This window comes from Erithacus rubecula, assembly GCF_903797595.1.
Source record: "Erithacus rubecula genome assembly, chromosome: 2".
In the NCBI taxonomy this organism is placed as follows: Eukaryota; Metazoa; Chordata; class Aves; order Passeriformes; family Muscicapidae; genus Erithacus; species Erithacus rubecula.
In genome coordinates, this window is record NC_136685.1 from 99,333,044 (window position 1) to 99,477,222 (window position 144,179).

Genomic DNA, 144,179 nt, shown 5'->3' on the forward strand with positions numbered 1-144,179 from the left:
ATTCCTTATCATTCATAGCCACTGCCTCCAGACAACCTATATTATGCCCTTTGCATCCTGGGTGGAAGCCAGGACTGCTAGAGTGATGAATCAGTAACATCCATAAGGCAAATGAAATGGAGAGAGCTCTTGTTCAGTAGATTTTGCTTTTGTTAATTGTTGCCATGTTTCATTCCAGCCCCACATGCTTTCAAATGGCTGGGACTGTGACGCAGCTCCAGCGACTTACATCCTCAGCAGAGAGAGGAGTCACTCTCCTGGGGCTGATTTCACTATTGTTTCATGGCTCCATTGCTTGGCAGGTTTGTCATCACACAGATCTTTTGCAGATCTCACACATCCCACATCCCTGTCTTGTCCCAGGTGGCGACCACAATGAGCAAGGACAAGGACAGCTACAGCATCAGGGGCCAGCAAGATAATCCTGCTAGCAAGACAGCTGCATAGGGAAGTGCTGGCTTTGCTCACTTGGTATCATTGTCCCACCCTCAGCAGATACATGATCTAAAAGACAGAGCTTGAACTTGGCCTAAAGACAGAGAGGAGCGAGATCAACTCTCCAACCATGCCAGCACCTGATGGACAGGCAATCCAAATTAACAAGGGCAATTATTTATTTGGCTGTGGCACTTAAATCCAGTAGATTTGGTTTGTCAGTCATGAGTCAGCTCTGAAGTAAGCTTGTGCCTTCAAGGTATGGTATAGATGCTTCAGAGTTGACACCTCATAAGTCTCTCTATATGTATGGAGAGCTTAGTACTGCTGTTCCATGGTAGCAATTACACTAGACAGCAGGTTGGGAGGATGGGTTCACTGGCAACCAGAAAGGAGGAGTCAAAATAATGTTAATGAGATTTCTTTTTAAGATAACTTCTGTGTCCTCTTTAAAATAGATCAAGGCCCCTTAGGTAGAAAGTGAGGGAAAAGCAAAATTAAAGCAAACTGAAAAAGCAATGAATAGCAAAAGAAAAATAAACTAAAAACATATGTAAAACAAAGACAAAGGCAAAACCAACAAGCCTTTCCAAGCCTCACCCTTTAAGCCTCAGGTGCTAGAACCAGGAGATTGCGTGTGGTACCCAGTGTCTTTAAAGAAAGAGATTTTCTCCTTCTTGCTATCCTCTCCAAAGAAGATTTCAAAAACTTGGCATAGATATGCTTTAAAGAAAAATCCAGACAAGGCACCCAGATTTGGCCAGCAAGCATGAGGTCTTTAAAACCAGATCAATCTCATAATTCTCTGAGATTCACCCCACAACTTTTAAACAGCAAGGAAGTGTTCAAAATGCTGATAATACTGCACTGATTGGATTAATTAATAGTTTGGGCCTTGGAAACACTAAACAATTATGCTGCTTTCTGAGTGTTTATAGGTGTTTATGTGCAAACATGTAGCTTTCAGGTCAAATTAAAATCCAGCACTGGAAGGTAAACCACGAGGACTGAGATGTGGACAGACACACCAAAGCTTGTAAGCTCTGTATTTTAAGCCTAGTGTTTCCCAGTACTTCTGGAGACAGCACATCTATGTTGCTAAAAGACCCAGCTCACACCACAATAACAATGGGACACTATAATGAGATTGGTGGGACACAAATAATGATGTTGGCAGCTGCCTGCAAGTCTTCTACTGCTAATGTTTTAGAATAGGTCAGACACCACAACCCATATTTAGAGTATGCTTTTCAGAGACATTGGCCACCCACAATTCCTACAGGGCTGGGCACAGACACCGAGCCAGCAGCTGTAAAGTTCTTATTTCAAATGTTGTATTTCCAGTCAACACACAAAGCTTAGGTAGGGAACATATTGTCAGGAATGCCTTCTGGGTTTGTATTTTTTTTCTTTTTTCAGCCTGTTTCCCACATAGTTTTACTGAGGAACAAGAAAATCAAATGACTTGCATGGAGGTCACAGAGTGAGTCATCGGCTCAGCCCAGTGACGGTCAAATAATGCTTATTTGTAAAACTATAATTTTATAGTGCTCTACTGCATAACTTTAAAAATGAATGTATGGGAAAAATACACCCACGTATGACAAACGTACTTATACTCTCTCTGCTTTGGGTGGACGTTCTGTTAGTCACAGGGAAGCATCTGTGTAAAGCTTTTTTGTTGCTGCTTTTTGCTTCTCTAGACATTTCATCAAATGGTCCCTGAGTCAGTAGAAGTGGGTTTTGCTATTAAAGTCTGTGTGGAGGCTGCATTCCAAAGCTGTTGGAGGATTCAAAGATAAATATTCCTACTTTGGGAAAAAATTAAAAAATAAAAAACCTAACATCTTTGATTTAAAAACAACAATCCAAACTGAATGTAATGTTTAAAAAGACAGCAAAAAACCAATGATCCATCCTGATTATCTCTGGGACCGAAACCCAAGAAGAGTTTCATCAAAGCACAAGTTCCTTTAAAATTGCTTTCATTTGTATAGTTTATGTGCCTACTGCACTAAAAAAAAATTGTATTGATTCATATTGAAACTAATTCCAACAGCAACAAAGTATTAGCCAGCAACCTCACACATCCACTGTGTAATGAACAAAGCTCTTTGGAGCAGGTGCCATCTCTGTTCTGTGGTTTGTATTTTGTGCAGTGAGGGTGAAAGTGCAAGCCTGTAATAATCTTTTTCAAGAAAATATTTGGGGGTGAGCATATATGCTATGGGTCCCTTACTTTGGAACCCTTGTGTATCCTTACAGATACACAGCAAGAAAGTGAGGGAGATCTGTGAAGTGGAAGATGTGGAATGACCCCATCCTGTTGAAAGTGTTTCCCATATACCTATAAAACCAGCAGCTGCACAACACACAGGAGGTGTAACACAAGGAGGTCAGATTTCAACTTAAATCTAGGTACGCAGCCTCACCAGCTGCTCAGGGTGGAGCTGGAGGAGACAAGTCTTTAAAAGTGGAGCTCTGCATAAGGAAATATGTTGAGCAAGACTGCACAAGAAAAGGGGACAGTTTTTGTTTGAGTTGGTCTGGTCCCAGCTTCACATTGCCACTGTGATCACAATCTAGGGAAAAACAGTCCTAAAGCCACGTTTATCAAAAGTCACAGAATCATGGAATATCCTGAGTTGGAAGGGACCCACAAGGTTCATCCAATTTCAACTCCTTGCCCTGCACAGGATATTCCCAAGGATCATACCACATGCCTGAGAGAATCATCCAAATGCTTCTTGAACTCAGACAGGGTCAGTGCTGTGACTACTTCCCCAGGGAGCCTGTTCCAATACTCAACCCTTTGGCTGAAGAACCTTTTTTTTAATATCCAACCTAAACTTTGCCCAACTCAGTTTCATGCTGTTCCCCGGGGTCCTATCATTGGCACTGTCCCTCTGCTGCCCCTCACAAGGAATTTGCAGATTGCAATGAGATTTCCTTTCAGTCTCTTCTCCAGGCAGAACAGACCAAGTGACCTCAGCCACTCCTCATACAGTTTACCCTCCAGACCCTTCACTGTTTTGAAGGTGCCCTCCTTTGGACACTCTTTCTTATAATGCAGTGCACAAAACTGTCCCCAGCACTCGAGGTGAGGCTGCCTCAGTGCAGAGCAGAGCAGGACAATCCCTCCCTTGCCCTGCTGGCCATGCTGTGCCTGAAGCCCCCCAGGACTCAGGTGCCCTCCTGGCTGCCAGGGCACTGCTGGCTCATGTTCAAGCAGGACCCCCAGGTCCCTTTCCATGGCACTGCTCTCCAGCCTCTCATTCACCAGTTTGTACATCCAGGGTTTCACCATTCCAGGTGCAGAATTTGGCACTTTCCCTTGTTAAACTTCATATGGTTGGTGATTGCCCAGTCCTCTCATTTGTTGAGGTCTCTCTGCAGTGTCTCCCTGCCTTGGAGGGAGTCAGCAGCTCCTCCCAGTTGTGCATTGTCTGTGAACCTGCTCAGTGTCCCTCCCAGTCCTGCAGCCAAGTCATTTATGGAGAAGAGCACAGGGCTGAGAATGCAGCCCTGCAGAGCCCCAGCAGGGACAGGACCCCAGTCTGAAGTCACCCTGTTCACTGTAACCCTTTGTGCCCCACCCCTGAGCTCACCCATCACAGGATGTGTTTATCCAGCTGGGGGAGGGATATTTTGTCCAGAAGGATCCCATGAGAGACAGTATCAAAAGCTTTGCTGAAATCCAAAAGCCTGACATCAACTGGCTTCTCTTGATCAGCTGGGTGGAAATCAGGTTCAATAAGCAGGACTTGAAACTGTGCTGGCTGTGACCAGTGACTGTCTTGTCCTTCAGGTGCTTTTCAATACCTCCCTCAATAATCTTCTCCATAAGTAAGTCTGACAGGCCTGCAGTTTTCAGGGTCATCTTAATTGCACTTTTTGAAAATTGGGACAACATTAGCCAGCTTCCAGTCAACCAGGACCTCTCCAGCCTGGTGCATCTCATTTCCAATAGCCAGACCACCAAAGCAATTATAGATCACATCCAAAAAAAACTAAGAATATGAATGAATAAAAATATTGAAATATTAGATCATCGGCAGAACAATGAAAACCCCAAAGAGATACAAACAATGTTATTGCCTTCTTTCTTTCTTTTTTTTTTTTTGTTTTCAACTTCTAGCTGAAAACCTGTTTGGGCCAGAATTCTTTGGAATCATGCTTCTGAATGTGCCTATAGTTAGGAGATAAAAAAACAGGCGTTAAAGCTGTTAGGAGATGTGATCATCACAATGAGGGACTGGTTGCAGCCTGCAGGAACCTGAAAAGAAACTGGTGAGTGCAGGAGTTAGAAGGCATTGCTATGACAACAAAGCAAACCACCCCTGAAGAGAATAGAAAATATGTACAGCCATGCCAAGACCATAAGCAAAGAAAAGTATATTCTAAGAGGAGGCAAATGAAACATTGACTTGGAAAACAAAATTATGCCTTTAGCATGATTTCTTCTTTATGCATGGCACCTCTTCAGGAAAAGCATGCTTTTAGCAGAGGGAAAGAAACTTTCATTAAAGCACTTTTTTTCCTAGTCCTTATGCTTTGAGGAGGTAGCAGAAAGATTGTGCTTTATGTTTACACTCTCACATTTTGGTTATCTATTGCTGTTTAAGTTATCCATAAGGAGTTCTCTATGCTTTTTTCCAACCAACACTTACTGTACTTTTAAACAAAATTTAATGCTAACTTTCTTACCTTTTCCCTTCTAATAAAATTAATCACATTTACCAGAAAATACTTTTTTATTCACATTCAAAGCTCAGAATACTCCATGGAGGGTTAAACCTAGAAATTCCTCTAGCATTCTGGCAGAGAAGGTTTCCACTTCTACAGCTTCTTCTACAGCTGCACATAAGTCATTACCAAGATCAGTCCAAGCAGTTTTCTGGACCATACCTAGCAGAAAGCTCCCTGGTGACACTGGTGCTTGATGACAGTCAACTCCTGAAATCAGAGTCAGCATGGATGTTGAAAAAATGGTCCACACTTTGTGTGTTCAGCCAGGAGGGGGAAAATCCTCTGTTTCCCGAAGTGAAGGAGCAAATAAGCAAGCCAGAGGAATCCACTATAGCAAGAGCCTGCTGAAGAGGTGATGAGCAGCATCCAGGGTTTGTGGCAGGGAGCAGGGCTGGGCAGCTTTATGCACAGGATTCTTCTGCAGAGGGGATGTCCTATACTGAAGAATTTAGCAGATACTGCTTGAAACAGAGCAGTGTCAGGCCCTAGCTGGACAGTCTTATGGTGACTTTTGAGACTTACCTTCCAATTTGGCTCTGGAGTGATAGGACAGGGGGTGTCATACACAGGCTCAAGTGAGCTGTCCTCTGTCTCTACAAGAGCCTCACGGTGCAGCCCCCTGCCCCCCTCCCTCCTAGCAGTTCTGCACCACTTTCTGGCATAAATACTTTCCTGCTTCAGCCTCAGAGACTTCATTCCCTAGGCAGAGCCTGAAACACAGAGCTCTACTGTTAAAAACGTGCTGTGCCCCATAATACATCTAGAACATCAGCAAACCAACACATGAAAACGTCATCCTGGGCTAGAAGGTATCTTACTCCAACAACAACAAAATAAGTGAAACTGTCCTTGCCTGTACTGCTGCTGTGGAGGGTGTGGGCTGAATCCCCTAACAGAGACATGGCCTGTGCCACCAAAGGGAATTTCAGCCCACAGCAACGCCACCAACATACACAGACATGCTAAACTGCCAGAAACACTCCTCTGTCAGCACAGCTCTGTCTACACCAGCACCTTGCCAGCAGTGGGGGAGTTCGTTTCTTTCCACACCCTAGAATTACACTGGCAAACTCTGTAGGTTACACTAAGCTACAGAGTGCAGGCCACGTGTGCATATACTTTATTGGCCTTCATTTGATCCTGTGCATTAAGGGCAGCTGGGCTTCCTCTCTTTCCCACTAAATAATAATTACAACCATTATTCCCAGTGGGCAAAGAGACCCTGTTCATGCACATCCAGAAAGACAAGACATTTGATTAACACCTTATGGGATAGAGAGCTTTTGTTCAGATTAGTCATTACATGTCTTGCAGCCTGAGAACAGTGCTTCTTACATTCACTTCAACTCACTTCCTCCCTGCCTCAGCGCTTACTCTTGCTTCTTCCTAGGTCATTGTACATGCATGTGTACAGCAGCAGTGCTAAGTGAGCTGAGGCCAACAGCTTCATCCCAGTATCCAGAGCAGGGAGTCCTGAATTGCCACGTGCATCCCATGTTCTGCATGTTGGCGGGTGCTGTAGCTGTTGCTGCTGTCACCAAACCCATTTGCAAAAAAATGGTAAAAGTTTCTGCCAAAGCTACAAGGCAGAGGACAGGTCTCCTGCCTTGAGACTTGGGCTATAGGAAGAAAGTGAGGTTACATGCAATGGATGGGCTTAAATAGCAATTCATTTCTCTCCTCTTCCTCCTTCCTTGTTTATTTTCCTTATTCTATTTCTGTTCTCACTCATCCCATTTTCACTCTGCATTGTCCCATCCCTTGTACTAGACTCCACTTTCTTCTGACCAGAGGGGTCCAGAAATCTCCTTTTTGTGATTGTGTGGATTTAGTGTTTTCTTTGTCCCTTGAAGTTTTATTTTTATCAAGCCCTTGGTTCAGTGCTTTCAACTGAAGACTCCCAAACAGGCTGAAGACTGGCACAAAGTGGGGAGCAGAATAGCAAAAATTTAGGACAGAATGTGGATGCACAGAGCAAGAGGAGATATGCTCCTGTCTTCTAGCAGCAATCTGCCATTAGATCAGCTCAAGCTCTCTTCCATAACTTCGCCATTTGTTTTACAAACACAGTGATTTGGGTGGATGTGCTATGAGGAGGTAGAGAAGTCTGAACTACAACATTTTGTCAGTAATAATGTTGCATAGGTACAATTACAGCAGCAAAGAATCCCTTCATTTTGGGGCCAAAATTGCATAGCTAAAAGCCAGAGCAGGATCTGTTTTTATGACATGAGCTTCTCAGGAAGAGAGCAGGAGCTGAAGAGAAGAAACTGCATTGAGGAACCAGAGCAAGAGCAGAAGCCAACAAATTTGTCACAATCAATACAGGTTTGGGCCACTGAGCGTCAAGGGAGCAGCTGTGGCTACTGCCTTACAGCAATAGGATCCAGCAGCAGAGCTACCAACACCCAACCCACAGGTATTTGCATGTAGCCAGTGTTTCATCATTTCACTTCAAGCTTGGTCCAGCTGGTACTACCTGATTTGGCAAGGTCTTTGCAAGCCCAGGGTGATGTTTTGCCCAATGACAACTTTAACTATAAATACCCAAAGCACCATACCAGTACAACCTGAGTGAGAAGAAGCACTTAGACCAGCTTAAAGACACCTAAGTACCAAGTTCCTTTGAGGGTGCCAGTGTCTGCTGCCTGTCATCAACAGGAAGCTAGAGGTCAGGTCTCTATCAGAGCACTCTGAAATCAGTTGGATTAACTCAAAACCCCATTGTCAGCTCCATAAACTAACATGGTGCTCACCTGGGTTGGTAGCATATAACGTTTTCACTGCCTCAACATAGATAAAGCAGCACTCGCTTCTTTGAGGAGAAAAGGTCTAAAAGAGACCATTTCAAATCTGTACTAACTTAAATTAAAAATAGCTGTGTTTTGTAAATGGTAAGTGCAGTCACACTCACACAAGCATGGCAAACTAAAAATTCCAGTAGCACACAGTTCAATCTTCTTTTGCAGCCTCTAAATCCAATGGCATCTGGTTGCCTTGGGATTTCAGCCCTTCCAATTAACTAATGAGTTTTATCTCCCACTGATGCAACTGAAAGGTGATTCTGTGATCACACAAAACATTAATTGCTCTTTATTTCCCCCCTTGCCCTAATTTAAATAACATGTAGTCCCACCCTGCCAAAGAGCCAGTGTAATGAGCTTTACAGAGGTCTGTACTTAGCACAAGAGATTGCAGCAGACAGGTAACCAATCAGGCAAAAAAAGCAGCAAGTTCTTCTAATACAACAGCCATGCAAAGGTATTGTTCACTTTATGTGACAACTGCTGTATCTAGATGGTGTAGGATGTTTAAATGGATTTGACATGTAACATTTTGTTGATGATCCCTGGTTGCAGACCTCAGGTGCTGTGGAGTAACATGAAGGCCCTTTGTGTATGTATCCCACCAAATTGGTAGGACCTAGACAAGCATCTAAAATCAGCATGACACCAATATCCCTGAAACACATAATGTACTATTGAGCTATGATTTGAAACGTTATTGTTAGAACTAACAGCTTAAAGCCTGATGTAGCAAAAAACCCAAACCAAAACAAACAAAAAAACCCAAAAAACCCCCAAAAAACAAAACAAAACAAAAACAACAAAAAAACAGCTTCAGCTGCCCTCATTTTCCAGTGCTATGCTCAACAATATTTCAGCAGCTGCCTCTGGAGAGGCTAAAGTATCACTACAGGAGTCAGGCACTGCCAGGAGAAGGACAGAGAGTACTGAAGATGCACACTAGTTCCCCCATTTCATGAGGAGATCCAGGGCAGCAGCCAAAGGAGTTTTATTTTGGATCCTTCTGTAGCAACAAGTAAAGAAAGTTCAGCAGTGCCCAATGGGACAGGCAGAGGTAAAAAGAATTTGTCCCAACTGCTCTGGACACTCCTTTCCTACTTTCTGAGGAAAGCCTGGGAGGTCCCTGATCTGCTCTTGGCTGCTAATGGCTGGAGATAACAGTGGCTTTACTGCCTTAGGCATTTTTCTCCAGGGTCTCATCTGCTCCCTTGAGTGGGGACAGTAGATGCACTTCCCTAGGTCCTCGGTCCATTCTCTGGACAAGAAGTTACCTACTGTCCCAGTTAATTCAAAAGGACAGCTCTGGGAAGTGTGGCTTAACCCTGGGAAAGGCCCTTCTGTGAGGAGACAGGGGAAGTAAGATTAAAGGTAAAAGCAGCAGCAAAGCTGGACCACAACATCTGATTGAAATCTCAGGTTTTACTCACAGTTTACTGAAACTTTCCCCCACTTCCAAATTTTTTCATGACAGAGTGAATTGCTCTATCAACAAGTTTAAAAGGAAATGATTAATTTACCCCTCCCATCCAAACTGATTAGCAAGACTTCCATATCTTCAGGACATGTGTAATAAATGAGCTTCCTGTGATTACAGCCAGGCACACCAAGAGGACCCTGGTGTTGGCATTTACACCACTGGATCAAAAGCTGTGAGGACTACACAGGGTATCCGTGCTCATCAGAGACAGCAGCAACTTCTTAGCACGGTGAATGGTAACCTCTGTAGCATTTGACCTTGTAGACATTAGTAATCTGGACTAAAAAACAATTTTAAAGATCCGTATTTTACACCACATGATGCACTAGACTAATGAGAAAATGCTGGAGTCCTGGATTCCCTCATGCAGACCAGAGCAAGGGGAGCAATGCCAGCTTAGTCTTCCTTTACAAAATGTGAAGCACAGCTTGCTGGGAGAAACACAAGAGGAATCAGAAGCTTCTATCTCTCAAAAATACAAAATGCTGCCAGCAATTAATGGATAGTATCTTGCCTTCTTATACAACAAGCCTCACTCCTCACTCCTCACTCACTAAGCTGTTAGACGGGAATTCAGCGTGAGCTGGAAGCTGCAATTTCTGACAGCTCCTTCTCTTGTGGTGGCATGGTTCCCAGTTGCTGATCTTACCCTGTGCCAGGCAAAAATCTGTCCTCCTGCTATCTTTGGCCTCCATGCTATCAAATGCTGACCTTGATTCAGAGCTACTCTGGTCTGAGTTTAGTGGCATCACAGCCAGACCGCAGGGCTTCTCTGCTTTGATGTACTCCCTGTCGTTAACAAGGATGCGAGATCCAAGCAGAGACATGATGGTCACCCTTCTCTGTTCTGTCCTTCAGGTCAGATGTTGAGCCAAAGCCTCTTCTCCAGCTGCTTTTCAAGGTAGAAAACACAAGCAGTCACTATCATTCTCAAAAGAATAAAAAACAAAGCTCAGCCTTAACATACAGGCCAGCTTCCCCCTTCCCCCTGGAGGAAAATGGTTTCTGTGTTAAACTTTCACAACTAAACCCAAAACCCAGAGATGTTTGTTTTAGGTTTTGTTACAAAGCTAGAACACAGGCCAAGTTTGGGAAAAAGAAAAAAAAATCCAGGCAAAGTTTCAAGCATATCAAGACCGATTTATGGTTTTGAGTGGAAACCCTACTCAATTCACTACTTTCACAGAGATTTGATCTGAAACCAGGCACAATCTGGCAGCTTCAAGCTGACTTTTGCTTCAAGTTACACTGAAAATCAAACCCAGCACATCTTCCCAAGTATTCAAGCCCATAGGGTCCTTATAAGAAGGAACAACTCACAATCACCAGTGCTCTAGAGATCCCATAATTGCACAGCAGTACCTACAGACTGGTGTCACTCCAGTTTCACATGAGCAGTGGATCTGCCATCAAAACACTGCTGGAATATATAGTGAGGGTTTTAGTATAAAATGTGCTATACAGGTCAATTTCTAGTTCATAATTTTTAATTTCTTGGAGTTTTCCCCCTCCATTTCCTATAATTGTTTTGCTTTTAATCTCTTTGCTGCTTTGGTACAGTTAACTTTTTATCAGATTGCAGACCAAAATTCTGGTGGTCTTGTATCAAAGATGGTAAATTGTGGCAACAATTGAGAACACTGTTGTGGCACTGATAGTAATTCACCAATTTTACTAAATGATAAGGCATGTGCCTTACTATGTGCACATACTCATTATCTCTGAGCTTTCTCTTCTTCTGCCTAACACTAATACTTGTGGATTTGTCAGACTTGCCTTTAAAATATTAAACAAAAATGTCCATTTGTAAAAAGCGGTGGCAACTGCGCCATTTTTAGAGGGGCAACACAGGAGTCAGCATTTCCCAGAGACAGAAGGAAGGCTGAAGTAAATAATGAACAACCACATCTTTTATTTAATGATCCTGTGCCTGGCTTCTACCATTATTCCACATCATTAAATGTAACTTCTTGTCTATCTCTTCTTGCACACCATTTTCCAAGTCCTACTTAACATCTTGTAGATCCAGACAGTGAGGGTTCAGGCCTCCCTGAGTCTGAGGATATGCTCCAGACATGGGAACATTCACAATTGACAGCTCTAAGTCAGCACTTCAGTGTTAGGGCTGTGCAGTCCGTGCCTTATACAGATGTACATCTGTGCTTGAGTACAACTGGGAGTAGACTTTCATGGGATTAGCCACTGGGAACACTAAGTGCATGCTGAAGTTTTTGTGGGACTGGAAGGCCTATCTACTAACAAAAGAAACAGATACATAAATACTACTTTGCACATATATGGTCCTCCATCCTAATTCTTTGTATTTTAATCAGATTAAATTTTGCAGAAACACATTATTTCATGACAAAAACACCATAAGGAACAATCTTTTGTACAGGGTATCAAAGAACCATCCTGAGACATGGCTCCAGTTGAGTTGGCATGGAAGAGGTAAAGCATCCCAGCCACAAATCCTCCCCAAGCCGGCAGGAAGCCACAGAGGAGTTTGCTTGCTGGAGCCAGGCTCCTGGAAATGTGCTGCTCTCTGTAGTGGTTTCAACAACAACAAAAAAAACCAACAAAAAAAATGACAGCAAGTATGATGGGTTTAGCATATGAGTCATTCTCCATGCTGTCTGCTTGCTCTGCTTCAATATATGCAGGCAAGTTGTTTCGTAGCCCCCTTTTTCCCAGGTTCCTGCTGAGGTGGGCTTTGCCTCCCAAGCAGCTCTTTCCCAGCAAGAGGATGGGGCTGGAGCTGCACATCCTCCTCCAGCTGCAGCTGCACCACCAGGCCCTGCAGGTCCCTTGAGCTGCCCTCTTCAAAATCTGCTCTTTAAACCACTTGTCCATTTTCACCTCACTGTAACAAGGAACTGGAGAGAGGCTGTGAGCAGCAAACACCTGCCTGCATTGTCACAGGCACATCCCCACTGGGCAGGGGAGCCGGATGCTTTGGCTTCCTTCTCAAGGACACCTTGAGCCATGACAGCCACCCCTAGGCAGAGTTCTTCCCCAGCCAGCTATTCTTCACCTCTGCATGGGCTTTGTAGGGGGTTAAACTGAATTAGTGAATAGCCCAGCACTGCCAAGAAATCCGAGTAACCCCAGCCCTTGCCAGCCATAAGGCAGTTTGTGTTGCTAGTCCTTTATGTATCCTTCCCAAATTTACCAGTGTGTGTGATCTTTTCAAGTGCAAATCACCTGAGGTGACTAAGGTTAGGAATGAGTTTCTAGATTTTAATAACAACGGCCAGCTTGTGCATGGAGCTGCCAAGGAGCAGACCAAATTCCTCCCTAATATAACCCCAATGAAAGGAAGGTTATTTCAGCAGGAGTAATTCTTACTTCTCCATGCTAGGCACATGCCATTTCTTAAAACAGGTTTTCTATTTACATTTTAAGTATCCTTCTTAGAAGACAAGTGAGTCAGGCAGCCACTCTGTCTACTGTAAAGACTGACTGAAAAAATGAAAAAAGTAGTCCAGCTGAAGCACAGCTGGACAACTTTTCTTGTTCTTATTATTTGATGCCCTTCAGGATATAAAGAAAGTCTGTGTTCCATTGTTCCAGTGACAGAATAAAGCCTGCTGAGACCCCACCACTTCATTACCAAGCATCTCATGATGGAGCAAACACAGAAGGCCACAGCTGGCCAGCTCTGGGAAAATCAGGAAAAGGGGTTTCTGACTTAAAATTACTTGAATTCAGATTGCCTGTCCCCTGCTAGTCAAAGCACACAGCATTATTTCTTGGTAGGGAAGGAAATGCCTGTCACCTAAGCTGCCAGTTAGCCTACATCTGGTTTTAAAGGGCTACTGCCTCCACCGTGGATGTCATGGCTGGAGAGAGAAGCTCTAGGACTTGACTGTCCACTGGACATCATAGTGCAGTGCAGTACCCCTGGACCAGCTCCCACCTGCCCCTGCCTCACAGTGCCAACGCGTCAGGCAAACACTTGCACTGCAAACCACATTCTGCTTCAGTCGGTTGCTTGGGCTGTTTCCCTCATGCCTATCAGCATCACCTCTCTTATCTGGAGTGAGCACAAGGCATTTTGCTCTTCCATGCACCCTGAGCCTGCCTGGAGAGTGAGCAAGCCCACATCTAGAGTAGAGGGGTAGCAGCCCCAAGAGCACCTCCGATCTCTGCAGCCCTAACAGAGCAAACCCACTGAAGGAGAGAGCCCTGCAGATCCCCTGCAGGGGATGGGGTGCACAGGAATAAATCTAGCCCCCAACATCCCTGGCATGACCCAACACATCTGCCTCCCTAGGGCCTGCCAGCAAACTGAGAAAACCTGGGATGCAAGGCTTGTGACAGGGATCTGGCTGATGGAAAATCAGCCCCCCAGTGGCACAGCCACTTAAAACTGAGCACCATAAAGCTGCATACATCCATCTCCTGTTGCCTCAACTCTTTCCTCCCTGATGTTTCTTCAGTAGCTGGGAAATTAGAGAGCGCTGCTCATGCTTTTGCCTTCAGCCATACACTGGCCTCTGCCCCAGGTGCTATTGTGAACCCTGTCCTGTTCCCTGAAATGTCCCATTCAAGATTATACATCTCCCTTTTGTGGTTTCTGCAGAAGCAATTCCTTCAACAGGAATCAAATAAGGCCAAAAAAGCCCTAATATATCTAGGGGAAAAAGGACAAAACCAAACCATGCAATTTTGGAGTTTCCAAAATGAATGAACCATGGCAAACATTTTCAACTGTACCCAAAAATTTATGGAGGAAATGCATACATATCTACATTTCTTGAAAGAAATTGTTTTGAAAATGCCACAGCATTCTATTTCACTGCCTCTTAAACACAACCCTCTGATTTGCTACTTTGAAGTGGCATTTTCCACTCAAAAGAGACATGAAATAAAAGAAAGTGTGAGAAACAAGAGGGGTAACTAACCTCAAAACAAAATGTTATATTCAAAATGCAATTTGGGCTGACCCAAAATAACACATTGCATTTTTTTCCCATTTCCCCCAAGCAAAAACAAGTTTAGAAATTTTTTTTTTAAAAGGAAAAATTACCATTTCTTTTGGTTTGACGCAATCTAGTTCTTTTTCTCTCCCTTTTCCAGCTCAGCCCCTGAACTGAGGCAGCTATTATTTCCCCAGGTCTTTCAGAGTTTTTATTCTCTGCTTTGTGCCTTCCTGACACACAGTGCATGGGCAGACACGGAGTGAACCTTTGCTCCTTTGGACCAAACAGAGCCCTCAAGCACCCCATTTTACTCCATTCTTAACTTGGACATAAGAAGTAGTCAGTATTATCCAGGCCACCTGATTTCAGAATTACAAGAACTTCTAAAATGCTCACTGCAGATTCTGTCTTCACATGAGTGTGTGAAGCAGGCAGGGTAAGGGTAATCTGTTCATATTTAATCTTTCCACCTCTGTCACATTTACAGTGTAGCTTTGGTGAGTTGAATTGCTCCCATGCTCAGTTTACCTACCTTTAGAGCAGAAATTAGCTCTATCAGCACATGCCTACTCATGGGTGAACTCTCCTGAAAACATCACGTTAATCACTGCAATGGTGTGCAGCAAAGTTTCTTTCCCTCTACTTCACCATCTACAGAACTTGAAAAAGATTTAATGGTCTAAACCTGCCTCACCATGTGTCTCTTTTGTGATGTCACTCTGCTTGCAAGGGCAGCCAAGCTTTGAGAAAAACAGCTTCTTCCCTCCCCGCCTTTCCACTTTTCATTTTTGGTTTTTTTGGTTGTTTTTTTTTATCTTCCTCCGTGGGTTTCTGGCAGTTCCTTACAGCCCCACAACAGACAGTTTGCTCACCGTAGCTCTGTGTGTGTGTGTCTGACTTTTCTCCCCCAGGAGATCTGTCTACAAGATAAGCAGCAGCTTGCGGAAATCCTGGTGTCACCGACCTTACGGCAGCTTTTCATAGTGGGGATCTCAGTGACAATTTGTCCTCCTGGAAGCCTTGCTGACAGACACATCCATGTATTTTGCACCCCTTGAAAATCTGAAGTAAAGATTTGGGTGCTTTATACCATCTCCACAAACACTGGAGGCTTCTCCACTGCTCTGTGGTTTTGCTGTGGCTAAGCTTACTTTCATTTTCACATGGTGTCTGGGTTTTGGCCAGCCAATCCTGGACTGACGTGATGTACCCTAAAGTCACTGCACACACAAGAATGATCCCTCTGCGTGGGCTTGACAGGGAACTTATGCCTTGAGATCTGGGAGAGCAGGGGTATAAATGCACTGGAGTTACAAAGCTCTTAGTTGGGTGATGACTCTGAAGAGAGGAAGGAGCAGTGAAGGGAGGATGAGTTGGGGAGAGTGGTGAGGTGGGTGAGGCACAAGTCCCCTGCATGGGAGACTCCTGTCTTCTTGATGTGGAAAATCAGATCACTGCAGATGAAGAAGGGCTTGCTGGGAGAAAAATCATATCCAGGGGGAAAAAAGGGACAAAACAATATCCCAAAAATGCTTGTTTGGACCTCAGAATGGACCTGAACATCTGGTTGTCCTGATTTAGAAAGAAGTGGGGTGCAAGAATCCTTGTGGTTATAGAGGAGTTCATGGGCATCTAAGAGCAGACAGCCACATTTCAGCCTTTCCGAAGGAGCCACCTTAGTGCCTGGAATTGCAGTCTTCTCCTCAACATCACAGTAAAACTTCCCAAGACTGACTCCTAAATATTGATAACAAAGGTACACAAATACACATAAGAAAACAAAGCCATGCTCTCCTTTTTCTAAAGCTGGCACTCCATATGACACAAAGATTTTCCAATTCACTCCAGCTGAACGGGTATACATCTGCATTTCTTTTCCTAGTTTAGAAAAGCAAAAAGTATTTATTTGGCTTTTATTTCAAAAATCACTATGCTGTGACATTTTTCAGCAAAATGTTTCATTTAGGGTTTTATTGTTCCTTCTTTACCTTTTTTTTCCCAAGTAAGATGGATTTAGTATCTTGTTCCACAGACTCAGCAAGAGAGTAAATCAGAATTTCTAGGAAACTGGGAAGGCTCAAGTGAAAATACCTGAGTACAAAGCAAAGATATAAGACTGGAGACATGGAAGGAAATACATTTCCTTCAGGAGGAGAAGCTCTTGTATTCATGGCTTCCAGCTTAAGCAGAAATTTCTTCCTTCAGCAATTTTGCATTGCTGGCAACCTGGGAGATGTTGCACAACTAGAAGAGGGAAATCCCTAGGACTCAATGACAACATTAAGGAATTCCAGAGACACCCATACAGGAAAAAAAAAAAAAAGTCAAAAAATGAAAAGGAAAGAGGCCAACAACACTTTTCAGCTAAAAACTCTCTCTAAGTCATTGCTTTATAGACAAAAATGGCAAGAGAGACAGTGTCTTCTGGTGGCATATATTCCCATATTTCCTATTCCTTGTGAGCTTGGCTAAGACATTTATGTTAAGCCCAGTAACCCCACAAGAGGCTAAATAACATTTACTGCAATGTCTAGACACAGTAGAGCCTTGTGCCTCCCAGGTTAGCCCAGGATACTTTCCAACCATGACAATCCAGGAGAGGGATTACCAATATCTGATACTTGAAAGAGATTGAAAAAAAATCTTTCCCCTGAACGGTTACAAGTAAAACTGACATTAAATAGAGGCAGGAAGGGAAGTCTCACTTAGGCTCAAGTTTGAGGGTTCCTTCTGTATAACCACAGGCTAATGGAGCTGATGGTTCTCTGAAGCTGCTGTTTGATTCCTGGGAGCCATGGATGTGGATAAAGAATTTGGCATTAAACCCATGAACCCTGAAAGGAGGTCTCTGGTTCTGCAGGGGTGCACAGCCTGTGGCAAGGTTTCCATAGCTGCAGGGAGCAAAGTTAAAGAACAGCTGCTGGTCTCACCATGATGTATATATCCAAAATAAAGGTGCAGTGGTCTTACTCCTGGTGTATACCATCATACCAGAGAGGAAAAATTTTTCTCCAATAATCTTTATTAGGAGAAAGACATCTAGAGCTAATCAAATAATTCTTTACACAAAGCATGATCAGCCCTTCTCAGCCTGCAAACCACTAAGCAGAATTTTCATGTCATGGGGAGCCACCAGATGCTGATCCCTGAGCCTGAATAACATGTGGAGAAGGAGGTGAGAGGCAGAAAGTGAGAACTGCCCATCCCTGAGTTCTGCATCTTCCTGGATCACACTGGTTGTTGGACCACAGGGATCCCTGCACATGCTTACATCCACCAGGCAATCAGCCTCCCCCAGTCCAACACTGGGCTTAATTTTCACAGTCACACACATCATCAAACATCTCTAATTCAGTGGGAATTAGAGGCTTTGAGATCCTACTTCCATGATTCAGAAGCTTACAATTTTGCGGGATGTGGATGTGCTTCCCTCACGTGGGACATCTGAAAGGCCAAGGCTTGCTCATCTTCAAAATTACATGTAGTGTTTGGGTATCTTTCATGTCACAGTGCAATTTCCAGGATAAATGCATGTGCTGCACCCCTTTATGGTAAGTGTGTTTTAATTTAGGCCTCTGTGATGTAAGACCCTGAAAAGTGCATTTAAAATTGAAAAGGCAGCTGGTCCTCAACACTAAAGGCACAAAGACGATACCACAAAACATCTTCTGAAGGGTGTGCCTTCTTCAAACACACCTTCATTAGAAAGAATAAAATTCAGAAGAGAGACAGCACATGTCTTACAGTCATTATTAAAAAACAAAACCAAAAAAGTCTGTGGAAGCATTATAACTACGGATCTAAGTTTAGTTCTGTATCCAAGTTGCATGCTGGCACAAGTGCAAAGGAAAGGGCTCTTGTTTAGGCAGCAAGTATTTGTAGGTGAAAACACTACTTTAAAGGGTGAAAAACGTGTTTCATCTCTAGAGAGCTATTTTTGAACTTGGAAATCAGGGCATAAAGGATTTTCCTAGGGTAGAAATGCACACTGGAGCACTTTTACTCAGGCCACACAAGGCAAAATACTAGAACCATGTTCTGCTTGATGGGGCACCTTCAGAGCAGCATTTCATTTTAATCCATAATTATATAAACTATAAGAAGAGAATTAGCAGTGTGCTACTTAGGCTTGAAGCCTAACTTTAACTTTGCTCCAAAATTCTTCTAAGTTTGGAGCAATTCTGGTATGTCTCACAAATGTTAGCATTTATTTCTGTCCTTTCCAACAGTAATAAGGAATGGAGGATCTCAGGTGATTTATGCACCATTCACAACCATTCACAACTAGACACACACAAAAAAGCACAGGGAATTAAACTCGAGTGGCTATTGTCTTCTGTCTCTAAATGATTCCCAAATGCTCCTGAATTCGAGTCGTACTCCTGACACCGAGGTATCTCCTTGGGCTGTAGTTCCTTCTGCTGTAATGGAATAACAACTTTCTCCTCCACCCCTACAAATGACTGTGAAGGATATGAATGAAAATTAACATAAAAGATCAGACATAGCCACACAGATACTCTAACTAAATCAAAAGTCACAATACATAATTTATTACATTTTTAATTTTTTTTTCAAGATCTCATGTTTCTCAGTGATTATCTTCACCACAATACTTGAAAAATCAATATAAGAAAATACTGTATAATGAAGTGTCATTGTTAAAAGGTCAAAGCCCCTTTTGGGGTACTTGTGTGTAGCAAAGTTTCCACAGCTTCCTGCAGTAGGAGACGTTATGATCAAAGAAAGGTCTGGCTGTGATTTTGGTGACAGCTAAATGGTAGTGGCACAAAGTCCACAGCACTGCTTGCATTCTTTAGAAAGCACAGGGCAACAAGCTCTGGTGACCTTTCTCAAAGGGACCCTTGCTGATCCTGTTACTAGGGTAGGTCCATCTGCAGAGGGGATAGAATTGACCTTGTCACAGGAAGCTGGAAATCATCTCTTTCTGGGCTTTCTGCCCTCTCAGAATTTTAAGGAAGACAGCCACCTCTGTATCTTTCAAGAAAACAAAGACTTGTACCACTTTGCTGAAAGCTAGAGACAGACCAAAATTTAGACTACCATCTCACAAGACTTTGACCAAGTTTTGTGGGAGAGCTTTCATGTTTGTAACTTCCTTAGACTGAAAAATGTCAAAGAGAAGACCCAAATCTCTTTAGAGCTGAGCAGGAACAAATTTATAGGCAGAGTTTCAATGTCACAGCTACCAAGAGCATTTTGTGCGGCAACAAATTAAATACTGGTAATGTGGCAAAGTTTTTGGCATGAGGGAAAGCAGTTATGTGCAAGGTATTGCATCCAGACCATGTGGTTATAGAGCAGTTCTTTCACTCCTCTGTGGGTTTTGGTCTGCAATTCCTATTGTATAGAAGGAACAGATCAGGGGAGAGAAAAGAAGCAGAATGCAAAAAATAAAGGAAGAGCTCAAACTCTGTGTTATGTTTGATGAAGACAAAGAGATGATATTTTAAAAAATCATTCACCAAAATGTCATCTTTGTAAACTCTCTAGTTCTCTGTTTGTTGAGGTTGGTTTTTTTTAATGGTGACAAGATTCATGTCCACACTGAACATGTGACCCTGAAGATACACGTGGTTCCAGCATATCTGTGAATTCTCCAGCATGTGAAATCAGGAGGCAAGAATTTACCATAAGTCACTGAAGGTCCATAATGGCTCTTAAAATAAAATATCTCTTCTGGATCGTCTGATCCTGCTGCCACTGCCTTCAGTGGGGCTGAATCAGGCAGTTATCATCAGTGCTGTGCAACTCCTCCTTTTCAAACCATCCCTCCAGCCATACTTTGTAAAGCTGCAGTCAAATAATTATAATGTGTAAAAGTACGTGCAGGAGGGGATGAAATTCTCTTCCTAAACATAGCTTACAGCATATCCATTTAAGTGTAAATGCTGGGGTTTCTAAACTTGAAGAGAAAAACAGAATCAAAGGCAAATGTTTACCTGCCATGGATATGGAGGTTTCCTTCATAAGTCTCTTCAACTTAACTCAAGTACTCCTGGTTAGGGAAGTGAAGCTTATTTTTCAGAATGTTGTCCATTTGCTGTTTTCTAAATAATAATTCTTGGTCTCACTAAACCTTAAATTAACCCCCACTCCTACCCGCTCACAATTTTAGCACTATGGCATTAGCTGCAGAAGGAATAAAAAAAGCCCTTCAGCTGCCACTTCAACATGCCCCATATCTTGGATTGTTTTGCCTTTCAGCTTTTAAGGTCAGAACAGGCATCCAGCAATAACCAGTCCTTTTTTTTTTTTTTTTTTTTCCCTCTAAGAGACTGGAGAGTCTACTATCTTAAACAAGGGAGTTCTGCAAGCAGGATCAAGCTTGTGCTTTTGGTCTTGCAGGTGTGAAGCTCTCATAACTTGGGCTTTCATTTCTGGGCTTTAAACCTGGCAGAATACACTGCTAGAGATGCAACTGGCAGTGGGTATCTGAAAGGCCTTGCATCCAGTATCTGCAAATAGCAGCTTCTGTTAACAATCACACACAGAGCAGAGCTTTGGGTCTTCATTCCCTTTTAGATGGAGCTGGCATCCATACTGGAGTATATGTACAGCCTCCAAAGGTTTTTGTGTGGAGTGATTTTTTTTTTTAGAATTATAATTACTTTTCTCCTTAGAACTGGGCAGGGAAGCATAATATGTGTGTGATTGCCAGAACATAAAAGGAGCATAGGATTATTTTCCATGGGAATCCTTGAGAACATCTTGGAGCATGGCTGTCTAAGGAGGTGTTCTCAGCAGGACCATTAAACTCTCCTCTCAGCTTCTTCATCATGTGCTGCAACTTATCCCAAAGGTATTCAGTGGTGCATGGGGTTAACCATGAGCCTTCTTTAGCTCTAACTCTCCACCTCTGAGTCCTTCCAGGACACTCATAAGCCATGTGCTATATTTGCCTAGCTGGAGTTGTTATGAGGATGTTGACACAAGAGAAAATATCTGCCTGGAGAAGAGGGTGGCCTGGCACCCTTTGAAATTATATATGGCCAAGTATCTGCAAAGGAGTCAGTGGGTCAGTGTCACTGAGCAGCTCTGAAGCCAAGGGCTGAGTAAATGAGGATACAAGCAGGCTACATACAACTCATTTCCCCTAAGTACCATACACCATCAAACATCTGACCCAGCCATGTCAGCATTTTCATATTTCAAATCCTTAATTTAATTCCAGAAGCCTTTCTTGATTGATACCTGTGTGGGGGTTTCTCCCACAGCCTAGACTGGATAAACCTGCAATTATAACCACTCAGACACTGAATAGGACCCTATACTCACAGCAAGACACCGGGTGCAAAAAGGAGGTCAAGCCACAAAAACTGGTTTTGCCAAAGTAGTCAGTCAACTGTTCATCATGTCACCTGCTGAAGCTGATCAAAGAGCTCTGCAATAAAGGGGATGTGGGTGTTCAGAGGGGATGGTCTCACAATAGCTGTGAGAGAAAGGGAGAAACACCCAAGTGAAGTTTGGCTATCAGAAGGCAGCTTTCCGAAATATACTTAAAGGTTCAAACCTAATTCAAGTAACTCCCAAGGAGGGGAGCAAAAGGTGTGCACAACTCCAGTGTTTTTCCAATGTTTCTCCATCCACTTTTGTGCTCCCTGAAGTAAAATCAGATTATTTGGCATCTGTTTGTTCAGTTCCCATGAGGCCCTGGAAACAGCTGTATCAAAAATGCAGAAACCTCTCAAGGGTGGAAAGGCATCTCGAGAGAAGAACAGCCCTTCCCTCATGCCAAAAGTAGCCTGGCTTTAGGACTAATCCTGAGGTTGCAGTGACACTTGCAAATTTCCTGCACACTTATTTTTCAATTTGATGGGCTCAGGGCATGCTGAGTTGGGAACGTGCAGGAGCAAACACTGCTGCAGAACTGGCAGCAGCAAGTGAAAGTTTTGTAGCAGTTTTTCCTTCCAATCATTGAGCATGAAAAGGTATGCAAAAAAGTTCAAGAAGCAGCTGTGCACCCATCTCTTGCAGAGTCCATGCCAGGGACTTGACTAGTGGCACTCCCAAAATATCATCCCACACCACTATGTGTGAAGGAATCACCCCCACCAACACTGCTGTCTCACTAAACCTGCTAATGCCACCCTCTCACCAGGGTGGAATTTGAGGATGGGAAGGCTGAAGTGTTGAAATCAAGATTAGAGCATTTTCCTGCTATCTGCACCACAAAGACAACGTGTCATGTGCTTGTGAGACTACAATTTAGGTCTGTTATCATCCCTTTATATCAAAAGGAAGTTATGCACACAAAGGAAACACCAAACCACCATGTCAGGGGGGCTATAAATCACTTACTGCTGAATATTAAGAGGGCAACAGAGTGCCCAGTAGGAAAGCAAGGGTTTTGAAATACTGCTTTTCCTTGCCATCTCCCCATTTCAATAAACTTCACTTTTATTTTGGGAGAGGATGAAGGAGAGCACAAGGTTTGAGGAACACAGCTACGAATGACACCAGATTTGTCCCACGGGCATGACTCATGCCTGACTGCATGCACTGGTCAATGCCTTCCCAGCCATCAGCACATTTGTTGCTGTTGCCCAGGCTGATCCCATGGTGTCCAGAAAAGCCATAGAGGCAACAGCACAGATATGCTGCCACTTTCTATGCTAATAAAATGCAGGTTTACAAAAACCAAAATATTGAGAAGTGGGATACTCAGCTCATCTGGCAGCAAGGGTCCTTTCTGCTTGCCTGCTCTGGTCTTACCAGCCTCCAAAAGGACATCCTGGGAAGACTGCAAGGAGTTCTCCACATCCTCTTCCCCTTGTCAGGTACCCGAAAGGATCCCGACAATTCTCCAAACCACATGCTAAAATCCCACTCCTGCTGAAAAACCCTCTCTATTTCCAAACCCTGTCACATCTCAAAAAGGGTCAGCCCTGAAAGACTTTACTCGGACAGCAAATGTTGCAGATTGTTTCTGCAGTTCTTGAATTCTGAGCAATTAGGATGGGGAAATCATTGCTTTGAAAATATGATTGCTGCTCAAAAGAATTATTGGGGATGGGGGGAATTGTCTGGAGGATGGCATGATTCAGGACTGCTGACTTCCACTACTCACTCATTCCAAGTCACCAAGTGAGTCAGTGGAAAAATCATTGAATTCAGCACAGTCAACAGGGTACCAACATTCATATTTAGGTTCCTAAATCAACAGTGTAGAAGATTTCAGCTCAAAGTCTGAAAGGTTTTACAAGTGAGAGTAAATGAAGGCAGGAGACTACATTGCAAGCCTGCACTAAATGACATCCTAAACTTCGATACTTCAAATTCCAGTGGTTCTCACCCTAAATAAGTGCTAAAGGTGTAACAGCACTCAGGGAAGTTTATTCCAATCCAAGTGGAAACAAGGTTCTCTGTAACAGCTAAAGTATTACTCTGCAAAATAAATGTTTCTTTTGAATATAAAACACAGGACAATCATAGCAGGCAAATCGTTAGTATGCAGGAGCTGCTGCCTTGAAGCTCTGCCACCAAAGGCTAATTAATTCAAGGTACCTTAAAGACTGCATCCCAGGGAAGCGCTATTCTGTGTCTGAGCAGAGACTCTGTATACAAACAACACAGCGCACAGAAATCACACCTCTGAGAGAGAGCCTTTTCATTCAGAAAAGTCAGTCAGCTCAAACATGCTACTCACAAGAACCAGCACAGTAACCTCAATATTAGCAAAATAAAATTCAATACTCCGGTGAAAGTAATAGTGAGAGGGTTGTGCAGGAGTGAGAGAAACCATTAAGCGAATAAATCACTTAGCAGCTTTCAAGTTGGCAGGACAGTGAAAGCAGAGATCACATAAGAGATCTTGTAAATCCACAGGAAATTACTGAAGGAGCTAGATCAAGTAAGACTTCAGCTTCCAAGCCTCAGAAACATTTGCTTCTCACCTTTGGGGTAAATATGCGCACACACAACATAAGCACATAAAAATACATCCAGATCACACAGACAAGTTCTCAAGTATTAATCAGACAGTGATTAATACCCAGTCCTCCTCAGAGGTATAACCATTATAATGGCCTTTTAATTACACGATTGTGTCCTGGGTTTTTCACACGGCTATAATTCTCCCTATATTCTGCCTCAGTAGTAATCAACTGCTAAATGCCATGCTCCCCACTTCAGGCATATCAATGTTCCTGCTAATCACAGAAATTTTTGGCACTAAATATTTTGAGTATGTTAGAGGTCCATGCAATCTCAGCATCCTTTGGGGAAAAAACAAAGACATAGGATGGGTGGAAATGTGTCAAATCATTACATCTGGTCTTTTATTGTACAGCAGCTGAAGACGTTCCTGCAATTTCCTTACCCCCAACTGCTTACTCCTGCCCTGACACTTCTTTTTGCTGCCAGCTCAGCTTTGCCAAGATGTTTATCATGCCATTCTGCAAGCTGGATCCTTGAATAACTTTCCAAAAGAAAGAGGTAATGGGGGGGTACTATTAGCTGGGACCATTTAGCAGATCCAGCAGTGTCACTACTCAGCGGGAGATGCATTAGCACAGCGAGGGGTGACAAACTGCTTTGCAAAGGAATGGGTGGGAAGGGGGTGGGGGGATAGGCAGCATTGCCACCCAAAAGAGCACCCACAGTCTGCCAAAGGGAGGGCAGCAGGTTTGCACTCTCACACATTATCTGGTGTTATGGCCAAACCTCTAGCAGCGACAGGAGCATTATTGTAATATTGTGCCACGAAGCTGCAGATTCTCGTACCACCTCAAAAGGACATGCTGCTTCTCACTGAGGAGAAGACCTCAAAGCTTTCATCAGCTCTTGCCTGCCTCCATGTCATTATTAGCAGTCCACAGATTTCTCTCCAAGTTTCCACTTCCATTCCTGAAAAGAAAATTTACAGCACTTAGAAACTGAAAGCCAGCGGGGCAGAAATACAATTTCCATACCAAAATCTGAAGGCCCCTTCAAGACTAAATCCCATAGACTATACTTGAAAGTTAAATCAGTATGTGACTCCGTTAGGAACTGCAACCATATCAAGACTGGATATCCCAATGCAGTGAGAGCAGAGCTGGTGCATTTCCCTACCTGCAGTGGGAAAGGGATGCTGCAGTGGAGGGGCCTGTAAAAGCTGGAGCACAAGGCAATGTGCTTAGGTGGTACAGAAACATTTCTTCTCCCAGGATTGTTCAAACACAGAGGACCTGATGAAGGAAGCAAGACCAAAACTCATGGCTAGTTACTCAATTTCATGGGCCAAAGTATCTTTTCAATAGTCAGTTCCTGTTAACCCTCCTCTGTGGACAAAGCAAATCCCGAGGGCAGATGGTCATGGTGTAGCTATGAACACAAGTTCGTAAGTGTTTACAGTTCATTGCAGCAAAAAACATTTGAATTGACCTACAAGAAAAGCTACCAGCAATGTTACCAGGATGCCAGCATGCATCCCACACTAATTCTGAATGTGGCTCTAAGAGGCAGTTTGAGCTCTTGTAGAGGGCAAGGTGGGTTGGCAAGGACACAAGAGTGGTGAGAAAACAGCACCTGAACCGTGGGACATGCTGCTATGGGGGCAACATTGGCTCCCTGGGCTTCTACTGACCAGCTGCCAGACCACTCACTGGGCATCACAGCACGAAAACACCTCCTATGGGTCTCATCAGCCACGGTGAGGAGCTGCACAGCGCCAGGCTGCCCTGGACCGAACCAAACCAGGCTGAGAGAAGTCAGATTGAGGTGAGCCAAGATGTGCAGAGACGGGCAAGTTGATGAAGGGATTGGAGCACAAGTCTCATGAGGAGTGGCTGAGGGAGCTGGGGTTGTTCAGCCTGAGAAAAGGAGGCTCGGGGGTGACCTTATCACTGTCTACAACTACCTGAAAGGAGCGTGTGGCCAGGTTTGGGGTTGGCCTCTTCTCCAACTCAACCAGTGACAGGACAAGAGGACACACTTACGCTGCACCAGGAGAGGTTAAGGTTGGACATCAGATGGAATTTGTTCACAGAAGGGGTGGTTTGACATCGGAATGGACTGTCCAGGGATGTGGTGGAGTGACCGTCCCTGGAGGTGGTGAAGGCAAGACTGGATGTGGCACTCAGTGCCATGGTCTGACTGACACGGTGCTTGGCCACAGGTTGGACTCGATTATCTCAGAGGTCTTTTCCAACCTAATCGATTCTGTGATATTTTCGAGCGCGGCCTGGCAGGGCTGAGCCAGGTATCGCTGGATCCGGCTGCGCAGGGCTGAGCGAGCACGGGTGAGGCTGAGCCCGGCGAGCCGGGCCGGGCCGGGCCGGGCCGAAGGGCACCAGCCGCAGCCGGGCGGGCCCCGCCGCTCCGGCCCGGCCGAGCGCAGCGCCGGGCGGGGCGCGGGGGCTGCGGCGCGGGGGGCGGCGCCAGCGGGCGGAGGCGAACGCGGCGGGACCGCACCCCGGGCGCTGCGCTGCGCCGCGGGGGCTCGGGGGGCCGGGCCGGGGCGGCGCCACTGCCGGCCGCGTCTCCTCCTTCCCCGCCGCCAGCGCTGCGGCTCCCTCCCTTCTCCCTTCCCTCCTCCCGCCTGGGTCCGGCGCTGCCCTGCCCGCTCCCGGCGGCCGCGGCAGCGCCGCCGCTTCCTGCCGGGGCTCCCCGCTCCCTCCCTCCCTGCCCGCTCCGCCGCCCCTCGCGGCGCCCCGCCATGGCGTGATCGCGGCCATGGGGCTGGCCCGGCGCCGCCGCCTGCCCCCGGGCGCTGCGCCGCTCCCCCGGGCCCGGACCCCGCGCCGCCGCCGCCGCCGCCGCGCCCCGCCGCGCCCCCGCGGCGCGCTGACCGCCGCCTCTCCTCCTCCTCCGCCCCCGGCCGCCGCCGCCCGGCGACGAGCGCGGCCGTAGTCCCCCCTTCTTCCCCCCCGCCGCCGCCCGCGCTCCCGCGCCGTCGGGCCCGGCGCGGCCGCCAGCCCCGGCCCGCCGCGGCGCGGCCTCCCTCGCCATGTGAAGCTCGGGAAGATGCGGAGGCGCAGCCCGGCCGCCCGCGGCGAGGGATGAGCCTAGACGGGGAGAAGATGACCGAGGAAGCCTACCCTGACGAGTGAGCGGGGCCGGGGGCGGCGGGCGGGCGAGGGGCACGGAACAGGGGGCAGTCTTTGTTGCCCCGGCGGGAACCGGTGCGGGTCGCTCATCCGCATACCCCGTGCACGGAGGGACGGACGGACCGGCCGCGGGCGGACAGAGGGACGCGGACACGCGCGTTCGTGTGCGCGCCGCCCGCCCGCGCATCCGCCATTTCGCGCTCCCCCCGGGCCGCGCTCATTTGCATACGGCCCTTTCATTCATAAAAACCCCCGGGAGGGCGGCGCGGCCCCGCCGGGGTGCGGGGCCCCGGGGCTCGGCAGGGAGGGGGCGCAGCCCCGCGCCGCCGCCGTTCCCCGCCCCGGCCGAGGGGCTCGGGGCGCCCGGCGGGGGCGGTCGGAGGCGGAAGCGGCGGGGAAGGGAGGGGGGAGCGGTGCGCGCCCCCGCCCGGCAGCCCCGGGCCCGGGGGGGTCGGGAAGCGGGGCCGGGGGGGACACACGACGTCGTGGATCCCCGCCCCGGCCGCCGCCGTTTTGTGAATAGGAGGGCGGCCGCCGCCGCCGTCACATGACGCCGCATTCATAAACCCGGTCACCGGCGGCCTCCCCATTCACCGGCCCCCCCCCGCCGCCCACCCCCGCTCCGCAGCCCTCCCGCCGCCCCCCCCGCTAATGAACCCCCCGAGAGGCCGCGCCGAGGCTTTCAAAATGCCCGATGGTGCCCTTTTCCCTTTTTTAATGCTTTCTTCCCCAAAATAAAACCTGAAGCTACTGCAGCGGAATGGCAGGAAGGGCTCTTTCACGCCGTACTGGCCCAAGGGCCGTTCCTGGCTATCTCCTTCGGGGTTTTGACAGTCAAGAGGAATGACTCACTGGCGTGCAGAACTGGGCTGGTGCCAAGCGCCATAGGATGTACCGTGCTTTAAAACGACTCCTTGCAGGGCTTATAAAACAGCGTCAAAATTGTGCAACTTTTTGGCTCGGTTTTGAGGTCCGAAAAAATAATAATTGGTGGCATGTGCCACGCTTACACCTTCGTCGTGAGAAACTTATTTTAGGGGGATTTACTGGAGAAATATGGGTGGTGAAGGAAATGGCTTCTGGTCCCAACGTGTGTGTGTTGAGAAGAATTGTTATTTTGGCAGCTCTTAATGAAGAGACTATAAATACGTATTTATATGTAGCTTCTAAAATCGTGGTTAAATTGAAGTTGGTAAGGTTCTTGCAACAAAAAACTCCAAAGCAAACAAACACCAAAAAAATACCAAAAAATTAGTAGTTACATCCAGGTTGCCATTACCTAACCAGCTGGAAAATCATGGCCAACTCATTTCCAATAAAAACCCGATTTTTCATTTGTTCGTTTGGCTGGTTTTTTTAACTTTGTAAATTGGACAAGAGGGAGAGAATTGGGTCCCTGTCTCTGGGTTGGAAAACGCAGGGGCAGACCTAACCCAATTCAGTGGACAAAAATCTGATGTTCACCAGCCTTCATCTTGAGGCAAATATTGCTCCAAACGTGGTTTTATGCAGGGCTCAGTGCAGAGGTGAGTGTTGGTGTAAAACACCAAGCACTTGGCTCTGATGGTTAGCTGGGTTTGGTTTTTTTCCTTAACTGCAGGCTGCAGTTTGATTTGGAGTGAATTCTTCCATGTGCTGCTGCACTGCCATGCTGTCAGAGGTTTCAGCTAGTGGTTTTCGTGTGTATGGAAGCTCTTGGGTGATGCCACCTCTCCTGGGGTCACCTGTCAAGCCAGTGGCACTGCTTTGGTCCCTTGGAGGTGGGGAATGCTGGTGGCCACAGTGAGCTGGTACCCGACCAGCAGGGTCCCTGAAAGCTTTTTGGTTGGGGTCTGGTTGTGTTGGCTTTCAGGGTCAGTGAAGCCTTGTGGTCCTTTCCTCAGTGCCCATCCCAAGTGGCTCTCCTGGTGGCCGTGGTTGGGCTTGTTAGAGTTAGGGCAGGCAAGGTGTTTTAGGTAAGCCATGGTTTCCTCTGTGAGCTCCTCGCTTCCAGCCTTGCATTGATCGATAGCATTGCTGAAGTCGGTGACTCATGGGTTGTTTTTTCATTTCAGTGGTGGGTGAAATGATTTGATTTTTTCTTTCCCTCCAATATATATGGTGTTAAAAGAAATAAGGACAGTCTTTCCTGATAAGTTTTCTCAAGCTGTCAGAACAATGGTAGTATAGCGCGCTATTTGCCCTAGATATCTGGCTTTAATTTGCATAGCTATTCTTGTTTCACTGAGTGCACTGTGAGCAAATGTTAACAGCCAGATTACAGAAAAAGGACCACTGTCAGGATGCCTTTTATAATAACCCACTTCAAGTAAATAACAAGGGTTCCCCCCCCCTCTTTTTTTTTTTTTTTTTTTTGCCTTTTTTATTAGTTTCTCGAGAACAGTTCAATTAGACTTCGAGTTTTGAGGTAATTTACTAAACCGTGAAGGGAAACAAATGGCTTAGGATGGCTGGAAACTCATCGGTCCTTTCAGAACTACACCATTTCGGATCAATGCTTAGAGGTCAATTTGTTATTGCCAAGCGAACGCCTCTTTCTGCATCTCACCTTTATTTCTGCTTCCCCCCCTGCCCCGCGCTGCCTCGCACTGTCAGGGTGGGGGCAGAATGGTGTGCCAGGTAATAAATCAGAGCCTAAGCGGTGGGGGGATTTTGGGCAGCGCTGAAAGCAGAGGGTGGGCGACCCTCTCCGAAACCATCCTGGACGGGCTGCCCGTGGCTTTTCCGCCTGTGAGGAGAATGGAGCTGAACCCTTACAGTGATTCTGTTGTGCCCGGAGGCTGCCTCCTGCTCGTTCCGATGCATGGCTCCAAGAAAGTCACAGGAAGTAATTAAATGGAAAAGGTCAGAGAACGAGGAAGTGTTGGTCCGCAGCCTTTCGCTGCTCGGGACGGGGCCGCGATGCCCCGGCCGGGCTGAGTGCCGGGAGTGTCCCCGCGCTCTGACGCTCGCCTGATTTATTCCTGCGAGCCGGCAGCGCTCCTGCCAAGTGTTCGCAAGCGGGACTGGTCCCCTGGAGCTTTTTAACGAGCTGGATTAAGTGGCATATGTATAGGGTTGCTGTGGTGTGTCCGGGACGGCAAAATGTGGTGTGGTCGCGCTCATGTATTTTTCCAGTCTAAGGAAAGAAAATTATACTTAGCTTGCTCTTGCTGGTTCTTTTGCTGGTTTCAAAAAATCTCACTCCCTCCACCAGCAGACAACAGTGATGTTTGCTCTGAGTACTGAGTCCATCAGTATTGTAGTTTGCCCTTTGTGCTGAAAAAAGTTACTTTCCCTTCCTTCATTTTCACTACATTTTTCCCCATTCTGATGATTTTTCTGTAGGTATCAAAGGCAGCTCATTCAGCTAAATTATTTTGCTGCAAGTTTCAGCCAGGGAGGAAGGCATGGGACACACTGTGTGTTATGACATTATCGCTTGCAAATAGGACAGGAAATGAAGGATTGCCAAAATATAACTGTTTATTTCTTGGCCTGAAAACATGCCTGTTTAAAATATGACATGTAAGTAGCTGCTTTGTTCAGTCTCTGGGAGAAGTTGTTGTTTATAAGAGAATAATAGATCTGTCAGATGAAGAAAAGGGGGAAAGAATGAAGGGATTTGCCCTTTCTACTCTTTCTACTTCTGTTTTGGAAATGGCTTGAAAAGAAGTTGTAGGTGGAAGATGTATGGAGAGGGTGCTTGGTCAGACGACTGGAAGGGAGACATGGGAAGTGGGTTGCCACAAGCAGAAGAGAGCTGGATTTTTAATTTCTCAGCACATTAGACCATGCCATGACCCCATGCAGCCCATGGATAACCCAGATGCAGCACTAAAAAGGAGAAACCCAACCAACCAGCCTTTGGGCAAGAAAGTGAGGTTTTTTGGTGCACCTCCTGTCCTTGAAGAGTGCAGTGGGATGGTGTTTGAGTGCAGCACAGATGCTGCACCAGCAATGGAATCATCTTTGACCTGTTTTTGCAGCCTGTTTTTTATCTCACTGAGGCACACCCTGGAGCGTGGGTTAAAAGGTAGGTTTTATCTACCTGTTTAATTAAATCCTGAGGCTGCAAACAAAAGTGCGTTGTGTGGCAAGGCTTGCTCTTAACATGGGCTTGGTTTGCTGTTAGCCAGATTTAAACCACAAAATTGTTTCCTGTCGGCCACCAAATTGCAGGGAGATTATGGTAGTTGTCCTTCTTCTTTGGACCAGGCTGGAAAATAGGAGCTCAGGAATGAGACACAATTAACCATTGGCTTCAATCCCTCTTTTTTCTCTCTTACACGCTCTAGCATGCTTGAGGAATGGATAAATTCAATTTCCTTCCCTCCACTAGAATGGACATAGGAACTGGTCCCTACAACAATCATTGAAAAAGATGGCTTTTTGGTTTTTCCCTCTTTTTTAACAGCATAAGGTGATCTTTCTTCACAGCAAGAGCTGTGCAGGGGTGGAGAGGGCACAGAGATCAGTGAAACTAAAAGTACAGCTCTGGAGACTTTGTTTTTGATGTATGCCCTGTTTGCTAAGTGGAGCATTTGATTTTTGGGGGACTTAGGCTTCTAAGGCAGTGTAGAATTTAAAAAAGAAGTAAAAATAGAAAAGGTCAGTTGACTAAAAAAGGCACAGATAGACTGTGGAGTTGATTGACAGGAGATAGGCACTGCAGCAGGTCCCCATTTCTGTAGACTCCCAAAAGAAAGCAAGAAGCTGTTGGCACATAAATCCCAGCACTGGAAAAGGGAGGTCTGCTCCAAGCAGAGCAGGGCAGCATCTCCCAGCATCTTGCTTGCACTGGCCATTTCTTTCCACTTTGGCCAGGGGTAAACTCAGATGATGGTTTCTAATGATTTCTTTTCTCTTTTTTTTTTTTTTTTGTTTCTTTTCTTACCTATTGGTTTTCTGCCAAGATCTTCTGAGTTTTCTTTCCTTCCCGTTTCTCTACCCACGTCCACCCCCTTTCCTTGTCAAATTTCCTTTAATCATTTATTTTTCTGGTGCTTGCTCAGTGCTGTAAACCTGACCCTCTCAAGCTGCAGAGAAATGCAGCTGGGCTGTGCTGGCTGCCTTCTCTCTGTGTCTGACCTTCACCTTGGGTTCTTGCATCAGCTCTTGGGAGCAGAAGCTGGTTTTGCCCATGTGGTTTCTCAGGATTTGATTCCTTGCAAGGGGAGGAAAACCATCTGCTGGCTCCTACTACTGGATGAATGGAGGCCATGGGGCTGCAGGATGCAGATGGGATGAGGGACAAGCCCTGCTGATGCAGCAGGAATAGCAAAGCAATGCACTACTACTGCACTTCTGTCCACCAGCACAGCACTTCTGGGAGGTTTATTACCATTAGTCTTGGTACCCACAAATGCTCCCAACCTCTTTTTTTCTGCTCCAGCTTGATGTCAGACAAGTGTTGTGTGGGCTGGTGGACATATCTCAAAGTCCAGGAGGATGTCTTTGCTCCATCTCATTTTCTATCTCCATTTCATTTTCTCCACACTCTTGAGGGTATTCTTTTGTTTCTTGCCTGTTTTATTTCTGTAGTTTCATGTGTCACACTTGTCTGGAAGCAGGACTTCTACAATTCCTGCTGCAGCCAAACCCTTGTGGCAGTACTTTCTCCTGACATCAGGGGAAGGTAACCCCGATAACATTTAGCTAGTGTCACCAGTGGAGTAAAACACTGTTTACCCCATGCAGTAGAAGTAGATGCTTCACCTTAAAGTGAAGTGTTTTATCAAAAGCACTGTTACAAAATCTGCTTTCAAGGCTGTTGGATGCCCTTCTACCAACAGTCAGCAGGTTCTACCTATTGCATGGGTCTAAAGTGAGTTTTAACTCAAATTAGTGTTTTTGTCTCTAGCCTGCTTGTTCTTACAGTCTTTGAATAATTTCATTCTTTGACTTTTTTTGCTTGCAACTTGCTCTTCAAGGATTATGTTTTGGGGATTTGTTGTATTCCCCCCCACCCCTTTGTTCTCAACTCCTAGGTGTATTCAAAGGGGAGATCTTGGGTTTTTCAGCTGAGTACTGCCGATGGCCATTCCAGCTAGGAAGGAAGCTTCTTGCTGGCAAGTGTAGAAAGGAGGGTTTATGGGACTTTCTAACAATAGAAGTTGATTGCCCCATCTGTGGTGTTTCTAGAAGTGGGATTGCAGAGGTGCCCGAAGTGCTTGGACTTTGACAGCAGTGTCTGGCAAGGAGAAAAGCATTCCATGACCTGAGGACAGCAGGGTGATGAAGCTTTTTCCTTGATAGCTAGAGCTTTTTGTCTGAGGTACTACAGAAACGAGGAAAATGCCAGCCAGAATTAGTGTCTTCAGGGAACTACTTGAAGGATAAATGGCTTTCAGAAGTAACATTAGGACTCGTTACCTGTGTTCATCTCTCCCTAGGAACAAAAGTGTTTGTATCTTGTTGAGAGTAACCACTTCCCCCTCTTTTTTAGTAGTTGGTCACTGTTCCACCTCTGCTGCTGCTCTTTGCCAGACTGGTGCTGATGGCACTGGGAGATGTGTTGTAAAACCTGATAGTGTTTTTTGATCCTGTGTATGGGAAACACATCTTCCAGCTTGTAGGGACCTGCGCTGCCGTGCAAGGACAGGAGCATGTTCTGCACGTGCACTCAAGTCCTGAGGAGGTCTGGAAACACTTAGGTTGTTGTTTTTTTTAACTGCATTATACATACATCCTGTTTGGATAGTCCCACTACTTTTTTTCTTGCTAGCTAGGAGTGGCCGATTTCCTACTGTACATAAAATACAGAACATCGCTTACCTGTTTGAGTAGTTGAGAGCAAGACTAGTTTCCATTGCAATACTTGAAATACACTGAAGGCATTCTGTACAGCAGTCAGAATTTCAAAACACTGTGGGAAATCACAAAGCTTCTTCCCTAAGCACTGGAGCCTGTTGCAGCACCACAGTTCACCTACCAGCTCCTTGTTAGTCCTCCTCTCACCTGCAGAAAGACATTTCTTAAATTATGTGGTTTTATAGGAATTAAGTCCATGTTTAGGATTAGTTGATGCCACTAGCAGCAATTAGTGTCCGAGCTAAAGCACACCTGTGTAATTTACCTTTTTCGTTTGAGTCTCTAGACCATTTATGCTTTTTGTTTATTTATTCCCACACTGGTGGTGGAGAGCATTTTTCTGGGGGACATACATGAGGTGAAAACAAGTCTCCTTTCGGTCTGTTTTTCTCCATTTAAATATTGGCAGCATTTCTTTTTCTGCAGCTGTAATGACTCCTAACCCATAGCCCCTTGACCAGTCCCTGTTTCAAGGGGGATGCTGCCCCAAAAGATACCCATCATGTTTGCCTCCTTCACTAAAAGCAGACAGCTCAGCTTACCTCCACTTGCTGCATTTCTTTGCTGGCATGTCCAAACACTCCCACCTGGGCTTCCAAGTGCTTGGAAGGCATGCTGGCTGTTTACCTGGTTTTACAAGTGGAAAGGTATGCCCTGGAGCTGAGAGAAGGTTGCTAACTAATGCTTCAAGTTGCAGCACAAAGGGAAGCGTGTTCTTTTCCTCAAGTTGAGACAGAATGGGGTGAGGGGCGGGTGAATAGCTGGGACCATGCCTTGGTAGCAGTCGGCGTTCTGAGCACTCGTCATTGCATCCATCTTGGTAAAACCTTGAGGGCTGTGAAGGGTAAAAGTATCCAGGTTCTCATACTGGACAGCCATTTCTCTTGTTTTCCAGTGATTCAAGGGATGCCATAAAAGAGCTGCTGGAAGGCATCAGCAGAACTGGCGAGTACAGTTGGCTGCTGCTGTGGGGATCTGGCTCTGGGGCTGCAATTATTTACAAACTGTCTTGTTCTTTAAAATTATGTAGAGATCTTGAAGTGTTACTGGGTGAATTTAAAGCAAGCTCAGAGGTATATGGATGTGTAGATTAGGTTTTTTTCCTATTACTTACTTTTGTTTCATTTATTTGTGTGATTACTGTGACACTTGGATCTTTGCATCTCCATCTTTCTTCTGTACTGTGTGGATTAGAGTTTGAGGTCAGAAGTCCAATGGTTCAGTGGGGTAATTAATGCCTAATTTTGCATTAGATGCTTCATGCATCTAATGGTCTTGATGAAGTTGAGGCATTCACCATTCTCTGCTGGCAGGTTGGCTGTGAAAGAGCTGCATGGGAAAGAAGGTTGCTGAAGGTGGGGACCAGACCTAGACCTGCCTTCTCCAATTTTCTCCATAATTTCAACAATGCAGCCACCTTAAATGATCGCATTTCCTAAAAACAAAGGTGTCTGATTTCTCAGTGCTGATTTATTTTTATAGTTTTTATTTTTGTTTTTGAAGTTGTATTAAAAGCCCTGTTTGCCTTGATGGCAATAAAGGGGTGGGATACAGGCACCTCTTAGATCTCAGTGTAAATCTCTGTATTTCATGAGCTTGTTGTGCTCCATGAATTTAAAGTGTGTGCATGTTTATAAATTACAGAAAAGCCACTGATACTTCAGTGGTGGGCTTTTTTATTTTAAATAGTGGTGAAATTACAACAAACTTTATCACTGGAGATTTATAATGCTGCCAACATCATTCATCCATGACTGAAACTTGGCATGGGAGGTGTTAAGTTGGTTGCAGCCTGTAATTGCTTTACATGTTGTTTCTGTATGTATGCTATTTGGTGGCTGTAAAGATGAAAAGGGTTAGGAAATGGTATAGAGTTTTGTAAAATAGTAATTCTCATACTTGAATTGCTTGAATGACCTTGCATTTTTAAAAAGACACTTGGTGTTTAGTTGAACTAGAAGCAAAAGAGAGTGCAGAGCTTGTTTTGTGTGTTTAAAAGCAAGAAAAAAAGGCTGCAGTACAATTAAGCCATTAGAGCTGCTTAAGGGAAAAATTGCCTTCTTTCTTTTCTGTGCAAGTATTTGGCATTTTGTTATAGTAGTACTTCATAAGTGTATTGAAAGGCTGGAAAATTACTAAGCAGTGCTGGAGATGAGCTTCTGCTTGTTATTTGAAGGAAGTGAAATGCAGAGTTAACCAGATTGGTTAAAAAATAAATAAAATGAAAAAATTAAAAGGGTATTGATAGGAGAGGGGCAGGCTGGTGTGAAGAGGGAACTGGAGGCACACAGAGAGCAGGATCTCACAAATGCAGTCAGGAAGTTCTAGAAATACCCTTTTATAAACACTGCATCCTACAGGAAGAACCTTAAAGTCCAAATAAACCTTTTCCCCTTGTGCATATGTATACATAAACTCCACTGATTTGGAAGATCTTATCAGGTCAGTGATTTGCCTTTTTACAGTGGTTCCTAAAACAAGTTATATGATGAATGTCAACTTTTTTTTTTTTTTTTTTTTTTTTTCTGTTTATCAAGTTTGTTTGTGCTTTTGTCAGTTACTAAAGTTTTTGTCTCCCTTACCCAGAAGTCCTAAACCTTCCAAGGTCAGTCTGTCTGGATAAGTGACCATTTTTGGTTAGTATCCTTACAAATGCAGAGTTGTGTGGATGGGCAGTCAGGAGGAAGGTGAGGGATTTTATCTGTTTGGCTTGATGTGACATGGGGGAGGATGATCTTCCCCCACCTCAAAGTTAGGAGTTGTAGGAGTGTGGTATGTGTAGAAATGCTTAGCAGACAGCAGATAAATGGGAGACAGAAATAGGCTTATTTTGATGCCTTGGATTGAACTTCCCAAGAGTTTGTGCATCCTGGGATTGCCATGGCTGTCTTGCATGGTGCTGGGCTGGACAATGTTAAAATATGTGTGCTTGCCTTAGTGTGGTGTTTTTACCCAACTTCTCTCCTCTCCTTGCACATCAAAATTCTTGCTTCTCTCATAGGTTTTTTACTGTGTCCTAGGAATAATGGTGCCCAGGGGCCAGGATTTAGCCAGGGTCTTCCAGTTTTTGGGTGTGGAGATAGTGGTTGGTGTGCCAGTGATCTCAGTTGTGCTGATCCTCCCCCAGTGAGCAGTTGAGGAGCCCTTTAAAATCACAACCTATGAATGAAAAAAATTACAGCTTAAAGTCTGCCACTAACCATTCATTTGGTTTGGTTCTGCATGTGTGCCTTTAAACAAGAGTCCTGAAATAAATTTCCAGTGCATGCAGTTAAGCCCCCTCTTCATTCAAAATCCCCATAATCAGAAAAATGTTTGTTCCCTAGAGTTAGTAGCCACATGGACTATTGTAAAAATGGTGGTCCTGAAGATCCATAAATTGAAACAAAAAAAGCCTTCATCTGATGCAGTTTTATCTTGGTTTGACTATAGAGCACTGAAATTCTGCGTAGTTCTTCTACATTAGTGTACTCTGTATTTTTTAATTCAGGAAAGCTCTGGTTGAACTGTAAACTGGATTAATTAGTTGATAAAATTTGGTGTTCTATCCAAAAGTCATGAAGTAATACATCCAGCAGCTTTGTTGCTGGTGGGGTGTTTTGGTGTTGGTTTTTTTTTTTTTTCCTCCTTCCTTTTACTATATCCCTAAGGAAGCGTGGGCTGACTTTATCAGAGTATTGGTGGAATAGCTTCCCCAACCTTTCATAAGGTCAAATAAAAAAATAAACAGCCCTTCTTATGGGAAGGAAGGGATGGGGAAAGAAGGGTGTTTGTGTACACTTTCCCATTCAAGAGAAATTCCCATTCAAGAGAAAATATATAAACTTCTGGAGTCAGTGCTGCGTATCTCGTGCCATTACAGGAGTGGAGAGTTGGAAGCCTAATTTGCTTTCTCAGTGCTGACTTAAAACCAAAGGGGAATAGCAGTGAGCAGGAGAGCACTTTGCCGCTTTGGGTTTGCCTCTGTTGGCCAAATGCACTCCACATTGTGCAGTGATTGAAGCAGTAAAATCACAGAGTGATTTTGCTAATTTGTTCTCTTTGAGTTGTGAATGTAACTAAGGTTTTTGTATTGGTTTGGGGTTGGGTAATACAGAGGACAAAATACATCCTTTTTTCCAGCACTTAAGTGTTGAGATTTTAAAAGGCATACCTTTTGTGCAAATTTCATATAAAGAAAAAAAAAGCAATTAAATATTTTTAGACTGTTTCCCTCTTTGGCTTGCTCTCGGCTGCAGGAATGGGAGGAATAATTTCTTATAAGAGCATTTACCTGGTTTTGTGGTTCTACATGAGTCTGGTACCCTCCAGAACTTGGTCAACTGTGAGTAGTGCTTGCTTCTGCATGTTTTAAGAAGGAAAAAATATCTCTGATTTCTGGGTATGAATGGTAGAGGTGGGACTGAAAATGAGCATCCCTGGTTGGATATTCTTCAGATCATCATTCACCTTGAGTCACAAGTAGTGAGTCCTGGCTATACCTGCTCATGGTGTGGGTGTTTGAAACAGCTGTGTGGTGTCTTTGCCCAGTATAAAGAAACCCCTGCCTTATAGGAGCCAGAGTTGGAAAACTCAACTGCTTTGCAAGAGGTGTCTGGATCTGCTGTCTCTGACCAGTTATCTATGGAACAGTTAGACACAATATGCAAGATAAGCTATTTGTTGTGAATAATGCTGTAAAGAATTCAGTAGTGGGTTCCAGGGAGCTAGCTGAAAGGTACTGCTGCTTGTTGCAGAGAGCATGCCTGCATTTGGAAGGGGCTGTCTCTTGAAATGGTGAACATTAACTCTCCTTCAGCTGAGAACCGAGCATCAAAGGCAGATCCTTTACATCCTCTCTCATCTATATAAAAGTGACTCTCCAAATCTTAGCATGCATTAAAAAATACTTGGTAGGTAGCTACTAATGTTACTTCTGAGTGTGGTTAGCACTAGATTTATTTAACAGTGGATACTGAAGTAAACATCTCTGTGTGTAATGAGAGCAGTGGGGAGAGAAGGCAAGAACGGAATGGCAGAGAAATTTATCTTAATTGGTGATGGAACAGGAGAAAAAATGAAATTTTAATTAATTAATTTCAGCTCATGGTTTTATTAACTGCCATGATGTGAATTTGGGCCAGTTGGATCACCCTTTGCTAGAGTGGGCACAAGGAGGTGGTGAATACTTCTTACATCAGTAGAAGTGAATCTTCTTTGTGTCTGTAGATGGTCTCGTCCAGTGTTGGACAGTGAGAGTCTTCCTTGGCATTGAGGGATGCAGTCATTACCAGATACAGAGCACCTAGCTATTTCCTTACCTGTTAAGCCTTATCATATCTTATGTTCTGGATTTTGCACTCTTTTAAACTCTTATTTCCTTAGGTGGATAAAATAAATGTTGAGCCCCTTTATTTCCACATGTGACTTCTGTCAGCAAGAAACTTCTGCTGCTCCCTGAACTTCTGAGTAAAGCCAGCTCCTCAGGACAGAAAAGGGAAACTCCTTGAGAGCACTCTCCAGCTTCTAAATGCCCCACATAAAAGCACATTTGTACATTTTGTTATGAAGGAATTCCTGCCTGTACCCAGCCCTAAGTAAATAGCCAGGGAGAGGCAGCTGAAGCAGGATGGATAGTGGTGGTTGGAGAGCAGGGAGGCGAGGCGTGGAAGTCTGCAGTGCAAAGCAAACAGTGAAGGGAAACTGCTGTGTTTTACAAAATTGGTGTTGGGTTGGGACAGAACTGTCTGATGCCTAAACCTCTCCTAAAGGTCTCATGCAGCAAGCACAGAAAATGCAGAATAGCTTGTTGATTTTTTTTTTTTTTTTTTATCCATAGGTAAATTTTCATGTTATGTCATGCATTTCAAGACACTTGAAAATTATAAGTATTGATTGATGAAAGGAGTAACCCCTTTGAGGTGTTTTGCTGATTTGATGTTTTGCTTCAAATTCTGGACAGCAGAAAACTTAGAACGTTTATAGTCTTTTTCTCAAGAAAAAGACTTTTTTTCTCAAAGGTATATTATATAAGGTCCAGGGCAGTCCTACCTGTAAATTGCCAGAACTGTCCTTAGAGCTCCCTAGGTTAGTGAGATGTCAGAAAACCAAGGAGGGTTTTCCTTGGATGGCTTCACTGGGATTGTCCTTGGCTGAGTTCCTGTTTCAGGCATTTCTTGCTGTATAATTCATAAAGGGGATTTAGAAACTCCCTTGCCACCAATGGGAAATCTTTGAATCCCAGAAGAAACGTGCAACTGGAAAGAGGGCAATGTGTGGCTTGTTGGAAGGTGCTGTTTTACAGGGAACATGAAGGAGTTTCTTCAGTTAATTAAATAAAGAAAAGTTGAAAGGTTTGTACTTGTTTACAGCTTTTATATGTTCTTGCTATTTTACTTACTCAGAAAACTAGGCCTTAAATATGGGAGAAAGAAATACCTAAAAGGTTAAAATGCAGCCCCTGTACATTTATTTTACTTTGAAAAATTTTGAATGCAGAAACTTCTTTTGCAGCACTGTGACTTTGTCATTTCATGAGATTAGGATATTAAATATACTAACCTCTTCTGTGCTTAAAAAAGATACTTGCTTCTGTATGTGGTAACTTCCCCTTTGCAGGATAAGCCTTACTTTTGTCCAGAGTGCCTTGTTGGCATCTCCAAGGCTTGTGCAGGCCGTCCCCCCACATTGCATAGCTTGGTACTCTTGGCTTGTGTTGTCCCTTTAGTTTTGTGAGCACTTTTTGACACTCAGTGCTCCTCTGCCTTATGGGTCATATTTGTATACTAGTCAGTTCATGTCATGGAGCAGGGTTGTGGCAGAGTGGATTTTTATTTTTTGTTTGTTTCTTTAACTAGGCAGTGTGCTGCCTCTGTTCTTCCTTTTGGCTAAAATTAAACCTTCTCCCCACCCCACGCTGCTCTCCCACCCTTGGACTTCTATTACACAAGGCATGAGAGACATGCAGAACAGACCATAGGTTGGCATGAAGTTTCAATTAAATATTATGTTTTTTTAGCTAGGGATATGATCTAATTAAACTTGAAGAACATGCTTGCCCCAGGTGAATAGAAAGCTTGCCCAAACAAGCATTGTGGCACCATGCAAAAATTACTCCCTATCAAAGGAAAAGCTTATTTTTATCCCTACAAACCTAAATGGGATGTAGCACCTTCAGCAGCCCATGGGTGCAGGTTAAAGTTGATAAAACCTGCTATCTGGAGACAGAGTGAGCACCTCTGGGCTCACCAAAGCCCTCTGTGCCCATTCCACAGCAGCATTTCAGGAAAGCAAGTGGGGAGCCTCTTGGAGCTTTCAATGCCACATGCTTGGCAGGGGAAGTCCCAGGCGCTATCCAGGAGTGAGATTTTTGAAATAGTGCCTGTACCATCCTCCATACTGTCAACAGCTGGTCATTGGAGGCATGATGGGTGTCTGGGGTCCCTGGCACCAGGGCTCAGCCTTTCCCATCGCTGTCATGGTTGGCGGGAGAGTCCGGGGTCAGTGCCGTGAAGATTTTTGAAGCTGCTTGAATATTGTTGTTGTTGCGATTTTATTTCTCAAGTCATTGGCATGCCAAGTACTGATGAACCTCAAATGCTGATGGATACATGGATAAGGCAAAAAGTGCCCCATGCAGCCAGGACTGTGCAAAGTGAAGAACCATGAGATGTCCCAGAACAAAAGTCCAACGCTTTCAGCATCATCTGGCTTACAACTGTCCTGGACACTGTGTCCTGTCACCAGAGCTGCCAGCTCAGTTGGATGACAACCATTTTGTTGTTCTTTGCTGTTACTTCGTTCTGGTTTTATATGCTTTGAAGAAAAGGACTTGAAGAGGCAGTCTGTGACTTCTGAAAGTTTCTCTTGGGTATTGGCAGAGTATGGAGCAAAACACTGTTGTATTTTGCTAGTTGGCTCTCTGCTGATGGTCTGCCTCAATGGCAGGTGTCAAAGTTCAGTCCTTCTGTGGAAGCATTGCACAGGGTTTTTTGTTGTTGGCTCATTCCTTCATCCGAAGCAAAGAATGGGTGAAGTCAGGATATCTGGGTGTCATTTCAGAGTTGACTTTTCTGGGTGACACATCAGGGTGGAAAGCACAGGAAACCTTAGTAAGCACTGTATATGGGTATAGCTCCCTACCACCACCTCAGGTATTTAATTAGCCATGAACTTCAACAGTATTTCTGATAATGATTTCCTAGAAGCTGGTGTTCATGGACTCCATCTTTCATTGTTATTATTATTATTCCAGTTTCTTCTTGTAACTGATGTGAGTTGTTGAATTTCCAATACCAGTACTGAACAGGAGAAGCTACAAAGTGGTGTAGAACGTTTGGTCCCATAAAACCCTGGTACACAAGCACACATGGGGCAGACAAGCCCATAAGGCAGCAAAGGTAAAAACTGGTCTATTGAATTTGCAGTAGTTGAACAGGATTTGAATGTAAGTAATCATGTGGAAAGGAGAGGTGAATTGGAAAAAGGCAGGTACCCACTGATGACCATACTGTTACTGGCAGTCACTGCTGTTCTTGATACAAAGGCACAAGGCATGTGCCTTGATGTAGTGTGTGTCAGACAAATAGCAACTGCTTAATATTTGATCCAGTATAGAGAAACTTACATATTTGTGTGCAATAATCGTACAGATGCCATCTGCATCATTATTACAGTTGTGGTAGAGGTCAAATCCAAGTGGAAAGCAGGGGGCTGATGGTGTTGCACTTGGATTTTCTTAATGTGGGTCATTTTCCCCCGATAGTTGACCAACATCCACTAACATGGAAATTTTATTGTATTTCCTGAACAGTGAAGGCCGTTTTCAAAGGGATGACTTTCAGTAGACAAAAATAATTCAACTATAAATGGTACTGAAGAGTGAAGTGATGAGGACATATTAGGAGCATAAATATTTAAACCTTTTTTTTCAGGTTAAGTTAAACTTCTTTTCTGCATTGATGACTTTTTGTGCTCTGGGAATTCTGCAGACAGATTTGAATTCAGCTCTTAGGCTGGCATTGAGTGCATGTGCATGGCATTGGTTGCAGTTGGAATTACTAAATTTCTTGCAGGCTTTTGCAAAAAAAAGGTGGAGAAGTTGTTTCAAAAAGACCCTGAATGAAGACAAATTGATGGAGGGGTCCTTGTCTCCTACTATCCCCATCTCCTTTAACAGCAGAAGACCCCTGGACAGTGCTGTGCCTCAGCCTGACTCACTTAAGGAAGATAAGTTATATATGATGTAATAGGAGTCTCAGGGCTCCTTCTGATGCTGCCATGAACAAACACAAGATGTTTCTGGGAGAAGCAAAGTTTGGTGCCTCCAGAGTGATGGGGTCTATTCAGCTTTGGTGACTTGTGATGGTCTGAAAAGAACTGTGCCACCAGGTTGTTGCAGAAGTGATGCTTGGCCCTAACACATTCCCGCTCCATCCTTGTAATTCACAGTGGTGATGGTTATATTTTCATTTGGACAAAAACTTAAGGCAGGAAAGTCCAGAACAACTTTTCTGTTTGTGGCAAAGCCCTTCATGTCCAGCAAGTACTACCTTAATAATGTTACAGTGAATATACCAATACATATCTGATACATATCTGGAGGGAACACCTAGTCCTGTGTCTGTGGGGGAAATGCAACATCAAAATAACTTGATTATTGGTGTCAGCTACAGAGTATTGTCCATGCATCAATTAATTATGGCTTTAGATGAGGTGCAAACTGAACAGCCGTGTTGGTTAGGGAAACAGCAGATCTGTAATGTGCAGAATGGTCTCCCCATCTGACAGCTCTGGGGACCTGGGTGAGGAAACTCGCTGCAACTGCTTTTGTATAGAGAATAGTATGACCTGCAGATGGGGGCTTTTGCTGGTATCTTAAGCTTTAGAAAAACAAATATTCCCTCAAAATAACATAAAAAAAATAAACTTCCACTTCTTCCTGTTTTTATACTTCGCTTGTTTCCTCAGTGTCATGGTTTTGTCTCCAGTACTGTAGATTGTTAATCTTCAGAGGATCAGGACCTTCATAGAAGTATTTCCTGGACATGTTTATCTGTCTTTTTAACAAATTAGTATCTGCTTGTTCTCATCTGAATTTTCCTGCAAATAATAGGAAACTCCCTCAGTAATAAGGTTTTTTGCTAGAAAAAATACCTAGATGAATCACTGCCAAGGGTTAAAGTACCTTTTTTATGACTTTGTTGATGGCATCCTTTAGGACATCTGCAAGTAGCACCAAATTCTAGATGTCACTGTGCTTGTTTTAGTTTTGGCAAAGCATTGTTTCAGCTAAACTTCATTTACTTGGTTGTGAATGCATCTGGAGGACTCCTGTCTGAGTGTTAGCTGGAATTCCAGAAGAGGGATGCTGCTACATCCTAGTCTTTCTCTTGGGACAGCCACAGACTTCCACCTAATCCTTTAGCAAGGTAAGTATTGGCCATTAGTCAAGAGGGAAATGCCTGTTTTCCACATCCAGATGTTGCATTGCTTTGTTATAATTTTGGATGGAAACAATCTTTTCAGCTGCTACACTACTAACTTCTGTTACTGTTAGCTAACCTCAACACAGTTTGCGAGTATGTGCGTTAAATGTGTAAATATATTCCTCCTAAAAAGAGTGTGTGTTGGATGGGGACTTAATTCCCAAGTCCTCACTGGACTCATTGCAGCCCAAGCACATCTGGACAGGGTGAAGACAGGAGGAATGTGATTTCTCGCCTCTCAAAATTGATGGTATGCATCACCCATGCATTTACAAGGGAGAGCAGTGGATTTGGATGAGTAAGTGACTTTCCCCCTCAGCTTTCTATTTCGAAAGGAGCTGTCATCATCTGACTCCATCACTGGGTCCGCTGGAGCTGGGCCCGTAAGTCAGAGCTCCCTCTGGCACTGCCTCGGGTTTCCATGGCAGAATGCACTGGGTTGTGTTGATATCCACAGCATCTTCTCAGCACTGACCTGGTCGCTCCCAGGGCTGTCCCCGTGCTGGAGGCAGCACAGGTTGGGCAGCAGCTTCCTCATGGTGCTAGCATTAATGAAAGGGCATCCCTGGACAAAGGGGTAGCTTGTGGACCTTTGCCCACCTTGCAGATTAAGCCTGGAAATATCCCTTAATCACATTCAGAGAGGCATGGGGGAGTTTTCGTTGGGTCCAGACATCTTGTCAACTTCTGATTTCCCATTGTGGTGCAAACTGTTTAGCAAAGCCTGTACTCATCTTGCTGTTTTCTCTGAATATTAATTTCTAGTGGAAAAGAAGGCCTTGCAGGGCAGTTCTGATGCATCGCTCTTCTGCTGCTGTCTTGTCTGGGAGCCAAAACATCCCAGTGAAGTGCTGGGCATAGAGTTGCCCTCCCTTTGCACAAACACAGCAAAAACCCGTTTTCAGACCAAGGCTCTTGCTCCAAGGTGTTAGTGGACACAGTGGCAGAGACAGATAAATCCTCAAGTCAGACTTGTAGCTGGATGAAACTTCCTTGAGGAAAAAAAAAACAAGTTTGTAGGTAGAGCATTAAAAGGTAAGCATGTACCTTTTGTCCTTGGAGTTAAAACCCTAGTTAAATCTGAGTTTAAGGGGAGAGGAAAAAAAATGAAGCCATTTTGGATTGAGATAAACACTTGTGGTTTCATTATCATCTGCTGAACATGCGTAGAGTGGCTGTCACACAGCTTGAGACATAGAAAAACCTCTGTGAAGTTAGGAAAAAATCAGGGTATATCTTCTTCCTCCCTTTAGATACTTTAATAATTTATTTTAAATGGGCAGTATATGGTATAGATGAGGCTTTGCCCAAACACAAAAGGTAGATGCTTTCTTCCCACAGACCTTCTGCAAGGAGATAATGTTGCTTCTCTTTAGGGTACATTTTTTGGTGCTTTTAAACGGTGCTCTGGCCATTTAGATTAATAGATTTGCAAAAGCTGTTAGGTTTTTTTGTTCTGATGTTGTGGTACTTCCCAGTGTATCCAGAAGATTTGAGATGGGAACTGCCAGCTTATAGTGAGTGTACCAAAAACCCTGATGGGTATGGTACAGGATGAGAGGCAGCTTCACTGTCTCTCCTGCTAAAAGAAAAGACCATGGGAGTCTTTGATCTCCTTCATGTACACTAGGGGACTCCAGCTGTCCCTATACTGAACCTTTTTGGAAGGAATTGGTGTGAGAGCATGAGTATGCAGTGTGTTGAACAGCTCATCCTTACCTGCCAGAATGAGAAAATAGGATGACCCCAAGATGATTGCCCTGATTGATTTCTCTCTGCTGTGTGCAAACAAAATCCCTCTTGCCAGGGACACATTCAGCGGGTGGTTGGTACCACTGTATCTTTCAGCATTTAAAAGATTCTGCCTGTTCAAGCAGAGCACAGGAAATACAAGCCATTAAATGCATGTGACAGTGTTGTGACCAGGCGAAGGACAGTGGTAGGGAGAGGCACAGGCACACACACACTGCCAGCATCTTGAGGAAACGCTTGTTTGTTTGTCCTTTTTCCAAAGCCCTTCGGCTGTGCAGGGGAAGCGACGGCAGAGATGTAAACAGGAAAGCTGGCTGCAGGGAGAACAAAGTAGGGTTTAGGAGGAGATGCACACAGTTGGCCAGAGGAAACCGAAGGTACTGGTGAGAAATATCTGCCTGCTATAGGATTTAAATAACAAAATCAGTAAGCTAAGAGATAGTATCTTAGAACCATAGAGTGGTTTGGGTTGAAAGGCACCTTAGAACCCAGCTTGCTCCATATCCCCTGCCATGGGCAGGGGACATCTCCCAGAAGACCAAATTGGTGAAAGCCCTGTTCAACCTGACCTTGAATGTTTCAGTAATAAGGCATCCACAGCTTCTCTGGGCAACCTGTGCCAGTGCCTTACCACCCTCTGAATAAAGAATTTATTTTTAGTATTTAACCTGAACCTGCCTTCTTTCATGGTAAAGCCATTCCCTCTTGTCCTACCACTGCATGCCCTTATAAAAATAGTTAATGCTGGATGTCCTGATCCAAGGCATGCCTGGTGACACTTGTAGTACCCTTTGCAAGAGGGGAATCCTGCCTTCTGTTTTTTCTGTGCTCTGAAGAGGCAGATTGTGAGCATCACTGTCATAAATGAGCAGTAAAATAATTGCCACATTACTAAAAATGAAAGTGGAATCATAAGCGTTAACCATCTTCCTTCAAGTCTATAAAATAGTAGCTTGTTCCCAAGAGCACTAAAATGAAGAGCTGGACAAGGTACATTTTAAGGGCAAGATAATGTTTTACTCACACTGACAGAGAAGCAGCGTGATCCTGAAAACTTCAGCTGGTTAGTTCAAGTCTCTGGCAAAACAGGGAACTGGCTGACAGGAAGCAAAGCCAGCATCAGATTGGAGTATGACGCTGGAGCTGGTCAGCACAGTTTTACAGGAGTTTTCACTGATTTTAGGAATGTGGATGGATGAAGGTTATCCTGGTGTCTGCCTCTTGGTCTGCAGGTGGTTTTACCATGGAATATTGAGGTATGGCATGGTGCTTTCCAGTAAATAATGCCAGCCCTCAGAGAGCAGTAAAGGTGATTTGAAATCTAGAGGGAATAAACTGGAGAAGACACAGAATGATATATCTGGTTTAGGATGTGCATAATTAGTCCAAGAGCACTCACATAGTAAAAAAAAATTATCCTAAAGAAAGTGAAGATGCAGTGGTTAAAAGACTAAAACTTAAGTACCTCTACGTTGAGCTAAGTATTAAAGTGCAAAATAAAAAGGGAGGAGCAAGGCCTTGGTTTTTCAGTAGCTTGTTTTTTAAACCAGTTTCCTATCAAGAAAAGAAAGTTTGCAGTGTGCCCTGTGATGACTGAGGCCATGTCACACAAATAAGGCAAAGTACAGGGTTAGATTTCCTGGAGTATATTACAGCTGTTTGTCCAGGTATCAATTAGGAGCCATGGAGGAAGGGTTTAATTAGAAGAAAAGCACATGAGGCTTTTCCAGTGTGGAGGAGCTCAGTGCATGTCATTTGTGTAACCTCTTTTCTGGTCATGGATGTTTATTTGGAGTCGAGTAAGACGCTCTTGGCGCTTTCCTTTGATCTGTCTGCAGGAAAATGAAATCCATATGGCATCCACCCAGATCCTGGCTGGAAATACCCATCTATGTTGGGGTCATTTTTTGTTGTCATGCATATGTACTTTCATCTATGAGAATGACATTCAGAATAGGGAAAACATGGTATTGATATGTAGGGAGGAGCATTTCAGTGCTCCTGGAATGTTCAGCAGCCTAAAGCGTATCATAAAACGTCTGAGGTCCTTCCTAAGAATCTACTTTTCTGCCCTTTTTCCTATTTTTGCCACACTTCCTGCTCTTCCCTACAACACAGCTTAATGAACCTGGTGTTCAAGAAAGCTTTGTGGACAACAGGGGCAGCACAAGTGCAGTGGGTGTCTCTCAAGTGCTGGACATGAAACTACACTGACCATGTCTCTGAAGTCTTTTGTCAGGGCTTGTTGTTTGTTTGGAGGTCATTTAATTGACTGGGGGTTTTTTGTTTGTTTGTTTGTTCTATTTTGAGTTTTGTTTTGTTCGTGGGTTTTTTGGGGTTTTTTTATTTAAACAAAAATGGAGAAAAGTGACTTCCTTTACCTCTTACAAGGCGCATCAAGCTGTGTTCAGGCAATAATTGCTGTGGTTAATCTTGAATGCTGCACTTAAGGTAGGTTGCCTAGTGTTCCCAGAGGGTGAGGCTTAACAAGTCTGATATTCCTGAAATGGGCCTGGATCTGCAGATACTCAGACATCTCACACTGCACTGGAATTGTGTGCTGAGACATCTTTGTGCCCAGTTCACAGCTGCCAGAGCCTGGTCCCAGCTACTCTGTTAATGTTTCGCCACAGAAGTTCAGCCCGTTGACATGACTGCTGTTAGCAAGGTGACTGAATTTCATTCTCCTCACCATAAGTACTCCAGCAGCTGCAGTGAAAATGGGATCTTCTTGCTCCAGCCACTGTCTCAGCTCTTTGAACTATCCTTGAAGTTGGCTGGCAGGCAGCAAAACACAGATCCACCACTTTGCTGGCACTCCAGGTGCAGTGTTTACCTTGGGTTTCTTACAGCAGAGCCCTGTAGCAGCATGAATTTTTCTGGGAAATGGGGAAAATGTTCATACGTTGCCACAGCCACTCCACACAGTCCATGCTAGGAATTGCAAGAAAACTTGGAAGGGTATTTCACTATAGCACTGAGCTAGTAGGTTTGAATGTGCAATCTACTGGACTGGGCAGTATTTAAGGGGAAAAATAATAATTATTTTAATAATAATTTTTAAGAGGGCAGCAGCATTGCCAGTTTGGAGCTGAGGTTTGTTAGCTTAGCCTTAAGGTTAAAGAACATGTGCAAAGGTGAGAAGCCAGCCAGTGAGTAATTCGGCTAATGCTGATCCGGTGACTTGATACATTCTTCCCTTTGAAGAAAACCCTTGGGAGCAGGGCTTGAAGCCAGCTGAATGAGTTGGTGGTTCATCTTGACTGATGCAACCACTTCTGGATGTAGACATAGGGCAAGGGCATTATTTCCATCCCTATGGACTGAGCATGCTGTAACATTTGTAACAGAGAGCATTTTCACACACAGTGTTTGTCCCCACCTGCTCCTGACCCTGGGCAGAACAGCAGCTTTGCAGAGATTACCCAGGTGGTGGCTCAACCCAGCCCCATGAGCTGAGAGCTGTGCCACAGCAGCTGTGAGATTGTGGAACCTGTACAGTACAGTGTGATGGCTTTTCTATGTCATTTGTTATACTGGAACTGTTTGTTGATGTTGCTTATCTGTAAGAACCTTCCGATGGTCCCAGGCTTCTCTGTGCGCTGAGCCTTGAGATTTTAGGAACCAGTGGCAGGATGGTCTGCAGACCAGTAGAAAGGCAAGAAAACAGGAAAGCTGTGGGGAGATGTAACTACTCAAGATGTTGTTTCACAAACATGATTACAACAGCTTATTCAAGGATAGTTTTGTCTTGCAGAGGGAGGCTAATTTCATCTTCCCCCATCCCTTGGGGGAAAAGCTTTAGAAACTGGACTTGCAGCAAAAAGTGCCAGGAAGCTTTCTTGAATTTTCTTGGCTGACATTGTTTTGGGCTTGAGTGCTGAATTCTTTCTGGAGACAGATGAGGATTGTGCTATAAGCATATGAAGTTAAAAGCAATGTTGCTGCAGAGCTTGTAGAGGTAAGTGAGGTGGCAGTTTCTGGCACATCTGGATAGGATGAGATGTGGACTGGGGGTGTGCAATTAAAATCTAAAAAAACCCCACCTACTATTTTTAATTACTTGCATAGCATGGTACTCTGACTAATGAGCTAACCCATTGATTGCAAATGCACTTCTGTCAACACAGACTATCCTTTGGCCGTTAAACTAGAGATCTTTTTATGTTGTATATTGTAATTCAGTAAATGCAGCTGTCCGTTGATACCACTGTAACAAACTTTGCATGCTTCCTGTTGTCTTCATCATGGCTTTGGACTGTAGCTTGATTCCATTGTCATTACAAAATCCAGCCAAGCTGCAAATAGGTGCCTGCAGCTGCACCTGCACATGTGCTTGCTGCGTGCTGGAGAAAAGCGGGGGACAAATGTCAGTATGTCATAAAATCAAAATGCTTTGGATGGAAAGGGACCTTTAAAGGCCATCTAGTCCAGCCCCTTCTCATGTCCCAGCATCCTCCATGCAGCCTGGTGTCTGCTCACTGAAGCTGGGTTCAAGCCTCATTGGCCCTTAGCTCAGCATTTCCATGGTCCAAGCATGGAGTTTTCAGGAGCACTTGTGATTTTAGGTTGTCTGTGTCTATAAAGTGGGGATACAGCTTTGCTCTGAAGGATGCTTGCAGGCAGCATCACCTCAGTTGCCATTCTCCACTTCGGGGAAAAAGGGATTTTTGTCCCAAATCAGGGTTAAAACCTTTTGGATTTAAGGCAGACAGAAGCAGCTGAGCCTGGAAACACTTCGCTTTCTTCTCCCCTCCTGCCTAATCATCAGCATGGATTAGTTCAGAAACTGGGCAGGTATTTCTAGAAGCTGTTTTCAGAGCCCCACTATCACAGTTGTTATTCTTGTTATTGGTACTGAGGAATTTCTACTTTAATGAAGAGTGTGTTAGGGGTCGTCGTAGAACTTATGGGGACACCCTGGCTGAGCGAGGGGTTCCAGCAGTTGCGAAGGTTTCTGAGCAGCAAAGGAGCTTTGAGATGCAGTGTCCAAAACCAAGTCTGTGTGCAGGGCTGTCACTGTTGGTACTTGAGTTGTGTGGGCTGCCAGCAAGGATGGGGTATATGAGGATCTACAGCGGATAGTTACAGTGAGCAACGAGTTGGTATTTAAAGCCCCATTATGAGTTGTGATGGAGGCAGACATATTGGAAGGCTTAGTGCTTCCTCCAAGCCTTCTGAGCTGTTTGGACCCTTGGTCCCAGCGCTGTGTTGGCAGCTTTTGGGAATAAAGGGCTGACGGACTATCAGAGAAATGACACCTGTGTTCATCTTTGGACCTGTTTGCAGCCCTGGGTGCATGGGTGACACACCTGCCAGGCTGGGGCAGCTTCTCCACAGCACGTTTGCCCGGTCAGCTGCTGCTAAACACCCTCATCATGAGTTTATGGCAGTTGTATCACAATTACTTTTTCCCCAGCCTATAACCAGGGTGGGGAAACAAGGATCTTTGGTCGATGTTCTCTTCCGAGCCGGGAGGATATTGCGAATGAGTAATGGTCCGGCTGGGGCTGTAATGTGCAGAATACCTCTGGGATGAGTCACCCCACAATGCAGCACATCGCTCAAGGAGGCTGAATCACGCATGGGGGGAAGCCGCTGCAGCCAGCTGGGGCGCGGGGTAGCAGCGCAGACGGGAGGCTGCTGCTGGCAATGGTGCTAAAACGGAGCAGGGAGGGTTTAAAATGCAGAGGAAATGGCATCCCCCAGCAGGTAAGCATGCTCCGGCTGCGTATAATTCCATATTTTTTACTCTTGGGGCTTTTTACCCCTCTGCCTTCTCTCATCTGCCCCCACAGCCCTTCTGAATGTTGTCTAAATCAGCATATAATTTATCAGTGAATATGTATGAATTCTTCTGTGAAACACAGCCTTTCATTTATGGTCACATATCAATTTTTTATTCTCAGAATTAATGGTTTAACATTCACCTTTTCTTTAAATACCAGTAGGAAAAAAAGGTGCTGCCTGGGAAGCTGCTTCCCTTGATGTCCCTCTCCATGGACATTTGGTGGAGTAGGGGATTTATCAAAAAAGGTTGAAGGTAAAAACAATGTGTGTGCTGGTTTTGATATAGCCAAGTATGTCTTCTTTTCTTTTTATGTTAATTTATCTGGCAAAAGATGAAAACCCTTAGATTCAGACTGCAGTTATCCTGCTTACTCCCTCACCCCCCCTCTGACACAAACCCAGCTGGAACTGAGTCACAGCATATTTTTTTTTTAATATTTGCAAAATATTATCAGTCTTTGTAGTTACAACATATATGTCATTGAGGATGTTTACAAAGGGATAAATATAGTTCTAGCCTCCATTACAAATGAAGGATCAAAATGAAGGAGAGTGGGGGAAAATTCAGCTTCCTTTGGGTGAGCAATTTTTTTTCTTTTCTTTCTAAACTTTGAGTTTACAAGAATACTCTGTATGTGTTTGTCTGCAGACATAATCATTTTTATGAAATGCAGTTTCTGTGGTTGTCAGGGATCTTTTGCTAAGTATTGCTGTTCATTAGCTAACATAGGGTAGCAGTAACAGAGTGCTTATGTTCAGTTTATGTTAGGAAAAAACTAGGGTAGAACTTAGGTGTGATTTTTTTTTTAGGTAGGGAAATCAATTCAGGATTCAGACCTTATGAATCTACCTATTTGGCTGGCTAAACTTCTATGTGATTTTTGCTTATCTTACACGTGATATAAAACAAATACCATCTGTCATGCAACAACAATTTATTACTCATTACTGTAAATGATAGTGCTAATTAGCTTCCTTGTAATCTGTTAATATTTTGTACTCTTGCACTAAAATGGGAAGACTTGAGGCTGCAACTCTTGCCTGTACAGTGTGAGGTGCAGGGCAAATTATTCAAATATATTATGCTGCCACTTTTGACTTTTTAGGACATACCATCATGTGCATCTATAACCATTGCAAAATTGATCTATTCAACAGATTTGTGGGAAAGTCTTTTTTAAGAGATTTCCTTGAATGGTTGCTCATTAAAAGTTTTGTCATTAGTATGTATGTCCCAGTGATGTCTTGGCTGCCTTTTAGGAAAAAAAAAAAAAATCAAATATTGTTTGGGGTATTTTTGTAGCAAGATTTGCTGTGACTTTTGATAGCTCTAACTCAGTTTCAACAATGTTACATAAATGCTTCATTATAGACACAAGTCATAAATTAATCTGCCGCAATGCTGTTAAAATGTCATTTTAATTCAATATTGTTTGTGTAATAAGCTCATTTCTGGGGAGAGACCTTAAATTCCATGTGCTTGAGCTGCATCAGTGGATCTTCACTTGCCTATCAGCATGCTTGTAAGCCAGCTTTTTTCCCTATAAAGCTGCTTCCAGTTCATTTGAGGTTTTGCCCACGTGCCCACTTTGTGGGATCAATGGGCAAGTCTGGCACAGGAAAGGATGTTATGCTGGCCAAAAAAGATGTGTTTAGTCCATGCAGAACTACATAATATGTATATTTTCAAATATATATATGTATGTATGTATGTATGTATGTATTTCAGGAATGAATTTTCATGTACTTCCTGGAAGGATCTGAACTAATTATGGGATTATGAAATCCCATTTGAGCTAGTTAGGATAGAGCTGTTTCTCGTAAACTCAATAAAATCAGCCTTAAATGTTGAACAAACGCTTTGGTGAAAGGGTTCCTTTGTTCCTCACTGCCTCGGCATTTCAGGGAGATGTGGAGGCGGGCGGCTGGGTTGTTGCAGGTGTCTTGGTTTTTTGAGAAGTCCTTTTTCTTTTGGGGGAAAAAAAAAGAAAAACAAACCAAACAAAACTGTTATTAGTTTTTCCTGTGGAGGATTTTTGGATGCGCTACAGTGCTGGAAGCAAACCCAGGCTTGCTGAGCACTGGCTGTGGAGACCTGACCCCTCTTCATTTTGCCTTTGGGGCTGCTCTAGGCTCTACCAGCATCTCTGTAGCAAGGAATGTGGAAACTGAATTGTTTGTATTTACTCTGACTGTGTGGCAACTAAAATTTCCCAGGTGCCCTTTTATTCTGGTGGTATTTGATTTGAAAAACATAAAAATACAGGTTGCATATTGCTTATACAAGGATTGGGTTACAGGTATAGTGGTTCTTTGTTCCTGGTGTGATGCAGAGATGAGGGCAGGGAAAACTTTTGTGAGGTTTTCCATGGTTTTCTTCAGATTTCATTCTAACATTTGATCTGGCCAGAGAGACACAGATGTCTTTTTTTTCTTGGTGATGAACTTAATGAAAAAAGTTTCTTAACCTGCTGGTAATCTAGGTGGTATGGAAATACCAACTTAATTTGCTATAGCTGCATACACTCTGAAGTTTTCTTTCATGAAAATTGGTAAGTTAGGATTTTAAGAAGAAAGTGGTGGTTATAATTTGCAGCTGTGTCACCCTTGCTAGTAGGTTTGCGAACTGACCATCAGATCAAGGAAGTGGGACTGCAAAACTAGCAGCTTTTATTGTCTTCCACCAAAATGTCCCTGCTTTCTGCCTGTGGAATGAACTGCAGAGAGGAGCCTCACAACACAACTTGAAGCAATCAGCTGGGTAGAATGTGATGGGTTTAACTCCAGCTGTTGGAGCTGCTGAGGCAGGGAAAACACCTGGCACTGTGAAATACATCCAGGTCAGCCAGAGACAGGTTATGCCCCAGTAATTGCAAAGTTACATTTGTTTGTATCTAAATGGCTTAAATTGTGTTATGTGCCTGGTTCAGCTGACAAGCCTGACCTCTGCATTAGCAGCCTCCTACTGTCCTTTCAGCTCTTCCTGAAACCTGTGATCTGGGAATGTCGATGCATGGATTAAAAGACAGAAGTCCATAATGTTGAAACTCACTATATGCAAATACCATTTTTTATGAGACCTGGATCTTTTCTGGCTTTGTAAGCTGTAGAGTTAGGAAGGGAGGAAAATACCGAAGTGCCTCATGGCAACAATAGTGTGGAAGTCTATAAGCTTGTATTTCTGTCAAGTAGCTTGGCTAGAGGGAAAAATATTCCTGAGTTATGGAAGGTGTCTGGGAAATGTTTTAGATGCTAAATGTGACTCAAAAACCAGTAGTAAATATGGCGGGTTGGACTACTTCTTTTTCCCTCTTGGGATTTTTAGACATCTCAGACGGTATTTGCAGTTGCTGCTTTGGAAGCAAAGTGGAAAAGAAAAGCAGCTGGTGGAAGGGAGTTGTCTACTTTGACCCACCCTCCTTTTACAAAGGCAGTGGTGAAATTTATGGCTTAACTGGGGAGTGAATTGTTTGGTGTTTAGTCCTGGATGCAGGATTGCAGCCATAAGCCCTCACTGGCCATACAAGGGGCTTGTGGCTTTGTCCCCATCAGTGTTGCTGGAGGTGATGTGGTTTATGTCTGAGAGCACAGGATGATGGCAGCCCCCTGTGTACATTGTGGGGGAGAGCTTCTGTCAGCCTCAAATGTCACCTTAGACACACAAATGCTTTGTGAGTTGGACTATAGATATCAAAACCAGGATTCAGTGATGACAGTGAAGTAATATTGAGTCACTTGTTTAGGAAAATCCTGTGTCCTCCAGAAGAGCAATTACACATGCACACACTCTGTTTTATAGATATATATGCATACCCACAAGCTATAATTTTTAAAGAGTTCTCTTTTCCTTCCAATAAAAACAACACATGTTTTTTGACGCTACCTTTACTCCCCAAGTTCATTCTGCTGGGTTTTTTTTTACTCAGGGTGGGGCAGGCGGATAACCTGGAACATGCTGGCTGGCTGCCATGCAGCTGGGTAATCCCTTCAGATACTTTCTTCCCAAGCTTTTAAGGCTGTTGAAGACAAATATGTAGGGTTAAGATAGCATTTAAGAGCATAATTATAAATAGTTTGCATTAAATACGTAGCACATAGGCCATAAACCCAACAATTAGAGTAGTCTAAAAACTTTCAAAGATCCAATAAAACAAAGGGAACTAAGGCTACTGTGAAGTTTTCTCTAATTGTTTCATTTTTAGCTATCAGTTCCTCATTAATTGTAATGATCCAAATATTTTCATGTACCTCATTAACCATTTCTTGTGAGTCAGATTGCAGTTACCATGATAAAAATGCAGATATTCCGCTATTCCAGTTCACCAGCGTTTTATCAGTGGCACACACGTGGGATTTGCAGGTTCTTCTTTGCTCCTCAGGATTTGGAACACTTGGATCCAGCCAGAGCCTTGATGCAGTCGCGTAAAATTAAATAGCAAAGAAAATAAACAGCTTTTACACTAAGGAAGCGAGATCCTTATATGGAACTGAAATATTTGAGTACCTCCCAAGTATTTATCAACACTGGCATGAGGGAAAGAAGCATTGCCTATTCTAGGCTTGTAGATGGAAACAGCAGGCAGGATTTAGACATAGAAGACTGGCTGAAGCTGTGTGTAGCCTTGAAAATTCAACATGCAGCTTCTGAGTCCTAATCCAGTGATTAAACCAAGATGTCAAGCCCTCAGAACCCTTAACCACCTCCTTTACTTTTATCTTTTTTTTTTTTTCTTTTTCCCCAAGTCCCTTGGCACAGGTTGTGCTTTGGGAAATGTGGCTGTGGGTGGAGCAGAGCAGGAGTGGGGATGGGGCTCTGCAGGGAGCCCAGCGTCACTGGTGACTTTTGATCGTGCAGGAGAGCGTGCCAAGGGATTACGGTAACGGAGCCGGAGCTCTGCCTGCCCTGCCAAAGGTGAACTCTCCTCCTGGACAAGGCTCTTGTTTAATAGGGAAACAGGTCATCTTGCAGGGGTAGGGGGATGGAAACTAGATTTTTCTGGCTTAATATATTTAAGGAGGTTGGTCTTCAGGATGGGAAGAAGACAGTTTAAATGGTGTTCTCTCAGCATGTAGTGAAAGAGTTTGTAAGGTCCATAGGTCATGGATATGAAGAGGAAAACCATTGGCTCTGTGCCCCACCATTGAGGCACGTTATAATTGTCATTATAATGGGCAGAGATAGTCATGGCACCTAAATTTAATGTATAAGCATCCATTAATACTCAAATGTAATTGCAAGCCTAGAGAATTCACTGAGAGGTGATGGAAATAGTCAGGAATCACAAAGTACTGAATAGCTGCTTCTTGCTTAATTTTCCTTTAAGTGAATGGTTTATGCAGCCAAGTAACTGAAGGCAGCGTTACTTTTGGGACAGCCACAGGCTCCAACTGCTGCCATAAAAGTGAATGGTAAATCCTGCAGGAAGCTGTAGTGCCAGTAATTTTCAAGCATGGAAGGAGAAGCAGCAGTTTCTGTGGATGACTTTTGTGGGAGGATAGGAGGGAAGGTCGTATTGAGCGGCTCTGTCTTCAGAAGAGAGCTAAAAATAAGTCCAGAAAGGATCCTCAGGGAATAGTAGAAAGATACGGAAATGTATAGTTGGCTTTCTTTTTACTTCATCTGCTAATTGCTGATCCTTATAGACCATATGGGAAAGGTACAGAGAAGAAAATGAAAACTGTCTTGGATGGAAGCAGCTCAATTTTTGCAGAGTAGGAAATTAGCTGAAGTATTTTGCTTATTTCTGAGTATCAGGAAGTTAGGAGATTAAAGTTGTCACTGTAAAATCTGGAAATGGGTTTTCATTAAAAAATAAAAAGGTATCTGGATCCATTTATAGGTACACTTGCCCCAGGAAGCTGCTTTAAGGACTCAAGCAAAAATATTCATAAAAACATCATTTCTCAGTTCTGTGAATACCTTGTGTGTGTCAGCTGTGGCCGTGTATCAGATTGGAAAGTTTTTTATCAGTACTCAGGGTAGCAGGGGATGAAGTTCTAGCATGTGTGCATTGCCATCATTGTGTAGGTCCAGTGAAAAACTTGGCATATCCATAGAATAAAGGCTGTGAAGAGAAAATTGCAGTGTGTGTTTTGTGAGGTCTGTGTAGCTGCAGAAAGATAAGCTGGTCATGGAAGATGCTCACTGCTTCCCTTGGCTTGTCCTCAGACTGCCTTCAGGTAGGGTGTGTGAGGCTGCCTGCTTAGATGTTAAATCTGGTCGGGTTAAAAAAAGGGAATAGTCTGAAAGTGAGACAGTTTTACCTGGTGCAGGATGAATAAAGCTACTACTGCTTGCCATGCTGTACAGGATACTGGGAAAATATCTGGATACAGGGAGTAATTTGTTTCTGTAATGGATACCTGCTTGGAGTCCTCTGTGTGTTGATCTTCCTTTCTCCCCAGTTATGCCTGGTGGCCTGGAGGTGGACAGTCCCTGGGCTTTGCACATCCCCCTTTCCCCGCCCTGTAGTTTCCCGGTTGGAGTGCCCTGCAGCAGCCTGGTGGGCTGCTTTGGGTGCTGTGGTTGTGTGTGGCTGCCAGCCAAGCACACAGGGTGAGCTCCTGCGAGGGCGTCGCAGCCGCGGGCGCTGTCTCAGTGTCCCTGCCTTAGAGTCCAGCGCCATGGCAGTGCCGCCTCAGCACCAGGGCACGAAAGCGCCTTCGGGCCTTCCCAGCGCCTCTGTGCTGGGCACAGCCAGGCTTCGTTTGCAGTCTGCTGCGTGTTCCACACAAGGTGTGTGGCTTTTGCTTGGGTTCTGTGGGGGCTTTTCTGCTCCCAGATGACCCTGGTGATGTCCCCGGTAGATGATGGGGCAACTGCTTTGTGGAAAGGGAACAGGGGGAGGCCTGGAGTCTCCCGCTCTGGGGGCTCTTCTGAACATTTGTGGATTATCCTCAGATCTTAGGTGCTTCCAGAATGGTTTCTTGTGAAGTTAGAACTCTCTGCCTTTCAAAGCCCTGTGAAATGTTGGTTTTAGGGACATGGCATGGTCCTGATAACCTGAGCTGAGCCGATTCCCATCTCCTTTCATCTGACATACTAGCTGGAGCCACATTTGTGGGGTTTTCCTTATAAAACTCTCCCAGATGTGGAGGAATTTGAGTGTCGTCTTCCAAAGTCTACTTCACAAATTTGATCACAGAAACTTTGAATCACTTAGTTCTTGGGTTATTAGAGCTCCATGTGTTCTTCCAGCACTTTGGAGACCTGATGCCCCAGTGTGGGAGTTGGCCTTGGGGGTGGTGTCTGGGTCACCCCATTCTCTTGGTCCCTGTCCCTAGTCACAGGAGGCAAAGAGTGTCAGACACCACAGGTTGTTTGATCTATGTGTTGACACCTGGAAACCTGGCAGGTTCATTTCCTTGAGGTTTGGTGGGTCCCTTTTCTGTGGTGGCTGGAGTGTTCCAGGCTATCCATGACAGAGGTGAACTTCATCCCAGGCAGAAACTCTCCGCTGGGGTCAGCGCAGCGCTGTCTGAATACCACCCTCAAGAAGAACTGCCACGATGCAGCTGTGATGCTCACAAAAGGTTCTGTTTTTGTTTTGTTGCCATTGCAGTGACAGCTATATTGTGCGAGTCAAAGCTGTGGTTATGACCCGAGATGACTCCAGTGGGGGATGGTTGCCACAAGAAGGAGGCGGTCTCAGTAGAGTTGGCGTCTGCAAGGTCACGTACCCGGAGGGCAATGGAAGAAGTGGATTTCTAATCCATGGTGAAAGGCAGAAAGACAAACTGGTAATAGACCCTAATTCAACTTTTGTCTGTTATTGTAATGAGAATTATCCCGAATCTATTGCTATTGTATTCTTGTGCAAGTTTGTTGGGATTTTTTTAACATACAAAAAACAGGCATGTGCAAATAATACCAGATTGGACAAAACAGATCTAATCCTCATCTAGAATTGCCATCTTTTACTACCTGGGCTGGTGTAATGCCACCTGAAAGGAGCAGGTAAATTTTTGACATCCACGTGCAAAGATCTCCTTTGAATGAAAGAGGGCCTGTGGTTTTTTCTTTTTTTTCTTAGACCTGGTGCGGGGGTAAGTGACAAGTGAATTGAAGTGTAAAGAGCCCATGAAGCCAGTCACATTGCACTGAGTAATGCACTGCAAGCCTTTTAAAAGGGCCATGAATTATTTATGCTGCGTGCTGTTCAAGGTTTGAACAAGCTGAGTGAGAATATGAAGACAAGTTGTCTCTTATGAATTGACACACTCAGTTTCTCCTGGTAGCTGTTTATCTAAAAAGGAGGTCTCTTCTGTCCCTGCACAAATCAAATTAATAAAGCCTTTTCCTGATTTCCAGGGGCCACTTGAAATGTTATGGTTTGTTACCTTGGTTTTATATATTTGATTCTTCTGAAATGCACTCCCATGAAGATACGTGAAGATATTAAACACAGGACTTCCTCCACATGCTCAGAAATGCATTATTTGAGTCAGAAATTATCTTGCTTTCAAAAAGACTGGTGTTTCAAAGCTGTTTCAATTATGGTTTGTCTTTTGCAATGCTGTTTTGCTTAGGATGCTTTTTTTGACGTTATTTGGGAGCCTCACTTATGGTTTTGAGGGGTGGAGTAAGACATGGCAAGCCGTTCCTGTTGTCCCTGAACATGACTCTAGAGATGATTTTTGGCACAGCAAAACTTGAGTGGCTGGGGGTGAACAATTTAAAAACAGTGAGGGGAATGTTGCAGCACTTCTAAATCTGCTGCTGGTGGATAAAATTTCTGTTGAGCAAAATTCTTGAGGGAAGAAGTTCTCCTTCCTCCTGAGCCCCCTGCTAGCTTAACCTGTGCCACACTGGGTCCAAAACATGCTCCTGGGGTCAGGAACAAGTGCCTACTCAAAGCACAAGCAAAAGATGAATGTGCAGTGGTTTTGAGAACAATGACAGTGTCTGGTGTTTATTAATAATAATTTGGTAGGGAAGGATGTTCCCCTACGCGAAGCATGACTTGGCTTGCTTTTTAGGTCCAGCCTGAGACGGTGCTGGCTGTGTCCTTGGGTTGGGAAAAGTGACTTTGCTCCTCTTTTGGGGCTCACGCCCTCCCAGGTGGTGCTGGAGTGCTTTGTGAAGAAGGACCTGGTATACACGAAGGCAAACCCCACCTTCCACCACTGGAAAGTTGACAACAGAAAGTTTGGGCTTACTTTTCAAAGCCCCGCTGACGCTCGAGCCTTCGACAGAGGAGTGAGGAAAGCCATCGAGGACCTCATTGAAGGTAGTGTGGGGGTGGACACTCCCACCCTTGGAAGAGTGGGCAGGGGGGTTGAGTCAGGCAGCTGGGAAGAGGGGTGTGTCTAAAATAGTTTCTTGGGCTTGGAGGTCTCTTGTGCATGTGTCCAAGTGCAGCTGGGGCCCTTATCCTACTGTGAGCAAGCCCCAGCTTTCAGGAATTGAGTTTTCTTGTCCCTTAGAGGAGATAAGGTATTTCAGTCAAGCATTTTTCAATCCTGTCTGTCCAGACTTCTCCCTGTTACTTTATCATCAGGTTTGTTGTTACTGCTTTTTTTGATAGGTTTGGGTTTCACACTAGTGGTGGCAACTCAAACAGCCCAGGCTCTTTATTTGCAGTCAAATCTCATTTTGCTTAGTCTTTGTTAAATCACAGGATTTAATTCCTGCCTGGAGTTGAATAAAACTTCGGTTTGTTTTTGGTCTTATTTTGCAGTAATTAGTTTTGTCTGCATCCTCTTAGTTGAATGGTAGTTCTTAAAGACTTCGTTGTGTTTTGGGGTGTTGTTTTTTTAATTCTGTAAAAAATGCGTTTGAATTGTCTGTGCTTTGAAGTTGTCATAAATTTTTCCTTTTCACATTTCATTGCAATCAGGCAATCACAATACAGCTATAATTCAATTGTACTTTATTTTAATGAAATTTGATTCTTTATGCTTTTTTTTCTTGATCTTTTTTAACTGTACTAATTTATGTAGGGACTTAGGCTAGTCCAAAGCCTTCTGCCTTCTCTTCCAGTGTGGCCAGGATATTTTTATATATAGATGGTATATAAACCATACTGAAGATGCTCAGATGTATGTACAGATGTGTATTCTACTTTATTTGCTCTATAAACCAGCCTAATGTTCTGGATGGCCTGTCCTTGCTTTGACATGAACATGGTAGATACTGGGAGAGAATTAATCCCCCAGAACTCCTTGCTGGTAAATACCTCATCAGATAGAGGAAGGATGTTCTCAGTTCATTTGCTTTTTTTTCTGTGCCATTAACATTTAGAAGTTACAGGTAGACTGTCTTCTTTCTTCTTGTTAAAACTGTGAAGCATTTTGAGTCATAAAAGTGATGTTTTATGTAATTGGCATGGGATTGTGCATGAGATTGTGCAAAGTTTCAAGGAGATAATAACTCAGCTGTATTGAGTTGTATTATGGAGATGACAATATTTGGCAACTCCTGTTGTGCTCTCCTTGATCCATTTTACAGTGGAGGTATTTAAAATCAAGTTCTGCTGTGTATCTCAGATACTTCAAAATCAGCAGATCTATATTTATCCCATTAACAGTACAGTCTGATCCTCATGAATGTGTTCCTCATTAACTTCCAAATAAGGCTTTCTGAATGAAAAACAATAACTTGCTCATGCACACCAGCATTGGGCAGCAGATTTCATTTATCATTCATTTTTTGTTCACATGCTTGATCAAATTCAGCAGGTAATATTAAGCACAACTAAGTGTGCATTCAGAACTTCACTTCATGAAATCACTTGCTTTATTGTGGATATTTAGCCAATAGTTCATTCCCTGTAGCAAAAGAAGTTTGAGGCACAGGTATAAGAACCCTATGCAGCTCCATAGATCTCCAGCTTTTTTTAATTTTTAAAGTTAATGTAGCAAACAGCTCAAATGTTTCCACATTACTCAGTGTTTTAAGTGGGCTTTCACACTTAGCTCTGCACATCTTCATGATGATGCAACTGAGAGCAGCCAAGGCTGGTGCCAATAGCATTATATAAAGCATGTTATTTTAACAAATTTCCAGAATAAAGGCGGTACAGGCCGTTCTGCTGTGTTGGTCAGGGATGTGATGTGGCCATAATTCAGTCTAGCAGTGGACTTCCATTAAAAAAATAGACTTTTGACTTGACAAATCCTCTTGCTGCACCCACCCTCCTTGGCAGCCTTAGGGTAGTTGAAGCCAGCCAGGAGGGGGGTCAGGAATCTTGGCTGGGTATAGGAAGAGGAGTCACTCCTGTTTAGGTACAGCATAAATTTGGTGTCAAACCCAGCAGTGGTGAGTGCCCCCTTTCCTCAGGCTGTTGTGTGATGTGAGTGCTCACCAGGCCCTCAAGCAGCTCTGCAGGAGCACTTGCAGACTGAGAAAAGTTTTCTTACATGCTTCCCTACTTTTCCAGAAGATTGCCTAATGTACCTTGTGAAAATTGCACCCCAGTATTTTTCTCTTGTCTGTGGTTTTACACATATCAGGTCCTTTCAAATACTTTATTTACGTGGGGCATGGTGATTTTGTGAGAAGCAGGTGATAACAGAGAAGACCTTAAGAGTATATAAAAGCTTCAAAAATTAAAAGGAAAAATCCAGTCTAACTCTGTCAAAGTGAGGTTCATTTCATTTTAAATTAAAGGTTATTCCCCCCAGATTTAGGGAGTATGTGAACAAAAACTTACACATGTTTTTTTGACAGCTGAGAATCAGCCTGGAGCACTGATTAGTACATAGTTTTACCATTCTTCAGAAATTAGTCTTCTGTGATTGGAAATGGTAACTGCTATTTTTATCATTGTTAATTAGTATTGGCAGCCACACAGTTAGGTTTCAAGAAACACTTTTTCAGATTTTACCTCTCCAACCCAGCTACCAGCATATGGGTTGTTCTTCCTTAACTTGAGCCCCTCTTTCACTCATCTGCAACATATAAACCTATGAGAATCCAAATATTTAACACCCTCAGAAAAAAAAAAAATACAGTTCCATGGAAATGTCATGTGTTTAAAAGCTGTTGGTTTGGTTTTTTGTAGGATCTACGACTTCCTCGTCCACCCTTCACAACGAGGCCGAGGTCGGCGATGATGATGTCTTCACTGTGAGTACATGTCACCCAAGGTCCTTCTCCTTTAGGTTTACATGGTCAGGTTATGGCTCAGGGTTGGTGTTCAGCCACCATGTTTGGACACTGGGTGTGTTTTATTTGATGGAAGTATATCCTCTGCAGAATGTGAGGCTTCCTGTTGGAAAACCATGTCAGAGCAGGTGATGTCAGGGGTTAGAAGTGAAGAAATAAATGCCCTTGAATTTCTTTTGGCTTGGATTGAGATGGTGTACATACCTGCTAATACATCCCTCTGTCCTTGAGAAGCTTCCTGCAAACTCAGGTAGTTAGCAACAGGACTGCTACTCAGGTACATGCTCAAGGAAATAAGGTTTTGAATCACAGATGTAAACAAGGAAACTTTAAATGTAGAAAGTTCAAACAGGTGTTCTTCAGGTGGAGGAAGGCACAGTAGTGTGGCATCTAAGCAGCAGTGGCTTAAACAGGAGAGTGAGCTGTTGGGAGATTGATTTGTGGTGTTGTCTAAAATGTATTATGGAGTTTTGCTGAAACTAAAGTTAGTAACTTCAAAAGGAAACTTAAAAACTAAAAAAAAAACTTGTTAGGTGAAAATGTGAGTCAGATTAGGGCTATTTCATGGACTGCAAACAAGTTGCTCACATTGTATACTTTTTTCTTAGTTTACAAATACCCTCCTTGTCCATTGGGGCCTGGATGGCAGGAAGGGGGAAGGTGGAAGCAAACAGTGCAGCAACAGCAAACTCAAAATTGTGTTTGGGAACTTCCCTGGATTTTCAGAGTGAAGGAGGAAAAAATCAGTACAAGCATCAAGCTGCTTGAAAATGAGTCCCAGGAAGCATCCAAAGCCAAAAGGTGTTTTTTGAGAGTGATGCTTTGCCAGCATGGGACCCCTCAGATTCCCTGCTGAGCTCTGACCAGATCTTCCCAGTTGGCATGTTGTCTGCATCTGTCCTTTTGTCACGCTCAGGGAGACAAACAACAGCAGGCAGGGTTAAAAGGTGATTTCCTGCACTCTGCAGCAAAACTATCATTAGCAGCTGCTTCCCAGCTACCTGCCAGAAGTGATTTATAGGCACTGGGATGAGACAGCCGGGGGAGGCACCAGTGGAGCCAGAGCCTTTTACCAGTCCATGCTGCTTTGTTCCCAAATTCGCTGGAGGAGCCGTGCTCTGCTGGGGGTGGACAGTCACTCCTGAGGTGTGTGTGGCTCTTCTGTGCTCATCACAAAGCAGATGACTGTCAAAATGTGCCTTGAATGGGTGTGTGCCAGCTCTCACTGGATTACACATAGGCATTGTTTAGGCAGTAGTGAGTGGCCTGTAGAAACAGAATAGTATATTTTTGCTAAAATCCTACTGGCTGATGTTTAGGTACCTGGGAGTGCTCCTGAATTTCTCCACAAGCTCAATCTTGTGGCTGAGTGTTGATTTTTAAACTGGAATAATGCTTTTTACAAGGAGGAAGAACTTGTTGCCTTTAAGTAGTTGTTGCTTTACATTGAAAAAGTTAGATTAATCCTGCTCTAGCTGCATCAAAATCTCTCGAACTGCTGCATTGAAAATGAAGAGCCAGAACTGCAGGAGATTTTTTTCCCACCTACTTGACCCTGGGGAGGTGACAAGTGACTCCCTGCCATGCAGACATTTATGGGTAGGATGCCTGACCAAGGAGGAGGAGAAAGATACTCAATAGCATTAGCAAGAAGGAAAACCTCAGGGGTGCTGGCATCTTGTTGGGACCTGGGGGAATTAGTTGTGTCCTGCCTGGCAGTGTTCTCTGCATGGTCTCCAGAGTGCAGGAGAGACCTCACTGGTGATGGGACCTTGCATGGTGCTGTTTGTCGAGATGGCACACAGAGCGGATGTGCTGTCATACTCCAAAAATAAGGCTTTGGGGACGTCTCCTTCCCCAATATGTCTTTGTTTTTCTGGGATGGAGTCTTTCCTTTTCCTGCAGTCCTTAAGCTCTTCAAAGCTCTCAACTTCCTATTTATCTGGCAGGTTGTGGTGAAGTATGAAGACTGCATAAGCCAGAAATAACATACTGAAGCATAGAGCAGTTTAAAACTGGAAGAAATTGATAGGGCTGTGAAAAGTTTTATTTTTTCCCTTCTGTTCCATTCTTTCTTTGCACAAATTTTTGACTTGTGTATCATGGTCCATTTGGTCATCCTTCCACCCAAAACTTCCCTACAGCTTTCTGTAAACTCTTATCCAGCAACAGCACTGGATTTTTTTGGGTTTGGTTGGGGTTTTTCTCTCTTTTAGAGAGAAAGTACATTTGTTCTTTTTTATTTCCTAAGGTAGTTATTAAAATCTTCACAGTCCTCCCCCTCTCCCACACATGCATGAATAAACTTAACTGCGTGCGGCAGAATTTTCAAAAGCATCTGCATGATTGAGTCATTTAATCAGTCATTTACCCTCTCTGAAAATCTCAGCCATTGCTGCTGCACTGCTGCCTCAAATATTTGGCCCAAGGTCCTGCTCTTCTTGAGGATGTTCCAATCTGTTCAAATACATGAGCCCAAAACTTCACATTTCTGAGGCTGCTTTGTGACCAGCCACTCTGACTTCATCGTGCACAGATGTTTGCACCAATGTAATGCCCTCAGCTTTAGAACCAACCCAACTCCCCCATTGCATGCAATCCCTTACCCCAGTACTGCTGTTGGCTGTTGATTGACAGGGGGCTTCTATAAAGCCCCCAATCCTGTCAGCTCCAGTATGGCTCCGTGGGATGTGCATAGTTTTATGTCTGAGACTGGTGCATCATCCATTCTGTTTATTCCTCAGCCAGCTTCCAGCCCTTCCAGGCATATCCAGCAGGTTACTTCCATGGGGAAGAGAAGGTTTGCCCCAAAGCTAGAGCTCTCCTGCAGGCTATGAGCTTGCATGGCTTAGTGGAGGATCATTTTCTTGTATCAGAAGGTATAGTTTTTTTGGGTCTGGAATTGTCTGCAGCTGTAGCTGTGGGTGCATTCACTTGGTGTCAGTAGTGTTGTCTCCTGCCATGACTGTAACTTGCAGAGCCAGGATGATAACTGAGATGATAACTGGGGCAGTAATATCCTGCCCCATCCCTATGGCAAATGCTCCCCATCCATCTTTTTGAAGCATGGGTTGTGTCTTTAAAAACAGCTTTGGCAACTAATACTTTTCTAAGCTGTAGGCTTAGACCTACAGCAAACAATCTGTTCTGAAATTCGTACCTGACAGGGCAGGAAACAACAGTATGTAGAACTAAATGTCACAACCTCGAGTTGAAAAATGCTTATTTCTAAAACAAAATTTCCATCTTAGAGTTCAACAATATGTAGTTGTGTTCCTTGAGTTTCAGATCCTCTGAAGAGCCCATAAATGTTTTCCATATGTTAGCAAATAAATTTCTTCTGTCTTGTACATAATAAATCGTCCTCTCAAGAGATGCAATCTGAGTAAGACTGGCCATCCGTTCTGTCTCCGTTGGGGGAACTGTCACTGCAACAGGCTGAGATGTTCTGTTTGTCTTCATCCATTCAGCCTACATCTTCAGCCTTCTTTAATTAACATTCATTTCAGAAGTAGGGTTTAATATAGGCTGAATGTATTCTGTAGTTCCTCAGCCATGGAATTTGCCATATAATTGAGTTCTTCTGTAATTTTTTTCCCTAATCTACACTTTTACTTTCAATTACAGATAATAATCCCACATGACCACAAAGCAAAAATTGTGAATTGATTCCAAGGAAAAAAGGTCAATGTCTTCCAGAGTCTGCAGAATGCCTGTAATGGCCTCTTTTAGCATCCCATCTGAAAAAGCAGAGGTGTTTGTTCTGAAACCTTATGTCCAGTTCAGCTGAAACACCACTCATGTGTTTTTTCAGATTAATCTTCAGCCTTGTGCCTGCTTTAGTGCTAAAGAAAAGACACCCACTGGCAGGAGGAGCAGCAGCTCTCATGTTTGTTCTGGTTTGTGATTCTAAAAATGACTGCAGTCTCCTTTTGCTTTAAGGGAAATGTAAGGGAGAACACAGCAAAACTCAACCTTACTAGGTTTGATATGCATGTTAAAATCACAGGTACTTTATATAATCTTTTTTTTTTAAATCCTGGTTTTTGTTCATTACAAGGCCTGCAGAGTTTGCCAGATCGAGCAGGCATGATCTAGAGGTGCATGGTTGAACAACAGAGGTGTGCACACTCCATCCATTGCTTCTCTTGTTGAATCCTGGCTATAAACTTGCTTACCTTGGTTCCCCAACTGCAGCATGGGGTAAACACTCTGCTGCTTCACTAAGGTATATGGACAGATCTTGCTGCCACTGCTTTTCTCTCTGGACTTCCAGCAGAAGTCTTCAGGCTCATGTTTTCACTGTAAGTCATGTGTTTAAAGCAATTCTGTGCCTCTTGTGCCTTTTTCTTCTCAGAAAAGAAGTACTTGTGTTTGGGGACATGAGTTAGGAAGTTTTTTGTGTGCCTTGGATGCTGCTGACAGTCATTTCAGAGACAGACACAATTACCTCTTCTCCACCAGAATGGTGCATGTTGGGGCAGATGTTTGCATTACGGTCCCATTTGCATCTCTTCTGCTTTCCTAATTAAAAAAACAGATTTCTCCCTGCTGCCTTTCCTTGAAACCTTTTGTCTACTTTCATCTCCCATCTGGGTCTCAAGCATGTTACAGCGTCACTATTAAAATTTATAAGATTTATATTAGTTAGATAAACAGTAAATCTAATTATTCTTGCTGGCTTGGTCATTTCACATTCAGATGGTTCCTTTAAAGAAGAACTGTGGTTTGTTTTTTTTTTTTTCTTTAAAGTAGACAGTAGCAACCTAGTCCAAATACTTCAGAATATGTTCATAAGTTCTGTGGGATGCTGGAGCATCTCTCATCCCAACCCTCTATGGAAAATGATGTCACATAGAGCAGAACAACACTGTGTTGCAAGATGTGTTTCAGTCAGAAGTTGTGATCAGAGATTGAGGAGCCACAAGAGCTTGCAATTTCCTTTTTCTTAATGCTGTCCTGGAGTAGCAGAAGGGGAAAAATTCATTTTAGAGGCACAGAATGGTGGGAATAATGGGGTTGTCACCTTGAGCAAATCCGCCTTGCTTGCTCTGTGAGGCTGAGCAGACCAACAAGGGGATTGTCACAGTGACAGGATGGCCATACTTCTGTTCTTCTTCCTGCCCAGCAGCCAGCTGTGCTCCGTGTGAACAGCCAAAGGGTTCATTGCTGCTAGCCACATCCTCTGATGTCTGCATTTTGGGCTTGCACTGTAAACCACAGCTATTCTAATTCAGATTTTAAAGGAAAAAAAAAAAAAAAGTACTTGCCAAGAAGAGAGAAATTCACATACAGAAAAACCAGCAGGCTCAAATCCTTCCCTCAAAAACCTGAAAAGGTCCTGAGTATCCACCAGTTTTAAGGCTAGCTGCTTTTTATGTTTGGGTTTTTTCCTGCCTTCGGGTTAACTTTGCCCACACAAATTCACATCACTCAATGGGAATGGATACCAATGCTGAAAGAGATTTTTCAGTAGGGAAGGTCAAGTGGAAAGTTTTTCCTCTGGCTGTCAGGTTTATTTTCTAGTGTTGTATTTCTCCCTTTCTTTCAGGATCTCTTGTTTCTTTCAAATGGTGCTGGAAATTAACCCATTTATTTTCTTGCCCTTTTTGCCAATACAAGCAGGCTGTACTCCCTGATAATTTAATACTATTGTCACTGAAACAGTGCTATCATCTGGAAAGGCAGCTGCTCTTTTCCTTGAGTCCTTCAGAAATGTTGGGGTAATTGCTGCATACTTCAGCCTGTAGATTGCCCTTTCTTACTCGTAACCTGTCATTTGGACAGAAGGATATATAAAAATTACTGTGGTTTAGAGGTATACAGAACATAAAATCTGCTTATTCTTGTGTCTATAACAGATTAATAAAATGTAGCTGAAGAGCTCAGGGCACCAGATAGGAGGAAGTTTGAAGGTTTGTTTGCTTCCTTTAAAATAAAGGAGTAGGGGTCTTACATGATTTATGTGTTGCTTTATTGTATTTATCATGAGGGTTTTTTTGCTTTTGTGTCACTCTCTGATAGGTAAAGCATGCTTTTCTTACTGCAGATAAGGAATTGGCATTTTTACACAATTCCCAAATGGACTGAATTTCAATTGCTTTGGTGCTGTTTCACTCTAAATCAGTTGCAAATAAGAAGAAGAATTATTAAACAGAAAGTATCTGCTTTGCTATCAGATATTCTAAAGCTCACTGCTGTGTAGTTTTTATGGAGCTAATTATAGCAATGACTGAGATGTGTTGAGCTACTTTTCTGAGGGTAAGCAATTTCTCTTGTCACAATTCTTCCTCTCAAGACCATTTTTGTAGTGTATTTTTTGGCTCTGTACCATTCCCATATGCAAACACAGTTGCATGTGCAGTGGGATTGGGATATATCCTCAGGAAACAGAAATTTGATCTTTTGCTGTGGTGGAAGTTTCCTTATAGCTGCATTTTGCCAGAACTTGTGTTGTAATTTGTAAACCAGTTAAGTATTCCGTTTTGTTCAGTTTGCCCCAGCAGTTCCAAAGAGATTTCCTTCTCTCCTAATTCTCTCCTTGTCTCCTTCACAACTTTCCTTGTGCTTGGATGATGATATGGTGTCATTTTTCAGTGTCCCAGCTCTTGTGCATTTTGTGTAACCAGACTTGCTTTAATTTAAGTAATCTTGAGCTTCCTGAAGGCCTTGTTTCCTTGCAGGATGAGCCTGTAAGATAAAAAGGGTCACCAGCAGACCTGCTTGCAGGATTTCTTGGACAAAGGTGCCTCTCTAGTTGTAGCTTCTAGCTGGTGAATTTGTGATCAGAGTGTGTAGTAGCACCTTTTCACATTTGTAATCAACTAGCTATGTGTTTATCTTCTGAAAAAATAATTTGACTATGTAGTAATGTACTTAAACTATATGATCAGTTAAAGCATGAAAGTGTTTATGAGCATGTTCCCTTTTAATTCATCTGGAGCTGAATGCTGTAGTGCATCTGTGTATTTAAGGCACAGATGTGTCAGGAGCAAAATACAACCAAGAGTAAATTGCTCTCTCTTTAAAATACAGTTAAACAGTGGGGGAAAGGATTTTTTTTTTTTTTTTTTTTTGTTAACTTTTGCTTTTGTTCAGCCATGGTTCTCAGGGCAATACTTTGGTGTTATATAAGGCAGACCTGATTTGAGTCAAGATGCCTGTGCAAAACAAGTTATTTTCCAGCCAGCTTAGTTCCCCCACCTTGCTTTTGCAGCACAGTCATGCCAAGAGTGAAGCTGATGTGGGGAGCAGGATTTGGGGTTTGCAGGAGTTATTTTAGCACCTATATGAAATCATAGCTGAGAGGTCCCACTTGACTGATGCATCTGTAGCCTCAGCAGAGCAGAGACTGGCTCCTCCATCCCCCTTCTCCTAGCACAGCTGATTCTGTGCTGAACCAACCCAGGGAAGTGAACCAAAAACCAGCCCTATAAAAGAAAGCGAATACTTTTGCGGTGGTTTAGCTCCTGGAGCCAGCTTGCTGTAGGGCTGGAAAAGCAGAAGTGCTGGCTCAAGGGAAACTAGCTGATGGGCTGAATGGGAGGCAAAAACCTCTGCCCCCCCACCACCAATATTTGTGGTGCCACCTGAAATTCATTGCATACCCCTAGCCCCAGATACATCACCTTCTGCAAGACCTCTCCTGTGCTGGTGTTGCAAGTAAGGTGGTTCTTGTCCTTGTGTCTGGTTTAGGATTTATGGCATTTTCCTCCTTCATGTTCCTACTGTGAAATTCATCCTTCAGCTGAGACAAGACCGGAGATGCCAGGATAGCTGAGATGGTGTTGATAGTGGTGTGTTAGGGCCACATTTATGCTTTTACCTTGAAAATACATGGTTGACATGACTGCAGCTTTCCAGTAGATTCCCTCTTTAATCTGGGCTATGCAGTCAGCCTTTGAACTTGTATAGGCCTTTCTTTCAGCTTCACGGTGCTTGAAAATTTGACAAAGGCAGAAAATGGCCTTTTCCATTTCTTGCATATCCAACCTGAGGAAGTGGCTTTCAGCAGACAGCTGTATTTGTAAGCTGCAGTCTCACTGGCCACCGTGTTGGAACAAAATGCCTTGTGGCAGAGCACTCGCAGGAGGCACCAGGCACAGCTGGATTTGGGGTGTCTTGGCCGGCCCAGGCACTGGCTGTGCAGGTGACAGGCAGAGCAGATCCAGCACGGGGTGTAAACTGTTGGAGGAGGCAGCCTTGGCCAGGAGCAGAGCGCTGATGGACAGCTTCCTGCAGTGCAGCAGGGATTAGGGCAGGGCTGCCTGGCACAGCACCCGCGGGGATGCCGGTCCGGCCGCCAGAGCTCCTGGTGCTGAGCTGGAGCATCCGTCTGCCAGCAGCGGGAAGGGAGCTCGGGGGAAAACCACTGCCTTGCTCTCCTCTTCCTGAAGGAGCCTGCAATTCCCACCTGCTGTGGAAACACTGGCAGATCTGATGTGAATCTGTCCTCTTGTGTAACAGGTAGAAAAGAAAAAACCCAAAACAAACAGAGAGTTGAGGCTGCCTGGAGTGAGTCCTTGAATTTTGGATCCTCTCAAATGATTGGAGTTGGAGGGGTTATGTTTGTTTATTTACTTGGGCTTTCTTTTTTTGAAGACTTTGGAAAAGAAAAGGAGTATTTTGGCAAAGCTTAACAATGAAACATGCTTTTATATGAAGCGTCAAGATTTTTCTTTACATTGACAGATTCCCCCTCCCACCCCTAGAAAGAAAAAAGAAAGCAAGAAAAAATGAAAGAAAATCCATAAAGAAACCCTACAACTTTCTGACTGAGAAAATATTGTAAGGTGGTGTCCCCTCTGCCCCCTGGTATGTGTTTGGTAGTAACTGAGAATGAACAATAGAATGCAAGATTCTGGGGAGCTCAGAGTGGACCTCTGCCCAGTTCAGAAGTGCATTATAAAAAACTGCATCTACTAAATAGGCCTGTTTCCTTCCCTCACCTGTCTAATGTGTTTTGTCTTGCCCTGTATCTTGTAAATACTTTATGAAAATTAAATCAGAAGTGATTACAGGAAGCATTTCATGTGTCTCTGGGTCTTTCTGCAAAAGGAGAAGGAAAGACAGAAGTAAATAAGTACCATTACATTTTTAAGCAGGGCCTGACATATTTGCTGTGCATATGAAGAGGATATTTTAAAAGTTTGCATCAGCTGTTGGATTCTATTTTGGTGATAAATTCCATCTAAAATATCATCAATGTTCATAACTGTGTGAATAAATGACCCCTAACTGACTTCCTAAAATATCATATCAGTCTGCTGTGGGAAGTTTGCATTTATCTTAGGTTTTTTCGCCCTCTGTTTATAATCTGTTGTGTTGTATTGTATAGGAGGAGCAGTGCTGAATTCAGAGGCTGCAGTGTGCATAGCAAAGACATTAATGATGGTTTAGGTGCATCAGTTCTTTTAGCTTGGCTGATTTAATTTTCTTTAGTGTTTTTCTTCCCCCTTAATATTATTTCCTTCCCTCCTCCTTGAAAGTTTCTGTATAGAAGAGCTGAGATTCATGGTGAGTTTTGTGGAGCCATCTGTTCCCAGCTGTGCTCAGCTGTCCAGTGTTTAACACCCCCTTACAAACTTTCTCCCTTTATTTCCTAGCATCCTTACCCATCTTGCAAAAGGAATGCTTTTTGGCCGTGTTGGATATGCTAAGTTTCCTGTCAGCACCTGAAAATTAGGAGCTCCCCTTTCCAGCCTCCCCCAACTCTGTTCTCAGTACCTCCATGCCACCACATGAATGGTCAGCTGAGGTCAGGGGTCTGATGCAGAAGTGATTTTGGGCTGCATTCCTGTGGTCCTGCACCCACGCAGGCCCAGAGAGCAGGTGATGGAATGGGGGCCAGGGAGGGGGGAGAAGCAGTGGCCATCACCTCCCCTCAGCAGTTCAGGCCATAGTGGCCATTCTCTTGGCCTTAGCAGAGGACAGCTGTGGCAATGTGGATAATACTGTTAGAGAAGGAGGCTCTCCTAATCTTGCAGAGCTGTACAAGCACAAATGTTGGGTGCTGGAGCATCCACCAATGCTGTGGTCCACAGCAGGATGTCATTTTCAATGTATAAACGGATTAACAGAGCCTCTGCAAAAGGGAAAGGCCAGCCTTTGTCCCTAGATGGTTTTAAGCAATTGGTTGGTTTAAAGAGTTTCCAGGTTTAAATAAAAAGATCCTGTTGAAGCAATGTAGCTTGTCTCAGCATCCAATCAGGCCACAGCATGGAGGAGTTGCAGGAATGAAGAAGAAAGTGTGGGAGTCCTGGTAAGGAGAGGCTCTCCACATGGCTGAGGACAGGAGCACCTTGTGGGCAGACAGAGCCACCCTGCTGTCACCACTGTACTGTGGGATTGCTGTGCTGCCTGGGGGAGCAAGCCCCAGAAGCTGGGCCTGTGGTTTGGGGCTTTTTTTCCCCCCTTAAAACATTGAGGTTTTCCTTTACAAGTACCTGATACAAAGACTTTCCATCGAAGTGGTGCTCTAGCCCAGTGGTGCAGTAAGGGGGAGGGCAATCCTGGGAAGGAAATGCTAAATAGACCTGCTCAGAGCCTCTGGTCCAGGTCTCTGACTTTTGCAGACAAAGTTTCTCTTTGTATCTCTTCAAATGCCTGCTTTTGCAGACATGCCTGATGCCCTGCATGAGACAAGTAGTGAAACAGGAAAATCTCCCTGAGGTTTCCCCCTTACCACATCTGAGTGTTTGTCATGACATCTAATTGTGCCTGAGTCTCATATATTCTTTTCACTTCTTGAAGTGAGCTGTTAAGCCACATCTGTGGCCCATGCAGAGCTGCCCAATGATGCCAGAGTCAGGTTTAGCAGGAGTTTAAAGGAGATGATCTTGTGCACTGAATTCTTGTAAATGTTCCTCAAGTTTTGCTGACTTCAGCCAGCACAGCCACCAGCATCTTTCTGGCACAAAAAGCTGTAACCACAAAAACTTAAAATAAGAAAAAGTAGTGGTAAAATAATAGGTAGCCTTCTGCATTTTATATTGGTATGTGTTTCAGGGATGACTAGAAGACAATCCAAACATTTGAGAAATTCTACTCCTGTTCTGGTATTGGACAAGTCTGAATCCATGCTTATTGTAATGATTGTGTGCAGCCAATTTGTCTTTGAACTGAACTGGAATATGATCTAACATGAAGCTATTCCTTCAGACTTTCAGCAGAGTAGAACTGTGTTCAGCTCCAGCCATCCCCAGTGGATGAGAGTGGCAGTTTTTCAAAAATGTGTGGAAGCAATTTTCTGCAATACAGTTTCTATCTTGTCTTCAGTGATGGGAAACAAACAGAAATTTGACAAAAGCTTTTTTTTCCATGGCTTTGTCTTGCCGTGACAAATTAAAAGCTTGTGCTTAGGAGACAGGAGTCTCAAATCTTAAAAGATTTTTCACACTGAATCTTTTTCTTAGTACTTGGATAATCTAAGCTCTCTTTGAAATGGGCTGTCTTAAGTATACTGGGCACACTTAGAGGTTGATGAAAAATGTCAGCTTGAAAATGTTCCTTTTCCTAAATTTCTTGAATAGAAAGCAAAAGGTGTTTTGAGACAAGATTTAGGATTTGTGCTGTTCAGCTATCTGTGAAACTCAGAAGTGCTGTATGTCTGTAGGCTTTAAAAATAAAAGAAAAAGCTGGAGGAGAACGGAAGGACTTCTTCTGGTTTGGCAAGATTAAGCTGAGGGAGTTCTGGGAGACTATATTTTATCTTAATTTCTTTGGAAAGGTGGAAGTTTCTCTGCCATGCATCCGAAATAACTCTCAGACTTCCTTTTTGTGAAGTTCCTAAACAGCGGCTCAGTAGATAAGGCCCAGGCCGGCGCAGAGCTCAGTATCACTCACTTGCTGCTCTGTTTTGCTGGCTTTATCATTCTTCTTTTCCCTTCTGATAGCACAGCTGTGCCTCCCCAGATTCCAGTGAAAGGAGAGGGTCAAGTGAAAATGTGCCGGGGATCCCAAGGGATTGCAGCTGGGCAGAGCACACCAAGGGCTCTGGCAGAGGGCCCGTGGGGGGGAGCCCATTGCAGAGCTCTCAGCCCCAGGGGCTGGGCTCTGACATGGGAGGATGCTCCTCTCTGGCTGTCACTTTTCCAGAGCTGGGTTTCATGTCCAGGGAATGGTGGGGATGCCTTCTCAAAGTACAAGGGGTGCTGGGCTCTTCAGCATGTTCAGGCTTCCACAGGTAAACACAGGAATTGCTGCAAGGAGCTTTGGCTATTGTAGAAGAATGCTTTCAGTAAAGATGAGACCATGGCCCCTCCAAGTTCTGCTTTTCTGTGCTGCATGTCAAGAGAACCCCTTAGATCTGGTGTTGTGGTGTGTGGGCTTACATGGCACTGGGAGATGGGAGAAGTGGGGCAGAGCAGTAGAGAGCAGGTTGGCTTGTGCTTTGCAAAGGCCAGGCTGGAATGGGGTTTTGATTCCTTCAGGAGCATTACTTGCAGAGCTAATTGTTCAACATCATGATACATCTGTTCCCCCCTGCTTCATGCAACCATTAACATTCTGGAGAGGAAAAAAAATGTCTTGTCTTGCTTGACCCTGGTTATTTTTGTCAGCAAATCCTTTAGCTGGCAGAGAGCACTTAAAAGCAGAAGTTTTAAGTGACAGAACTCTATAATTTCATTCTGGCAACCAGTTTCTGACAAACTGCCACAGATTGTATTATTTCATAATTCTGAGAGGAATCTTTCTCTTTTTTTTTAGCCAGTCTTGCATGCTGCGTCACACAGAGTGGACCTATTCTGTGAAGCCATTAGAGGCGAGGTGATCAGTCCAGTTCATAAGCAGGAGAAGGCTTCTTTTGCTTGTGTATTTTTCATACATGCTCAACTGTGCTTATTGCTTAGGTATCTGATTAGCCTTCTTGTGTAACAAATCCATTTCAATGAGAAATAAACTGCAGTAAATGATTAACATAATCTTCTTTACTAATGACTGGGGTTTTTTAATTTAATGAGTCACTTCTGAAAGTCTGAGGGGGAAACAAGGACATGCTTTTCTCTTTTTTCAATTACCACAGTGCCATCATTTGCCTGTAGAAGCCTGATGTTGTTTCTTTAAGCAGCCATACCACACATGCAATACGTGTGCTTGCTCAGATACATCCAGCTCGCTTGCAACAGGAAATGTGCTGCACAGGTTTTATAAAATAACACTTATAGTCATGATTAATGATTTTGTTATCCAGGCAGTGAAACCACAAGAGTTTGTGACCGCTGTAGAAGTCAAAAAGTTCTGGTACAAGCAGCACAAATGTCTCATAATTGAGCATTTGAGGACATGTTGAAACAGAGTTTGTTGTCAGACTCCCTGTTCCAGCAACCTTAGTTTTGGGTTCTTTTCTCTTTTGTGACTACCGGTCATGTTTTCAATAGTTTCCCCTCAAATCCAAATGCTGGAGCTGGATTGCTTTTAACAGGTTTTAGAAGAAGAGAGTGTTTTCTCTTGAGAGACCAGTGGCTCAGTGGTCCCCAGTGGTTTGGGACCTGATTTTCCATCAGTGAAATAGCCTGTATCTGAAGGCCATGGACTGTCTAGATATATTTCTGTAGGGTCGGTGTGTTGTGTTTGGAAGACTTACAGCAAAAATCTGATGTCTTCACCCTTCAACACCCTCCCCAAAATTTTCCCTGCTGTGCTGATGGTAGATAATCCCAGCGAAGTCCCAGTCTTCTTGTGGAGGATGGAAGTTGTTCCCTGTTTCCCTCACTGACAAAGTCTTGCCATCATTTATTGTTAGTGGCAATTTACTGAAGGTGAGTGTGCCTTTTCTTTGAGAATACACCAGATTTTCACTGGTCTGATGTCCAGCTTCAGTCCCAGTGGCGGGGCATTGAGAGAACAGTACACTTTCAGAGGCCTGAGGCATTATCATGCCTCTAATCCTTGGTGAATTACTTTCTTCTGAGGATTTCCCTCTGACTTCTTGAACTGCATTTTAGCTGTGGCCACCATCAGAAGTACCTCCTTCTGCCTGAACCTTATTTGAGCCTGTTCCAATGAGTGCCTTGTGATCTTCCTTTCTGAAGGATACTAGAAGAATAATCTCTTCCTGCTCACATTCCTATGGTTTTCACTGTTCAGTAGATTTCCCATCTTCTTGGTCCCTTCCATGATCTCTTTCCCAGGCTGGAGGGACCCAAGCTATTGAGTCAGCTGTTGCTGAGAAGCCATCTCATGTCCTCTGTGGTCCTGGCCATGGCTCTGTGAGGTTGCCATGGTGGAAATACCATCGTTGGGCCAGGGTGGAGGATGCCCTGCACCACAGGCAGCTTGGACAGCACAGCAGATACATGTACTGCCTTGAAGGTTGTCTTTGTTGGTGCTGTAAGGTTGTCTTTGTTGCTGCTGTTTTTCTTTAACCTCTTGCTGAGCCACCAAGTGGACAATCACAGAGCTGCCTATTTTAATCCCATTACCTCTTTCCTGAACAGCAGTAATTGGCTCAGAGGGCATCATTCTGTGTATCAGATCAATGTGTTTATGACATGTTGCTCTTTAGGTTTAATTATGCTTGAGGGTTTTTTAACATCCAGCATGCTAAAAGTCTCTAAACATTTTTCAGGGTCAGCATTCACTTTGACTCTCATGAATAACAAGTTTCATCTGGCAGCTGTGCCATTGTCTTGTCCATCTTTCTCCTCAGTGATTAATGAGTGTGCCCACCAGCACAGGTAAGGAGCCTGTGGGGTTCACTGATGACTTTCAGCTTGGGAGACAGGAATTTTCTACCTCTTTTGTTTTCTTCAATCCTCAGAGCATTGCATTCGTGTGTGTTGAGGGCACCTTTCCTCTATGTCAGTTTGAAACAGTGAGGGACTTTGGTGGAAAGTACCAGTGCTCATCCCAACTGATGATCAGCAAGATAACTGCAGATGCTGCATTTGTCACCCAGCAACTGCCTTTAGTGTCACTAGCCAGGAGTCAGCATGAACTTCTTGATGGACAAGTGGGCAGGGACCCAGTCTTGAATAGCTTGCTTTCCCCTTACTGAGTGCTTAGAGTAAGTATTTGTGTTGGCAAACTGCCCATCTAATCTGAGGACGTTGAATGTGGAAATGCAGCAATTTTTAATAAGGTGAAAGTGGAGAGCAGTGCTGCAGCCTCTGGTATGCTGCAAACAGCTTTGTAGCCATGTCAACACACGTGGAGGAGAGGTTCAGTTGCCCTAATGGCTCTAAAGGGAGAAGAAGGTTTGGAAGCAAGCAAAGGTAGATACAAATTGGGCAAGATAAAAATCACTACAAACTCTTTTCCAGTTGCCTGTTGCAGAAATGCTGCCTTCCCAGAGAGGCAGCAAATAGCGCAGAGCTTGGAGGGATGGTTATAGCTCCCAGCTGCCCTGCTGAGATTATCAAGGAGTTATATCCAGTTTGGGTGGGATTTTTATTTTCATCCAGGACAGGGAGGCAGTTGCAGGACAGTATGTGCAGTGACCTCCCAGTGGGTTGTTTCCCCAGGCTTCATTGTTTGCACCATGAGCACGCATGACGCTTTCAGAGCATGTCCACAAAAGGCTTGTGCCAGCAGGGCTCAGCTGTGGATCCACTGAAGGTGAAGGTCCTGCTGGCTGCCATGGTACCATTTTAAGGCCCTGCCTCTCTTTTTGCTTCCTGACAGTCAAAGTTTAGCTTTGAGAGCAGGCTGGGGCTGCCCAGGCCATGGGGCATGTTGTGTGGCTTTCTGAGAAGCTTAAGTCACAGCTCAGCATCTTGGTCTGCACCACATACAGTTCTGCAGGAAAGGTACTTGTGTGAGTACCAACATGGCTACTGTAACTAAATCCTGTCTCTTCTCAGGGTTTTAAGCTTAATGTTATTACAAAACATTTGTGAAAACTACTCTTTTTTTTTTTTTTTTTTTTTTAAATCCCTAAAATGTGCTAGGTATTGTAGGGCTGAAGTTAAGTGTAGAAGAATTAGCCTTGAAGGGTTTAAACCCCAGATTTGAATTGCCTTTGTCTAATAAGTTATGAAGACTGGGCTGATGAAACCTCTTTCTAGAAGAGCCTGATATTGGTGCAGTTCCACTTTAGAGGCATTGTTAACTATGTTAAGAGTCGGTCTGCTTCTATGTGCTTGTTCTAAAAAAAAAACAGACTAAAACACACTTATTAAAAGTATGTTCTTAATGAGAGTCAGCCATTCAAAACTCATTCTGCTTGTTGTACCTCTCAGATAACCCAGCCTGGCTTTACATCATACTGCAAACAACTGTGTATTTGCTTTCAACAAAATTAGTTGGGAGTTCGGTGCTTTTAAAGTGCTGTAAGAGTTAAAGAGAGCCAACATCTATTTTTGTGTTGTAGTGCTTCAAGGTGTTCTCACCTTTGGACAGAGTCTTTCAGAGTGTTGTTTTCAGAATAAACAAATATTCACAATGAGGGTTCTTGTATTCTTGAAGCAAGAAATGCATCTGGTGTGATTCATTGGAAAATAGTATTTAGAGAGTGCATTCTTGACCAGGAGAGGTTTTTCAGGTAAAACCAGTCTTCTGCTACTACTGATATGATTCCTCTCTGCTCTTGAGGTTGTGTCTCAGCTGACTGCAGTAGCTATCAGGAACCTTCTCCATGGACTTGTAGCTGCAGCACATCTTTTTAGTTTGGGGAGTGGGGTAGAGATTTCTTCTATTTCAGGCACCAGTGCTTCAGGCACATGCAGTGCCACAGCTGTTCTGTTTGTTGTGCATGGAGGCTCTCTTTTTCCTGCTCTTGGTTTGCTGGTGCATTTAACAACTGTCCATTGATACTCATGGTAATGTGAAAAAAGTCCAAAACCTATACATAGAATTAATGGGCAAAATAAAGAATACTGTATGGCATCTGTTTTAACCAAGGAAGGGCTAGGGAGAGATGATGGCTGACATTATTACCTCACTGTGTTTATCTGCAGAAGAGAAATATGATTGTTAAGAAGCATTAGGTATTTGCAACAGCATGTTACTGTGTGATATTTCACCCTTTCCTGATCATTGTTACGTAATGATGTAACTAATTAACCTAAAGAAAGTGCACACAGGAATGTATAAAAACGCAATCACTGCACATTAATGATGAGTGACAAAAAAGTGACAAAACAATAAAAAAAATCCTGAAGTTTTTAAAGGAAAGCTGATTATTCAAGTAGTGGGTGATGAACTGGAGTTCAGTGAGTGTTTGGAGAATGTGTAAAGGTTAACAAAATGGCCAGTATTTTTGTAGCCTGGGTAACTGGTGGGGTACAGCCTGGGCACACAGCTGCTGTGTCTGAGCCTCAGGACCTGCAGGATTGCATCACTTGCCGGGGTTTGACTTTGCTCTTCAGAGGTAACTCCTGGTGAACACTCGTCCCGCCATGCCCGGGATAACAAATAACATGCCAAGCAAATACAAGTGGTGTTAGTGAATATGTCACAGGCAGACTGTGGCATATTATTTTTCCATGTGTGTGGTGACAACTTTTATGGTCTGGCAACAGATCTGCCTCTTTCAAGTATTTTATGTGAAACTTCATGAAGCCTCTAGCCAGTCGAGTGTTGCCAATATTGCAGGTGTGTGCAAAGTCAGTGAGTGGCAAAACATCTCTTAGTGCCCTGTGCAGTAGCAGCTGAACGTGTGACAGTTTTTCTCCCCCGTTCCAGAATGCTACAGATAGCTCCTCCAACTCCTCTCAGAAAAGGGAACAGCCTGTGCGAACCCTGGCTTCTCCTTCATCCTGCGAACATCGAAGAATTTGCACTCGTGGACACCTTCACGACCATTACAGCTCTGACCACTACCATCTAGAACAAGTAAGATTTCTTCCCAGTGTTGCTGCCTCTCTGTCTGCCAGAGTTTGCCAGTGTTTGGTTTTCCTCCACATGCCTGAGAGACAGCTCCCTCCTTCTGCTCTCCTCATTTCCTTCCCAATTAGCTTTAAATGGCTTCCTGTTATTAAAAAAAGCGGGGGAGAGGGGGGATAACACTATGGTTTAGCATGTTACATTGTACCACATGCACCGGTGTAGGACTCTGACAGTTTTACTCCCTCCAGAGTCAAAGGCTGAAAGTCTTTTTTGATGGATCATGGTGAAGGGCATATAAAGCATGAAAGATACAGTTGTTAAATGCTGGCTCTTCAGGAGGCAAGGAGACAGTGATGACCAGTAGCAAAATGAACTTATTTATCTTTTCTCTCTCTTAATTTCCTTCCTCCTTCCACAGGCAGTAGTACCACGATCCTACCGGCACGTCAACTTTCCAGACGATGATGAGGAGATAGTGCGCATCAATCCTCGGGAAAAGATTTGGATGACTGGATACGAGGATTATCGCCATGCCCCAGCACGAGGAAAGAACTTTGATCCCGATGACATGGACTCCTACGTACGTTTTGCCAAAAGCGAGGCCTCGAAACACGAATACACCTATCCTTACGTAGACAACTCGGACTTTGACCTGGGTGAAGATACCAAGGGTGCTGTGATAAAGACTCAACCTGTCAAATTCAAGCCCAGGCGGAAGGAAGATGGTGAGAGGTCGCGGTGCGTGTACTGCAGGGACATGTTCAACCACGAGGAGAACAAGCGGGGTCAATGCCAGGATGCTCCGGACCGCGTCAAGACTTGCATCCATCGAGTGAGCTGTATGTGGTGCGCAGACACTATGCTCTATCACTGTATGTCCGACCCAGAAGGAGACTATACAGATCCTTGCTCGTGCGACACCAGTGATGAAATGTTTTGCCTCCGGTGGATGGCCCTTATCGCCTTGTCTTTCATTGCTCCATGTATGTGCTGTTACTTGCCGCTTCGGGCTTGTTACCACTGTGGGGTCATGTGCAGGTGCTGTGGTGGAAAACACAAAGCTGCTGGATGACTACAGATTCATTCGAAGTGTTAGGTTTTTTCTGTAGTTTAAGGAACACGTTGGTTTTGGAGCACTGAGGTCACTCACTTTCATGCAGCCACTGTGCCCGACAGCATCCGGAAACCACCAGTTTGGATCACTTCACATTGGGTCGTCTGGGGCTCACACTGCATTGATTTGCTCATCAACTGTTCTAACTAACTAACCTACAGCATAGACTTTTGTATTATTAATCTGTAATCAAAACAGACTGTCTTGTACATGTTTATTTTTTTTTTTCCATTTAAAATGAGTTTGAGAGAAGAACTGCTTCAAATGGTGGTGGATTGTAGAACATCTCCAGGTTGTCTGTCTTGCCTCCGCTTGTATGGTACCATCAGCGTGTTAGCAAGCTTTGGCATTTCTAGAAATGGGGCGGTGTAGTGAATGAGATCTCACTTGGAAGATACTTTAACTTGCCGTCAAGCTATTGTGTGTGTATAGAAGGTGTGCTAGTAACAAACTTGTACCACAACACAGTATTTCTGTCACTGGTTTTCTTTGGGTTTTTTGTTCTATTTTCCAAAGCTGAAATAGCCATCTAAGCTGCAGTTTCTCTTCTAGGGTCCATCGTCATTTCCTTCAGCAAACATCTTAAATTATTTCTCTGTTCGTAAAGCTCTGTGAACAGAAAGTAAGGCTCAGTTACCATAGTCACATAACCATTGAGAATCTGATAGTCCTCCTTACCTGTAATCATTTCAGACCACTACTTGAAAGGGAAACTTAAATTTTAGGCTTTTCTCTTTTCCCTAAATAACATTGGAAAAACGTGTTTTCAGAGCTCTGCCCAAAAAGAAAGGGAACTTCTTCATTAGCCAGCAATGTAGAGATCTGTGAATAAAACACTAAGGTTCCAGATGAGGAAAATTGTTGATATGCAAAGAATTACTAACAATGCAATGTCAAAAGCACTATTATGGCAATTCTGGGGAAATGCTGCATTAAGTGGTGGATTATATGGAAAATCATGTGTATTTGTTTTCTGTATACATGAGCATGAGAACATTCGCGTCCACTGTAGTAACAACATTTAGCAATCTAAGTAGGTATTTAAAGATCCAAAGCCAGGATGTTAACTACCACTTCCAGTCTGTGACCTGCAGTCTGCCAGATACTTTCACATGTCTCAGCACGTTGCTGTGAGCCTGTGAGTGGGATGGAGCATGTGAGTCTTTGCAGAAGCCAGACTGAGGTGTCTGCCTGGCTTCCCCCCTCCCCAGTTCACCACCCAGGTTTATCAAGTGGATGCATAAGGTGCATACAGCAGGATAATATTCCTTTAAGTTTTTTTTTAATTTTTTTTGTAATGTCATGTTGTCTTGTGTACAAGGCTTGTAATTAGCTTGGAAAAAGAGTATTTTTCTAATATATTACAAGGAATAGCCAAATAATTTTTATTAAAAAATAAAAAAAAATGATTTAGCGCAGTGAGCTCTAACTAGCATAGTACAATCCGAATACTTTGAGGCAGCTAGGGATTGGCTTGTCAAAGCTGGCACTGCTGTTCCTGCCATAATTTCTTTCTGCAGTAAATTGCCAGTGGGCGCATGTCCTTTCCCTCCCTCTATTGCACATTGACATCAGTCTTAAAAGAGAGGATTTTTTTTTTTTTAAGAATTAATTTGCCAAATAAATGTAAAAGGAACGCTTGCCATTCTTTCTTGGTGGAATGTCCCAACGGTTCCTCTGAGAGTTAATCACAGCTTTTTAGTCAACCGTGAATTAAGTATGCAATGTGCTTATTATACACTATAGAGTTGGGTAGGTTTAATTCATAGCAGTTACTGGGGATTCTTTCGGTTGGAGAAAAAAATTGAATGATAGTGGAAAAGGGATGGAGTGTTACACTCTGGGTGATGTGTCTGGGTTTGCTGAATGAAATACAGATATTTTGTGCCTAATAGCAGTTGACAAATCTTTCAATGGTGTCTAGTAAACATCAAGCCAGCCTCGTAAAAAGATAATTAATGAAACAACCTTTTCCTTTTATTTCTGTTCTCAAAAGTTGTTTCATGTAAACAAATACCTGTAAGATCTTCTCTCTTTAAAGCACAACACTACAAAAAGATCTTACAGTTTTTTGTCCGGTCTTGAAGTGCCCCTATTTATTTAAGTAAAGTAGACATACTCCAAGCCTTTCTGTATGTCTGAAAATAAAAGTTACTAAAAAAAAAGTCCCTCTTTTTTTTTTTTTCTTTCCCTCCTCCTTCCTCCCTTTTCTCTTGGTTTTTTGTAATACTTGTAGATTTTGCTGCGTATGTTATTTGGTTCATGATGGCAGTGGTGTAAGGGCACAAGGATAGAAATGGGTGGTTTTTTGTAAATATTTCTCCTTAATTTCCACACTGCTGCTGAACAGTGTGTAGCATTCTCCCAGTCAGCTTTGCAATACTGACATCAATCATTTGAGAGAAATTATTCAGATTTTATTTTTGTATCTGTGGTAACAAAAACATTAACCAATTTTTTTTTCCTGTTGTGGAAAGGTTTTGGTTTTTTGTTTGGTTTTATTTTTTCCAAGCTATTGCTCACGTTAACAAATTAAAGTGCCTGAAGCCTCATCATTATGTATCTATATACTAAAAGTTAAAACCCTGTTGTATTGATTTTTATAAGCCTTTTTACCTCCGTGTAAAAAAAAAATATATATACAAGTGTATGATGTACATTTTAGTTCTTAACTTCTTTTTTTATTGTTTCTAATATGTATGATCAGTGTAGCTATTGCTTTAAAATGTACTATGTAAATACAAATACATCATATCAAAATGATGCCGTTTGTTGTCAGGGTTGTGCTGTTCATTGCTTTTGAGCTGGCTGGGATGTGAGAGGGAAACAGGCTGGGGGCATCTCCGGGGCTCAGGGTTTCTATGGGAAAAACCTGCTTTACTTTACAGTTTTAGGTGGCAAAGGCTGCTAAGCCTTGGGCACAGCCATTCTCGTGCAGATGCAGCAAGGGAGGATGAGGACAGGTGGGTTTTTTGGGTGGTTTTTGGGTGGTTTTAGGTGTTTGGCGGGAGGGCGCGGCCCTCAGGCCCTGCAGCCATGGCAGCGCCACGGCTCCCTCCTGCTGTGCTGCTTTCTCCCTGAGGCCTCACCCCACACGGCTTTGGGCTGAGGCAGAGCTGCCTCAGGGCTGTTCTTTTACCGTGTTTCACCTCAGCAGGGCTCCGGGGAGAAGGGGGGAGCGGGGAGAGGTGTGGCTGCCGAGCCGGGGCCGCTGAGGTTTGCAGCCACTGGCCAGGGGAGAGGCCTGAGGTGCCTGGCAGTGCCATCCCTGCTTTGGGAAGAGAATAACCCAGTTCAAATGGATACCAGGCTGCCACCAATCTCCGTGGTTGAGAAGAGAAACCAATGAGTTTATCTGAATTTTTATAATCATTTCCAATGGCTTCATCAGGCCAACACCAGCCACATCTGCAGAGCCTGGGTTTATTTTTCCATAGGTAAGTGATGACCAAGCTGTTGCTCCTTTTTTATGTGCTACTGGTTGTTCTGCTGCTGAACAATAAAGCTGCCTCAAGAGGTATGTAAGAGAGGAGGCAAAAGATCACAACTTTTTAGTCATTTATATTTGTTTACATATTCCTAGAAACATGACATCCTCATATAAACGAAGATTTCTGTGTACATTGTAGAACTAATGGTATGTATATGTTCCATGTTTTTTAAACTTGCAGCCCTCATGAGAAATGCTCACTGTGGGTCAGGTGCTGTGTTCAGGATTCAGACACAAAATCATTTGGTTTGTGTTGGTGTTTGGGTCCATCTGCAGCTAAGCTGCAAAGTATTGCTCACACACAGTCCACCATGCTCTCTTAACCAATGGAGAAGAGCTCCAACCCTATTCCCTGGTCATTTGGCTCATCCCACAAAATGCCTGGCCAAACCATGTTTCCTGCAGCCTGCAGTGTCCTTTTTATTTCATCCATGAATCAAAGGTGTTACTTATGCCTGGAAGTTTCTGAACTGAACCAGAAAATGTTACATTTGGGCACTGAATTTTTGGAAAATTCAAGTGTCATCAAGGAAGGAGGCACCATGAACATCAACCAGCTTTCTGCAGCATAATTTACTCCTGTTGTCCATTTGGGACAGGTACTGTCCTCTTGGTAGGATGCAATCACAGAGACTGAGATTGGAGAGGACACACTGTAAAATTGTAACCGTATGAAACTATATGGATATTAATGTAGTTCACTAGTAAATGTAATACAAAATACATTTTAGAATAATGTCTTTACACAGGCTGAGTTTTAGAGTCTGACAAATGCAGCTTGGCATTTTCTAGCAAGGATTTGACACCAAGTGTGCAGCTGCCATTGCCTGGGTCAGAGTGGCTCCCCAGGCATCTCTTCCCTAGTTAACAGCAGCTCTGCAGACCCAGTTCACACCCAGGCTTTTCCCTGGGGAGGCATCCTTGGTTTCAGACAAACAGTTCCACTTGTGTGAATTGTTTCTCTTCGTAGCCTGTGCAACTGAAGAGTCAAAGGTAAGGAGAGGATTTTCTTGACTTTATAGAAGCCTTTCCTCATGGAAGCAGCATCGGGCCAGATGTGGCAGAGTAGAGGGTAACTGCAAGGGATAAGCCAGTGTGGGTCCCTCCAGCTCTGTTCTTCTCCAAGGGACCGAAGTAAGGAGCATTTCTCAGGAATGCAGCTGCCTGGCATTGCTTTCAGGGGCAGGAGGCATGAGGGGAGTTCACCTGGCCTCCTTTAATCACTGGCTAGGAAGTTTTTCTCACTCTTCTTGGAGAGCTTGTCATTTAAATGGGCAAAACAGACTTACCCCTGTTGCGAAAACAAGTCCAAGAGTTTGAATGACTTCAGTAAAGCCACGTGGGGGTTTTGTGACACAGTCTGGCCTGAAGTATCCTGAGCACAAGTCACCACCATCTTCATCCAAATGTCATTTCTCCTATCATCCAGGAGATTAATCAGGAAATTTGAGCTTTTTCAGGAGCTCGCTGCATGAAGCACAAACCAAGCTGCCAACAAGGGGTGTGTAAATCTCCTTTCTCTGCTAATTCCACTTTAAAATGCCAATTTGAAGTAGCTGTCAGGATGCCTGGAAACAAGGTATCATTGCGTGTGTTCTCAGTACTTACCACAGACAGAATTTCTTGTAATAACAGAAATGCAGCCTTTCTCTGTGAGAGCAACAAAGACATGCTTTCCTTTCTTCAACGTATGATGTTAGGTGAGTTAACATCCTCCTAACACCTTATCCTTTTCCAGGATGTATTTAGGCAATTAAATTCCTTAGAATCTTGATGACATATGTGGAAATAAATAGAAAAATGTTTGGCTTCCACCCAGAGACAAGATATTTAAATGGTGGAAAGTATGTGTGTATTTTTGGGGTCATATACTTAGGTCCCCACAAATATTTTTAGTTGCTTTGCTGCAGTAATGCACAACCATCCCATGCCATTCATCTCATTCCCTCGTTCCCCACTTGTAAATTCATTTAGGAAGAGTTGACAGACTTTGGTTTGGCTTCTGTTGGATTCCAAGCCTGCTGCCTAACATCATGTGAGACAGGATCTCACGGCTGCACTCTGGGTGGTTGAAAGCAGAAAGGTTTGTGAGAACTGTAACACATCCCATCTCTCTGCATGAGCCATCACAGCTCCAAGGAGCAAGGAAAGTACAAAGTGATTTTCAGACTTAATGTAATTCATGTAATCACCTAAGGAGTCACTGATGTTTTGAGTGAGTATCATTGCCTCAGGGAGTGAGAATTAATGCATATTTTGGGATGGATAAGACATTGCCAAGTCATACACAGCCTTAAACTTAATTCTTACCTAGATTATTCAATTATTATTAATTATATAGAAAATGTCACATGAACTGACATTCCTTTTTTTGCATTTTCTGAGCTTATGTCATGATGAGCTACTGAATTGGCTAATATCTCTTTTAAGGCAACAGACAGGAGTCAGGCTTACTGCTTTGAGCAAGCACTTTGCTGATTTTCACACTCTTAATTTCCCGACTTCTGTGTTGTGCCAGTGTTATCTTACTAAATGATAGAGCTCTTGATGTGACATTTCAGTCATAAAAAAGAAAAACAGGGATAGGGAACTTCTCACTACAGTGAGACCCTTGAAATATTAAGTCGGATACATTTCCAAATGTACCCTATCTTCAAATCTGAGATTTCCAGTGTGCAGATTACATTTAGCTCCAACCTCAAAAGCTCAGACACTTCTAAAATTTGAAGCATTATCATCCTTGTGCCCCAGAGAGTAATTTCTGACTTTAAAAGCCCAATTCCAGAACAACTGAACACAAGTGATTTCACTTTAAAAGTGCTTACTCTTTACAACTTCCTGAGAACAATGATAAAAGCCAGGTTACAAAGTATAACTTTCAACCACATTTTGCCAAAGTGCTGGTCACAACTTACAGCAGAAAGTTATTTTGTTGTGGGCGGCCAAAAGACTCTGCTGGTTTTATTCAGGAGTCTTAACACTGCAAAATTCAAATCCCAATAAATTTATTTCAGAAAACTCTGAACAGCCAGAACAAAAAGGAAATAGAAGTTAGGACTGAATGCAGATGTGGGAAATATGGTTCATCCTAGATATTAAACATAAGAAGAAATACAATCTTCTTTTTCTTATTTCTTTTCTTTTGAGGAATACCTAAAAGAAAGCTCCAATTGTCACAGTAATGTATGGGTATGGGGCCTGATGTTCAAGCTGAAGTGTCCCCAGCATTTTCCATGTATTCCTGCCAGGAAGGGCAAATGGTCTGTGCCTCCAAGAGGAGCATTCAGATTAACACCATGGCTCAGGCTGTCAAATTGGAAGTGTGTATATGGATATGGATATACATATCCTTTTTGAACAGAAATCCAATATTACCAATATGATCTAAAGGCCTAAGTGACAGCCACCCCTCAAATAACTAAATAAACTGGTAAAACTCCAGCTGTATGGCTGACCCTGGTGGCTTGGCAGCAATGAATAGGGTTTCTGTGCAGTGACCCCAAGTCTTGGGGATGGCTGCAGGTTTTCTCTGTTCACTTAGTGAATAGATCTCAGTGAACATCCTCATCTAGAGCAAAACCCCCAGAACTTTATTAAGTGGTTGAGCCAGCCACAGAAATGAGAAGGGCTTCCAGACAGCAAGCAAAATGCAGTAGGATGAAGCAGAGAGACATTTTGCTCAGAGGGGTTTTCTGCTTTGCTGTGGCTCAAGGGTTACATGCTGGATGGTCAGTGATGCTGTTTCTTGTTTGCCATTGACTGGGCTCTGGGGAAACCATGGGCATTTTGGCAAGCAGAAAAGCCTGTGCACTCATTCATCTATCTGAAATGGAAAGGTTTGTGGCAAGCCATTTGGCCAGAGCAAGGCAGCCTTTGCAACAGTGCCAGTTCCACAGTTTAAGTGCAGTTTCTGTACAAGGCTGAGACATAGTTGTGCTTCCACATGTGGCCAGAAATGCCACAGGCCTGGAGCAGGCTGCAGGATGAGCAGTGTCCTCACACTTACCCCTGTGTTTGCAGAGAGATCTTTGCAGAGAGATTTGAGGGGCTGCAATCTGCCAGAGAGGTAGCAAAAATACCACATACATTTAATTTCAAAACTAGCAGCCATCACCAATGCAATGCTAATTGCTGCATCTGTTCTTCTTTAGGCTTTGAATAAATGGACTTCCTCCAGCAACAGGTAGGAGACAACTGGAGACTGGAGACTGTTCTCCAGTTCTCTGAAGTAAAATACTAATTCTACTTAAGTCAGTGGAGAAAGACTCATAGACTAAAGTGAAGCCAGGGTTTCTCTCCTGAGATTTGAAGGGTTTGGATGCCAATATCTTAAGTTTTGGCACCCAAAGCACCTCCTCAACTGGCAGCTCTCTGAGATGAACTTCCCATGCCCTTCTTGTTCAGCCTGGAGGGAACTGAGGGGAGGTCTCACTGCAGTTGCAACTTCTCAAAAGGGAAAGAGGAGGAGCAGTCACTGATCTCTTCTCTCTGGTGACCAGTGACAGGACCCAAGGGAATGGCCTGGAGCTGTGTCAGGGAAGGCACTCTAAGGCACATGGTGTGATTGTTGGGCTGTTCTGCACAGGAGTTGGACATTGGTGATCCCTGTGGGTCCCTTGCAGCTGAAGATATTCCATGATTCTCCTTCTCCCAGTCCTCCTCAAAGACTGGTTACAATGACAATCTACATCAATAAAAAGGGATTTCTTATACTTCACTCCCCAATTCTGTCTTCAAAGGGCTGTTTGAAATGGGAGCCACTTTCTTCTCCTGCAAAGGAACCAGTGTCCCAGTGGCAGCTGAGGGTTTTGTGAAACTCTAGGATCACTGATTTTAAACTTAGCACCTTAGCTTATCACCCTTTTTTTTTTTTTCCTGTGCCCTATTACCAGGATATTTCACTTACTTGGACTTTCACAAAAGAAATACAGGTAGGTGGAGTAGAGAGTTTTGACTTAAAAAGGGACAAATTGGCAGGGAGGTTCCCTCAGCCACCTTTCAGTCATTTTTGGCAGCTTGCAGGGTTTCCAGCTGGCAGAAATTATTTCTGATATTAGGTTGAAATTCCAATTAAATATTTTTTTAAAGGCTGAAAGGATGCCTGTGTACTAACATTAATGACCAAAAGGTCCTGCAACAAAGAAGCACCTCTGAAAGGACTGTTTTCAAACCCAGTCACATACATAACATTTTAAGAGCTGTCACCATCAGAGCACTTTTTATGGCCAGTTCCTGAAGGAAGTGGTTGTAAAGATGTGGCATGAAGAGCTGCAAATCCAGGTGCTGAGCAGAGAGCTTTTGAACTTAGAGCAAATGTGTGATGCTTTTTTCTAACCAGAACAACTGCTGTTTGTGACCATCTGAACTTTGAGCTACAAGAAAATGTCTTTGGGGTTCATCAGGCTGATATCCTGTTTCTAACCACAGCCTGTACCAGATACTTCAAAGGGAAAGAATACAAAAAACTCTGTATTGGAATCATCTGCTAGCAGAGGAAATTTCTTCCCAACATCAGACACTTTGTCATTGATTTATCCCCTCAAACAGCAAAGTTTATGTGCCTCCTAAAAAAAAAAATCAGTTGAATGTAGTAGTGATGTGAGTTTATTCATTAACCTTAACAATTTTTTATTTGAAATACATTTGATTTCTCTAAAATGGCAACTCTTCTGCTGTTTTCTCTGGTGATTTTCCTAGTGCTGAAATTATAGTTTGAGGTTTTTTTCCAGCCACCTTTTTTATACATCTTGCTCTTGAAATGTGATGATGTTCAGGAGCTGCGGCCCTATGGCAGCTGTTTTGTAAATTACAGTGTGTCCTCCTCCAAATCCTTCTCCTGGCAAGAGATGCAATCTTCTTTTATGGATCCTATAACCATCATTTCCTTATTGTTGGGATGATACTGTGTTCTTATTGCTGTACAGTTTCTCTGGACCCTCCTCTATGTCAAAGACCCAAAACAGATTGAGGGTATGGGGCAGGTAGTGAAAACACAGCAATTTATTGGTTTGTTTGTTTGTCAGATTGCTGACATTGAGCTGGATTTATATTTGTTTTCTAGAACTCAGCTACTTTTCAAAGCAGCTGTGCTGTATCTGTGAATGTAAACCAGGATGAATGGATGTCTGACAGGAAGGTGTGAAGTCTGTATTTAGGCTCAATGGTCCTTGCTCTAAGGGGTGTTGAATGTCTTATTTTTTTCGGAAATCCATGAGCTTGGTAGGTGTAAAGCATTGGCCCCACTGAGGTCTATGGCAAACTTCCCACTGACTTTAATAAAATATAATCACTCCCAAAATACAGGGTTAAGACACTAATTATTGGCAGCTATTTTTCTAAGAGCCTGACTAATGTACAGAACAACACCAGAATGCCTCTATGGGTTTTATTTCTTTGTGTAAAGGTCTATGCTTTTCCCCAAAACCTATAATGAAGTATAGGAAAATTCTGCAGCCTAAGTTGCCATCACAATCCATTTAAGGGTCATTTATTCAGTCTTAGTCACAAACAACACAAAGACCTGCTTTGCTTAATACAAGGCCTGGCCAGTTGAGCAGTTCAGGCAAATACTATAAACGTGGTGGTTCTGCTGCAGAAACTCACTGGTTGATGTTTGGGTCCTAATGTGAGACTTCTAAATTGGTTGTTCAGTGAATTTTAATAGCTTCAACATGAAGTACAGATGAGCAGCATCTCCAGAAACCAGGCCACAGATCACTGAAAATAGTAGGTGCAGGGCTCTCTAAGATGTGGGTCCTAAGGCTCTGTGCCTCATTGAATTTAATTACAGCTTGGAGTAAAAAGGCACACACAAATTCATCTTTGGCTTGGTTTCTTACAGATTTGTATTTGCACCATTAATCTTCTGCTTGTCCTGTCCATTGCTCCAGTAATACTTCTTGAACCACATGCCCAGGGATAACCAAACTGAGGTCTTGAAGACATTAATTTCCTACAGGCTTCATAAAAATAGGCAGCTGGGTAAAACAGAGAGCTCTTAGTACTCCTGCTGAGCTCATCCCTGATTAGACACTGGGCAAACAGTGTGGGAAAACCCTTGTTAAAATTGCCTTACCTGTGGATAAACTCAGCTGGCAGTCATGCCCTGCTGGACACTAAGCAGCCACCCCACAGGAGCAGCTTTGCTTTCACACCATACCTCTCACTTAAACAGCCAGTCGTGCTCAGACACATCCTTTAGAAACCAAGCCCTGTTCATTTCATCGCTTGTGGAATACTTGTTTTAACATATACCAGTAATATCTAGGAGGGAAGTGACATGTTTTCCCAATCAGAGCAAAGAAATTTGTCAAGTATTGCCCTGGGTTTTTTCAGTCTGATTCTAGCTGCTAGAGGGTCTGCTTCACAATTTGTTAATTCAGTTGCAAGTGTTGGCTGCATCTTTGAAGGACTGTAGGTGGACAATTTTTTGTTATTGTCAGATTGAAGTCTGCTTTCACCTTTTTTTACCACTTTCTTGTGCATCAATATGAGTATTTTTCCAGCTATGAAGCTAAATGACTGTAGCTGGAAAGTCAGTGATTCCAAGAGATTTCTGTGGGCTTTGGGTTGCATGATGAGGGAGATTCCTGTGCTCTAAAAGGCTTAAAATGGCCGGGTCTTGCTAATAATATCAACCCAAAAGGGAATAGTCCAGCTGCTTGTATGTAGGCCAGACTTAATCAATTAACACACTGAGATAATGACAGACCAGCCTGTGGAACCTCCTAAATATAAATGTGTGTGAAGAAAGCCACTGGCTACAGGATGGCTTCACAAGTGAAATAGCACAGAACTGCCAATATTTAGATCTGGGATTTCCGGAAGGCCACACAGAGACAGAGAGCAACAGCGACTTCTGAAGAAACGTGCACCTTTCCATCCTAGTATCTCCACTGAAACCACGGCTCAGGGGACACTGAGATCAGAAATTTATTTCCACTGCCATCCTAATGGCTGGTGGTTGCACACTGATACCTGTTGGAGTTGTTCAGCCCATGGGGTTGTTCCCACGTACATGATTGCAGAGCCCACGGAAACTTTGATGCCTCGAAAGTTTCGGTCGTACGCGCTGCCGTATTGTTCGAGCTCCTGTGAGCTGAAGTTTGCATAACAGCTCTTAAAAATGTGGGCCTCAAAATGTCAAAGGGAGCCCCCTTTCATGTAAAAGATGAAAGCCACATTTTCTTGGCTGAATTCCAGCATCTGTCCTTATGTGTTCGAGCGGGTGATGGAGGATTTCTGGTGGTGGCTCCTGAACCAAGTGCCCTTTTACAGCCAATAAAGCTCAGTTGATTTGCCTTGATTTTGCCATGGGCTAATTTGGGTACAAAGGGGTTACAATAAACTCTTAATTGGTGGTTGCTTGAGTGTGTGTGCAAGCCCCTAGTTCACCCATGTGTACAAGGAGGGCAAAAGAGGGGTGCCTTCCTTTTGGACCCTTTTGTTTAATCTGGTTTGATTGTAAGATCTTCCAGGCAGAGATTGTTACCACATGGTTGCACATTGTCTGCTGTGCTGAGGACCCTGGTTCTAGTGGTAAATAACAGCCCTCAGCAGTTACTCTCACGTGAATAAAATATGACCAGATGAGTGATCTGAGTCATCTATCAAATAACCCACAGCTCCACCCACGTACAGCTCCTCCATATGAATCCTGAGGTTAATTAAAAGAATCTAAAGAACGGTAGGGTTAGAGTGATTTTGGTTGACCACTGAAGATTGATGTAACCTCTCAAGCTCCCCATGCTGTTCCTCCAGGCTTGGGGTTTTGCATTGTTGCTGGCTAGTCCCCAAAAGACAAGGACTAGGTTTCTAGCTGCTCTGTGGAGTCTATGCCAAACTACAGGTTTAAATATTCATTGCATTCTTCACATGCCAAATCATCTAAGTTGGAAAGCAAGGGTCTAAGATTTTGCAAAGCTGCTCTTGCACAAAAAGACCATTAAAAATTCATCGTGACAGAGAAAAAACAACAACATTGCCAGTAGTAGGGAACTTTCTGTTGACTTGGCTAATGCTGCGTGGAGCTAACCCACATAAATCCACTTAAATGGAAGGGTGAGCCTGATCCAGTAAAAGCAATAAATCCTCTTTAGAGCTGACCAGACTACAGTTGCACTATAGGAGAACCAGGCTGAATGGCAAACAGTTGGCAGGAGGTAACTGGATGAGGCCTGAATTTCCAATGCACCAGGTAATTTAATCCACAGCATCCCCTTTCCCTTATATGTATAAACCAGTTGTGGGTAGGACCACATCCCAAAATTCCTGGCATCAGAGGTGAAATGATAGACTGCAGGATGGGGAAACTCCCTGCCAGTACAGAGCTGGAAAGACTGAAGTAGCTCTCTGTCCTCACAGGGACTGGGTACCTGAGATGCATGTGTTGGAAGAGTTATTGCTCCAGGCAGCTCAGGCAAAAGGGATGAAATACAGGGAGCAGAGATGGACAGAGAAAGGCCTGACCTGGAGCTGGTGGGCTCTGCCTTGCCTTAGAGACAGCTTGCAGATGTTAAGGGAGAATGGTTAGCTGCTGCTGCCTTGCTGTGGGTGAGGGACTAAGTGGATTGCTGTCAAACTCCACAGAATTACATCTGAAACTGGGCTGGCTTGGGAGCAAGTGGATCTGTGTGCCTGGGAAGTGGCTGTCACTATTAGAGAGCAATTTTCTCAAGGCTGACCTAAGACATGGAACTAAACCCAGTCTGGGTGAATATCTTCGTTTCCTTATTCCTCTGAGAAACTGGGCCCGAATTTAAAAGGCTGTTTAACGCTTTGAAGCCACCCACAGTTCTGCCTTTGCCTCCCACGCAAGCTCCAAGGAACTGACTCATTCCCGCCGTATTTTCAGCTGTGCGTAGATCCTGCTCACAGCTCGGGAAGTTCCCCGTTCAGCCAAGCAAATCAAGTGCACATTGTGACTTGAGCTGAGCTTGAAAGGTTTTGCGGCACCGGCTGACGGCCGACACTATCTGAAGACATCTGGCCTGCCTTTCAAAGTCGAGTCGGAGCCGTGCTCTGGAGTTGGCTCTATAATTTATTTAATTTATCTGCTGTTCTCTGCTCATGATGCTTCCTTATGTTAAGCTGTTTGTGAAAATAAGTGACACTGTCATCTGCTGTTAAATGAAAAGAGGTCTGCATTCACCTCTGCTTTCCCCTTTCAAGTGGCAAACCCTTGTTTCTCTCACCATGGGGACACTGCTTTGGGTTTTGCAGAACTTTCAAGGGTGTGAATGATACATATAGCTCTAGGTGGTGTGTGACTCAGGAAAGCTTTTCTGCAAGGGGAGATGTAGGGTCATCCCTCTGTCTCCTGCCAATCTGGTGAGCTGAAGTGTTCCTTCCAGTTTGGACTGAAGTCCCGACATCCCTGGATTTCTAGCTCACTAATTCTTTCACTGCTGAGGAGAATAACTGACTTCTTGCTGACATCATGCTGTCCTCCCGTTATGCTGTATCCACTGTGAGTCTTTAAAGCTTCATGCTATGCCTGAACAATTACACCCACGTTTGGGCAGGGAAACAGAGACAAATGAAGGCAGTTAGAAGGAGGACGTGGGAGCCTCGCCTTCTATTTTCCTGTTCTTCACACTGGGCTCATTACTGCCGTCTTTCCCCCTGGCTGGGAGCAAAAATTTCCAGCAAATGTATTGAGGTCACTACTGCTTGCTTCTCTGTAGAAAATAACTCTGGGCTCTGGACCACTTCTGCATGCCATTACACCACAGCACAGTCTTTACAGATAAACATTTGCAGGTTTATAAGCACAGACCCACTCACTACATCATTACAGAAGAGGGGGGGAGTAAACATCCTTTGCAGTACAAAGGAATTGTCAACAAACTCAGAGAGCAGGGGAGAAATATCCAAAGGCACCCTCCATTTTTGGCTTGTTTCATTTGGTTTCTTTCATGCTACTCAGTGAACATTTGTCCCCCTCTGCAAAAATCCAGGGCAAAGGCCTGGCTCTTGTCTGCACTATTAACTAATGAAGTCATGAATTTACCTCTGTCACCACCTGGGAATTGGATAATATAAAACCCACCTCCTCCATCCTACTGGCACTGGGCTGAGTTCCATCAGCTTCTGAGGAGCCTTTTTGGAGTGCAGAGTCCTGACCTGCTCACAGTGGCTTGTATGAGCTGAGACATTAATAAAAAATAAAGGAGATAAAGGAGAGACTGGGTTGAAAGCAACAGCTGTTTCCTATGGACTCCTGAATAAACTCCAGCTCCTCTTGCTGATGGGCTGGGCTTTTGTCCTCGTGCAAAGAATGAACTGCTCTGGGAATTACATTCTGATAGGAGAGCAGTGGTGTTTGTGTATCACTAAATATAAAGAGTCTGCTCAAAAACTGTTAAGAAGAAAAAAATCTCTACTTAAAAATGCCTTTATTTCAGGTAGTTCCCAAGCTTTTAGATGTGTTCTCTCACTTCAGCTGTGGTTCTAGATTTGCACATGTAGCTCTTACATGGCAAAGAGCAAAGTCCTTAGCCCAAGATAGCCTTTTGCTGATTCCAGATGTGCTCCTCTGTCGTAAAACACTTTGGAGGCCCAATGTTACATTACATAAGCCACTCCGTGGTTTTAACATTCATTTCACCAGGAGCAATCCCTTCTCTGTGTAACTAAGCAAAAGGTTTTGCTTGAGCCTGTTGCTATAATGAATTTCTAAAGCTGGGCTTGTGGGAATGACTCCATCAGTTAAGCACGAGCCTCTGCTCTGCTCTACCCCCAGGAGTTCACATCAAATTTTGGAGCTCTATGCATTTACTCCTGATTTCAACCAGTGGAGCAGAGAGATGAGCTTGGCCAGGAGAAATGGATTTTCCTCATACTTCTGTTGTGTAAGCTCATCCCATTTGTTTGGAAATCAAGCATTTTTCTTTTATAGAGAGGCAGAGGTTTTGGTTATCTCAATAGTACAGCAAGAGGAAATTCTAATATCAGATCCAGGAAACAGATAAATGCAATATATCTTAATGCAACAATGCCCTTTGCAGTTAACTACTACCAAGTTACTATATCTGAAAATCCCTTGGGAAGTCTTTGCACTCCGGTAATATCTTACTTTGGGGAAGATCTGGTCACTTTTATTTATAGGTGTAAATTCTCCCACATATTTTTCCAGGTTAGTGAGTCCGTATCTTCCCTGTCTGTCTCCCAGCTGAAGAAGGGTGACTGCAAACTGCCATTAACACTGTCACTGCAGAGACCTTCCCCACAAAAATAAAGATCTTGTAGGGTATTCATTTCAAGTCCCATTTTTAATTTTTCCTTTTTTCTTTCTTTTTTTTTTTTTTTTTTTTTTTAAGCATTGTGTATAACCTGTTTTAATATGTGAACAAGCAGAACCTGGAGGGGGTCCACTGGTGTATCTCCCTCTTCAGTACAAGGCACTTGGCTCCAGCTGCAGTGGGTGTTGAGAGCAGTTGGGTCTAGTGGACTCTGCTGAGGGCCTCTGTGACTTTCTAGGGTGGCTGCAGAGCACCTGGGCTGCTGGCAAACTGGCCACCTTAGGGGAACAGACCATACCAGCCCCATTTCCTCAGTGAATAGTGAAATGGAGCTCTGTGTCCTCATCCAGGTTGTCTGTATCTTTCTAATTTTACAGGGGGAAGGATAGGTCAAATCCCTGGAAAACTACAATCTAAGGGCAATCAAGCCTTAAAATTTCCATTTGTGTATTTGAAATGAGTAATACCTTGCCTTAGACCAAACCTAGATATATAAAAATACAAACCTGCTACATTTCTAATGTTGTTTCTGAAGTCAATGTGTTTGTTTTAAAGTTCAATATAGGTTAGAATTCAAGTTAATCCCTTCAATATTTCATTTTTAATTTCTCTTTTCTATTTTCTCCAAGTCTTGCCCATCTCAACTGCTTTCCTGAGGCTCTTTTTTGTTTATCCTACACAATTTCCTTCCTTCCTTCTAGTCCAGACCTCCTTGCTCCCTTGGGACTTTGCATGATAACTAGGCACTAATCATGTACTTCTGCCCCAGAAGCACAGATAGGGGCTTCCTCCCCCTGCTTCCAGTCAAAGGAGGATGTAAGGCATAATGGTGATCTTAAACAACACTGCTATTCATTGTTTGGGAGATCTGGGAAATATCCTTGAATTCAGCTTGCTAAATTAGCTGCTTCTTGAATAACCCACAGCTGCTGCGTATCTGTCCCATTACATTTTACAAAAATGCAGCACTTCTGATTACATATTATATTCTCTAAACATATGGACTTTCCACTAGTTTATGTCTCTGTGTAGCTCTGTTGCCATGAATGTACACACAGAAACATTTTCTTTTGTACTTTAAAAAAAACCCAAACCCAACAATTCTTGAAAATAGATTAAAGACAGGCATTTACAATTACTCAGATGGAGCAAAGATGTTGGAGTGCTTCAGAATGCAGCCTTTGTCAGGAGCCAATACTTAGATTAAAATGTTGCTTCTGGCAGTAAAAGTATAACTACCAGTGGTTTTAAGGCTTCATCCTGCCTGCTTTGCACATGAACATCTCCCTTGAAGTTGGCAGGCATCACCCTGTGCTTGCAGATATTGGAAGTTAGATAGACCATCAGTGTAAGGTGATCTTAGCTGTCTATATGAGGCAATGACATGGGGTTTGGATTCAGTCTCATGTATTTGCTCCTTCACATTGATTTACAGAGGAATTTGGTTTGAAAGAAAATGTATTTCTGGTGATACTGTGTTTACACTCCCTACTCTTTAATAACTTCTCTTCATGAGCAGGGATCTTGAGCAAATCTTGAAGAGGAAGGTTTCTGAGTCTCCTCCCTCTTTGCAGTTTTCTAGATTTTGTCCTTCAAAATGGAGCAACATCCTTGAGAAAAATCCAAACTTACATCTTTACTGTGCTCCTTGTGACATAGCTGGTTCCAACAGGGAGTAATTGAAGCATCAAGTATTTTAACTAAAAATGCAATACTAAACAAGTGAAAATTTTCCTTGGTCTTCTAGGGCTCTGTTCAGTGCCTCTCTGATCCCATTCAGGGCTTGTCTCATCGACTTCAGGAGGAGCCTGGCCAGGGATGAGCATCTCCTGTGCTCTAAACGCTGTGAGAAGTGCCACACATTTGCACATTGTCTGTTGTCATCTCACACAAAACAAGAGGTGACAAACTATGTTCTCTGTAGAGTGTCCTTGGGCTGTGCTTGATTGGGTGGTCACCAGCAAGGGACAGCAAGTGTCTCTGTCACAGCAATCTTGACTGTGCTGTTATGGTTAGTAAGCCAGTGGTATCCATCTCATTGCCTTCCCTCCCTCTGTTCCTGGCCATCTCTTGTCCCTCTTCTGTTCTACTCCTGTTTGCTCTTTTTATAACTAAAGATGTCTCCTCAAACATATCCACCTAAGTACAGGCACAGCCTGTTTCATTTCTGTATCTGAGCCTTCCTGAAAAAAACATTTATGTCCAACCCCTCCCCTCTCCAGCAGGAGCTACAAAGTAACTGGAGATGAGAATCCATGCAAGGATGTGGCTTTCCTGAAGCCAGGAAAGGGAGGGAGCTGCCAGTTCTAGGGGCTCTCAGGTACCACTTCTATCCTGGTGCATTTGAGAGGGTGTGTAATGGATCCCTAGGAGCTGGTCAGCTGTGGGCAAGGAGCTGCCAATCCTGGCAAATCAGAGCCAGCCAGGTGCTTCATCCTCTGTTAAAAGAAGATGTCTCCTCCTCCTCAGGATGTACAGGCAGGAACTCTGCAAGAGAGGCCCTTCTCACTAAATAGAGGAAGAGGGTTTGGGTTTCCTTTCAGTGGCCTCTAAATCATTTGTCCAGAACACAGAGCTGTCTCTTCCTGGAAATATTTAGGCTCATTCCTTCAGAAGTCATCTATGATTGTGTTAGTATTTGTGCATAAATGAATATTAATGGTGAATGTGGTCTGACTACTGGGCCCATTTCCTCCCACAGCTGTTTTTTTGAGAGACTTGATCCAAAAACATCTTGTGCACACATCTTCCAGCCTGGCTCCTCCACAGGCGAGCCTGATGGAGAATGCTTTGCTGGTTGTGGTTTAGGCACGGACACAGCACATAGCTGCTCAGTGCTGTCAGGGTCTCAACAGATCTGCATTCACCTCACAGCAGACATTTAGGTACCAAGGGAACTTGTGTTTTAACTGGAAAAAAGCTTATGTGCCAAAGACCTCCTGTTATAGGGGAGGCTGCAGCTGAGCAGAGGTTTGGAGAGGCTTAATGCTGGAGTTTGCTGCTCCAGCTGGCAAGGAAAGCCCACCCACAGCTTAGGTGGGACCAGCACCTGAAATCAAGTATTGAAACACCTGCTTTATAGCACTTTTATTTGATTTGGATATGATTCTGTGCAGTTCTACATTTATATTTTTTTGTGGATTTATCCCAAAGATAGTGTTGGGAGTGAGCCTTGGTTTCCTTCAGAAAAAGATGGTCCCAGAGACAACAGGTTTTGAGATTAAATACTCCAAATGCTCCATTTTTTAATAATTAAATTAATTTATCCTTACAGATGTAGATTGATTTAAGTAGGGAAAGGGATTTGCTGCATGACTCACATATCTAAACTATTACTACTCTTTTTTTTATGCAAAGCCCTCTCCACTGCTTGCAAATGATCTGCAAAGGATTTGTGTGCTCGGAAACTCTTGAGCAAGTGATTTTGGCTTCCAGCACTTGAAGAGACTGCTTGCAGATGATGCACATGCTGACCATTTCTATTGAGAAGGAGCTATACAGCAGGCAGAAAAAAGGTTCCCATTGCCCCAAATCAGCCACAAATAACTTGCCTGACTCTTGGTTTTAATCACGTGGTCCAATTACAACTGAATCCCATCAATATGAAATAAATTCCCCCACCTTTGGTTATTTTCTTGGTGTGGAAAGCTGCTCACAGCCTCATGCCCGGCAATGAGTCTGTGCTTCGTGTTCCTGTTGCAGAAGAGGAAGGGGGACACAGGAAGGCTGGTTGGGGAAACAGGCAGCTTGAAAACCTTTCTTTCAGCCCAAAGTGGGAGCAGAGCAGCCCACGGAGACACTGTCACAGATCCAAGCAGGCTGGGGTTAAACGGTTTCCTCAGCTTTTCTTCCTAAATCAATTTGAATATTCTTGGCAAGCTCTGTTACTGTGCATGGTGGGCAGCTGTGATTCAAGCAGGGAATTTTTTTTCCCCTTTCTACTGTCCCAGTCTTCCTGTCTTGTGCAGATGTGATCCCTTCCCTCTGTCTGCCTAACAGCTAATTATTTTACCAGATGAGCCAATAGTCTGAAGAAAACAGACCATGCATATTCTTGAAAGCAACAACTGTGTTACAATGTTGGGGGGATGGGTAATTAAAAAAATAAGGAGTCACTTCCTTCTGACCCACTCTACTCAAGAAAACCTCCAGAAATAGCAAGCATTCTGATTTACACGGGACCAACCTACCTCCCAAGTTAGCACCCCCCACATTTAACAGCAGAACCTTGCACTGCTCTTTGGGAAAGCCAGGAAAAAGCCAGTTGCTAGTTTGAATATGTAAGACATCCAACTAACAGCTCTGCAATCTATGGCAACCCAATAAAAGTACATACCCCTGCAACTGCAAGAATGTGGACAAGAGCACATCAGCTGCTCCCCAGAAACTGCCTGGGTGTTGCTGCACCCACTGAACCTTCATTCCTAGCCCAAATTATGCTTTTCTGATTAAAATCATTAGTCCCAGGCTCTGGAAAGAGCAGAAAAATCTGCTTCTTGTGTTTGGTGGTTACACTAGAAGGGGCTTTTCTGGTGGGGTAGGTATCTGGGCTTTGTAGCTCGCTGCAAAGCCAAGAGCTCTAAACCAGTGTCTGCCACTGTGTGCCAGGTGTGAGCTGTGAGCTACCAGAGAGCACCATAACCACACAGGTGTGTTTTATAGCCTACAGACTGTGCTTTGAGAATGCCTGCAGTGTTGGGTTACACAGGCAGGGGAACGCTGCGTTTCCAAATCCCACAGAAACTCAGCACCTGCTGCTTGCTGGAGCACGGCTGAGATAGAAGCTGAAGTGTGTGGTCCTGCTGAGATGTGCCTGCTGTCTGTCTGCCGCTCACTCCAGCACCCCAAGAACAGCAGGTCAGCAGTGCTGGCCCTGGAAAAGGTGGCATGTCCCTTGCATTTGGGGGACCCTGGTTTAAGCAGCGAGGGGCTCGCTGTTTCACCAGGACAGCAGCAGCATATGAATGCTGAGGCAGGAATGAGGGCTGCAAACAAAAGCATGTGGCTCAAGGTGAGGTAAGGGCTGTCTGCTACTTTTTGGAAAGCTAATTTAGGGCCTAAGGTGCTAATCATTGCTGCATTTGGCAGGGTAAGGGTTTTTACAGAGGTCTACTACTGCTGGAGCAAAAGCTGCAGGGTCTTGAACCACAGGAAAATGCCATCACTATTTTTTTTTTTTGACAGGAAGCTACTTTATCTAGGCAGAAGAAGCAGGTTGCAATATGGAGTAAAACCAAGACCTGCCCCTAGCACACTACATGACACCAAGGGACCAAGTGGTTTGGGTATTTTATCTTTAAAATTCTGCACAAGCAAACACAAAAGGTGACCCATACGGCTCCAAAGGGCAGCATCAGCTGCCTTCCTGGATAAACTGGGTCAATGAATCCTCCTTCATTTTCAGCTGTAGCTTAAAAGTTGAGGTATTTTGATTAAGCAGGCTACTCTCCTAAAAGTAAGCTTCCTGCCTCAATCTCTGCAGCAGGATGGAGAGAACTCTGTCCATCCTGGACTGTCTCATTCACTTCTCAAGAACACTTCACTGACAGTAATGGAGCAAGGGCCAAAAGAATGAATTTTCCTCATTTTTTGTTGCCATTTTAAGAGTGGATAACCATTTAATTAGTTTCACCTTCAGGGCCTGTAAGTTCTTTTACAATTAGATAGTGAGCAATTATCATTACCACATTTTGTTCTCACGTGGCACTAAGTGGATTCCAGCAGTGACCACATTTCAAAGGCTCACGTTCCAGGGTGCTATGAGAAGCCCCAATACCTCTCTTACAAGAAGACTTTAGAGGGAACAAATCTACCAGTTATTACAGGTGCTAATATAAATCCCACCTGCTCTTATTGGACTTGTCCCACATGATTTGTGCCAATACCCACTACAAGAGGAAAACCCTAAAATATTCCAGTGAGATTATGTGGTTGGGTTCTTCCCGAAATAACTGCCTTTCATGTCCTTAATGCCACCTTGCTTTTCCTGCTTTGGCAGGGAAAGCCAAAATCAGGGTTACACAGAGTGGTTTAGTACAGAAAGCTACATGCCAACACAAAGGTTTCAATTTGGAGTAGCCCCCAGAAGCACTGCTGTGCTAAGAAAAGTGCCTGATGGGAGTCAGGACTTACAGGATCTACTTGCATTGAGGCCAACAACTGGCAATTAATTAATTGGTTACAATACCTGGAGAGATTTAAAATGGGCACATGGTGAGAACATGTGTGCAAGAGGAGGATCTTGAAACCACTTAGGCTTTAGGGCAAATAAAAACCAGGTGGGTGATGGGTGCAGAGATTAAAAGGTATGGGCAAGAGGCCCATATCAGTCATTATTCCTGCAGCTAGAGTTTAATTACTACTCCTAGGCGTTGGGAACTGAGATTTTTTTAATAGTAATTGTTTTCAAAAAGGTATGTGAAAGAACATGAGTTCTGCAGCTGAAGATGGCCCTTAGTACTATCCCAAGTATCTGCTAAGATTCTTAATATGCTTTATTCATGATCCAGAACTGAAACTGTTTCCCTTCAATGTTAAGGTTGCTGTCAAAAAGAAAAACAAAAATTTAAAAACCCAAATAAACTAATAGAGAAACAAAGCCTCATGCTGCTTCTCCTCCCCACTTTTCCTTTTTCCAGCAGAATTCCAACAGCATCCTGTATGAGGCACGAGAAGGCAAGAAGCTCTTCTCCAGCTGCTTGGGCAATAAGCAGATGTGCACAGAAATCTTGTTTTGTGCATCTGTTAGTTGGTTCAATGGGCTGCAGCACCAGGTTGTGGGAAGGTAAGAAATTTACATGGAGAATGTTATTAAAGAGCTATTTTAATGTTGTAATGCAGTGCAGGTAAGAAGCAAAATTAGCAACCTGTTCTGAATGGAAGGGTTTTTTTCTTGAGGCCTCTAATGGTAGAGTTGCAGTAACTTACAGCACAGGACAACAAACTGACCCATTAGGAAGGAATAAGCATGACACAGTAGGGCCAAAATGCAGCAAAATTTTCACTGAAATACTTGCTGGAAAAGTCCAAATCAATTTTCTCTAATACCATTCTTAGAATGTAGAACCAGATATACTTGGATTAAAAAACAAAACAAAAAGAAAAACAAAAAAACCCCCCCCAAAAAAACAACCAACCCCCCCCCCCCAAAAAAAACCTCACACTAAGCCAATTAACTAAATGCTCCCCCAAACAACAACCCCTTGAAACTAGATCTTCCACAGTTTTGGAACAGCTAATGACACTTGTTTGTGGAAAATAGCTGAAGTGCCCACAGAGAGGAATTCACTATTGAAAAAGTTGACTAGCAAATGTATTTAGTCCTTTCCACACAAAAGCCATGTCAGGCAAAACAAGCAAAAGGGGAGAAGCAGGGACCATGAATTAGTACTGAGCAGAGGTACAGACAGATGTATTCATTTTTTTCCAAGAACATACAGTGATAAAACACAGATTTGGGGTTTAGGGTGACCTTGCATTTTTTCTATTAAAATCCTGTCTATCTGCATCTGTCCCTAAGATGCCAAGTGTTTGACCCAGGCACTGAGGCAGATGCATCCAGAGTCAAACTGCACACAGTGGTTCCATCTATAGAAAAACAAATCCATTATCCTACCAGGAAAAAGATGCCTGGGGACCATTCCTCCAGCACAGCACGTGCAATGAGATGGGGGAAGAAGCTGGTGGAGCTCATTTCAAAAGCCAAATAAATGCATCATGAGTGTGGACCAGTCACTAATCCACTCTAGTCCTAAATGCTACAGGCCAACCCCACATGTACTTTTTCTATCAGTTAAAATCAGGGATGCAAGTGAAATAGCACATGAAGTCACAATGCCAAGGACACTTCCTAAACAGGGCATCATTATGTGGCTTCTGAGCTTAGCCAAGGATGCTGAGGTCAATAGAAGTTGAGGCTCTTCCCACTTTGCAGTATGGAGGCTGAGCTAGAAAAATATTCCTGTCCAAGGATAAGGATTTTTCTTTTTAAAGAAAAGCACTGAGGGAGTGGAGTACTGGCTAAATGATGGAGGATGACAGCAATCAGTAGACAATGTCTTATTTTGTCATGTCAGATTTCCTCAGCAAAAGCAGTTCATGATGGTTTTGTGATGGAAGTTAAGTTAGAGAAAAACTGACAGAACTGTGATTTCCCAAAGGAAACAAAGCAAACATAATCTACTTTGAAAAAAATCTGATTTTATTTTTGTATTGAAAAGACCTGTCAATTTAAATAGATGTTTATTTCCATTCATGGTCTCAACCAGTGTTGTGTGTTAACATTATTCAGAACTGTATAAAAAGCCATCTGTGTTACATTGGTTAACATCCTAGAACACTGGGGGAGGGGAGGGTTTGAAGCAGCTTAACATTAAAAATAGGATGTTCCCAAAAAACTCACAACTGATGCGGCATCTTCTATTCTAATTTTATAGGAGCTGAAGCATTTTGCAAATACAATTCAAGTTATTTGGTCTTTAAAAAAAACTTTAAAACCAGATTGCTTTCATAGCAGTATTGAAGCTGTCAGCTGAGAGAACACACACACAACACTCCTGTGTGTGCAAACACATACATGGAGAACCACACTGAGCACAACTGGAACACCCCATTCAGTATTTGGATTACAAATGTGCTCCTCTGAATCCATGATCACAGTTAATTTAAAATGCTAGTTGCTTTTTTTAAATATATACATGGTTTCCATGGAAACCCAAGATTCTGCACAATCAACTGACATTTATTACTCATGGTGCTGTGAAGTTCTCTAATTGAAGGGGCCAAATTCCATAACCTTTACTCAAACATGCACATACCTCACTGAAGCTGGTGGACAGGGGAGAAGATGGTTTAGAAAAGGGGTTGCAGGGTCAAGGTCTAGATTTGAAAAACCACATGACAGATTGTCATTCAAAAAAAGTTTTTAAGTCATTCTTTGGTTTATTTCCATGATTCTCAACACTGTCTAAAAAGCCCAGAGACAGTCACATGAGAAATCATAGCTCTAAAGCAAGCCCACAGCATTTTTAAGTCTTGTGTATTAAATGTTTAGAAGACTATAGGAATTCAGAGTACCCCTTACATTCATGTCCCCAAAAATCTAGTAACTGCTTAAGTGCATGCACTGAGGCACGACCGGCATGCCTGTAAATTCATATTGTTCAAGTCAAGAGTAAATATAGCTGCAAAAAACCCCACCCACCTATAATTAAATGGTCATTACTAGCAATACTTTAGTGACTGTCTTGTTATTAAAGAAATGCAGACATAGTTTCTGCCCCTTTGGCTCGCTCAGCCAAAGGAAGCTGTCTGCTCAATTTAGAAAGGAAGCACATTTTAAGAGTCCAAGGGAGTTTAATATTTCCATGTTTCTGGGGTCAATTATTAATGTAAAGATGTAGACAAATGGCAAGTATATGAAAGCATCTCTCATACATTCCAAGGTTTGGAAGTCAAGAGCAGATCTTGACTTCCTTATGCTTAAATGTTATGGTAGGCTTTGAAAACCAGTAAGAAGTAATATAATATTTCTATGGAAAGCGAAGTAGAACTAAGTCTAGCTAGCATTTGTATGCAAGCAGTTTTTGCTATACTTAATATAAGGCAAATTTTATTGCAATGATAGTTACCAGTCTGCTAGTAGGGAAAAAAAACAGGCAACTATAGTCAGAGAAGGTGGCTGATAATTACTAGTGACAACTTCTATTTTTTAGAACAACTCAGCTTTAATGTACTTTCTGGAAACAGCATTTTCATCACTGATTTTCACTTCCTTCCCCATCCCATGTTAAGTATCAAAAATCAAGACTGGATAAAATGATTTGTGGGTATTTACCAACCAACATCTCGTATTCCAATATTATTCTTAACTGGAACAAATATAAGTCATTCTTTATGACCTACTGCCACTGGTTGTTTATAAATATCTGCTTGCTGCAATAAACACTGGTCATTGAAATATTCATTTGCAGTAACTACTTGGCACTAGGTTAATATACTTGTAAAGTTTAATGGAAGTGCTTCTGATGTACATACAAGCACTTAAAACATCAGACTTTTTAAAACTTAGTTCTGGGGCTTTAAATATTTATAGTTACAGTTTTCACAAACATTTCTGAAAGTATGAAATCTCTTCAATAAGTTTAGAGGATCCTGTCTCAGCATATCTAAGTTTCTTCAACAATTACAGAATAGCTAATTTAACATTCTTGCTTCCTATGCTGAGACAATATGGTACCAAAATTTAATTACAAAAAGAGGCATTTTTTGGTCAGGCTGACCCCCCCAGCTGTCCCTTAACAAAATAAACACAGCTCAAACCTGTCTCCTCTCTCCAGAAAAAAGACACCTAAGGCCACAAATGTACAATTACCAGAACATCAGGTGTTTCTCCATTCGTGGCAACTGTACACTCCCACTTAGAGAAATACAGTCTGAAGGCCCCACCACCACCTTTAAGGATGAACCACTCAGAAGCCAGTTTAGGCAGCAGTGCATGTGAAACCACATTACATGGAAACAGTGTATTAAAGTCATTCCAGCTACTTCAACTAGTTTTTAACAATGTTTAATCAAAATTCCTAATTGCAGGAAAGAAAAAAAAAAACCAAACTTAATGTAGAGAGAGGCATAAAGATGCAAAGATCACCACAATGGTCCAATAGCAAAAACTTGTTTAAAGGTTTTCTTATGCTAAAAAAGGCACACAACTCCTTGTGAACTAGAGACAAAAGCTAGCAGGACTACAGCAATAAACCCAGAAGAAAAAGCCTACCAGAATTACCCAACTGCCTACTGGGAGGGAACAATGAAGTAGACAGGCCGCTCTTGCTCCGTTTTGTTTGCAGGGAAGTGGTCAAATTTAATAGTCAAATTTAGCCACATTAAGAAACATTTAACAAAAGCTACCCCAAGAAACCAGAACAAAACCTGACGTTTGGGTCAAAAGGCCACAGACAGGCCCTTCCATAGCATGTAGCTGAGTGAGTTCAGAGATTGGCAATGAAAGAAAAAGCTTTAGACATGTGATGGGAACAAGCTTTGGGATTTATCGAACAGTCACACCAAGCTTCTCCAGCACACGCACTCCCTTTTCTTGGTACTCTTGTCGGGTCATCCAGAAGTTGTCTTTGTCTTTCATGATGTCTGCTAGAACAGCCCCCCCCCAGAAACACCATGTGCTTCCGACGAGGGGGATCTTCGATTCGGATCTTAAATTTCTGAGATAAAGAGAAGAAATTGTTACTATGATTCTTGAAACAAAGCCTTGAAAAATAAAATTGGGCTTTCCACCAGAACAATGAAAGGGAAACTGTCTAGTAAGAAAAATGCAACTAAAGAACTGAAGTGTTAGCACAGGGCACTCTGTGCAAGCTTCCAGCTTGTGCAACCAAAGTAAAATAATGACTTTGCATTGGAAATTACACACAGCTACTGACACTTGCCCAAAAATTGTACTTTCAGTAGATCAACAAAAAAGACCAGGATTCAGAATACTGACAGAAAATTAAAGACCAAATTTTTGCATATCAGGAACACTATTAAAAGTGAAATAATTTCTTATCTTTGACAGCCAAAATTATCAGAAGTCACCAGATCATCAAATCACAAATATTTCAGAATTATACCAATTTACACAATCTAAACCATCCTAACTAATTAATATTCCCTTAACTTCTTCAGTGCTAAAGCTCTAAATTTAAGAGCAAAAATGAGTACAAAGCTATGACTGAAATACTGTCTCAGATGTAAAACATGTGGAATTGAGTCATTCCACAGAAGACCTTCAGAGAACACTGTATTAAAAACCAGGGAAGTTCAATTCAGTTCACAGTTAGGAACAACTCACTGTTCCTTCTGTAAGGGGTGTGCCTGTTGCCTGCTTATCACAGTAACCAATGCAAAAGGGAAACTTACTCCACCTGAAAGTGTGCAACTCTAGCCTTCTTACTTTTGAGTATTTCACCTGTAGTATGAGCCAAAACTTTCACAAATAAAAAAAAGTGGCTTTTTTTTTTTCTCAATGACAACTTTAAGGAACAGAAATTCCTCAGCTTTGTTTAACCAGCATTACAATTTGTGTCCTGCTATTTATCAGCCTATTTTACATTCGAATCAACCCAAGACTTCAGGAATTACCGGCTACTAGGAGTGTCTAGAAGGTAACTTTACTGCAAGTATGTACAAAGCAAAGGCAGGGGTGTGAGGAAGGAGGGGCAGCGATTTTGCAAGCGGCGGGCAGGGCCACCCGCAGGCTGTGTCATTTGTGACCACTTGGTTCCCTCTAGCGGGGATCCAGGGGAAGCCTCTGCGCCCCCGGCTGTAGCAGCACCCGATACCCACCGAGAGTTTTTCCACATCTCCTTTCAGAACTCGTTCCAGGTAGAGCTGCTTCAGTTCCCGCTCCAGCCGTGAAGGCAGCCCAGGGTACATGGTGGACCCTCCAGACAGCACAATGTGCTTGTAGAATTCAGACCTGACCCAAAAAAATAGTGTCTGTAGTGCTGTATAGTTTACTCTGTACTACAATAGGTACCTGTGCAGACAGGGGAGTAAATACAAATCTAAAATACTACTACTATTGCACAAAGACAGACTGCACAACTTCAGGAGACTTGCTCATGCCTTTCCAGAAAGAAGAAATAAAAAACCATTGTGCTTTCAAGATTTTATCTTTGCTCATTCTTACTGAAATAGTTTCTAGACAACCTGTTGAACTCCAAAAACAGAGCCTGAGCCCCACTCCCAGCATACACCCTTCACCCAGGAACACAGTGTCTAAAGCAAAACTCTGAAAACAGTTCTTGCATCACCCCTGCACCCAGACCAAGGATTTTAAACGTTCTGCTCTTACCTGGTATCAATGTCAGCAGCCTGGATGGTGTTGAAAAGCAATTCAGCCACACCAACCCCTTCGACATTGATTAAGTGAGGCTGGAAGAGAGCCTCTGGTGCCTCAAATCGTTCTCCACCAACTTTGATAATCCTGCCATCTGGGAGCTAGGGAAGAAACAGCACCATTGAAGAGACTACTTTTAGCCACTCGAATGCTAAAAAAAACCAAGAGGAAATGACCTACATTGCTCCCAAATGTTTTAACACAGGAAATTGTTGATAATTCTCAGCACTGCAAGGAATCGTTCAGCAGTACTGAAAGAATATACAAATTCTTTAATCATTCTGCAATTCACTAGGAGACATCAGGAACCAGACACATCGATACTGACCTACCAAATATTTCCTTTCAATACCAACTCCAAGTATTAATTTTAAAAATTATCTTACAGCAAGAATAATGCTTTTATGCAAAATTTTCCAACTGTGATCACAAAGTTTTGACTAATACCAAGTTTACCTTTCCTGACATCAGATATGAGTCTCATGTCTCACTGCTGAATGGATGATGCTGGAACAATTTCATATGCTAGAATAAATCCACTTTCTCTACAAATTTCTTTACTATAATATTCAAATTTCAAAGATCTACAATGCCAAAAATGAGTACAAAATCTTACAGAAAATCTGAATTAAAAAAGCCTGTAGAAGACTTTCACAGAACCAATTAATTTGATTCTACAGGCTGAGGTGAGCTACTGCCAAGAAAAATTGTGAAGGAATCAAAGCTAAATGCTACCTGAATTCAAGCCTAGGAAGTTTAGGACAAGGAAAGCTGTCTCAAGACACTCACCGTGTAGGATTCAACTAGAACTGTGGTCTCTAGTGCCAGCTTCTGCTCCTGTTCAATGTTGTATCCCACGTAACACAACTTCTCCTTGATCATGCGAACAGTCTCAAAATCAGCAGAATGGTTGAAAGCGTAACCTCGCAGCAAGAGGAGCTGCAGGGAGCACAGCAAGTTAGCAGGAAATGAGAGGAACACTCCAGATCTCTCACTAGAGGGGTATTTTTAAACACCTGTCCCTCCCCTTTTTAGCTGCAAATTTGGGTATTAAGACAAATCTGTCCCAGTGTATCCATTACTCCCAGAAAAGCAGCAGCATTACTCCAAATGGGAAATTTTCTTCACCGTTTCAATTTTCAGGATAACCAGCACAAAGACAAATTAAAAAAAACCAAAATAATTCTTATCTTTAGAACGTCACTTCAGGACATTCCTGTATTCCACTTTAACCATGATTTGTCAATCTAAGATGTTGCTTATATTTAAAACACCCAAACAAATGAATTGTCTATCAAATATGCTTATTTAATAATCAGGGAAGAACACTACACTATTTCCCACACTGCAAGAAAGTCTTTCTGAAAACAGATGAGTAGAACTGAGAGAATACAATTTACCTTTCACTTTAGGTATTGAGAAAGTCAACTTTCAAGCTTTTCTTTCCCAAACAGGGAATAAATTTCTTTCCTACAAGATGGCCACTAAGAGAATTATGTCTCTGAATAACAATATCATCAATATTATCACGTGATTCAGATGAGGAAACACAATAAGCATAGACTGAAGTAACACAGAGAATACAGGAGTTCTTAACGTAACTAACATATGAATAATAAAGGGAAAATATATAGTACTTTCTTGCTATCAAGGGATTTTGACATGAACCAACATACCACAGACACCAGCCTCAACCTGAAACTCTCCTCCCTCCCAGCTTACCTTAATGAGGTACCTAGTGATGTCCCTCCCAGCAATATCTAACCGTCTCGTGAGGTGAGGGAGGGAGAAACCTTCATAAACTGGGCAAATGTGAGTCACACCATCTCCAGAGTCCACGACAACACCAGTCAACAAACCTAAAAGAATTAGGGGGAAGCACAACTTTCATTGTACTTTCATAAACAGCAGCACAGCGAATTTAAAATAGGATTTTTCATTGTAAACTGATACAACTTTTCTCCCCTCAGTCATCAGTAGGTATTAAACAATTGAGGTTTACATAGTAACAAATCCTTTCACACTTTTTTTTCAAAAGTATTACTTTTACCTAGATGTTTATAACTCTACCACTAACAATTTTATGTGTGTTTTGGCATCTTAAATTGCACTCTAATTAAAGGGACTATCCGTTCTCATTAAATGCTTATTGGAGCACAAATTCCTCCACAGATTCAGTTGTGCAATCTTATATCAATTTCTGAAATCTGAAGAAATCTAGAGCTATTCAAGCCATAAGTTTACCTTGTTAAATTCCTAGACTTGATTTTTACTGGTATTCAAAAAGCCAAATACTTTTATAAGGCAGAGAAAAATATTTGGACTATACAGCACATGCCTAATATTCCCTCACACAAGTGGTATTAGGCTGAATGAGATCCACTTTCATAGACTAAAAAAAAAACAACTCTCATGAAGAAAAGTTTACCATAAACTATTAAATTCTAAGGTATACAAACAGCTATCACCAACATGTAGAAGCAGAAGTTTCTATACTTAAAAGGCAAAAATCAATGCTGAAAGTTGATCAAAAAATCATTTTACACTTTTTCACAAGCTACCTAAAGCAAAAAATCATATTTTAAGGACAGACCTTAGAAGAGTGGTGCAATCAAATGAGGTATATCTCTATATTTTAGCAAGCACTTTAATCTCTGAAGTAATATAAATAAGTAGGATGATTTAAAGGACTTTTTTTCTAAATTTTCAAAAGAAAATGTTTGATTTATGGGCCCCTTGATTTTTACATTTTAAAAGGTCTTCAGCTTTGTTTTAGATGAAGGTATGTAGAAACACTGCAAATTGCTGTTATCTCATATTCTGTTATTCACAAAGTAACTGAGTGCTACACAGTAAGGTACATGTATAATTACAGCAGACTTTAAGACTGTAGATGTCAGTTAATTAAATATTTGTAAGGAATCAAACCAAAGAAAACCAAGGGGAAAAAAATGTAATAGCACAGATTTCAGCAAGTAAAATTAATATTCAGGTTTGCAAAAGTGGTTTTGGTTCAAGTAATTATATTGACTTGCATGACAGCCACTCTTCCAGCACCCCATTGCTTTTTAATCCTGGACAGAGACACTACAGTGACATGGTAATGGATATGGATATTTATGTCCTGCTATGAGATAGCCAAATGCATCAAGTCACCAACAAACAGATGCAAGGAGTCATGGTATGAGAACTGATGTGCTTGAGTAACTTCTTAAAATCCTAGATGGATGAAGTCGATAGTAGAATTTCCATTAAAATCAGGAAATCTGTAATTTTATGCTCAGGCTGAGGACCATTTCAATTTAGTTTATCTACAGCAAAAGACTCAACTTTTGGGTTTTTTCCCCCTGAAAATAGTGCAAAAGTCACATGATCACCTCCTTGAAATTCTCTCTCACTCATGGTAAAAAGTTCTTCCTTTTTCAGAAAATCCAAAGCAAGCCATGACACCCTCAAATAGTAAGACTTTTGAGGAACCAGAATTTTGCATTTATCCATGAAAATAACACCAACAGGTGGTACCTACCAATAGTCCCTCAAAACAAAAAGCAAGCTGTCAGTCAGAGCTGAGCTTCCTTAGAGAACAGCATGGAATTAAGGCCAAGATCCAGTTAGTACTGGATGCCATGTTAGTACTTTAGCTCAGCAATGCATCTGGAAACTAAAGAAATTTTAGGTTAATTTTGCCTACCTTGAGCATAGAGAGTAAGAACAGCCTGGATGGCTACATACACCCCAGAAAACTGGTACGTCTCAAACATAACCTGGAAGATGAAGGCAAAAATCAGCTTCCAAAACAGGCCAAATACCTCAAAGAAATTTCATCAGTGTTACAAAATTGTATTTCCAGAATTTTGTATTTTTACTAATCAAAAACTCTTCCAAGAATTTTCATCACACAGATTCTGCATGAACATTAGAGACCTGTATGCTTTGGGACAGTAACAAGTACATTCAGTTCTGCACCTTACCTGTTCACACTGGACAAGCCAGATTCAATATTCCACATCTGTTAAGCAACAAAAGCAAATACTTACAAGAAACCCACACATCAATTTGTGCAGCTTTACACAAATTTTCACTTTTCCAAAGTGCCTAATGAGTGGGAGGCAGTACTTGCAGACCAGCCAAGCAGTTCATTACTGAAGTGTGACTTGGGAATAAAATGTTTAACATGTATGCTTTACAAACGAGTTCAGGTATTTTTCATTCTTCATATTAAGCCATAGACTTTGTACAATTGCACACTATGTCAAATAAAGACCAGACTCCTTCATATCTTAGTCTAGAATAAACCCAGTATCACAGGCTGTTCTCTGGATCACCTTCTTCTCTTCTTTAAAGGGCAACCAATGACAAACTTTTAAATTTAGTGTAAAATCTACTACAGAGAGAAAACTGTAGGTTTGCAGAATTCATACTGAAACAGGAAAAGTAACTCCTTGTCTTGTACACTAGGTTTCTCTCATCACTGAATCAGTTTCAGTTAAGAAGCAGGCCAAGACTAAAGGGATGTAGAGTTTATAGGATCTTGTTTTCTTCCTACATACAAAAAAAGGCCAAGTAAACAAATCATGCTGTACAGCAGTTTTCTCCTCAATAAGCTTTACCAGAAAAAACTCTGATTATTCCAACATGTACAGAAGTTTTGCTTTTGCTAACCTGCAGCCCTCTGAACCCTTCTACAACTTCTAGGATTAGAAACTGATTGCATCCTAAGTGCTTCCACAGCTCAAGTAAAAGAAATATAAATATTTTTGAAGAAAAAAGCTGATGCCTGACAATTTTAGAATTCTGAGCTATTTAAAGAACCTCCTCCATGTGAAAAGGACCAGAAAGGGAACAGTTGAAAGGGCAGCAATTCAAAATAGATTCCCTTTGAGTAGTCATTATCTAAACCCAACACTACTCCAATGGATATTTTCAAACAACCTGAGTGTTTATGAAATGAGAAAATAATGTAAGAAAATTTTAAATTATCACCTTCATACAATAAAATCACTATTCAAATGGCACTAGTTACTGCTTCACATGTACCAAACCTTAAAGGCCACTACAAAACCTTTTATAACCTTTGGGGGTGTTGTCATTCTTTCTTTCAAGAAAAAATAAATGCTTTCTCCTCTGCATTACTTCTTTGACATGAAAATATGACATAGGGCATATATGTTAACAAACCTTAAGATATGAATACTGAGCAATGTTTCCCTGAATACATTCTTCTTCACACAACAGCAGATTTTTGATTACCTACAAAGTGATGTTCTAACTGGGTACAGAAAAGAAGAATTAAGAACTAAGAAAATATGTAAGGAATCTTAGGTTGGATTAGATGAAGTGACTGTGCTTGAGTGTCTCTACAGCTTCTAGATTTGCTACTTCAGCTTCTGAGGGTGTTACACAATGAGAGTGCAAGCAGATAAAGACAAACAGCAAACACTCCATTAAGCTGAGGAGAAGTCCAGGTCTTGTCCATGCCACGAAAGGAAAAGCACTTCTTAAACATATATTTTACAATATAGCTGACATGTGAACACTTGCTGCCTTACTATTGTAGGTGGGTCTGACAAAGTGATGAAATGAGGAGAGAGAATTACTGGAAACAGAATGCAGGACAGCACATATAATTATCTATCATCTTTATATGGTCCAGATGGCCAAACTTTTCTTCTAAAATGTTAACTGCACTGTTCCCAAAATGCATTATGATATTATGATATTTAGATGTTAGAGACATTATGATATTTACTGCAGGCTTTAGGAAATATCTTCATTCAGTCCTCTGCCTCATACTGGGCTCGCCTGCCTGGAAAGGAGGTGGCCATGTCAAAAATGGAAAGAGCAAAAATACATTGTAGTTAAACTAAATATTGCAAGTTCTCATAACATTATGTTCCACTAAAAACATTAATAGAAATAATGAGCTTCTGCATAGCTCAAAATAAAATTTACAAAAATGGATTCTAGTTCTCACTAATCTTCTGCATCATGATTAAGCATCTATGGTCTCTGGAGTGGTGTTAAAAAGGCAAATGAAGCAATGCAAATATTCTATCAGAATTCAGAAGCCATGCTAGACTTTTTTGAATTTCTGGTATAAAATTACTTGGCATGAGAATAACTAAAATCCATCCTTTCGTATTTATCAGGAAGACAGAAACAAAAACACTATTTTTGACAACTGAAAAGCAAAGAAACAGACAGGAACCAGAGCCATTCCTGCCACGTGGAGGCCACCCAGAATAATCTGCTCTGCCTATCACAGTGCAGGTGGCTGATACACAGTACATGATATTACTGGTGTTGCATTACCTGATACTGAGGTCATAGGACCCTAATGTCCACAATTGTTAAAAAAAAAACCCAAAAAGCTGAATTTAGATTGCACAGTCTGATTTTTTTTTCACTTAATTCTTCCCAACTTTGCTAGACTTCATTTGCCTGCTGGTCGCTGAAAGAAAGGATTAGTGCAAATGTATCCACTGCCAAGTTGGATTACTGTAGCTGTAAGATCAAATGGATTTAAAAGGAAAGCTCATGATAAATGTAAATTCTTAACAGACTAAGCAATGAATTTGGGGAAATATATATATATATGTATATATATATATATGTATGTATATATATATATGTGTATATATATATATATATATATATACAAACTCTGATATTCAAACTTATATTATTTGAAAATACCTATGATGCCTATAAGAAAAAAATTCAACAAATCGGGAAACTAAACACTCTCTTCTCAGCAAACAGTACCACTCTTTAAACCTGAGCCTTTATGACATGTACAGGAGTAAAACAATACATATCTGACAACCTACACTGAATACAAGGCTCAGCTGGAACTTAGATCACCCAGGACAGCACTCAGAGATGAGGATGCAAGAACCAGGCTTTCCTTCTTAGAAGGCTTTCATTGATAATCCCTAGCACTAATTAAAGATTAGTGCATTGGTTGTCATCACACCTTCGTCTCAACTACTTCCAGCAACACTGCTCCATCTGGTAAGCATCATCTAGCTCCAATCTCCTCTCTATTACTGGCTTTTGCAAGTCCAAGTCATTTAAAGTGATTAACATCCATCCAACAGCTAGTAATCAACGTATCCTGGGTATGTGAAGACAGACATGTATTTCCAACTCTGTGTTTTAATGCTGTTATTAATGCTTAAGACAAGAAGCCTGCTTACAGCTTGTGAATGAGATCAGCTGGTTTGAATTTAAGCACAGTAGCATTCATGCCTATGGCTGAGAACGGGTTTTGCTTAGAGAACAGAACTGCTTTGCTTCAGGCAGTCACTGCGTGCTGCTGGAACAAGGAATCTCTTAGCACTGCTCCAGTGACTGTATACCAGCTCCTACTAGACACACATACCTCCACAATCTTCTCCCTGTTTTTGGTCGGATTCATGGGAGGCTCTGTGAGTAGTATTTTACAATTTTTTGTGTCAATATTAAGTTTTTCTGGTCCAAACGTGTAATCCCAAAGGTGCTTCATATCATCCCAGTTCCGAACTATGCCGTTCTCCATCGGATAATTCACTTCCAGCATTGATCGCAATTCACTGGCTTCATCACCAACCATCAGATCCTGCAAAATTTTAATACAAAAGCATGTCAGTGTTTACAAAGTTTACTGAACACCAAACTCCTCAAGAATGACAGTGAACTGCTTCAGTCTGTGTCCAGATATGTTCTTAAACAATGCCCACATTTTTCACTCATTTGCTGGTACTTTAGAGAGAAGTAGAATATATTTCATATAATGTTTAATTTTGGCTCTTATCCATCCCACAGCTTTAAAAAAAAAAAAAAAATTACTAATTTGATTTTTTCAATTAACCTTAAAGAAACCAATAAACCCTGTCAGAGCTAGAGATATAAAGACTTTGTAAGTACAGATGTTTCTCCACTGACACCTCCAAAATTATTTCATCAAATACTAATTTTTAAGAGCTGAGATGCAAAACAGCACATAAGGGGAGTAGGTGGGATTGGCAGAATATTTTTCCATGCATGTTGCAAATTTCTGTGCACAATACCAAAAAAGGAATAATGAGTGGTGAATAAGCATACCGAACAGGAGCAAAAGCAAATAAGAGATTATAAATTCCACACCAGACATTAAAAGAAACAATGGTTTACATATTGCCTGTGTCAATAGGGTGTGAAGAGACACATCTGAATATAAAATTTAACCTCATCTGTTCCTTGCCAAAAGTCCCAAGCCAGAAACCCCAGTAATGCATTCTTGCACAAACACAACCAACTAATGCAATTTGTATAGTTATTTCACACTGATTAAGCAATCTGTTTATTAACATTAGTTATGCAAACATTGCACATTCAAATTAGTAGCATCACATCTTCTCCTTTCCCACGTATTTCCCACAGGAAGTATGTACAGTAACATCTTATCTTTGCTACTCATTATATCCCATACTTTTCTACAGAAGCCTGAACTGACTCACTTGTACTTAGGCTTTAAGAACATATTTCTAGGTACCATTAGCTCTGTGTCAATAATAATATTAATTGGAAAAAAAAAATAAAAAGAAAAGCCAGCTGCTTCATCCAAACATATGCAGTTGCTGTGGCACAGTGGAAGTGAGGGTTACTCAACCTACTATTCAATGCCAGGGAAAATAAGATGTACAAGAAAAAAATGTGGCATCCGGTTTATAATGCCTATTTTAGAAGTAACCTAAGCAGTTGCTCTTGACTATAGAAAAAGGAAGTTAATTGAAAGTAGTTTAAGTGAAACCCTTCTACTTTCACCCACCTTCCCTGACAAGGTGTTTTATTTGTTTTCCCTTGCACAGCAGATCACACTTTAGCTCTTGACTGTACAGAAGACAAGACTCCAGCACGTTCAATCAAAAGCACTCTGTGAAACCATACTATGAGAACTCCACCATGTAGCCACATCACTCATGAGAATTTAAGACAACACAAACTCCATCAGTGAGAAGAACCAGAAGCCTTTTTTGTGCACTGCTCTTTGAAGCTCTAAGCTGCCCAACAGGACACAGCCCAGGAAAAGCCGCTATTCAAAGGTGCAAAGCCAAAGTTGCACAAAACTTTCACATCCTTTTAAAACAAAGCTAAAGGGCAGAACAATTGTTCTCTCTTGAGAACATCAGCACTAGCACACTAACAAACATGTATACTTGGCCGTTGAAGAGGAAGGAGGACACACAACCAAATTTGCAGAGGAATCAGTATTGTGGCACCCAACGTTTCCATCACTTCAGTACCCAGTAATATCTGTCTAACTGAAGTCTGAACCTTTCTTATGAAATGTCAAATATAGCAATTTATGCTGTTAAAGATGCTGAGTTCATGTTGATCTTTCAATGTTATTCTTGCATCTTGCAAAACTACAGGTTACATAGCATTTAAAAGCAATACATAAAATATTCTCGTTAATTAGTTGCCAGTAAACCAAAGCAATGAACAATGTCCAAAATAAGCATGTATTCAAATGTAAAATGTAAGACAAGACAAAACAATGAATAGCATTTAAAAAATAACATAACAGCTACTAGGTCTCATGAAGCAAAAATGGCAAACAAAAAGCACAGGGGCACCTCACTTACCATCATTTTGTTATTCTACTTCAACAGGTCAAGAAAGGTGAAGAAAAGGTAGAAGCAAGAAAGTCAGAAAAGGCCTAAATGAAATTCTCAAATTATTTTAAGTACACAGTAGAATTAGGCTGAAAAGAGATGCATGTACAGCAGGAAATGATTTGAGTTAGTTTAGTTAGGGCCAAACTAACATTATCAGGATATCAGATTAAATTGCCTCTTAAAAGGAAGCTATTGCTACATGTCAGTGGGGAGTCATGTTTAGGCTTTCTATAGACTGCAAACAAGATCAGTGTATCTACCTCTCATAAATAGGATTCTGTGTATAAACATTGTGTAACAGTGGAGTTTTACCCTGGGCTAGGTGTATACCTGAATTAGACAAGACTGCACAGGACAATTGACCATAACCAGCTCTGACAATTGCTAAATTTAAATTTTGCTTTAGAAATTCATTTAATATATCCAAGAATTGAAAACTACTCCTTAGTACTGACTTAATACCCCCTCAAACCTGCTGCAGACTAAAAGCCAAGAGCAACATCTATACTTCCAGCTATTTTAAGCAAAATAATTTCAGTAACAACTGAATTCCTGAGTAAGAGAAAAAGCTATATCCCTGCTGCCAGCTGAAATGAGAATCCACAAGAAAAATATGGTCAAAGCAAATTGAAGTTCGTAACTCAATGGATGATAACCACTATTTTCATCAGCTTCCAGGCTCCTTTCAGAGAGTTTCTGGATTTCACAGAAGTGCAGCTTTCCTGAATAGTTTTCAAAAGTTAAACTGATAATCTCCTTTCCAGCTTCCTTTACTCAATTTTAAACTTCTCCCATAAGAACTCACAGTGTATGCCTAGAATTAAACTTTAGCATAAAACTCATCTGCTAAAATACATTTTTTTAGGAAATCTGCGAGATTCTCCCAAAGAAAAACAGCACTCACACGTAACAAGTCTTTCTACTGTATTATTCTACTGGAATACCCATAGTGTCTGTGGCAGGGATTTCTTCTCTTGATACACTGCTTCCTTAAGAAAGTGTGACAAGCTGTTATAGGCAGATGATATAGAACTTGTAGAAAAAATCTAGACACAGTTTATACTCTTTGAAACACACCCACATGACCCATGCTCAAGCAGAAGACCAGCAATGCATGCAAGATGATTGTTTACAGGTTCTTTTGCTGATCTCATAGCAATTACCCACTCCTACCTCCTATCTTTTCAATGCAGCACTGTTATCTGTAACAATATTAAATTACCAGATATCAGAGGATACCAAAACTGGCAAGATAGGCTGTATTGAATCAGCAGGAAAGAAAATATAACTTCAACAGTGAGATTTCATGCAAAAAAAAATTTGCAGGGGGAGTTTAGACTCATAAATCACTGCATAATTTCATAAAACTTTACCAGGACCTCCCTTAAAGAGGCTTCTCACATTAAGTTCAAGAAGATACCCAAAGAAATACCTCTCCCCAAATCTTACTAGAGAAAGGATTATGTTTTTTGTCTCCTTGCAAAAAATCCTTCCTACTGTGAAAGGGAAAGACCTCTATCCTCTCAACCAACTTGTCTTAGCTGATACAAGGTAAAGCATTACTGAGATAGTAACAAGACAAACCCACAATCACATTTTCACAAGTTATAGCACTTTTCAGCCTTTTGACTTCCTTGTATGGCCTTCTGCTGATACTACAACCATTTTACAGGCAGAAGCAGAAACCAAACAATTCAAATTCTTGTCAACTACGGGGTTCTGAAAATAAGGAACAAGACTGGACCAATTTTTTTTTCTCTTCCTAAACTGCTGCTCAGAACCAGTAGAGAAAGCAAAATTGAAATCTTGTGCATGTGTGGTCCTACCTAACCTTCACTGGCCTAAGTGGGCACTTGTAAAGTTCTGCATTTCTGCCTGCTTCTCCTTCTCTCCAACTGGCGTTTGCACAATGGTCCAGTAAAGCAGCCTTTACTTTACCTGACCAAGAAATCCCTCTTTTTCAGCTGGATCAGCTCACTAAAGCAGCTCACAACATGCCTGCACAAGCAGCATGACCAGCACAAGGTGAGAATTGTGTGGCTAGAAGCAAGAAGGGAGGATGTGACCACAGCAGGGCCAAGACATTTACTGAAGCCTGTACAGCAGAAGCAACTAATAACATTTGAAGTGTTACTCTCTAATTACAAAATAAGTGAAAAATTATAGCTCCCTGGACTTCAGAAAATTAATTCTCCAACAGTGGTTCTCCCTCCATGTCTTGGAATAATGCCCCAAGACAAAGCAGCCTGAACAGAGCCTCTCCATCTCTAACTGATGTGGAGCACCTATGTCCATCAACAGCAAAAGGAAAATGAAAACCATAGAAACAATGAAACAAACACAACCAAGGTTAAACATCTCGTACAAGATCACAGATGATCAACTCTGAGTAGAAAGCAAACCGTACAGAAAACCTGCAAGCTCCAGCAGTTCTCAGCATTGTCTCAAAATTCCATGATACAGCCAGTGACAGCCAGTCACTTCTGTCTGATTTCTGCCTTCTAATCTTGACACCATTTGCATATTGGCATTTGAAGCCCCTTTTTGCCCAGAAGCACTCGAGCCCTACCTGCTGCCTCCTCAGGTGTACTATCTGAAGGCCTTCAGTGCTTTAGATTACCCTCTTCTTAACTTTGTAGTATGGGACAGGCTAAAATCCAACACAGAAATTAATCAAGAGATACTGAAACAGCATAAAATGGAGTTAAGGAAAAAACATTTCCAAACATTATACAAGTCAAAAGCCGCCCTAAATATTTTTATCTGTCAGAAAGAAATATTAATCAAAAAATTTACCTTGATTTCAATGTTTCCTACTTTAGCAGTTGATCTTATAATGGGTCTTCCAACCAAAGCTGGAAAAATGTGCTCTGGAAAATTCGAGCCTGCGTAGCCACATTTCACAAACTGAAAAGGAAGAAATAATTTTATTAGAATATGCATTACTTTTGCTTACAAATAGAAACTTGGTTTGGGGTAAAAAATTAAAAGTCCAAATTTAAGAGCATGTGCCCCACTGAAAACCAAACTGATTTACACTTTCAAACCAATTTTACACATTTTAGATGATGCATACATTTTAAAAACTGAATAAAAGTATTTTCCATAATGTTTTCTGAATCAAGACTATCAGACCTTGAGAAAATTAATAAATACATTACAAGGTGTAAAACAGTCCAGTGTCTAAATTTGGATTTCTTTCCACTCTGTAAAAAAGTCCTCTACCAACCTGAAATCTGTAATTTTGTAATGGATCACCTTATAATGAGCACTCACTGAAACCTAATTAAGTCACCTCTCCAATTACAGCACACAGTAGCATAATGGATTACACACCAGAAAAAGCCCCAAAAGCTTGTGAATTCAAGTTTTACACTCTTGTAAAAAGTGCTCAAATGTGAACTAGCAATTCAGATGAATTTCTCAAAGTTTTCTAATTTTGAGGGTTTCCTTTAAGGATAAAGTCTGCAGTAAGCACTTCTAAAACTAACAGCACAACCAATACCTCAGATGGTGGCAGTTCACACCAAACAGGATGCTCTGAAAGTTTGTTACCCAAATATATCCAAAAGGAAGCTTTATATCACCAGGCTCCAAGATAGTATATACACTAAGAAAATAATGACAATTTACTGAACAATAAAAAAGTATATAGTCACTAGAGGAAGTTCAGTTGCAAAATGTGAACTTTAAATGTGCCAGCAAGAAGTTCCAAGTTTAGTTCATGGGGATCAGCAGGTTATGCTCTTCAGCTATCCTATTTTGATAGGATATTTTCATATACCATACTCTGATGCTCTTGCCGCAGCTCATACAGAGAAGACTCCTCTTCTATTCTGATGCACAGTTTGCAAACTGCACTATATTAACATGCCAGAACAAAACATTTTCAGCTGCAAAATTACCCAACCCTTGAGGTGCAGCAGCAGTAACCCAGCACCATGGAATCCCTCGGGTTGGAGGGAATCTCAGGGGCTGTCTCATCCAACGCTGGGCTCAAACCAGACACCGCTGAATTCTGAGCAGCTTGTTCAGGGCTTGGACCAGCTGGGTGCTGGGAGCTTCCAAGAACAGACAATTCAGACTGCTTGGGACCCTGTCCCAAAATGTAATTACCCACTCCAGGCTGTCTTAAAAGCCATCTGCTAGAATTTTCCAAGTATTCGCCAAGTTTTCTGAAGCAAGATGTGAAGACTGCCACTGGAACATTTATCCCAGCAAAGAGTACAGCTAATTGCAGCTGAGAGGAATTCTGTCATTACACTAACGGTAACATGAAAAGTCACTTGTGCTGCTGCTCGTATATTTATTCACCTTACTGCAGTAAAAAAGGGCACCTGCTGTGGAAAGAAATTTAGAGAGAGAGTTACAGAAAGAGCTGAGGTAATGGAGGGGAGAAAGGATTTTTATTTTGCTTTTTTGTGATCCTAGTTTCTTTCACTCCTTCAGTGCTTGCCCTCTAAAGGCAGAGCTGTTTGGAATACCTGAAGTACACAATACACTGAGTACACAACTCATTATGCTCACTCTACTTCAAACCCAGAATATTTGGAAAAAGCAAGTATTTACCAATTCTTTTGGTTATACTAAGGCAGACATGCTTAGGAGCTGTATAGCTCATATCTGTGCATTCAAGAATGCAGTGCTGCTATGAGAAAGCAGAGAGCAGCCACAGGCACTTCTGGATCACATACCTGAACACACCAGTATATCACAAGTAACAGGATAAGTAATATCTAAATAAATCTTTACAACTTCAACTCCTAGAACACCCTCTCAAGAAGCACAACTATTCAAACTTTTAAATCCTGCTAAATGCCCAGTATTTATATAGCAACCCTGCTGTATGCAACCAAAACAGCTACTGCACAAAAATCAGTGCCTCTTGGCCAGCCCCTCTCACAATCACACACAACTGTACTGACCTAAAAACTGCTGACCTACAAAACCACAAAAATTCTTAGTATTTGATATGAATAGTAACTTCCAGCCTCTTTTTACATTAAGACCTTGACGCATCTTCCTGGGAAATTAACTATGTTGGCCGTTAACAAATCCTAGATTTTAAAAACAGATTTTCATTTCTCCAACCAGCCTAAACCACAATCATAATCAGGTTTAATTGATGTGAACTATAACAAGCAAGATTAAGCTTGGACATCCACAGTCTGCTCCCACCTCTTTCTGGTCAGAACAGAAAGCCTTAAAAATTACATTTTACAAAGTCTGACAGACTACGCCATAGACAGAAAGGATAGAATTTTAACTTGCCTTCAAATTTGAAATTTCCCCTTCCAGTCTACATAAAAAATTGGTGAAGAATATGAACAAGTAAGCCTTCTCTGTCAGCTTCCCCATCAATGGGGGCATCCTCACTGTAGTACTCTCCCTGACAATATCCTGAATATTCAGCTGTTCAACAGGTTTGTGATGACCTAACATTGCCTATCATGGCTGAAGAAAGAGGCTCAGTAAAACTACCAAGAGGCAGATGCACAGATCTGTATAATAACAAATTTTGGACTCTTAGATTTTTTTGAAGGGGGACAGGAAACATAAAATACTGCTCCCTCCTGTCCCTTACAGGAAATCCTTCAAAACCTTCAAGTGAACACTATGAACTGCAGTAATCTGGAACAGCTTCCCTTTTCTAAGGCCCAACACTAAACACTCACTGTTCTGCTACTCTCAGTTTGAAACTCTCCAATTTAAGAACAGTGCACTTGTTTCTCTTCCACCTCTTGCCATGCACATCCCTCAGAGCAATTATTGAATAATTTCAGTACAATGCTCATGTTTCCAACAATAACACAAGCACTCCATGAATTTACCCACTTCTGCAAGGACTTCATCATTGTTTGTTTTTGCACACATTTTCTATACATTCAGAATGTTCTAAGAACAGCTATTTAGCCTGCCTGTGTGCAAGATCAAGTATGTAAGAATTTTTACCATATATAGTTTCTTCTCCATTTCACTGTGGTTTATACCAAGTCTTTCACTTCCTACTGAGTCATCAAACACTAAGAACTTGCATGTATAAGTGTTCTTTCAAACTAAAAGAATGAGGAAGCTTGCAAACAGGTCACATGACTGGTTTTAAAATGAACACTAATATTCTTATCAGATCTTCGTGCTTGATCCTCTCCACTGATGCAACTCTCAAACAAAAACTAAATACAGTTACAGTAATTTTACAGGCCAATAAGTAACTTTCCATTTGGCCTCTAACACTAAGCACATCCACCTCTAACACTTTACACCTCTGAGGTGCCACTGCCTGCCTCTCATACTACATGTTGCAAGAACTTCCTTTGAGTGACTCGCCTCTTCCTCAAAGATTGGCTGCAGCCTGATACACCAGAACTCCTACTGCAGCCTAACAAGAACATAGCAAAGACAAGCCCAATGTCAAAAATCCACCTGATTTTTCCAAATATATTCTCAATTTTTTATCTATAAGATTTATGACATCCGGAAAGAGATTTCATTTCAATCATGCTTTAAAGTGTGAGATATCAAAAATAACTCTAAAATAAGAGATCTTTTGTCATATAGTACAAATATTATTATCAAAATACTGGTTTGACAATATTGAACTACTCAATATCTCCACATGCAGTTGAGATGCAAAAATTTTACTGAATGGAATTTCTGTCCAGCTTAGTTATCCCAATCCTTGTTCAATTATCCCAAATCAATCTAAACACTTTGAGCTGACTGATTTAGCAATTACTTCTGACACTGTGCTGTCCCAGCCAAGGAGCTCTGTGGCTTCCAGACACACATTGCTCTGCCCAAAGGCCAAGCACAACCCAAACCCACAAAACTGAAGTGACACAGGCTGCTCCTCCTGCACCACAGAGGTACCTTCCACTCCTATGGTTATTTATATCCAACTCACGGAAGGAAAAAATGTATCAATCCAATACCCTCTGGAATTAACAGCACACACAGATACCCTAGGCTGTAAAGAAATCCGTGTGGCACACCCAGCTTGGGAAATCTGATTGGAACAATGGCTTTTACCTGAGACCAACCAAGGAAAAACATTGCTGTCACCACCATTTTACAACTCAATGATTACTGCCACATAAAGGACCACACCAATGGATGAAACTCTCAATTATTTTTTTGAAATGTGGGCCTCACAATAGGAATATTAAAGAAAAAAGAGCAACAAAAAAAAAAATCAAACAAACAACAACCATAAAGCAGCTTCAATATCCCTTTATAATAAGAAAATGTTATCTTTTCTTCTTTCCTTTTTCTAAATGATAGTGTAAAAAGCACCCAATGACTCTGAACCCTAGCACTATTAAAGATAATTTTTGCTATATGAGGGTTAACAAGGACATCGAAACTGTCAAATCCCTGAACTGTCAAATATGCTGCTCTTCTTCCTGAACCATTCTAACAATTTCAGATGCTAATTGAAAACCCATTAATTTAGGATGCTGAATCCCTAATAACATCATCCTTTATCTCAACTATTCTTTCCTAGGCTTATTTTAAAAAACCCACCTCTTTATTGCAAGTGTTCATATAAAAAAAACCCTAGTCTTTGCCATTCAAGAGATCTTAACGTACACAAATTAAGGTAACCCTCCACATAATATTGTTTTACTAGGGGAAACTCTAGATTGTTTAAATAAAAAAAAAAAAACACCAAGGGGAAATATCCACCGATAGTATCTGATCTCCTTCTGCTTTAAAATGGTATCTTTTTCACTTCCTGCCAAGGTGCCTCAGAGCCTGACAAAAGGATGGATTTCCAGCGGGTGCCTGCACGCTTATGGAGGCCAGAAAAGGTGGAAAGGATGCGGAGAAAACCTTTATTAAAAAAATGCCAAATTGGAGGAGGTACGTGGCAGATCAGAGAGGTATTAAGGAAAGGATGATGTTCTACTTTGAACAGCAGCTGTCCCCCCCCCCCAAAAGAAAAAATCAAACAAAAACCTCCGCACAAACATTTCCCTAAACTAATAATCTTACAGACACAGGACACATCCCGATTACTCAATGCATAGTGCGCTCATTCAGAATTTTTAAAAATCGGTATTTTTGTCTAAACGCTCGCTGCTACAGCGAGACTGGCTCAGGTCACGTAGAGAAACCAGGCTAATTGACGGTAAAATCAGAAGGGCCGAGGGGATGCGGGCAGAGCAGCGCGGTCCCGCCGCTCCGGGAGCACGGGGACCCCGGGCCGAGGCCGCCGGCCCCCGCCCATTCATTCCGCGGGCCCGCGCGAGCGCCGGGATGGCGGCAGGGCCGGGCGGGCGCGGCCCGCGGGCGGTGCCGGCAGGAAGCCGGGCCGGCTCCGGGGGCAGTCGCCGGCTTCCCCTTCCCCTCCGCCCCGGCAGCAGGGCGGGTCCCGGCGCCGCCCGCAGAGACTCACCCCGGTGCCGTTGTCGCACACCACCACCTTCCTGCCCAGCGTGTCCATCGCTGCGACACCGACACGGCTCCGCACCGGGACCGACACCGACCGCGACACCGGCACCGCCCCGAGCTCCGCCGGGCCCCCGAGCGCGCCGCCCGCCGCGCGCGCACGCCGGAAGCCGTCAGCGCGCGCCGCCGCCCCGCCCGCCGCCGGGCCCGCCCCCGTTGCCATGGCGGCGGAGGCGGCGGGACCCGGGCGGCGAAGCGGCCCCGAAACCGGGTCCGAGAGGCGCCCCGGGTCTCCCCGAGTCAGCCCAGCTTGCCAGGTCGGCACTCTGCGTTCGTCTCCTACCGATGCCGAGGCGGGGACGGGTCACCTGAGGGGCCGCTCGCCTTTCCCCCTCACGGCTTCCCCTCCCTGTGGGGGGGATCTGTCTGCTCTCTCTCCTCGCACTGAGTGAAATAGGCAGCTCTTAAAAGCTTCTATTTGCCATGAATGTTGTTATTCCATAGCTCGACATCCTGGGAGAACTTCTACTCCTTCCAGGAGGCCTTGCCTGGCGAGCCCTTTGCATTTGTGTGATGGGTCCTGAATAAAGGAAAAGATAAATGTGATCTCCTGGCTCCTCTCTGGCAGCCCAATGTTTGTAAAGGATAAGTGTGACCTCCTGCATTGTCTCTGACAGCCCCGTTGCTGTTTGTTGTGTTGCCCCAAGCCCCGCCCGGGTGTCCCCCGTGCCGTGAGCTGTGCCGGTGCGCCGTGACCCGCGGCCTGCTGCAATTGGCATCGCTCGGTGCAATCGCGAGCGGGGCTGGATCGCTACGAGAATTACCGATTGTGTGGAAAATCACGCTGGGAAAGGCCACTGTCCACAACGGAGACAGAGGAATCGTGCAAAATGAACTTTATTCGTATAAAGGGAGAGAGCTCACTGAGCCACATCCCTGTGGGGTTTCTCTCGACTTGGAGACACATTTTGCCCTCCTCCTTTCCCCAGGGACAGCCTTCCCGAACCATCCACCACATATTCCCCTTGAACGTGTACCCCCCCTCATAATGCATTTCAAGAACATAAAAATTAACCATTAGACAACCCTGGCTGGAGAAGTGAATACTCATAAGCCTATAGGTATGTGCATTTTTCCCCAAAGTTCAGAAGTTCAGGCTGTGTTTTGCACTGCAACAAACTTCCACAGCTTGATGTTGATAAAGACCCCCACACCCATCCTTCCAGAACTGGGCAGATCCTTTCAGATCGAGTATTTTGTAAAGATTTTAAACCCATTTCTCCTATCATACATGGATAGGAGAATCCATATGTATATGTTTATCATTGTAAGTTTTTCTGCCTTTAGTTTTACAGAATAATGAGAACAATCAGGAATTTTAAAAACACCAGACAATAGGCCATAATATTTGACTTTTTAAAACTTGAATCACACTCAGGTAATGAGAATGAGGAAACAACAGGGTTGTTGTACCTAGTAGGACAAAGAGGCTATGGAAACAAACATGGAATAACGCAGCTGTGATGGAAGGATATCCTGCACAGCTTTACCTGGGTATGGGTTGCTTTCTAATATACATATGATTAATGATCTTATTTTAATCTGCTTTTCAGAGCATGGCATGGTTTACATTGCTGGTTGAAGCCAGATGCATAAAGCAATTGCCTTAAAAGCCTGCTCTTTGTCCAGAAAAATTAATTAATCTGTATGTTTTAAATCCCTCAGCTTTTTGAACCCAGCACAGAGGGCTCCCCGGGGGAACTACACCCTGTTTCCTACTCTATTGCTGAACTTGCTGGGTAATTCTGGACACAGCACTTAACCAGCCTGTGCCTTAGTCCCACAAAGCTGGATATGGTCCCATGCCATCTCATACTAATGCTCATGGATAAAGCATCTGCAATATCTTAGTAAGAAATGTTTCATTTTGGATTCAAATTATTTGTCAGACAGAATGCTTCAGCTGTGCTCCTCGTGTACAGTGGTGGCAACATTTACTCTGCTCCAAAGCAAACTATGTTTAATATCATCCTTAACTAGGTCCTTAAATAGGTTAAATATAACATGTAACTCCTTTTTAATAATGTTTTCTAGCTTTTATCAGATGACCCTTTTCCTGCCAAGAATTTAGGCCATCAGTTAAAACGCTGTATGACAAAGGGTTAGTTTGATAATTGCAATTAGGATTTACAGTGTAATCCAAGTGTCTCAAGATATAGTGATACTGAAGTCTGGCAAATATAAATGGTTAATTTGCTGATTACAGCCCAGCATAAAGATTTCATATCAAAGGGGTACAGGTTCTGTACCAGAAGTAGCAGAAATTACATCCTGCATGGTATAGTCAACAAATTCACCACTGTTCTTACTACCAGTAGTTGTTGCTGTGAGCTGCTGGATGGCTATAAAAGATTTTTATATTTTATTTTGTATTTTATTAAATGTCATGTACAGTGCAGGAGAGGAAGTACAGTGTGGCTTGAACAGACATCTCTTTTAAAACTTATTTTACTGCTTTAGTTGAACTGAGATATTACTTCTTGTTTTAAAGATTAAAAAGAAGCAGTGTCTGTAGGAAGAAAAACTGTGGAGAGAACTATCCACAATTTCCTAACAGGAGAAGGTATTAGGAAACTTGCTGTGACTTTTGAGTGAGCAAGACATCACGATAGAAGAAAATAAAAGTAGGATGACTAAGCAGAGTGCTGAAGCTTATCAGAGAAGGTACAACCTCTCTCTTACAGAGTTTAATAGACTTTTATGAACTTGCTAGTGAAGTGCTCTGTGCTTATCCTAATGTGCAGGCACACAAAGAGAGGCAGGAAATACTCAGAATTAAAAGGGAAAATGAGTTATTGTAACAGCTGTCCTATAGCTCTGCTCAGTGTAGAAGAGAAAGGAGGATCTAGTGACATCCTGCCTGCAGCAAAGCAAACAGTGTGCTCCTTGGTGCCACCTCCACTCCCCATAGAGCCCTCACTCCCAGAGCAGGTATATGGAATTTGGACCTGCAGACTCTGGCTGGCTGGAGAAACTGAAGCCAGTTCATTCCTATGCTGATGAGGCTTGTTCCAATGTTATATTGGCAGGGCACGAGAAAGACATTCTACCTGAAAACTAGCATTAGTCTTCTCCCTTCAATAATCTGTTTGGTTTCTTATTGGGGCATTTTACCTTTGTCATGGATTTATTTCACTACTTTACTAAAAATAGAAGTCTAGAAATATTCACAGAAAGTGTCTGCTGACTAAACACTGATTGTTTTCTGTATTTATTAAACTGTGGATATAATAAATTAAAAACAGTCTGGATACTTCTGAAGAGATCATGGTTTAAAGGGCAGGTAAGCCCTCAGGAGACACACCTTCAACATGGTGTGACTGCTTCATTAGCATTAAGGGACTGTGACCTTCACCTGATCCTGAAAATCTCATTTTTCTGGTTATCAAAGCCAGCCACACTCAGGTGCCAGAGACAGCGTGGCCATGGGGGCCAAAGCAGGAGAATTTTCCTGCTAAGAAGAGACATCTTAGTAGTCAAACTGCACCAGAGGGAGAGTGCCTGAGCAGGCCTGGGTTTCTGTGAAGGACAAAAGGGTCTGGATTCTCCTCCCTATAAGCACCACCCATTCTGAGTCATCTGAGCTGAAGTACTGGCATAATTGCAAAACATCTTCACACAGATGATATGATCCAGTGTAGGTCACATGAGGATTCTTGAGTGAGATATTTGGCTGTAATTAAAATACTATGAGGAGAGGTTTTTATTGTTGGTCATTTTTCACAAACATTTCTTCACAGAGCGGAGAAAATGTTTTTCTTTTTTAGCATCACAGGGGTACAGAGTATGAACTTTTATTTTTGTTAGCTCATTTCCAGGTAAACATAACACACTGTAAATGTTTAAAACCTTGCATTTTAAATTCAACAAAAATTCAATTCCATGTAGTATCTCTAGCATATGTTCCATCTGCCACTCAAAACTCATAAAACTCAACTTCTAACAAAGTTATCTTACAGAGTTCAGGCACTGCAAATCATCAGGAATTTTGACCACTGTAGATGTGATGATGCTTTGTCACAAAAGCCCAGATCTGTGCAGGATATACTTCTGCTGATTTCACTAAAGTTTAGGGGTCACAAATAGTTTTATGGTAAAGAAAATCTCCCTTCACAGCTTTGCTTTTTATTTGAAACAATTTAATTTCTGAGGCCTTAGGATGAAGCAGTGAAATGTGCAGATGAGATGTGTTGGACACTGGACTCATGGGAAACCCCTGGATGCTTTCTCTGGACCCTGTTCTCCATTGCCCTAAATATTTTGTTTAGTTGTTTAGACATGTGCAGCAGATGCAAGGTATTAATACATTTGAATTCTCACTTACATCACTGGTAACATTTTGAGGTCACTTTCCAGAGATATAAACACCACCCAATGGATATCAGAGTTTCAGAAACCTGATTTCTAGAGATTTCAAGTTCTTTTTATACCAGCTGAAGTGAATGAAACCATTTTCTGAAAATGGGGTTCCAGATATTAAAGTCTGGCAGGCAAAGCTGGGTTATCCAAAATTAGATGCCAATTCTGAAAAGATAATTGTAAGTGATGATCTCATAGGGGACGTCTGAGACAGAGTTAAGACTAGAACCTAAATCATCTGACACCCTGACCTGTGCAATAACACTGATTTTTTTAATACTGTGAGTTTGAATACTGATTTGTTAAAAGAATAAAAAGCTTCCAAAACTCATCCACAGCATATGCAAAATAGTGTTTTGATATAATTTGCTGAATTCTGGTAGCTGAAATCAATTTGCATCTCAAATTTTCACACAAAGTACTTCCAAATAAATTCATTCTTTAATGTGGTGAAGTTAAGCCCCATGCAGGTAAATATTAATTAGTTGATTAGTGGAATTTTTTAACCATTCTTTATCTGTTTTCTGCACTTCTAAAATCAGTTCTTACCAAATACTTCTATTCATGACAGTGTCTGTGGCTGCTGTAAAATACTGTACGTATCAGAAGATAGAAAGCAGTGAGATTTTCCATTTTTCCTACGAAGGCAGGCTAAGTGAGCTGGGGTTGTTCAGCCTGAAGAAGAGAAGGTTCTGGGGAGACTTTATTTTGGCTTTTCAATACTAGAAGGGGGCTTTATAAGAAAAGTGGCAGAAGACTTTTTTACCAAGAGCTGCAGTGACACAACAAGGGTAAATGGTTTTAAATGGAGAGGATAAGTTTAGATTGGACATAGGAAAGGCATTTTTTATTACAAAGGTGATTAGACACTGGCACAGGCTGCCCAGAGAAGCTGTGGATGCACCATCTCTGTGAGTTTGAAGAGTTTGACTAAATGAGAGAGTCATTTCAGAATGAAGTGTGATGTCTTTCATTAAGTAGCTTTTTCAGAAGGCATAGAAATTATCAATATCTGGGAGTTTGAATTGCACCTTTCACTTTTTCTCAAAAGACATGGTATTTTTAAAGCCTTTTTTTTAACCAAGTCCAAAGACTTACTAAGATTAAAAAGGAAAATGGGGAAATAGCTCAAATATGTGGATGTACTAGCTTAAAATAAGGAAAACCTCTCTTTTCTTGTCACACTCAATATCACAAACTTTGTAGAGATTATTTGCCCTGAATTTCAAATTGAATAAGACAAACAAGAAGGAAAGGAAATACAGCTTTTGGGGGGGTTTGATATTTTGTATTTTGCAGGTGAACATTGTATGTATTCAAAACTTTTGTATGAGAATTTTTATGCTTCTTGATTAGAGAGATATTGATGTCTCAGACTAGACAGTCAGAGAGGAAGGTGCATTCACTTGAATTCCATAGCCAGGCTCATGAAGAGAAAGTCTGAGATGCAAATAAAAGCCTGTGAGGTTGTCACCTGATGGATTAGAAGCAAAGAACTGTCAGACATCTGGAGTGTGCAAAGCATAAGACTGCCTGTGGCTTCTCAACTTTGGCAGTCTTGATGCCACTTGTACTTTAAGTTAGTATTAATACTTGGGGGGAAAATGCAGCCTTTAATCAACAGTTTATAAATACAGTAACACATTTCAGATTCAGTAATGTATTTTTATTTGGCAATTGATTAATGTGCATAATAAGATGGATGGGCCTGTGTGCTGAGATGCAGAACAGTGACACACAGCATAGTGCTGCTTGAAAAGGAAACAATATTTTTATTATTATTTTCATTACGTCTCATAGTTTTGGATATCTATGAAAATCAATAGCTGCTCTAAGATGGATACGACATATTTCACGGTTGCTCTAGTTCCTGTAACTTATGTAAATATTTGTTTCTGATTATTTTTGAGGAAACATCCTCTCTCCGCAGAATTAGCTTTGCAATCAAAGCCGGTGTTGGGAGGAGCACCCTGATCAGGTTTGTAAGCAGCCCGTGGGGAGTGGAGATTTAAGACAGGAGGTGGCAGTCTTGAGTAGCGACTCACTGCTGCCTCTGCTTAGTTAAACTCGGATCCAAATGGAGTCAGAGCTGGGCACTAACAACTCAGCAGCTCAGCCCTTTTTCTTACACATCACAACGACAAACCTGGATAGTGAAGATGGCAACTAGCTTTGTCCTTTTGCCTGGTAATTAAAAATGTAGCTAATTAATTTAATACTTTTAATGTGGAGCTGTATGAGTTTTCCTAGATTTTTTAAAATATTTGGATCAGTAGTTGTAGCAGTAAAGACTGCAGCACGCTGCAGAGGCAGAATTTAATCTGAGTCTGTTTCTTCTAACTAGGAAAATCATGTTGCAGACAAGAATAACTAATAAAATATGGAGTTGATTCATTCAAATAAAAAGTTGTACCTAATTCTGGTCTCCTTTTTGGTATCCTGGAACACTGGGTTATTCTTCATCCCTTAACTGTGGTATACAAGCAGGTCATGAGGTACTCCTGTCTCCCTCATGAACTACCACACAGTAATGGCAAGATAACCTACTTTTATTAGCAATATCACTGAAATTTTCTAATCCATAAATCAGCAGAAAACCTTGCAACTCAACAGTCTCAGTAGAGAGGGGAAATTGATGACATCATTGTTTTTCCCCTGTGAAAATGCTTAGTTGGAAAAAGACAAAAAAAGCTTAAATGAATCAGAGTAGCTCCATGCAACCTCCCACTTCTAATCTTTTTGAAGAATGTGAACAGTACCATTCACTGGTAAAAAATGTAACCAAGAGAGTTCTGCAGCATTGTTCATTTGTGCTGGATATTCATAGTAGGAATTATACTTGCAAATATTATTATTGTAAATGTTGTGTATGTATTGATTAATTTTTTCCTACAGCTCCACATTTTAAAAATATGAATTTTGGGCCAAATTTCAAGTTACAATTTTTTCCTTCAGCTGCATATGAAAAGTCTTCATTTGAAAGTTTGATAAGCAACAAATCCTTCGAATAGAACAGACTGCAACTCTGCTCTGCCTGGAAAGTACACATGCAAGTCTATAACAGAACTAATTTTCTGAGCTTGTTTTTTGTCACAGTCTATAGGCAAAAAATAGCATTTTCCTCTTTTTCCCCTGTGGCTTGAATCCTGCAGTTAACCTGTGTGTGCACAGATCTGTCTGCTGCACACAGGCACCATATTTTGCCTGGATGGATCTGAATGAGAGACCACATTTTCTGTAACAGTCTGGTCCTGTTAGGCACAGTAGACATTGTCAGGGAACCTTCTGTTTAATCTTTTTATTAAGCAAATATTTCCTTAAGTTTGCATAAGCAGTCACCCAGCCACGGCTTCCACACAATCCTTTAATAACTGGCAGGGTGTGGTGATTGCATTTCCTCAGAGGCTTCTCCTCCATCTGACTACCAAAAGTAATTTATACCTCAGTTAACACCACCACTTACTTGTTTTATTTCTTCACCTCCTTTGTCTGTCACAGGCAGGCAGATCAGGGATTTAATAGCTGTCTTTTTATTGCAAAAAGTGAATGGCAGATGATTTTTTGAGCCAGATTCCCTGAAGAAATAAGGCTTGTGTTATCATTCTCTGTCTATTCCAACACTAAACATGCAACACTAATAACATGGAACCCCACTAGCCATTTCACTTCATGTAGAAGAGAAACAGGGGACTTCAGTCTTCCATCTTTCTAGCAATTTTATGGAAGTGGATGACTGAGGGGAGGAAAGAGAGCTTACTACTACCTTCTAGTATTATGGTACTTGTTAATTTAGGAGATACATGCCAAGTTTTGAATATCAAATTACAAAAAAAAAAAAATAGAGATTTATTTGGAGTTAAGATGAGCACCTCCCTTTTTGTGTGTGTTTGTGTTTTTTAAAAGGCCACTGAAACAGAAAGAATGTGCAAAACTTGCTTGATACAGATGATCAGTACTGATCACTACTTTTAGGTTGAAGGCTGAGTCATAACAGTTGTTCTGTGCATTAATTTCATTTTCACTCCTTCACAGCATTTATGGGGTTGGAAAATTTGCCAAAAAGCATTTTGCTCTCTGAGGAAGCGCAGTAAACTTGGGCCTTATCATGTCTGTGTTGCTGGAGAAATATGGTTTTTTTGAGTAGGTAGTTTTGGAGTCTTAAGGGCTCCCTTTCTGATTGTTGCTTTCTTGGAACAACAGTAGCTGCAGCCTTGGCTGGATTAGGACATGGAGAGATGTTTTGTTGCAGATGCAGCTGTGCAGAGGAAAAAGATTTTCCATCCACAGCCACATGGGTGCTTCTAGCTGCTACAAACTGGCCTGTCATGGAGAAGTTTGCGTGGGTTCTCCCTAATTCATACTAAGCACAATTAGGTGTATCATTTTAAGCAGTTTAAAATCCTGGTCTGAGATATGGGCAGCTGGCTCTGCCTCACCTTAGCAGAGTTAGCAGCACTGCCATGGACTTCTGTTAGCCCCCTGAAGAGTGGTCAGGAACTTCTGATGTGCTTAATCCACATCTGGCACTCTAGGCACTGCTAGATGTAGAAGAAACCACCTCTACAAAGCCTGAAGCCCTTTTGGTAATTCACAAGCATATGACATCATGGGCAGGACTTCTGCCTGCACAAAAGGTGAGTGAATACCAGTTGGGGATTTGAATATCTGACCTCAACAAATAGAAGGGAAAACACTGACTCATATGCTTTTACAAACCAGTTCCAGAGCAGAGCCACATTTTATATTGGGACACATGTGAAAATGGCTTCTTATGCTGAGAAAAATTGTAGATATCTGGAAAAGGTATTTGAAGAACTATGGAGTGGTTTGGGGCACTAAGAAGATCTATTCTGAGAGTACAGCTTGTGAATGGCATGAACAGATTTTTAGGGAACCCTAGCCATGAGTGGGGTAGAAAAGTCTAAGAGAAATGAGCAAGAAATCCATGAGCAATGAGATCATTGAAGCCTGGTTTCCAACAGGTTTGTGTTTGGTGCAAGTTCTCCCCCTGGCCTGCATGGTCTTTGTCTTAGATGGATTGTCTTATGCCTGCTAAGAATGAGGCTTTTGCTATACTTTTCCATGGCTGGAGACACCATCTGGATCTCCTCTTTTTTCCAGCTGCCTACTTTCAATAAACTTGGGATGATTTCATGTCTTGAAACTTGTGATTAATTTTCAAATTTAGTTGAAAATCAGCACTGGATTCAAAAGTTACTCTAAGAGGAAGTGAAGACAGCAGGATAGGCACTCACACAAAATATGATGACAAAGGCCTTTTTTTCCTTAGGGAATCAGAACAGTTGGAGAAGGCACTTCCTTCATATTTGGTGAATTTCAGCACTGGCAAAGTCACCTCATTGGGATATGGAAAGGGCAAATGGAAGCAGCTTTCTAAACTTAAACCTGCTTTCATCTTGCAGTCCTGTTTTATAGAGAACTGAGGGACAGGTTTACATTATTGTACTCATGTGGGTCTTGTTGGCATTTATTTGGAACTTGGTTATTCATTAGGTGAAAATGTGCTAGAATTCCAGGTGTTGGAATATCTATATCTATATGTAGATTGCATATTTTTAACTGTTTATGTCAGTATTACTGATATGATTAATTTTGCTTGTCACTCCAAAATTACATATATTTGTCTAGGGGGAACAAATGACAAAACAAAATCCAGTAGCAGGTGCACAAAGCAATCTACTTGTACATGTAGGTCAAGTTTAATAAGCACATTTTGTGAACCAGAACAATTTTCTGTAGTTCTTATCAACATCATCATCTTTGATCTTCATCTCAGTAGGTAAGAACTCCATTGTTTTGTTAGTGCTTTGGCTGACTTGAAAAATAATCCTCCTCTGACTATTTGAGAACATGTAACTGAAATATCTGGTAGTGGCAACCTATGCTTTTGTCCCAGGGAAAAAACACAAAAGCTTAAATGGAAAATGAAAGAGGAACATATCAGAAGGACTGTTCTGAATAAACAGCTGTGCACATGTCCCCTCTGTCTCTGAAAATTTCCTTTAGCTCCAGCATGGCCTTGAATAACTTACCTCATGTTTACTAGCACCAGCTAAAAATTTGTTCCACACAGAGAATATGCACCTTTTTATTTTACACAGGGAATGTATACCTTGTATCACCCTTTTAAGAAAGAAAGGTGGGTTTCATGTAGATTATGTCATTACCTGTAAAAAAAGATATGTCTTGATGGCAGAAAACAAAAAGGCTTTATCTAGGTGCTTAGCCAAGCACAAACATTTTTCCACCAAATAGAAAATATCTGTTGACATAACTAGGATGGAAGAATCTGTATAGATAAGTGTGATAAAAAACCTTCTTTGCCTCACTGAAATTCTCAGTAAAAATGTACCCTTCAGTGGGGCTTGTAATTGAATAATATTTCAATTAAACAATCTGTGACTTATGGTTCTAGAAAGTAAAAAAGCTTCTATAAGAACTATATCTACAGTACAGCCTAGGATGTGTTGTCTTACAGCACAGCTCCTATCCAGGGATAAATACTACTTAAATCTAAAGAAGTTAATGCCTATTCCCTGTTTTTATTTTATTTCTTGTATTACTCTATGATATAGCAGACTTCTGCATTAAATTCCTGCCTGCTTGGCCTTATTTTTCCAATTTTAATAGGCAATCAGTTTGCAGGGCATGAGCCCTTCTTCCAACAGTCCCAGTTTGTAATGTTGAACAACATCAAGGCAGTGAGATCAGTATTCCCCTCTGTAAGGAATTTGGGGTGGTGTCAAACCTGCCAAATGACTTTCACAACACTGGCACAGGTGGTGTGACCAGGGTGTTTGAGTGATCCTGCCTGAGCAGACCTGGCCTTGTAAACTAGCACAGGTATCTTGGCTGCTCAGACCTGTGCTTGCATAACCTTAGCCAGCATCTGAATCAGTTCCAGGGCCAAGAAAGGCAGTAGTGGTGGGTTTTCTAGGCCATTTTCCTGCACATAGTGTTTGCCAGCAGGTTAGAGCTGAGCCTTGTGTATCATCTATGAGTGCTGGGTATGTATGGGAAACAAGAGCTGTCTTCCTGCACAAGGCCTGCTTTGGATTTCATGAAGCTTAAGTGCCTTCTTTCTATTAATACCAACAAGTTATCTACTCCTACTGCCTGCATCTAAATGATTAGTTTGAGGAGATCTTTGTATTAAATGGAGTATGCAAATAAACTTTGCTTCTGTGAAGGGAAGGGGTTTGTTTGTACGATCCTGGGAGCAGACATGGGCATGTGTTCCTGGCTGCAGGAGGAACAAATGGTTGTGGAATTTGGAGACTAGGAGACTACTTACTACATGTTCATCCTACCCTGGATAGCTGTTTTTTGAAACTTCCACTGTATATTGGAAGTGTCTGTACCATGGAAAATAAGTTTTAACCACACTGTGTGGGGTGTGACACTGGTGCCTGACAGCAGAGACCATACCCAAAGCAGCTTCCTCTTAACATGCTCAGGGTAAATCACAGCACCTCAGGCCACTTTTTCCAGTGCTATTTTCAATGTTCCATGGGTAATATTTTGAATATTATCAGCTTAAAAATTAACTGTTTTCCAAGAATATTTCAGTGATTTCACTGGTGAGTACCTAAGAAAATCTGAAGGCTACAGGGCAGTCTTTCATTTAATTTCTTTTCTCTTTCCTCCTTGCCCCATTTTTTCCCCCTTGAAGCTAGCATAGCCTCGAAGATAGAGATTTTTAGTCTCTGATCTCATGCCCTGAATTATGGCCTCACCACTCCAGATCAATTTCTGTTAGTCATTTAGCAGTGCCTCTTCTAAATGGGGATATGTAAGTTAGCTGTGGGGACAGTGAAGTTAACAAAAAGCATGTAGTTTGACTTCTAGAACCCAGGCTAAAACTTTAGTGCCAAAGCATGGAAACTCTGGGGTTTTCCTAATGAAAATGAACAGACTGAATAACAATGGCGTCTCACAATGGTATTGTACACAGCTTTGCTTTTCTTATTACACAGAACCACTTTTCTTATTGAAGAGAATAGAAGTAATTGAGAAAGTAAAATGAACCACCCTCTAAAGGCCAACCAACTTCTCTCACCAAATGGTCAGAAGGCAATAAAGAGAAACGGGCAATTCAGAAAATAATTCCTTCTCTCCATCTTTGATACCCGTTTCAGGAGAGAGGAACTCGTCCCTCAGAAGAGAGGGATGCAGTCTTGTATGTGCAGCTATCATTGCTTAGCTTTCAAATTAACACTAACAACCTTATCCAACCTGTTTTTGTGACTGGAACCTAATGAAAATGCAGTCAATATTTGCAAATGCAAAGCTCTGCAATTCTACTGTATTTCACCCTGCTCTACAGAGAAGCAGAGGAGATTTTTAATTTACCCACTAAGAACAAAGTGCTGATTTGGCTCTGTGCTTCTTGGAAACTGTCTTTGCTCTGCTATTTCCTGTTATTTTCTCAAGATTTGTATTTCAGAAGAGAACAGGGACTAACTCAAAATCTCTTTATGTTTGTGGCAGTGTGAGATGATTCCTCAGACAGATGTAGATGGATGCTCTTTGCAGGTGAAAAGGGAATGAAGAGCAAAAGCACAGCAGAAAGTTTTCTCCTCTTAGTTGTGAGGCTTTGGTGCCCAGCTGCCAGCATGGCACAGCCAGCAGCCGCCCACAGCGCTGACCTTGCTTGACACGTTCCGCAGACGCTGCGAAATCTCCTTCCTTCAGACTTCAATTTCTCATGACTGTTCCTCCTTTCGGCTGAGACACGAGCTGTCAGCCGGGTCATGCTCACTCTGGAAGCTCCTGTCACACCTCACCTATGTAGGTGGCCTTGTTTCAAACCTCTTTGGATGCAAAGTTGAATAAAATGCTTCCAGAATCTGTGGATGACCTGGCAGGAGCTGAATGATTGTCCATAAAACCATTTGCAGTTTCTGTTTTGTGCCCTTGACAGATCAGTGGTTGGGAAGCTTGTTCACATGTCACCTGCACCTGCTAGCCTTGCCATGCAGGAATGGGTCATTTCCTTTCCAAACATGACTGGCTTCTGATATCAGTGGGAAATTGGCAGCTCTTATATGAAAACAGTAGATTCCAGTTTCCTCTTTTAGTTTTTCACTGAGATAGGAAAGGAGTTGTTATTGTTATGGTCTCAGTGCTCTGTCTGAGTTCTCTTCCCCACATAACTGCTTTTTCAGTCATTCAAAACCAATGTGACAATAGTACACAGCCTCATATCTTCAGCTGTATGAGATTGTCAGGAGATCATTTTTTCCCCAATACCACAGGCTTCATTCTAAACAGAACTGCACAACCCACAGTGAAAATATGTCCTTCTTCTTTTGTCTCTTGTCTTTCTTCCTCTTTTCTATGAAAGAATAAGACAGTGAAGAATAAAGTGTTTATCTCGTACTGGTGGTAGGGTTAAGAAACAACATCATGGAATTGAAGTGTACTTTTCCTATTTCTTTGTCATATCAAAGCATTGATGTCAAGTGTCACTCACAGTGCTTTCAGTTTTCTTAAATAGGAGAAAGCTGTTGCAATGACTTCTTTGTAAGGTGTGTTTAAATCATCAGATATGGAAACAGTGGTGCTGGACAGGACGTGGGCAATTGCCTCTACTCCAGCCTCCAGTATCACCTTCAAAGAGAGCTGCAAAGGAGTTGTGTTGCTGACAGTGAGATGGTGAATTTTGTTGCCACTCTAAACAGCATAAAGCTGCATTGGCTTTACAAGTGATTCAAAGGTTTGCTCTCCCTTAAAGTTAGGGTAAATTTTTTTTGTGCATCCAATGTTCCTGTATGTCAGTTACTGGAGATGGAGATAGAACTGTGGATTTGTCTGTGCTTTCATGTAGCATTATTACTG

General features: G+C 42.6%; 2 protein-coding genes and 2 long non-coding RNA genes across 5 annotated transcripts in view; 2 read left to right on the forward strand and 2 right to left on the reverse strand.

Moving 5' to 3' along the window:
* Nucleotides 1-18,506: 18,506 nt before the first annotated feature.
* On the reverse strand, nt 18,507-25,588 carry LOC306798189. The gene is made up of 3 exons (XR_013773295.1): nt 25,470-25,588; nt 25,143-25,262; nt 18,507-18,856 (listed from the first exon to the last, which is right to left on the reverse strand). It is a non-coding gene; the product is annotated as an uncharacterized lncRNA (long non-coding RNA).
* A 1,523-nt stretch (nt 25,589-27,111) lies between these two features.
* SPRED2 (sprouty related EVH1 domain containing 2) lies at nt 27,112-86,000 on the forward strand. Its single transcript, XM_079298124.1, has 6 exons — nt 27,112-27,444; nt 59,808-59,985; nt 61,307-61,475; nt 64,251-64,315; nt 81,980-82,129; nt 82,542-86,000. The coding sequence occupies exons 1-6, from the start codon at nt 27,398-27,400 to the stop codon at nt 83,193-83,195; spliced, it is 1,263 nt and encodes a 420-aa protein (XP_079154250.1). The 5' UTR covers nt 27,112-27,397; the 3' UTR covers nt 83,196-86,000.
* Nucleotides 86,001-107,148: 21,148 nt separating this feature from the next.
* Nucleotides 107,149-130,081, reverse strand: ACTR2 (actin related protein 2). The gene is given in 11 exon segments (XM_079299052.1): nt 107,149-110,133; nt 110,135-110,188; nt 111,312-111,444; nt 111,823-111,968; nt 112,657-112,806; nt 113,590-113,726; nt 115,559-115,631; nt 119,252-119,467; nt 121,476-121,490; nt 124,305-124,415; nt 129,907-130,081. Coding segments are annotated over 11 exon segments (1,200 nt in total). The 5' UTR covers nt 129,955-130,081; the 3' UTR covers nt 107,149-110,016.
* A 6,576-nt stretch (nt 130,082-136,657) lies between these two features.
* LOC306798788 overlaps nt 136,658-144,179 on the forward strand; it is a 16,327-nt gene continuing 8,805 nt past the window's right edge. For both annotated transcript variants that reach the window (XR_013773464.1, XR_013773465.1), the window contains exon 1: nt 136,658-137,371. This is a non-coding gene — a long non-coding RNA (uncharacterized lncRNA). The remainder of the gene's footprint in view (nt 137,372-144,179) is intronic.

What these genes read in the sequence shown, in the direction of transcription:
- SPRED2 (XM_079298124.1), top strand. Translation starts at nt 27,398, where the DNA reads ATGAGCCTAGACGGGGAGAAGATGACCGAGGAAGCCTACCCTGACGA. An exon ending in CATCGAGGACCTCATTGAAG is followed by an intron (nt 61,476 to 64,250) that starts GTAGTGTGGGGG and finishes GGTTTTTTGTAG; the next exon opens with GATCTACGACTTCCTCGTCC. An exon ending in ACCACTACCATCTAGAACAA is followed by an intron (nt 82,130 to 82,541) that starts GTAAGATTTCTT and finishes CTCCTTCCACAG; the next exon opens with GCAGTAGTACCACGATCCTA.